This window comes from Balaenoptera borealis, assembly GCF_965194805.1.
Source record: "Balaenoptera borealis genome assembly, chromosome: 18".
NCBI classification, from domain to species: domain Eukaryota; kingdom Metazoa; phylum Chordata; class Mammalia; order Artiodactyla; family Balaenopteridae; genus Balaenoptera; species Balaenoptera borealis.
Genome location: NC_138877.1, coordinates 21,065,932 through 21,210,110, shown reverse-complemented (window position 1 = coordinate 21,210,110; position 144,179 = coordinate 21,065,932).

The following is a 144,179-nucleotide window of genomic DNA, read 5'->3' as shown; positions in this document are numbered from 1 at the left end:
TAGTAAATATTTGATAAATTCAGCCCAAATGCTCAGCCGTGTCAAAACTGACACTGGTCGCCATTTGATGTCCTCAATACTAAAACTTTAGGACATAGAATCAGCTGGACTGACTCGTGACTTTAGCAGAATTGATTTCAAATGTATCATCATCATTATTAACGTTCGCATACACTGAGAAATTCGTACGTGCCATGTGCTGGAGAGGAACCCAAAATACCTACAGGTGATTCTATACCACAATTTATATCAGATGCAATGAAAATCTCTCTTTGGTTATATCCTTAGTAAGACCACACATGAGTCTAACTTTTAGCTTTAATAGATATTCTATCTTTGAAGCAATAATACTAAACAAACAAGCCTGTACACAGCAGTGATGAGAAGATTCCTTCTGTGATTGTTAGCTTAAAAAATAATTATCAAAATCTCCAGTTTGCTAAGGGTATGTCACCAGGCAGATTTGCATTTTCCCAATTCACACAGGCCAGTGACATTATCTCTGTTCATCTGGGAGTTCTAAAATTCACCAATGATGTAATGTTTAAGAACATTAACCTCAGTTTGCGGTAAATGTGTTCGGTCTCCTCAAAAGTTCAAATATTTGAGAAGACCTAACCAGAATGAGATAGTAGTGTAGCTTTCTTTTGACCCAATTGCTTGAGTTTTGATGGATTTGATTTATTTTGCTTTTTGAAACTTGTGCAACATTTTAACAATGTTATCTTCTTTATTAAATGTAAGTGCTCAGGTTTGCATTAAGGAAGTTCATGCATTTTGACCTTCACTCTGAGTTTACAAGTTCTAATTTTAACTTTTACCCTCATTTTCCTACCAGCAAATTTAACATATCCTTGAAATATACCCAAATACCTAAAATGTAATATAATCCCCTTTCATTTGTGTACATTAAAATGAATATATATTTAACCTAAAAAAAAAGTTGTATTCTCATCATATTTGTACATTTAAAGAGTTAACTACGAAAGATTTGTTAAGATGAAAAGTCATCTTTTTTCTTCTTCCCCAGAGGTGCCCTCTTTAAATATTTTTAGCTTAGGTTTCAGAATTTCCCTCTATGTCTATAAATAATATGCATGTATTACTCTTTCTTTCTTTAAATCAATTTTTGATATTTTCTATTGAACTCCCACTTTGAAAGATGAGGAATTAGGTAGTTTTCTTTCCCCCATTTTACTTTGACAGGCATACTTACCTTCCCCCACTCTGTTGTCTCAATATAGCTGGATTATAATTTATGTTAGACTTTATTATTAAGACTATGTATATGCTATTTCGAGTTGAGTCAGTTAGGAGGCTATGATCATACTTCCTTTCATGCACTGCCTTTTGTTTTCCCTGGAGTTAATAATGACCTATGATTACTTATTTGCTTGATTTTCTATTTGTATAACATTAATTTAATCCTGAACTTTCTAACAGTTGTCTAAATCTATTCTCTATACAGGCTTTCTCATCCGGTTCATCTTTTTATACATCTTGGCACCCTTTCTTCTGGACTGCTTGCTCTCTACATCTGGGTACAGATGTGTTAGTTAGGAATCTTTCATCTTCATCATCCTGAGTATTCCCAATATTCCCTTTGCCTGTCTTCTGTGTTGAATCTTCTGTTTCCTATATCCTTTGTCTTTATTTTTTAACATGTGGTTTAAGGACTTACTTGGTTGGAATACATTTTTTGATAGTTTCTTGGGAATGGATTATGAAGAAAAATTTTCTGAAATTTTACGTTTCTATAAATGTCTCTGTTCTACCCTTACACTTGATGAGAGTTTAGTTGTAAATAATTATCTTTCAGGATTTTGAAGGTACTGTTTTATTTTCTTTTAGATTTCAGAACTGCTATTTGAGAAGTCTGAGGTTTTTCTGCTTCCTGATCTTTTGGATGTGACCTATTTTTTTTCTCTCAGAAGGCTTGTATGATTGCTCTTTAGTTCTGATTCAGAAATGTCTACACTGATGTAGACTTGGGTGAGTCTACACTTATTCATTTGTTTGTGCACTTGATGGGACTTTTCAACCTGAAACTTATGTCTGAAAAACTCTCTTTAATCATTTTTATAATGGTATCCTTTCTGTGTTTCCTCTTTCTGGAACTTCTTATCATGTACATATTGGATGATCTGCCACCGATGGAATACAGAAACAGATTTGAGAATCCAGCTGTCTTTTATTAACTCAGACATTAAAGAGAATTGAAAAAATGTAAAGCCAAGTCACTATTGTCACTGATTATTTTTTGTTTTGGAAAATATAATTATTTTTTCATAAAAATACATTACTTATGTTTTTATATTGGTTATATATTATATAATGTTTTGTTTTAGTGAATCAATAAATATTTAAAATTTATCTGTTTTAATTTCTAATATGATAAATACTGATGGATATGATCTATAGAAACAAAAACTTTTTGGGATCCTCAAGTTTTCAAGAGTATTAGGGAAAGAGATCCTTAGAACAGAAAGTTTGAGAACTGCTGCTTCCAATGTTCCTTATTAAATTATCATATCCTTGTTTCATGGATGCAATATTTCTCTTATCTCAGAGGATATGGATGATTATGTTTTTGAAATTTGCTTCTTTTCAGATCCTCTCTGTTTCTACTAAGTTGCTTTCTTCTATTTGTGTGTTTTGGTATCTGTCTTGAGGCTCTCTTGAGATCTCTGGGGATCTCTGGCTGTCTTCATGTACGAGTGGGGCCTAGCAAAGGTGATTGAAAGCTCACAGCATTGGGCAGGATTTTCTCTGGTGTCCTTTGCTTTAGGGTGATCTGGCTGTTGAGGAAATTCCAGATGTGGAAGTTGGTATCTTTAGATATTTCCTGTTAGGCTGAGCTAATTCCCCAGAGAAAATTCATGCAACCTCTTGCCTGGAGAGTAATGACAGGGCTGCCATTGTCCTGGGAGCCAATAAGGGAATTGACTTGAGAGATCTCAGCAGTCATCATGCGAAGTTTGCTAAACTCCCCTGTTTGCAGTGAGGTGTCCCCACTTTCTTCTGTATGTGTGTTCCCCTCAGTCCAGAAACCCTGTGCTTTACTCTCTTCAGAGAGTAGATCTCTAGCGTTCTGCTGTACTGGGGGACGGACAGTAACCCAGCAGCATGAAGTGAGTATGAGATACACAGAATATAATGCCCCTCATATGTCTTTAAACCAATTTGTCTCATCATAGCATCCCTCTGGAGCCCTACCCTAGGAGGGGTAGAATTCTTAGCCTTTCGAGAATCTACTGTGTATATCAGATTACTTCATAGCTTTCCCCATTGCTGGTTTAAGATTTTTTTTTTTTTTTAATTTTTTATTTATTTATTTATTTATTTATGGCTGTGTTGGGTCTTCGTTTCTGTGAGAGGGTTTTCTCTAGTTGTGGCAAGTGGGGGCCACTCTTCATCGTGGTGCGCGGGCCTCTCACTATCGCGGCCTCTCTTGTTGCGGAGCACAGGCTCCAGACGCGCAGGCTCAGTAGTTGTGGCTCACGGGCCGAGTCGCTCCGCGGCATGTGGGATCCTCCCAGACCAGGGCTCGAACCCGTGTCCCCTGCATTGGCAGGCAGACTCTCAACCACTGCGCCACCAGGGAAGCCCCCTGCTGGTTTAAGATTTTGCTCTTTCAATTCTGCCAAGCGAGTTACCACTTGTCCGTTTGCTTTTGAGTTTCCAAAATTCTGTTGTTATTATTGCCTCTCTTTTTTTCTTTGTCCAGTGAGTTTATGATTGTTAAAAAAATACGTCCATTGTATATAACTCTTCTAGGGTTTGCTAATCTATAGCAAAAATGGTTGGATGTGTTAAGTGTGCCATTTTTACATGAAACCAGGCCCAGTTTCTATATGGGCCCAGGCACATGTCCAGTGTTTATTTTTATGAATGTTCCATTCTGAAGATTCAGTAATTATGTTAAATTCTGTTGCCAAAGCTGTCTTTTAGCACTCTGCTTAGTTTATTTTCAGCAAAGCACAGATACATTGACAAGTCTAATATTAAAAATCCTCCCCAAGGTTTTTTTTTTTCTTCCTTTTAGTATCAAGGTCTTACATGGATGTATTTGATTTCAAAGAAGTTGATTTTAGTTTAAGAAAGAAGTTACTATTTTTATAACAGTTACTATTTTTATAACCGTTATAACAGTTTTTATGACATTTTTTATAACAATAAATGTTTTATCTCTTTAGGTATTGGTATTAGGTGAATGTTGGCTGTGTCATTTTCTACAGGAGATGAAGTTCTCCTGTAGAAAATGATATAAAAAGCAGATAAGCTGAATATCCTATAGGAATATTTTTTGATATTAACATTAAAACTCATGAATATTTATTGAACTCTGAAATTCCTGGGCTCTAAGTCATACCCTAGTAGTATTTAAGGAGACTCTGTTACTATTTCAGGTTCATTGGAGACCATTTAAGGCACAGTAAGTGCTAGAATCATTTTTAGAAAAATGACTAACCAAAATCTACTTCCAGGGGAAAAAAACTGGGGATGTTCCGTGCCTTGGTGATGAGTCTTAAAAAAAGATCTTCGCATTTCCTACTTATTTAAGTGGCTCGAGAAATGAGATTCTCCTCACTTTAGGGTCTTACAGCCAGAATGGTCTGATCTGATCTAGAGATGCATTTCTTGAGCTGTAAGTCACTCTCACCCCAGATTAGGGACCGTTTCTCCTTGGAGGGATTAACTTCCCTTGTGCACTCAGGGCGGCAGAGTTTCCATACATGCCTGAGGCTATTCAAGCTGGAAGCAAGAAGGAAAAAATAAAAGTGGATGATACTTTAGCACTGGGGATGCTGGGAAGGATTTTATTTTGACAATTCGTCGTCTTGTCATTTTTCTGTTGGCATTCACTGTGGATAAAATCGAAATGAACATTTCTATGTGGATTTTGGTACATAGTCTGAACACTATAGTAATAATGTGAGGACCTGACTGCTTCCAGCCAACAGAGGGATTCAAATGTCAGCGTACCTGACAAGAAATAGGTTGAAGGTCAGAAGTCAGAGATGAGTGACTAAATATTGAGGAAAAGTCAGGAACAGGACCTGGAAGTTTGGGTTAAAATCAGCAGCACTGAAACTTTAGAGTATTTATTTAGTAGGGCTGAGGCGGGGGGCAGAACCCTGAATTTATCATATATCCCCTAGGTGATTCTTAGGGAGTTTGTAGTTCATAATTTTAAAGGCCATTTTTGAGACCTTTATAGGCTCTTCTACTTCTGTTGAAGTCCCTGACTTTCAGTTTAAACGCAAGAATCATTAATATTATAAATATATATGTATAACATATTGCTTATATTTGTAAAGACTTTTATGGTTTTTGCCTTTGAAGTGATTTAGCTGCAATAACTCATTTAATTTATGATTAGCTGTCGTTTCTCTGCAATCGTGCATTCTTGGAAATTATTGAGAAGTCAAAACTAACCTACAGCTTGTTTTCATATGTAATGATTGTTAATGAATATTAAACTTAATAATGAATCTGGCAAAATGATAAGTTTTACAGATATCTGATAAAACTTTTATTTCAATTTTTAAGGTTTTGTTTAGTACTGTGGAGCCAATAGCTCACTTTCATATATTTTCAGCTCTGAAAAGCTTGTAAGTCCAAGGCAATGTGTCTATCATGTCTGGAAGATAAAACAGCTTGACGCTGAGGTAGAGTTTGATCTTGGTGTGAGTGCTGGGGTACCACTAATGAGTCCAAGGCGTGGAAAGCTTTGATCAAAAGAGCATGAAGGAACACAGATTTGGATGTTAGAATCAATAACCAACTGAAGAAGAAGATTAAAACAGACATGGCAATGATCTTCATGTGTCTGAAGAATTATTGATTGAAAAAAAGACTTAATTGTTATGATTCATAAGCCAGACTTAGGATCAATATGTGTAATTTACAGGGAGGGGAATTTTGGTTCAATATAAAAGAGTTTCTAGCATTTAGAGAGTCCCAGTGATGGAATGAGTGGATTTACAAGATGACAGACCCCTTCTACAGTACTTGTTCAGGCTGCATGTCCATCTGCAAAAGTATTGTAAATTTTTGATCGATGGATGGTTTTAGATGATCCAAGGTCCTCTCAAACTCAGATTCTGTGAGAGAGGCTTTAGAAACACACACACATTGTCAGTAGGTGGAGAATGGTTTGTATTTGAATATAATCCCTGAGAAGTTCGCCTTGGTGCCCATCTACAATGAATTAGTCTGTCGGCAGGTGTAAGGATATACTTTGTCACTAAGTAAATTTATTTCAGCAGCTCTTTAATTTCATTTAAAAGTTTTAATTAGGTGTTTGCTAAAGGAGGTAAGAAGCTGCTAAAGCACAACAGTTCGTCACATTTGTCATGAGATTTGAAAGAACAGAAAAGTTGCACAATGAGGTTATAAGTGTAGCTAAAAGCAGCACTTTACCTTTGGAGACAAGGCATCTTATTTTTGTTTTCTTAAATTGTAATAGCTCTTTATTTAAAGTATTTCTATCTAATTAAAAAGAAAAACTTCACAAGATAAGAAACTTTTCTGAGCATATCGATAGGACTGTTTCTGTCTTCTGATTAGTGCAAAGTGGGGGACATATCTTTGCAGCTTTAGAGTGTTCTGCACCAATTCAAAGACAACAGGACAAGTTTCAGGTGACATGTTGTTATAACGTCCTACAAACAACCATCACATCAGCAACAGAAACAAAGTGATCTTGATATTACAATTTATTGTGCTTATTATAAAAGATAAGCTAAAAATTTGGACCAGTAAAAAGCTCACCAAGATTTTTAGAAACTAAAGATTTTTTTTTTTTTAAGCCACTTGCAGTGAATAGTTGTCTGTCTGGAAAGGGGAAAATAGCTAATCAAATCTAGTACTTGATTGCTTACTCTTAAAGGCACCTTGTTCTAAGTATTTTTACCTGCTTTTCTTTGGCCTTCAGAAATTTTAGGATCTTAAATCTAGAGACGGTAGCCTCTAAGTTTTTGTTTTTTTTTTAAATCTATATGTATTTATTTTATCCTGACAGGAGACATGAGGTGGTTGGATCAGAGAACAGACCAATTACTAACTTACAGAACATCTGTGACAGTTCCCCAGGCCTCAGTCCCTCATGAGGTGACATGGTGAGGGCAGATGTCACCTGCACATACAGTGGGTTCATGCCACAGGAGAGGAGCTCTAAAATTATGACTTTTAGAGCTTATACACGAGCATACCTGCCCTTCCTCTCCTTCAGAGAAAGAGAGGGCAACACTTTTGAGCTTTTACTCTGTGGGATGTAAACAAATCCTCTCTAGAGAGATGAACCCAGGTCACTAGGTCTATTACTCTTTGGAATGTTAACAAATGGCTTCTGGGGAAATAAACCAGTAATTCTCTCCAGATATCTCTGTCTTTAACTTCTCAGGCTGGTTTGCCATTTAACATCCTTTAACCCAGACTGCTAGTACTCTGCTCAGGGAGCCCTGACCGCGCAGAAACGTGAAAATAATAGTTGCCACCTGACGCTAACAGACCCATAGTACAACTTACCTTATATGTCACCTGTGGTTCAGGATTGAGACCCGCTTGGATCATTTCTCATCTCATTTATTATGGGGTTTCTTTCTTACGCATGGAAATTTAAAAGCAGCACTGGATATTTGTATAATTATTCAGGTTCCCAAGGTCATTTTCATTTAGCTGTTGTTATGGGCTGACAGTGTTCCCCTTAAAATCTGTTTATTTGTCAAAGTTCCAACTCCCAGTACTTCTGAATGTAATTGCATTTGGAGATAGGGCCTTCAAGGAGGTAACATGAAGTCATACAGGTGGGCCATAATCAACATGACTATGTTTGGAGTTAGGGCCTTCAAAGAGATGATTAATTTTAACTGAGGTCACTAGGGCAGAGCCCTAATCCTATAAGAGAGGGAGGAGACACCAGGGGTGTGTATGCACAGAGGAAAGGTGGAGTAAGGACACAGCAACAAGCTGGTCATCTGCAAGCCAAGGATAGAGGCCTCTGGAGAAACCAAATCTCCCTACACCATGATCTTGGACTTTCAGCCTCCAGCACTGTGTGAAAATTAATTTCTCTTGTTTAAGCCATGAGTCTGTGGTATTTTATTATGGCAGCCCCAGCAAACTAGTACAGATTTTATTCATTTATATATTTGGTACCTAAGTATTTACTGAACACTTGTTATATGTGAGGACAATCTATTAGGGCAGATAGGACAAAACTGATGTAGAAAAAAAAAAGTGAGGCCAGAAAAATCTTATTTATAGAAATAAGTAGTATAGTAAGAACTGAAATTCAGCCTTCTCTAATTCCTCATCTGCTGTGTCTGCCTCTGTCTTTGGGGAAGAGTGGCTATTTTGGAAGTTTTTTCAAGATACTAGGAGTGCTTTGATGATCCATGGCTGTGTAACAAACCACCTGCCAAACTCAGTGGCTTAAAAACAATAGCACTTTATTGTTTCTCATGATTCTGTGGACTGATTCAGCTAGATAGCTCTTCAGCTCCATGTGGTGTATTTGAGGTCACTCATGCATCAGATTCAGCTGGGAACTCAGCTGCTGATGGAATGTTCATGATGGCCCCTCATCCTTTGGGACATCTCTCCACATGGCCTTTCATCATTTAGTCACCTAGTTTGAGCTTCTGTACAGCATGGCACCTGGCTTGCCAAGGGAAAGAGTTCCAAAAGGACAAGTTTCAATGTGCAAATACTCATCAAGCCTCAGATTGCATCACACTTGCATAAGCTCATCGATGAAGGAGCAGATGACATAAAGGCATACCTCCTGGGAGGTGGGGGTCAGGAAGGGACCCTTTGTAAGCAGACTTTTTAACAGTCTACCACAAGAAGAAAGCTGAAGGTTGCCCTTAATTCGATGTTGGTGCTACGAATATGGGAGACCCCCAGGATGCTGGCAAGAAATACACACATATAACTGGGTTATCGCATTGCACCAGGAATTCATAGATCTCTGTGCTAATGATCTACTATTACTGTTCCTCCTCCAATCATTTGTGCATCATTTGGCTTTGGGCTCTCTACCAATAGCTCAGCTCTCTTTCTTTTTCTCTCATTATTTTGAATTTAAAATACCAAAGAATATATGATTGTTCCAACTAGTCACCTTCTTACACCCCTGTTAGGCAGAGCTTCAGGTCCAATCCCATCTTAGGCCACTGGAGCATAGGCCTACTCTGTCCATTTGGCTGTCACCAGAGGAGAGGGTCACATGGTGAGAGCATGTTGACTTTTGCAGAAGTAGACGGGGCCTAAGAAAAGAAGTCCTTGATGGAAGCCGTAGTGAATATTCTGAGTCTTGACCTGTGTATTTTTTTGGCTTATCATTGCATTGTTCCATGGATGTCCTCTAATGACATGGTAACCTTAAAAGATCTTCCCCTTTGAATTTACAAATCCTTGTGCAAGGACTCACGAGCACTGCCTTGGCTCAGAGCAATCATTTACCTGGTTTTGTGGATAGTGAGACACAAACCAAGATGATTTAAGGAAGTTGTCTCTTTGGCACCATATTTCCAGGGAATCTTGTCCCTACCTTGATTACTACTCGTAAATTTTTGAGGACCCACAGGTTCAAAATATCCCAGAATGTCAATGAATCCTTGACATCCACAAGGAGAAAATGAAACAGTTGAGAGCTGCCAAAATTACGAATAACACTATATCATTGCCATAAGCATAACTGACACATTTAAGTGAGCCTTTTGTTTCATTAAAATGAGTTACCTTGCATGTGAAGGTGGTGTACCATAAAGCAATGTTTAGCTGCTGATGCTAAGAAATCCTATTATTACTGATCTACTGTGTTTCTCTAAAAACTTTACTCTCCCACCCTCTGCAATGACAGTTTCATACTTCAACTCTCTCCTCCCACTTTCCATCTAGCCCCACTCACCACTTCATCTAATGACCTTGTCTTAAATGTTGCTGAAGAAAATACAGATCATGACCCGGATATGTCTGAATCTTGCCGTCTCCAAATCTACACAACACGAATGCACCTTGACTCATCTCTCCTTTCCTCCTGCATCCACACTCGCCACATGTGCTCGGGATCCCTTCCATTTTCATCATCCCAAAGACTTTCTTACTGCAGGAATTTATTCTCCTTTCTGTAAATTCAGTTTCTTTCTATCATGTCCGTTCAATCATACAAACCCCTTCATTGACACTATGTCCCCCTTCAGTTACCATTCCGTTGTTCTCTATTGCTTAAATTCTCAAAAATATTGTCTACACATTTTCTCTCCTAGTCCACATATTTTTTTAATCCTTCAACTCGTTCCATTCTTGCTTCTTTCCATATATAGAAATTGTTTTTTCAAGGTTACTAGATACTTCCATATTTCAAAATCCTCAGTTCTTATTCTGCATAATCCATCAGTAACTCTCATCAAAGTTGGTTTCTCCCATCTTTGAGGCCATGTCTCATTTCTTACCTCACTGAATATCCCTTCTGTCTCCTTTCCTTATCTCCTCCTATAAGTATTGGAGTTTTATACAGCTCAGTACAGAAACCCCTTCTCTCTCTCATTCTCTCCCTAGATAATTTAATTCATTATCAGGGCTTTAGATGCCATCTGCATTTTGACAGATAGCAAGTCATCTTCTTTGAAGGCATCTCCTTGATGCTGGTCATTTTCACATAGACATTTCATATTCACTTTAATTTTGTATTTCATATTTGCTTAAATATTTCATAAACACCTTTCCTTTCCTCCTGTTCCTCCTCCAATCTTCTCTAATCTAATAAATAATCCACCCACTTGACTAAACTGTAATCCTGGGAATACCTCAAGCCATAATAATTTAATCTGAGTTTCTGCTAAGAGTTTATCTTATATGTTTTAAATCAAATATCAGTTAAAATTATGTTTAGAACAATTTCCAAGCATTGAATCACAACTGCATATTAAATACAGATTAAAGGACAAAGTCATACGTTTTAATGACCTTTGCCATTGACACCTTTGAGCGCACTCTCTCTCTCTCTCTTTGGTCCAGATCTGCATCCACTAAAATAAATTAATATTGCATTTTTACAGATCCTTTTGGTAGAAGCAGCAGTTTCACAAGCCTATTCATGGGCTTACCCACAAGTGCTTTACTAAAATAATCATCAATCAAAGGTGTTATACTCTTCTGTTAGGTTTGAGAGCAGTAAGATTTCCCTTTTCATATGTTTTTCAGTGACATTTTTATATTTGTATAAGGCATTGTAGGAAATGAACTTGTGCCATTTCCTGCTTGTCTATGGTAGACAAGTCCAAAGTTGAGCCAATTTTTTTTTCATTTTATTTCCACAAAACCTGTTGATTACCCTCACTGGGATGAGTCACATATTATTCATTGTGGATGATGTAAATCATCTCAGGGATTTATCAGTGTTGTTGGAGCACCTGTCCTGGTTTGACTCTAGATGTATGTTATCTCTAAATTATTTTGAAGACCTTGGCTAACTATTACACCAGGAAAATGGGGGCATTTCAGCTGTGTGAGAACTTAGCATACATTTTGACATCATACATGAGACTTCAATTTTGGTATGGTATTATTTTCTAGTTATTTAGAGCTTAAAATAATAAATATTACTTGTGATAATAATTTTGGTTTTTAAATTCTCTTTCAACAGTAATGAAGAAAATATGTGAACTTTTCTCTGATGTTTTATGTTAAATTTTTATTAAAGTTTCACTACTTATATCTTGCATACAAAGTGTAGATGCTTTCCTTCTTTTTCTATTGAATTTTTGAAGAACTTCTGATTAAGAAAAGAATCAATAAACCAAAATTATTGCCATAAGTAATGTGTGACTCTTCATACCTAATCCATTAAAATCTGGACTCAGATTCTAGAATTTTAACAAGGATTTCAGTTGAGTAATCATTTATTGAGCACTTTCTATGTAGCTGGCACTGAAACAAGTAACTTCACAAGGTCAGCATTAATGGTGTGAATGAGGCAGCCTACCTGCTGGCTCGCTTGGCAGGCATTGCTAATTTTTAACTACAGTCTTTCAAAATGATTTCAGCTGAAGCCTTCTTTGCAGTCAGTCTCAATATGGGTCACTTTGATGCCAGGCACATTATATTTACAATTTCAGTTTTAGCAGGGTCAAGATTTGTGAAGGGTCTGAGATTTTATCCTACTTGCAAGCTAATGGATTATCCTGTTACCTTTTCATGGATGTTAGCAAGAGACATGAGACTCCTGGGTCTGAGACAAAGGATGTATTACTGAAGGCACAGAAAGCAGCATGAGCATCAGTATATTTTACTTTGATTCCCTGAGACCCAGTCCTCGTAAGGAAAAAGGACAGATGATACCTGCCCTTGTGGTTGTGTTAGAACCCTAAGCCTAGGGAATGTAAGACTTTTATAATGGGAAGTAAGCCTGCTTGCCCTTTGCTCCAGAGAGAGAAATTACTTCTATTTTTCAAGGCTGTTGCTACACAAAGATCTTTGAAAAGATAGACTTTAACAAAGGGTCATCTGTGCTTTTGCTTGTAAGACATGTAGAAACACAGAAGACCCAAGAAGAATTGTCTCCCAGTAAACAGAATATTTTGTGTATCAAAGGATACACTCAGGACTTCATCCTCTTCAAGCTATTCTATATCACACATTCTTCTCCAGAAAACAGGAAGATAATTAAAATTATTTGTATTTTAATAGGTGAATCAAGGCACTCTGTATACAACTAGGAACCAATCTAAGCAACCAGTTTAAGATGAAGCAATCAAAGTTAATAATCTTTAGCTTTCAGTTGGCACACAGGTACTGTATCTCGATTGGGGCCAAGTACCTTTTTAGTATTACATTAAGAAAATTAGCATAAAGGCCATTTTAACAGTTTTGATTATTCTTTTTGAGCAGTCTTGCTATTAAATGTAGATCTCAGCCTTAGTCTCTTTAAAAATTTATCAAATTAGTATCTTTTTTCTTTGCTTATTATAGACATTTCTAATATACATAAAAGTAGGGAAAAGATTATAATGAACTATATGTATACATCACCCAATTTAATCAATTTGTCAACTCATGGCCAATCTTGTTTTCTCTTTCTGTCTCCCTTTATTATTTTAAAGGAATCTCCGATATCACATCATTTCATTTGGGTTATGTCTTAAAAGAAGATATTTTTGTTGTTTTCCCTTTTTTGCTCATTACATTCTGATAAGTTTATTCTAGTGTCTGTGCATATTTGGAAAGCTGTCTGCACAATTGTATATTTGAATCTTGTTTGGAGGCTTGATATATAGGTATATTGTACTGTATTTTTGTCATATTTTTATTCTTTAATAGTACTTTTTTTACTCATAAGGTTGGGAATCCCAATATGATCATATTTGGGCACTGAAGGAAGAGGATCTGAAGCTTGAATTTTTCCTTTTGATACAAAAGACAAATCCTTGTTTTGGATCATTTCTTTATAACCCAGCAAAGATGTTGGTATGCCTTTCTCTCATGAGATACAAAGCCATGAAATTCCTTTAGACCTGCTAGGATGACTTGTAACTCTGAAAATTCCTATAACCTTCCTTAGTTAATTAGTTCATCCAAGCCATGAATCAGTCTTCTTGTTTCCGTCTGAGCCTTTTCCAGTTTATCTACAGCTTTAGAAATGAGTTGCCAGAAGATGAAATCAGAGCTCAGGCTTCAAAACAGAGCTGGCCCCATATTCCGTAGAGACCTAGGTCTGTATGTTGAGATAAAAGGAGATTCTAGTAGACCTTCTGATTTGGTACAATTCTTTACATTAATCTCTCAGAAGTACAAAGTAAGGCTTCCTTTCAACTTTAGAGCATTCTCCTGGGAGACAGTGACTTGTCTGTTATAGTTTAGGTGCTAACTCTTAACATACATAGAATTATCTTAAATTTGTGGTTCAGATACTATTATCCTATAGCCCCGTAATAGATAGGCCAACTTAACTGTGTATAGGGTGGGGCAGGAGATGGTGATGCAAAAAGGAAGCAATCTTCCCTTAAGGATAAGGTTGTTGATTGTATCCATCATGGTAAACTAAATAAATCGACAGTGTAGAATAAATGTCTCACAGATTGGAATTGCTAAATAAGAGGAAAGAGCCAAGCAAGCCGGGAAGGTGAAAAATGAATGTTTAGCAAGGGGCTGGAAGTTCAGGATTCAAGTCTGGAGTAGTGACAGTTTAATGGCGTCTGCCTTAGGGAATCAAATAAATTTTAGGGAGGGAAGAAAATCATTGCCACTGCAACCTTGTACAAAGGCACTGGCGTGTAGCCATCAGAGGATCAAAAACAAAATGAAAGAACATTGGTGAACTTGCTTTGTTTAGTGTTTTGGTTTTTTTTTTTTTTTTTTTTTTTTATTCCTGTTGTTTGGTTTATTTTCTAAGCAGTTCCTTTTGGACACTGCAAATTTTTTCTTGTGAAGCATACCAACAACATTTATGTTGCCCTCTGGTCACTGAGGAAATTTTTTTCCTAGGTTTTCAACGTATTTTCACATGCACTACTGTAGAATTTTTAGGAAGAAAATTCAAGATTATTCCACATGTACAATATAGTGGCACTTATGAATATAACTTAATTTTCTCTTTTCATATCATTTTAAGTAAGAATTTTAAGAAAATGACTATACTTGTCCATGCTGATGTCTTTGGTAATGTGTTATCTATGGAATACCTGTTGTGAATGTATCATGTGTTAATTATATTTAATTTTTTTTCTTAGTTCTCTACCACATAAAATGTTCTGGAGACAAACATTTTTCATAAAAATCAACAATTAACATTTTACAATTTTGCATGTGACAACTTTATCTTTTATTCTTCTTCACAGGAAAACACAAGAAGATCTTTAAATAGAATATAAAAAGATTCCTTTTTGGAGAGCACCAGCCGTGCTTCTCCAATAGCTTCTAATAATACTAAGTAGGGAAGAACAGTGCACTGAATCACAGTCTTACAGTGTTATACAATCGCTTAAGGTCAGTTACATAAGGAAAGAGACAAATAAGGCAAAAGCAAACTTGTGCATTTGTGAAAAAACCCAAGGTACATAGAACAGAAATGGCAATCGGTTAAGCGTTGGTGGCATTTAGGATCTTATTCATCACTCATCAGCTTTTCAGGTTGCTTGTTGCAATAAGCTTTTTTAAGGTTATTTATACCTTATGATTGCAGAGGGAATGTGAGGAGAAATTTCCAGTAATTAAACACAATCTTATTGATTTCTTAAGACCTTTATCTTAAGGCCTTTACTAGGTCTCAAGATCTTCAAATAACTGACTTAAAAGGACTGGGAGTGGAAAGCTCCAATGTGAAAGGATAATCCTCTCTCTCCGACATTGCATAAGGAGGGAGCTGGTGGGACAGGATAGAGACATCATCTCCAAGACATGAACTTGGAGTTAGAAAGTGTGGGCTTGGGTCCTAGCCTGCCCTGACTCATCCTGTGATTTTGGACAAATCACCTACCTTCTCTCAGCCTTAGTTTCTCCTCCTCTATAAAACGTGGACAATATCACATGCCCAGTTCAAAGGGTTGTTGAGAAGGTGAAATGAGATAATCCATGTTAAAGTGCTTTATAACCTCAAGAGTGCCATACAGATAGAAGATGTTTTGTTCTAAAATTCTTAGTTTTTTTTCTAAAGAGGCACACAAATAAAGGCATTCCTGGAGAAAGGTGGCTGGGATAGCCACAAATTTTGACATCATCTTTTAAGTCCTGCCCTTGAATAAGACCTTCTCAATTGCTAAAGGGACTAAGGGATACACTTATAGGGGTGTATTTTTTTTTCAATAACTCGTATACAATTTTCAAAAGATTATAGCAATTTACTGTGTGTTCCAGCTCTTCAACAAACTGAAAGAAAAAACTATGACCCTTTGTCCTCTAAGCCAAATATAGGCTATGTTGGCCCTCCAAATCCATGGGCTCTGCATCTGTGAATTCAACTCACTGTGGATCAAATATATTTTTTAAAAAATTTCCAGAAAGTTCCAAAAAGCAAAACTTGAATTTGCCACACTCCAACAACTATTTACATAGCATTTGCATTGTATTAGGTATTATGAGTAATCCAGAGATGATTTCAAGTAAACAGGAGGATGTGTGTAGGTTATATGGAAATACTATGCCTTTTTATATAACGGACTTAAGTATCCTTGGATTTAGGTATCTGCAGGGGGTTCTGGAACCAACCCTCTGTGGAACAACCGTCCTCACGTTTCAAGATTTATCAAGAATACTAAGTTGTGCACACAATCCAATAGCATCTGGGGGAGAAACATAATGGACTATTTGGGGTAGTACTTAACCTTGTGCTCGTTGTGTTAAAAGTCGCTCATTTTGTTTAGAATTCAAGAGCATTGGGAGGGGTGGAGAGTTCAAGAGGTTCGTAGATTCCTGCAATCCTTTATTAATTCCTCTTTTACCCAGAGATGTGTGGGTCCAGCACAGGGACTGAAAAGCAGGGCCACTCTATAAGGCATTTTGGTCTACTTCCATCTTCAGAGGGGTAAGAGGGAAGCTTTAAGAGGCAAGATGGCATATTAATTTATTGGACTGATTAGTGAGGGCTTGGCCTCTTAAGTGAAGCTGTATCTGACAAATCTGAAATGGAGAGTTGAGTTAATTCAAGGCATGATACAAACAAGATTCCCCACTTAGTAATGAGCAGCTAAGTATTTACGTAGGAAACATTTGGCCTGAATTATACTAATAATTACAACAGTCCTATATTTGACTTTGCATGTATAAACAAACACTGCTAAAGTCTAATCTAGACATCAGAACCAAGCATACAGCTATTTATACTCTTTCAGGCACTGGACTAACAGCTCATTAAGTCTTTGAGGGTTCACAGGATGGACCCACTCTTGACTTGATTTACTTTCATCCTTAACTTTCTGTGAAAAACAATACTAGAAAGATCAAATGGAAGACTGACCTTTGATCCCAGTCTGTATTCTAATTCTAGTGGCAAATTTGCATCATTGGTTTCACATTACTGAGTTAAATCACTTTTGCCTTTTGCCAGGTCAAAATATTAATACTAGCACTTCCTGGAGTGGCACGTAAGTAATTTAATGAACACAAACTAATACAGGCACAGAGACAGCACCACCACACCATATCTCTGCTTCCACCAAAAGCTGAATTTCCCAATAGAGAACTCATGATTAGACTATAACTAAATGAATGCGCTCCATCAAAGAGTACAGATCTCAACAAATGTGGAGGCCACATCACATCCAACTACATGTGTATGCGTTAGGAAACTGTCACTGTCTTTGGGGCCCGGGATTGAGAACCAGCAGCCACCTTTATCGCCATCCCTGGCTTCTGCTGGGACAGCTGGACTGAAATATAGCATCCTAGCCTGGGCGCATCTGTGAGAAATAGCAGGAGAGGCGGGACTTTGGACACAGAACAGTTGGGTTTGAATTTTGTTATTTACTCTACATGATATAACTCCACTGGGCCTCGTTTTACTCCGTAAAATAGAAACATGATAGTTCGGTGAGACAAAAGTGAGTCTCACAGGTAAAGTGCCTGGAACCATGTGTGACCCAGAAATGGCAGTCAGTACGTATGGCTTCTCTTCTCTTTGAACATGTCCCTGGAGAAAGAGGAATGGGGGTAATTGAGGTAGCTGAGGGTTAGTCCATCTACTTAGGGATCACAGAGTTCTCTTTGTGTCAGAGGAGAGTGGACCCTGGAATCTGGGTTTGAGCCGTCCCTCTGGGTACACTCCAGCCCTCTTCCACCGCTGCCCATTCCAATTTGCAACTCGCTATCAGGTGACACAAGGACCTATAGTATCAGGAAGTCCAGGAGCCCCTATAAATGCAGGTGCATTGTTCACAGTCCTTCGTTTGCCAGGGAAAAATCCTCCATTAGTTCTGTTCCAAAAAATGCTTGGCCTCAAAGAGAACTCAAGGGAATTTGCAGGAATGGGTGATATATAGGTTTGGCACCATCTTGTTTCTCTACATGATTCCCCTTCCAGCACAACTTGTGCTGTTTTTTGGCATCTTAAAGTCACTCCACTGCTGCAAAATAACTTCAAATTGCTTCAAAAGCAACTCACTCTCCTCCTAATGTCCCCTGAACACCTTCAATTTAGTCTGATTTCAGGTAGGTTTTAATAGGAAAGCAAACTGATTAATTCACCACTATTCAACTCAGCCAATATTTATTGTTCTTTGTCCTTGGGGCTGTCCTAGGTGCTGGGGATATAACAATGAACAAAATACAGCCCCTGCCTTCAAGGTGGACACAATCTAAGGATGTCAGGGCCCCATGTGAAAGGAATATCACAGCCGCAGGAGCCAAGTACCACCGTAAAGAAGGAGGATGCCAGGGACCATGCCAGGAGCTTTACAATATGTTACCTTATTTAATGCTCACTGTGTCCCTGGGAGAGAGGGTTTAACACCTCCACATTTGTGGATTAGGAAGCACCCACACGAAGATTTTGAGTAAAATAATATATCTTAATGGAACAGCAGAGAAAGAAATGAGAGAGTGGCATGTGACATTAACCTAGAATTAGTATGAGAAGTTTGATCATGGCTGAGACAGAGGAAGAGTTCGGCACTAAAAGATGTAAGTGGATTGCCTCCCTCCTTAAAAAATGCTCAGAAATGCCAAATCAAGCAGAGAATGAGACTCACCATGTGGAAAGAGGTCTTCACATTAAGCAACCCTGACTCAGTTGCCCTTGAGATTTGTTGTTACTACGGTATATTTCTTCTCATCATTACTACCAAGTGTGGCCAGAGAGTGGCCATGGACCATTCACTTGGCTCCTCTTAGCGCAGGGAAATAACTTGCAAAACTTTACTGAATGTCAATGGAGGGTGAATACGATGCAGGGAGTTTAAGAGCATTGGTAGATGACCAAGTGTTGATTTTCCAATCCTACTATAGATTCTTCATTGCCTAGGCTCCCCTGTCTTGACCAGTGCCCTTATCTTCCAGTTTCTGTGGGAAAGTAGGAGTCTAATTTCAATATGCAACCATTAGCAAGCACATATGGTCTAATTACATAGACCAAGCTCCCTCTCATGTCTTCTAGTTCTTTTCCACTAGTTTACCCCATCTCTTCAAAATCACCCACCTGTTGTTTCAGGGGAGTTGAATTCAATCTCTTTAGTGGTAATAGTCTTGAATAAAGTCGTCTTTGCCTGTTTAACGCTGTGCAGTGCAAATTTTCTTTGACAACACACACACACAAGGCAACCTGAAATTCCAGGTAAAACAACCATCACATAAACCTTACAAGCAACGCATACTCCATTTGGGAAATTAAGATGTAGTGTGACTGGGCTCTTGGTGGAGTGTCAGAATGAGACTGCTTTGCGCAGTCTTTGCAGGGTGGCACTGAAATTGTGAGCTTTGGAACCATGGAGGAATATTATGTACTTCAGAAACCACACTGCTAGTTTCTGAGGTAAATAATATCTACTCAGTCATTAGAGTGAAAATGGTATTTATGCCTTTCAATTTTGCAATTGCCTGTAAACAGAGCAAGGAATAAAACTCTGGTTACAGAATAAAATATAAATGTTTTCAACCGTGATAATGTGAAGTGCGGAGGTGGGAAAAGGGAAGGAGAGAGGCAGGGAAGGATGAGGGTAGGGGTGTGAATACAGCTGATGGAAAAAATGAAGGTAAAAGTACTTTATTAAAAACTAAAAGAGAGATCTAATAGTGTTGGGCTAAATTGGGGAATGGGAAGAGGATGAAGAATTTTAAGCATTTTAAATACTTACAGTTATAAGAGTAACTGATAATTTTTAAAGTCGATAAATCAACAGATAATATGTTAAGTATGACATTTAAAATACAAGTATGGTATTTGAAAACAAAGAACTAAAACCAGAAATTAAATTATTGCCTCTGAAAAGGAGTTTGGGGGGGCAACGAGTAGTGTGATGGGATGGGAGGCTTTGTTTTATTATAAACATTTTTGTGTTACTTAATTTTTTTAGCCATACCACTTATTATTTTGATAAGCAAAACATTATATTTGAATATTCCTTCTTCGGATTTTCTCTTTGACTGCCTTGTGCTGGGTCTTTTCCTTCTTGAAACTCCTGCCCCAGGGCAGCCTCCAAATCTCCCAGAATCCTGTTCCCCTTTGAGCTCAGTCCGCTGAGTCCTTACTTCTCTCTCCTATGCTTAGTCAGTGAGTTTAGTCCTTTCTTTCTTTCTTTTTTTTTTTCCTCTGATTTATTTTTCCTCTCAAAGGAGCTCAATGCAATACTGAGGTTCACCATAATTTTCAAGGGGAGTCTGAAGTTTGTGAAACTGGTGAATGTCCCGAGAAGGCCCAGGAGATTTTTTTTTTTAACATTTTTATTGGAGTATAATTGCTTTACAGTGTTCTGTTAGTTTCTGCTGTATAACAAAGTGCATCAGCTATACGTATACATATATCCCCACACCCCCTCCCTCTTGCGTCTCCCTCCCACCCTCCCTATCCCACCCCTCTAGGTGGTCACAAAGCACCGAGCTGATCTCCCTGTGCTATGCGGCTGCTTCCCACTAGCTACCTATTTTACATTTGGTAGTGTATATATGTCCATGCCACTCTCTCACTTCATCTCAGCTTACCCTTACGCCTGTTGGACTGTTGGTGGGAATGTAAATTGATACAGCCACTATGGAGAACAGTATGGAGGTTCCTTAAAAAACTAAAAATAGAACTACCATATGACCCAGCAATCCCGCTACTGGGCATATACCCTGAGAAAACCATAATTCAAAAAGACACATGCACCGCAATGTTCACTGCAGCACTATTTACAATAGCCAGGTCATGGAAGCAACCTAAATGCCCATCGACAGACGAATGGATAAAGAAGATGTGGTACATATATACAATGGAATATTACTCAGCCATAAAGAGAAACGAAATTGAGTTATTTGTAGTGATGTGGATGGACCTAGAGTCTGTCATACAGAGTGAAGTAAGTCAGAAAGAGAAAAACAAATACCGTATGCTAACACATATACATGGAATAAAATTTTAAAAAAAAAGGTTCTGATGAACCTAGGGGCAGGACAGGAATAAAGACGCAGATGTAGTCCTTTCTTTTCCCCACACTGCCTCCCATTCAGCAAACAAAGGACCCAACAGATACCAGAATCCACCCTTCTTAGAGGGCAGCAGGGTATTATCAATAACAAAATGCAACAAAACATGCCAGAAGTAAAATTTCTTGTCACGATTTTTTTGTCATAACTTGAAAACCTCATTCTCCTGATAATCTTTGGCATATTTGTAGAAGGCTAATTGGCTGCCCCTTTCACCTCAGTTATCTCTTCTCCTGAAATCTTCCTTGTTTTAAGCTACGTTGTCTCCAGGTTTTCAACTCTTTGTCATATGCTTCTTTAAACTCTTTGTCATGTTCTGGAAACTTCTCAATCCTTATTGTTCTCCTTTGGACAAGTGTCTGTTAAACTCCTGTTTAATGGTTGGCTCCCAGGATGCAACGGAATACTCTCACTATTACCCAGGACTAGATGGGAGAGGACAGGCCAACCCCTTTCTTGGATTCACATATGCGGGGGTGGGGTTGACTCTAAAATTAAATGCCAGTTTTTATGTGGCTAAAGTGGTTACACTCTTCCACTAATTCCAGTTGTCTGGTATGGATGCTTATTGGGGAGTGAGTCTTGTGTGCTTATTATTCCTTAATTCCTATTAAATATTAATTTTGGGGGGCAAATGGATATTTGCTGATACAAGGGATAATCTTGAGAAGCAACGGGAGGTATAATTTTATAAAATGATATCACTTTTTAACCTCTTTCCTGTGTTAGTTTATTGCCTAATAATAATTACATCTTTACTTCCTGAACTCCAGTTTACTGTAATAAACAATTCTGAAGGGTCTATTCCATTTAAGGGCTTACCACTTGGTTGGAAATTGGGAAGTTGGCAGGTACTAAGGGCCAGATGAAACGGGTGCTAAGGCATCATGGATTGAGGGAAAGTGGGATTCACTCTGAGCAAGTAAAGGGTGACTGGGGGAAGATGCTTGATCGTTGATCTCCAGTTAGTGACTTGGCACTATTTAGAAGGAGGGCAAAAACATGAGAAGAGATGAAGTATGTCAAAGGTGGGTGGTCTAAAAAGCTGAGTGATCTTGTCACCGAGTCCAGGCTCAGTTTGCTCGCCGCACAACAGGCCAGTGAATCAGAGATGAGGTGTTCAGGCAAGGAGCATGACTTTATTCGGAAAGCTGGCAGACCGAGAAGATGGCAGACCAGTGTCTCTGAACAACCATCTTATCAGGGTCTGCTAGCCAGTTTCTTTTATAGAATCAGAGAGGGAGAGGCGGTGAGGAAGTAAAGTAAAAGGGCCATCAGTCTTGCAAAACATCTCCTGGAATGACCAGCCTCGGTGAGGGGATGTGTTAGTTCCTTTTTTCTTGCAGCCATACGCAGGTGGGCAGGGTTCCCTGAGGCAGGCCATTATGTATGATCATAATTACAAAAGCACCGAAAAGCAAAGGTTAAAGTCAAAGAAGCAGATCGTACATGGAGTCCGATTTAGCTCTTCCCTGTTACAATCTGTTGAGAAAAAGAAAATATTGAATTAAGGTAAGTCAAAAATGGAATGAATTTCCGAAAAAAAAGGAAAATTGGGTTCATTAAAAACCAGGGAAGTAGATTCTGTACCGAAGACTCTGTAGGTAACATTACTACAAAGCTGTCCTGCATCCACGTCCAGCATGCAGTGTCATCTGTAGCACGTGATAGTGAGTAGTCATTGTTCAAATGAATTAATGAACTGATAAAATGAAAGACTTTAACTCGATGGCTTCCATAACCCCTTCCAACTATGACATCCTATAAATCTAAAATCTCCAAGCCCTCATTCTCGTTCTTTCAGCTTTGGAGCTCTCTGCGAGTCTATGCAATCCCTTCCGAGTGAGCCACATACATGGCAGCTGACACAAAGAAGCCACCTGCAAAAGATAAATCCTGCCCAATTCCTGTCTTATCCTCCACTTTTCCCTCACTGCTCTTTGCTTTCAGCCATCTTGATCTTAGGTCTCCAGTGCTGTAGTTGCAGTCACTGTTTTTATCCTGGATGGTGTCAACTATTCCTTTGAACTCTTATTTTGTCCTGACTTGGCTTTCCATGGGGTCTCAGCTTTGTGCTTTTCCTGGTGTAGGGGTCTCCCAAAGATGTGGGGAATCCTACCTTTGCTTCCGTCCATCGTGATGAGGAGGAATGGGCCACATTTCTTCGACATGAATCCTCTTTTACTATCACATTCTCTCTTCCTTTCTAGTTTTGCAAAGAGTTGCTGTTCTTGCTGTCTTCACTTCCTCCCCTCCCATTCACTCCTGCACCCACTGCAGCCCCTATTTTGCCTTTATCCCTACACTTCACTTTTCTTACCGAGATGGCCAGTGAGCCATCACACTGTTGCTATCTTCAAAGGGGATGCCTGAACCCTTAACTTACTTGACTATGTCCAGAGTTAAACATCCCCTCCTTCTATCTCTTTGAGGACTCTTCTCTTTCTTAGGATCCATTTCCTTCATTTGTTCCTGGGATCCTCTTTGGGATCTCTTCCCTTCTAGCTCTGCAAACTGAAACTGGAAGACCATTTTCTTCCATTTCCAAGACCACTGTCAACTATCACCCATCTCCTCAAACCTCTCCCTTGAGTTTTAGACCTAAATATCTTCCCACATACTAGTCAGAAACCCTACTCCATTGTCAGATCACATATTGTGAAGGGAATCGTATTTTCTAAAAACTGTAACATTAAATTAGTATCATCTGCTTTAATCAGAATATATATTTGCTGGAATTGTTTATATTTCTGACTGTTAAAAATCTTAGTTATGATCTTAGAATATTAAAATAAAAATTATTGAGCCATTTATGAAAATAATATTAGCTAACACTTATTAGGCACCTACCATGTTCCAGGAACTGGCTTTTTTTTTTAATTATTTATTTTTTAAAAATTTTATTGGAGTATAGTTGATTTACAGTGTTGTGCTAGTTTCAGGTGTACAGCATAGTGATTCAGTTATACGTATACACATACTCTTTTTCAAATTCTTTTCCCATATAAGTTATTACAGAGTATTGAGTAGAGTTCCCAGTGGTACACAGTAGGTCCTTGTTGGTTATCCATCAGTATTTTATATACAGTAGTGTGTGTATGTTAATCCCAAGCTCCTAATTTTTCCCCATCCATACCACATTTCCCCTTTGGTAACCATAAGTTTGTTTTCAAAATTGTGAGTCTGTTTCTGTTTTGTAAATAAGTTCATTTATATCATTTTTTTGAAAATTAAATTCCACATATTAGTGATATCATGTGATATTTGTCTTTGTCTTACTTAGGATGATCTCTAGGTCCATCCATGTTGCTGCAAATGGCATTATTTAGTTCTTTTTATGGCTAATATTCTATTGTATATATGTACCACATCTCCTTTATTCATTCCTCTGTCGATGGACATTTTGGTTGCTTTCATTTTCTTGGCTCTTGTGAATAGTTCTGCTATGAACATTGGGGTGCACGTATCTTTTTGAATTATGGTTTTCTCTGGATACATGCCCAGGAGTGGGATTGCTGGATCGTATGGTAGTTTTATTTTTAGTTTTTTGAGGAACCTCCATACTGTTCTCCATAGTGGTTATACCAATTTACATTCCCATCAACAGTGTAGGAGGGTGCCAAGAACTGTTTTAAGTCCTCCAGATGTATACAGTCATCACCTCCTTCAAATCACTCTGTAAGGTAGTACCATGATTATTTGCATTTTACTGATGAGGAATCTGAAGTATAGAGAATCCCAGCACCTTTTACAAGTCACACAAGAAGAAAGCAGAACAAGACTTGAATCCATGCCCTAATGTCAGTGCCCAAGTTCTTGGTCATCTGGTTGTACTTTGTTTCAAGAAAAACTGAGAAACTGTGGGAAATTGTTAATGAAACATTAAAAGACTTTATAAAAGAGATCAAATAGATGATTAGATGAAATGACTCTCTTTGAAGATGAAGGTAGAAAAGAACTCTGGAACTAGATTGAAAATATGAGGAAAATCCAATACAAAGTAGAAAACCTCAATGCTATGCTCAACATGAAAGATCCTAACGTAGAAATGCGGGTCACAATTAAATCACTGCTGTCAATATGTTGCTTTTTCAGGAGACTGCTGATTATGTTTATAATGAAATGTATAAAATATATACAAAATTAAAAGGCATTAATAAAAATTATTAGCCAATAAGATCTTCTAGAAAGGTATACAGTTTTTTTGGTACAATGAGATTTTTTTTTTTCATTAGTCACTGGAGAATTTTTTTTCTTCTATTATGAATTCTCCTCCTGCCCCCACGAATACATTGGCAAAGCCTGGAAAGCTCGAGAAGATCAATAGTAAACTATAAAAAGAAGAAACTATAAGTACTGGTGGTTTGAGGAAAAAGCTTGACATGGATTAAGGAGACCCAGGGTCTGCTAAGGTGAACAATCCTCTGGTCTGCCCATGACTGGGATTCATGTCCTGGGAAACATTTTAGTCCCAGGCTAACCAGCATGGTGGTCCCAGCTAGATCCACTTTCATGAATTATAAACCTTGCAACTTCAGGCAAATCCCTGAGCCTTTCTAATCCCACTCTGCTCATCTACAAAGTGAGTCATCCCACCACGTAATGTGGCTGCGTGGGCAGACCCGCTGCTGGGTCCAAGCAGGGTGTGCCGTTGGGGAGCGGGGACTGCCAAGGGACCCTGAGTGTGGCGCTCCAGCTGTGTCTCCGACTTCTCCGTAACGCTTAAAATCCATGTATAATGATTGTGTTTTACTCTCCTCTGTAGCTACCATTGGAGTCTGACATATGGTTTGCAATCAGCAAATCCATGTTGGATAAACAAATAGATCGGGGACAGGTGGTCACAGTGTGCACGTCCCTCTCTGTTCCTCTTCCGTCACCCCCACCCCTCAACGGCATCTTTCTATGTCACTCTCCATCCCATAAAAATTCTTAGTTTACAGTATCCATGAAAAATGGGAGATCAGAGAGAGGCTCTTGGGAGACAAAAATATTGTAATAAGTCTTGGGTCCATGGGTAGGAGGTGGGGTGGGGGGCAGGGCATCCCAGCCTTTCCATGGGGTCTATTTATACTAGCTCTGCTGCTGCTTGCAAGGATGAAATATAATAAAAGCATATAGTTTTCTTTTTTTTAAGCATATAGTTTTAAAAAATTTATTATTATTATTTTTTAACATCTTTATTGGAGTATAATTGCTTTAGAATTTTGTGTTAGTTTCTGCTGTATAACACAGTGAATCAGCTATACATATACATATATCCCCATATCCCCTCCCTCTTGCATTTCCCTCCCATCTTCCCTATCCTACCCCTCTACGTGGTCACAAAGCACGGAGCTGATCTCCCTGTGCTATGCGGCTGCTTCCCACTAGCTATCTATTTTACATTTGGTAGTGTATATATGTCCATGCCACTCTCTCACTATGTCCCAGCTTACCTTTCCTCTTCCCCGTGTCCTCAAGTCCATTCTCTATGTCTGCATCTTTATTCATGTCCTGCCCCTAGGTTCTTCAGAACAATTTTTTTTTTGATTCCATATATATGTGTTAGCATATGGTATTTGTTTTTCTCTTTCTGACTTACTTCACTCTGTATGACAGACTCTAGGTCCATCCAACTCACTACAAACAACTCAATTTCGTTCTTTTTATGGGTGAGTAATATTCCATTGTATATATGTACCACATCTTCTTTATCCATTCATCTGTCGATGGACACTTAAGTTGCTTCCATGTCCTGGCTATTGTAAACAGAGCTCCAGTGAACATTGGGGTGCATGACTCTTTTTGAATTATGGTTTTCTCAGGGTTTATGCTGAGTAGTGGGATGGCTGGGTCATATGGTAGTTTTATTTTTAGTTTTTTAAGGAACCTCCATACTGTTCTCCATAGTGGCTGTATCAATTTCCATTCCCACCAACAGTGCAAGAGGGTTCCCTTTTCTCCACACCCTCTCCAGCATTTATTTTTGTAGATTTTTTTATGATGGCCACTCTGACTGCTGTGAGGTGATACCTCATTGTAGTTTTGATTTGCCTTTCTCTAATGATTAGTGATGTTGAGCATCCTTTCATGTGTTTGTTGGCAATCTGTATATCTTCTTTGGAGAAATGTCTATTTAGGCCTTCTGCCAGTTTTTGGATTGGGTTGTTTGTTTCTTTGATATTGAGCTGCATGAGCTGCTTGTAACTTCTGGAGATTAATCCTTTGTCAGTTGCTTCATTTACAAATATTTTCTCCCATTCTGAGCGTTGTCTTTTCGTCTTCTTTCTGGTTTCCTTTGCTGTGCAAAACCTTTTAAGGTTCATTAGGTCCCATTTGTTTATTTTTGTTTTTATTTCCATTTCTCTAGGAGGTGGGTCAAAAAGGATCTTTCTGTGATTTATATCATAGAGTGTTCTGCCTATGTTTTCCTCTAAGAGTTTTATAGTGTCTGGCCTTACATTTAGGTCTTTAATCCATTTTGAGTTTATTTTTGTGTATGGTGTTAGGGAGTGTTCTAATTTCATTCTTTTACATGTAGCTGTCCAGTTTTCCCAGCGCCACTTATTGAAGAGGCTGTCTTTTCTCCACTGTATATTCTTGCCTCCTTTCTCAAAAGTAAGCTGAGCATATGTGTGTGGGTTTATCTCTGGGCTTTCCATCCTGTTCCATTGATCTGTGTTTCTGTTTTTGTGCCAGTACCATACTGTCTTGATTACTGTAGCTTTGTAGTATAGTCTGAAGTCAGGGAGCCTGAATCCTCCAGCTCAGATTTTTTTCCTGTAACTGAAATCTAGTCTCATAGTGTTGCTGTTGCAAAGGATACTTGATATGATTTCAATTTTCTTAACCTTACCAAGGCTTGATTTGTGACCCAAGATATGATCTATCCTGGAGAATGTTCCATGAGCACTTGAGAAGAATGTGTATTCTGGTTTTTTTTTTTTTTTTGGATGGAATGTCCTATAAATATCAATTAATTCCATCTTGTTTAATGTATTATGTAAAGCTTGTGTTTCCTTATTTATTTTCACATTGGGTGATCTGTCCATTGGTGAAAGTGGGGTGTTAAAGTCCCCTACTGTGATTGTGTTACTGTCAGTTTCCCCTTTTATGACTTTTAGCGTTTGCCTTATGTATTGAGGTGCTCCTGTGTTGGGTGCATAAATATTTACAATTGTTATATCTTCTTCTTGGATTGATCCCTTGATCATTATGTAGTGTCCTTCTTTGTCTCTTGTAATAGTCTTTGTTTTAAAGTCTATTTTGTCTGATATGAGAATTGCTACTCCAGCTTTCTTTTGATTTCTATTTGCATGGAATATCTTTTTCCACCCCCTCACTTTCAGTCTGTATGTGTCCCTAGGTCTGAAGTGGGTCTCTTGTAGACACCATATGTACGGGTCTTGTTTTTGTAGCCATTCAGCCAGTCTGTATCTTTTGGTTGGAGCATTTAATCCATTTATATTTAAGGTAATTATTGATATGTGTGTTCCTATTACCATTTTCTGAATTGTTTTGGGTTTGTTATTTTAGGTCTTTTTCTTCTCTTGTGTTTCCTGCCTAGAGAAGTTCCTTTAGTATTTGTTGTAAAGCTGGTTTGGTGGTGCTGAATTCTCTTAGCTTTTGCTTGTCTGTAAAGCTTTTGATTTCTCTGTCGAATCTGAATGAGATCCTTGTTGGGTAGAGTAACCTTGGTTGTAGGTTTTTCCCTTTCATCAATTTAAATATGTTCTGCCACTCCCTTCTGGCTTGCAAAGTTTCTACTGAAAGATCAGCTGTTAACCTGATTCCCTTGTATGTTATTTGTTGCTTTTCCCTTGCTGCTTTTAATATTTTTTCTTTGTATTTAATTTTTGATAGTTTGATTAATATGTGTCTTGGTGTGTTTTTCCTTGGATTTATCCTGTATGGGACTCTCTGCACTTCCTGGATTTGAGTGACTATTTCCTTTCCCATATTAGGGAAATTTTCATCTATAATCTCTTGAAATATTTTCTCAGTCCCTTTCTTTTTCTCTTCTTCTGGAAACCCTATAATTCGAATGTTGTTGTGTTTAATGTTGTCCTAGAGGTCTCTGAGACTGTCCTCAATTCTTTTCATTCGGTTTTCTTTATTCTGCTCTGTGGTATTTATTTCCACTATTTTATCTTCCAGGTCACTAATCCGTTCTTCTTCCTCAGTTATTCCGGTATTGATCCCGTCTAGAGAATTTTTAATTTCATTTATTGTGTTGTTAATCACTGTTTCTTTGCTCTTTAGTTCTTTCAGTTCCTTGTTAAATGTTTCTTGTATTTTCTCCATTCTATTTCCAAGATTTTGGATCATTTTTACTATCATTACTCTGAATTCTTTTTCGGGTAGACTTCCTATTTCCTCATCATTTGTTTTTTCTGGTGGGTTTTTACTTTGCTTCTTCATCTGCTGCGTATTTCTCTGTCTTCTCATTTTGCTTAACTTACTGTGTTTGGGGTCTCCTTTTCGCAGGCTGCAGTTTCGTAGTTCCCGTTGTTTTTGGTGTCTGCCCCCAGTGGGTAAGATTGATCAGTGAGTTGTGTAGGCTTCCTGGTGGAGGGGACTGGTGCCTCTGTTCTGGTGGATGAGGCTGGATCTTGTCCTTCTAGGGGGCAGAACTGCATCTGGTGGTGTGTTTTGGGGTGTCTGTGAACTTATTATGATTTTAGGCAGCCTCCCTGCTAATGGGTGTGGTTGTGTTCCTGTCTTGCTAGTTGTTTGGCATAGGGTGTCCAGCACTGTAGCTTGCTGGTCATTCAGTGGAGCTGGGTCTTAGTGTTGTGATGGCGATCTCTGGGAGAGCTCTCACCGATTGATATTATGTGGGGCCGGGAGGTCTCTGGTGGTCCAGTGTCCTGAAATCGGCTCTCCCACGTCAGAGGCTCAGGCCTCACGCCAGGCCGGAGCACCAAGACCCTGTCAGCCACATGGCTGGAGGATGGGCAAGTCAGAAAGGAATCAGGTTTCTGGCCCTTGGATGGTGGCTGACTTGGGAATGGGGCTCCACAGCTCCGCCTCAGCGGTTGGTGTAGCCACCCCAGGAGCTTTGGGGTGTTGGTTCTGGAAGGAGAGACCATAGTTTTTAGAGACTTTGAAAACTGTTGGATGATATGACTTTGTAGAGATGAGGGTGTCAATGTAAATATTTACCATTTTCCTGTCCCTCTTTCCTTTTTTGTAAAACTGAGTATTCCTAGTCAGTAAGAAAGGAGGTGGCAGGGCAGGCTGATTGATTGATTTCAGAAGCAAAGAAATGGCTTATTTAAAGTGACCATTAAAGTTAGGATTTGAATAACGCATTTTAAAATTACAGGGTTGAAGCTAGGCACTAACATGTAAAGAGAACGATAGCAGTAATTTCACAAACATTATGTGAATGAACTGAAGGAATCAGTGGAGCACAGACGCTCAGTGACCTGAATGTAGGGCTTGTATTCATATTTGCAAACCTGGGTATAACATAAATGTCTCTACTGAGGCAGTGTGACTATGCATTTATTTATCCTGCTGGTAGAATAAACTTATTTAAAATTTTAAAGGCCTATATTAACGTATGAGAATTTTGATCAAAGAAACTGTGCTTTTACACCATGAATCTTTGTGCCTACTTCCTAGCTCAATGCTCTTTTTCTTTGGCAGTAGAAGCGTCACGTATGGAAATATCACTCTTTCACTTTGTAAATATCCACTGTCAATAAGCATAGTTTTAAAAAGATTGACTCTTACCGTGGAGAAGAGAGTTTATATCACATACTGGAAAATTACATTAAGGAAACACAGGCCATACAGTTTAGACTCTGGAAAACAGATGTCAGATACAGGTATATTTGGTTGGAAGTAGCAGAGTTAACTTAGGCAAAAGAAAGCATTCATTGTAAGGATCCCAAGGTATCTCTTGGAATTCAGGGATATCCAAGCCACCAGATTTCAGGGAAGTCTACCTCCAAAATCTGCTCAGTCATCTTAGAAAAGGATGCTGCTAGTCACAAGAGAGCAGGTGAGAGTGTAGGTGATTCATTGTGGAGCCACCAAAGTTACTAGGAAAACATTAACTCTGATGCACAAATAAACCATGAACACAAGACTCCTGGGTTTGATTCCATTCTGATTCTTCCTGCATGAAGACCATCTGAAAAAAAATTCATTGTTTTTTTTTTTAAATAAATAAAAGAAAGTCACATACTTCTTTTTTTTTTGGCTGTGTTGGGTCTTCGTTGCTGTGCGAGGGCTTTCTCTAGTTGCGGCGAGCGGTGGCCGCTCTTCATCATGGTGTGCGGGCCTCTCACTGTTGCGGCCTCTCTTGTTGCAGAGCACAGGCTCCAGACGCGCAGGCTCAGTAGTTGTGGCTCACGGGCCCAGTTGCTCTGCAGCATGTGGGATCTTCCCAGACCAGGACTCGAACCCGTGTCCCCTGCATTGGCAGGCAGGTTCTCAACCACTGTGCCACCAGGGAATCCCTCACATACTTTTTGATTTCCCCAAACAAACTTATTTATTTATTTTTCCTCTGAAGAACATTTTGCTTAAAGTAAAATTTTCTTACCTCTGCATGGCATCCTATAGCAAGGACTATCAAATCATGAAGCTCAATTATTATTATTATTTTTAGCGTTGTGGCCTATTGTAGTAGGAGCGTATTCACACATTTTAATAAAAACAGCTCACCCTCAGGGTTTCTCATATCTACATGGCCTCCAGTAGAATGAGAAATTGTAGTTAAGTAGGGATTTCTGATTGTAGAGGCAAAATAGTTAACTCCAAATTCTAAACAGAAAAAATAAAGTGAATTTTTATGCTAAATGATTTGATTGCTTTGCCTTGTCTCTATTGATCTGGTTTGCTTCTTGCAGACATAAACTCTGCTGTTTGCTGTGAAAGGGCTGCTTCCCTGGTTCTCCAGGCTTATACATTCAGATTGAAAAATTACGTACCTCCTTAGGGACTCCTTTTCAGCATTCTCTATTTTTAAAACTGTTTCTTTAGAACTTCCTGAAAAAGAGCTCTAATTTGTGATTTTCCTGATGAATCAGGAGAGTTTGTGAATTTCCACTTGTCCATTCAACAATTTTTTTGACAGCTTACTAGGTCCTAGGCACGGTTCTAAGTACTTGGAATATATCAGTGATAAAACAAACAAAAATAGTTCCCCTCAAGGAGCTTACATTCTAGTGGGGGAAGACAAACAAATAATAAACATAATAAATAGTAAGTTATGTGTTATATTAGAAGGTGATAAGTGCTATGGGAAGAAAAATGGAGCAAGGTAAAGAGGATTGGGAGTGTTTTGGGTGGAGGGCAGGGTTTAGGTTTCAATTTAAAGCAGGGTGGTTTGTGTGGAGCTCACTGAGCAAGTGACTTTTGGAGCGAAGACTTGAAGTTGCCAAGTTAGCCCTCTTGATGGAAGAGAGTTTGCCAGGTGCCGAGGACAGCCAGTGCAAAGGCCTCAAAGGGGGGCATCCTGGTGTGTGCATGGGCAGGAAGGAGGCCAGTGTGGCTGGAGGGGAGAGAGGCAGAGTGGGGGTCAGAGAAAGGAGAGGGATAAAATCAGATCCTCTGGGCCATGTAGAATGTCATGAGCTGAACTGTGTCCTCCAAATTTGTGTATTGAAGTCCTAACTCCAGTACCTGAGAATGTGACCTTATTTGGAAATAGGACCATTGCAAGTATAAAAACTTAAGTTGAGGTCATACTGGGGTTAGAGTGGGTCCCTAACCCAATATGACTGGTGTCATATGGAGGGGAAATTTGGAGACAGAGACATACAGGGAGAACACCATTTGAAGATGGAGGTACAGACTGGGTTGATGCTTCTATAAGTCAAGAGACACCAAAGATTACTGCAAACCACCAGAAGCTAGGGGAGATAGAAGGATTCTCCCTTACACCCTCAGAAGGAGCCAACCCTGCTGACACCTTGATCCTGGACATCCAGCCTCCAGAACTCCAAGGCATTGAATTTCTGTGTTTAAGCCACCCAGTTGGGGTGGTACTTTGTTACTACAGCCCTAAAAAACTAATACATAAGACATTGGAAGGACTTTGGCTTTTACTCTGAGTGAGAGGGGAGGCATTGCAGTGTTTTGAGCAAAGGTAGGGCATGGTCTGACTTACATTTTAAAAGGATTCTTCTGGGTACTCTGTTGGGGAAGAGACTGTGGAAGAAGCAAAGTGGAATACTGAAGTCCTGTGTACAGGCCAGAGATGATGATGGCTCAGACCAGGGTGGTGGCAGTGGACGGTGAAAAGTGCTTGATTCTGCATCTATTTTGGAAGTACAGTTAATAGATCAGATGTGTGGTATGTGAGAAAGAAGTCTTCAAGAATGACTGCAAGGTTTTGGACTTAAAATACTGGAAGTTTAAGTTTCCATTCCCTGAGAAGAGGAAGGATGTGATTGGGGTAGGTTTTTGTTTGCTTTTGGTGGGAAGAGGTCAGAGTTTTAGTTTTGGACATGAGAAGTATGAGATTTGTAATAGAGAGCCAAGTGAAAATATTAGCAAGTAATAGCACAAAATGTATTCATATCTCTTTAATGCTCCTGAAAAACGCTAATGGAGATAAAATTCATTAAAATGTAGGAAAGTCAAACGTGGAGACGTAATGCTGACTAATTGAACGACAGCTATTTAGGGGATTAAATGGACGCCATACCAATAAGGAATTAGATACAAAGTAGATACACACGAGGAGGCTGCAACTCTGCAAGTTAGGTTTTAATTAGACATTTTACCAAAAAGCACTTCTGTTCTCAATGCCTATCTGCTTCTTTACAGAACATGTATACGTTATGCTGTATGTATATTGAAACGGGTTGAAGAAATGTAGTGAGAGAAGTTAGTCATAAGAAGATGACTGTCATGCTGTTTCTTTACCATGATATAGAACGTTTCCTAGGGTGGTACCTTTCTAGCTTTCTATGTATTTTGTATCATAGACTGGCTTACATCTCTGTTCAGCTACAGTTAATTAGGCTATTTTTATTTAATGCTTCTTCTCTCCTGAAAAATCAATATCCATGACCATTAGTCTCCAAGTTATTTTCCGGAGACATTTTAGAGTCCATTAGCATGCAAATGAAAAGACGTGATCCCAGGCTGGATGTTTTAAGAATTAAGGGGCTTTTTAAAACAGTTGTTTATTTTGATTTTTTAGACACAGTAACGTTCAAGACAAGCTCTAAGCGTTAGCAGCGCTTTTACTGGGTATTTTGAGAGCTGTTTCCTTATGGGTGACGGCAGGGAAAGCAGCAGTTGGGGGGTAAGTGGGGAGCTGGAGGTCCTAGGAGGATCCTTTGAAGCGGCAGGCAGCCAGCTGGGGCGGAGGCTGCAGGGTGTGGGCGTGGGGGAGCTGTGAGGACGAGGCGAGATACTAGAAAATGTTCTGGAAGGCAGAAGAAGCAAGCAAGAAACTGGGAAACAAAGGCTGAGGGAATGCTTTTGCGTAGTTAGTGCCCATGTTGCTGAAAGTGGGGTTCGGCTGCTCACAACTCAAAAGCCAATACTCCGGAGGCAAGTTTGGTGGAGAGGAAAGTTTGCTTTATTTTGGAGTCCGGCAACTGGGGGGGGGGAGGGGGGGGCCGTGGGGGGACAGGAGGGCAGACTCGTGTCTAATGGCCGAGTCTCCCCCTTCCCACCAGATCAGTAGGTAAGAGCTTTTATAGAAGGAGGGAGGGGGCTGCATGTAGAAACAGCACGGTCAGCTCTGACGATCATCTTGAAATTGGTCATGCAGTGATCTGACCAGTGCAATCTTGACTGTTTTAAGTACAGTTAGTCTTCAGTTCCAGGGTCAGTTTGTTCCCATTTCCTTGAGGCCAGTTTTCGGAATCATGGCAGCTTATATCATGGCTACAGTCTGGTCATCACGTAGTTAACTTCTTCCATCTGGTGGGAGTTTCAGTATCTACAAGACAGCTCACAGGATACGGCTCAGAGTATTATCTATAGCCCTTGAGGAGGAACTCAATGTCCTTGACTTTGCTTCATGACTACACTATTACTATTTGGTCTTGTTTGACTGCTTTCCTTTGTTTCCGCATTTTCTCACTTCTCTGATTAAACTTATTCTTTGGCTAGTTTTTCTACAGACCAAAGGCAGGCGGAGGACATGGGGCAGGGGGAAGGACCACAGGGTCCTGCTCCGTTTCAGCCGTCCACTTCAGTGTGGTTGAGATTCAGTTTGATTCGTTGGCCTACAGATGATATGAGGAAGATGATTTCGTGATTAAGATGAATGAGGGAAACGTTGTTTAAGCACCACTTGGCCGCTACGCCATGTTCCAGGGATTAGGAGCTGATATCCTTGGGGACATCATTTAGCCCACTACGGTGAGTTCGTGAATTTGATTCTCAGAGGGGTATCTGTTTGCAGTGGGCTGGCCAATCATGCCTCTGAGTTGGAGATAAACAGTGGTGGGTTCCCTGGGCACCAAAGACCACTTTGCTGGGAAGTGTGGGTGACAGCCTGGTGACGTTTCTTCCTCCTGAGCTCACATACCTCTCTACTTCCCTGCATGTCCCCAGATTTCCTCCTTTTTGAATTTCTTATAGGAAACGCCTTCCTTGCAGAACAAATAGTGAGCTAGAGTATAGCTAGCAATCGAAGGGAAGCAGAATGTAATGTAACAGCAAGAAACAGGCCACAGGCCTGTTTCGAGGACAGGCCACAGAGGTAGCTGAGGGCCTTATCATGGAAGACAGGAGAGCGTAGATCAAATACATTTTAGAACCAAAAATAGAAATGTGAATCAGACCTTACTGAAGACTGTGTTGGTTGCTTTTCCTTGATAAGAAGTGTTGTAAGAGCTGACACCTACTGAGTGCTACTTGTCAGGCATTGTCCTAAGCATTTAAAACCATTCATTTACTGATCCTTAAAAAATCCTCTAAATTAGATAATATTTTAGTTTTATGTATGGGGAAACGGAGGCACAGAGGAGTTAATTAACTCACCCAAGATCACTCAGCCTGGAAGTAGGACTTGTGATATGAACTGAGGGAATGTAGTCTCAGAACCGATGCCCTTGACCTTAGTTCCACCATTTATCATCTAGTTTTTGTTCCCGTGTACCTTTGTTTGCTCTTTCTTTCCTGCTAAATTACATCTCTTTAAGGCCAAGAGTTATGTGGACCAGGTGCCAGCATCCGGAGCGGCACTTACGCACAGTGATGTACGTTTTGTGCCATCTGCTTGGCTGATTGATGCTCTCTGGGGTTTTATTTGTCACAAGGCCGCTGTGAGGAAGCAACCTGAGTATCACTAAAGAGAAATCTGGGGCTAATAAGGGAAAGCTTTGCAAACAACAACATCAACTATCCTGCAGCAAGTAGCAACCTTTGTAGCATTTGTGGTATATTTTGTCAGCTTTGGTGTATGGCTTCGGGATTGATAAAAGAGGTCCTTTGATGGAAGATGTGGCTTCATATACGGGTCGCATTTCACATCTGACTTTCAGAACATGAATGAATGTGGACAGTCATAGCTAGAAATAAATAATAGTGATGCTTTCATCTAAACTTCATCTCCATTTAAATATTTTCTTGAATAAAATTTTCAAAGAACTTAAATGTATAGAAGCAAAATTCTTCTGAGGCGTATCTGGGTAGAGGGGTTTACAGGATGTTAACACGAAAGAGAGAGATGCTAAAAATTAAGATGAGTAGATAGTTTGGGCAAATAGTTACATTTTATTTCCCTGAAAGGTCCAGTTGAGCTGCAGCCACAATGAAATGATTCTCAAGGATATGGAAGTAATTACAACGAGCATCAATAAGCAAATCGCCCAGATGATGGCGGTTCCACAGTTGAAGTTGTAGCAAATGGGAGAAAAATTTTGGTGATTTCTGTATTTTAAGAACCCAGGACATTCTGATCATGAAAACCTTATCTTGATAGCTGTAGGGACTATATTCTCACAGCAATATCATATATAATTTTGAATCCCATGGGAGGAATAATAGCACCGTTATAAGCAAAGGGAAAAATAGGATCTCGGTGAGGATGAATGCTGTATTCCGTTCCACCTGGTTAACCAAGGACAGTAGTAGGTCTAGGCAGTTAAGACTCTAGCCAGCCTCCCAGGTGCTCTGTGCTTGGAAGGGCCATTAGATAGTGGCTGTACCTATCAGAAAGATTTCTTTCCTCCTTTTCCCTCAAGGTGGTTTCTGAGACACATCCAAAGGAGCCCTAGTTCCTGAATAGAGATTGAAAACCACCAGCCCCCAGGCTAATTCTAAACACCTTCCCCGGCATCAAGCGTCCCCATGATCTGTGTGTCCTGTCTCCCACTCACTATCTCCTACTTGAAAGTTGTTCTACTTTTTTTTTTCTAATTAAACTCTATTCAGGCATCATTTGCCCTTTTTTTTCACAACTTTCTCCTTTTATGAGAATGTAGTTTGAAACAAGGTTATATGCAGGCAACTTTCAAACCAACAACCTCACTAAAGACGATCAAGGAATCGACTTTAAAATCATGGAGAAGTTTTTGACTTGATTCCTACCTAGGAGACTTGCAACTTTACCAAGCTTTTCTATTATTAATCCCCAAGACTTCTGAAACTGATTTTAGACTTGGTAACTATGTTGTATACATGTAACTTTGCTTTAAACTATATTCCCACATAAGGAGAAAGTCACGAGAAAAGGGTGAGAGATGCCTGAATATAGTTGAATTAAGGAAAAAAGTGGAACAAATTTTGGGTCATGAAAAGTGGGAGAGAATGACTAGGTGATAGGACATACAGCTTATGAAGATACTTGAATGCTGTATGATGGCATGTAGAATTTAGACCTGGTAACTATTCTGCTGGTCCAGGCTTGTTTTCTCTTCATTGTTAATAGTATTAATTGAATATATGACTAATACTGGGTTTTTTACCCTTTGAAATGAGGACATATAGATTAGCAAAGCCTATTTTTTTTTAACATTTTATTGGCGTATAATTGCTTTACAATGGTGTGTTAGTTTCTGCTTTATAACAAAGTGAATCAGTTATACATATACTTATGTTCCCATATCTCTTCCCTCTTGCATCTCCCTCCCTCCCACCCTCCCTATCCCACCTCTCTAGGTGGTCACAAAACACAGAGCTGATCTCCCTGTGCTATGCGGTTGCTTCCCACTAGCTCTCTATTTTATGTTTAGTAGTGTATATATGTCCATGCCACTCTCTCACTTTGTCACATCTTACCCTTCCCCCTCCCCATATCCTCAAGTCCATTCTCTAGTAGATCTGTGTCTTTATTCCCGTCTTGCCACTAGGTTCTTCATGACCTTTTTTTTTTTTTTCTTAGATTCCATATATATGTATTAGCATACTGTATTTGTTTTTCTCTTTCTGAGTTACTTCACTCTGTATGACAGTCTCTGTGTCCATCCACTTCACTACAAATAACTCCATTTCATTTCTTTTTATGGCTGAGTAATATTCCATTGTATATATGTGCCACATCTTCTTTATCCATTCATCTGTTGATGGACACTTAGGTTGCTTCCATGTCCTGGCTATTGTAAATAGAGCTGCAATGAACATTTTGGTACATGACTCTTTTTGAATTATGGTTTTCTCAGGGTATATGCCCAGTAGTGGGATTGCTATTTTTTAAAATATATTACATTCAACAATGAATAAATCAGCCTGTGGATATTTACTAATTTAGATAAACATTGAAAGTAAGTCCACAGTAGCAGTACAAGCAATGTGTCAGATTTGGTTCAGCTGGCACACAGGTACGCTGGTGAGTGCATCATATTCATACACCGAGTCATCCCACACTGCCTACCTGCACGGCTCCCATCCTTGTGGCCAACTTCACGTCTTTCCCAGCTCCTGCCTTGGACTAGCTCCTAATTCCGATGGCCCGTTGGTTGTGCCTGCCTCCGTCGTCTTGGCTTCTGGACAGCTAGATTGTCACGTGGGCCATAGATGACCCTTTCATTTGACAAGCCCTGTACTTCTGCTTCTTCCCAATGGACATCTCAGATAGCTGCTGCTGGATTCAGCTCAGTTTCAATGTTCTGATAAAACTTCCACTTAGCCAAAGATCACTGAAAAGTGGAATATGGGCAGACAGGAGGATTCGTGTGTAGGTGGCCAAAACCAGCTTTCAGGACTTCAAGCTAAGGACATAAAAACCACTCCAGATCAAGTGTGGGTATGTGTGTTTGTACAAAATATCAGGAATCAGGCCAAAGCTAAAATATTAGGAACTCCATAAAACACACAAAGCTTGAGCTCCTGGCCGACTTGCCACCTTAAGAATATATGAACCCTGGAGGATCTTTCTCACCTTCATGTATGCTAAATGCTGCCTTTCCTTCCTCGGCATACTTTCCCTGGCTGACACTGCACATCTGCTTTTTCCCCGTTTATGAATTCCACTCGCTCAGCTTCCCAGTAGGGCAGAGGGATAGCCACAATATTAACTAACAGTGGCCCATGGGAAGCAGCTGGGGAGGTTCTGTGGCTGTTTAACCCATGTCTGGAGCCATCTTTCAGTTGAAATTCCAATAGGAGCATCAGGCATCACCTCTTGGGGAAGTGTTAAAACTAACTTGTATTTTACGTTTTCAAGTTGGCATCCATCAAAGCTTTATGACATGCCCCACAGGAGTTGGTAAGAGCTGGCCTCTGCTACGTGTGCTATGGGGCGGCCTTTCCTTTCTGCAGTCATCACTGCTACGCAAGCAATACCAGAAATTAGGGGTGAGGTGGTTTCTGGAGGTGAGAGAAGTGTTGGCCTCCTCTGTATGTCTATGTGCTGATAACAGAGGCACAAGGAAACAGGAAAACCACCGTCCAAAAATACCCAGCCCAGCATCCTGAAAACACTTAGGGCTGATTTCTTTTGCGCTAGGCATATTTCTCCATTAAAATACAAGTGAAACTTGAAGTACAATACATTCAGTATAAAATCATTCATTAGGTCCTTTCCTCGAGTACAAAGGATGGAGAGAACCACTCTTAATCTGTAGGTCAAATTCTATGAATGGATTACATTATAGCACACTTTACCAATTATAAAACTTCTTACAGTCTTGGACCGTGGATGAGAAGCTAACACAGTCATTTGTATAACAGGTTACAGCCACACTTCCCCCTTCTCTTACTGAATTAATGATGCCAGTTTACAAAACGTATACATCTTTAATGGACAGAAAGCACTAATATAGAGAGGGAAACTTCCTAGAAATGCTGAAAATATCTTGTAAAAAACAAAAAAAAAATGGCATTTTATACCAAAACTATTCAGTGACAGAAATTAGAATGAGGATATAGCTGAGAAAATGACCACAAAAAAGTGATGAACAGAGAAAATAGTGAAAAGAATGGATATATTAGATATTTGTGAGTCCCTTAAATGGAGATTACAGCTCATAGATAGGTAAAAAAATAGAACAGAATATCCTATCCCAACAGCCTGAGGGAGTTTGTAATTGAGTGTTCACAGAAGCACAAGAATGGGAGCTGTTCTCATAGTAAAGCAGAGAATGCTGAAACATTTGCCCAGAATCTGTGATTTGGGAGTTTGGGCTCTACCTTAAGAAATCAAGAGGCTCAAGAGGGAGGGGACATGGGGATATATGTATACATATAACTGATTCACTTTGTTTTACAGCAGAAACTAACACAACATTGTAAAGCAATTATACTCCAATAAAGATTTTTTAAAAAATTTCTTACATACAGTGCCTTATTGGCTTCTCAGCACAATTATTTATGACAAATGGGGCAGGATTTATTATTTATATTTTACAGGTGATTTACCCCTGTGTTAGGAAAGCTCAGTTCAGCCTACCTCCTGTGTAGAGAAAAACCCAGTTCTTCCCTACTATATCTTTCTTATGTCTCTTCTTTACCGTCACAGAAAACACCTGACCCTGACACTTCTGGTCATCAAATGTGTTTTTCTCACACCAACCATTTTTCTGCAATACCAGCTGGGTGTCCTACAATTTAATTCAATTTTAACACTATCTACCTGGAGATAGTGTCAGATCTCCCAGAAGACTGCTCCCACCCTACTTCAGATGCCAATTGCAAGTAGTAGGTCTCCAGATTACTTAGAACTTCTGTCCAACTTACCTACACATTGGAGGTTCCCATGACCTGCTCCTCTGGTTTGATTAGTTTGCTATAACAACTAACAGAACTCAGGGCAACACTTACCTTTACCAGTTTATTAAAGGATATGATGAAGGATATAGATGGAGATGCACATGCCAAAGTCTGGGAGGGTCCAGATCCCAGGAGCTTCCATCCCTGTGGAGCTGGGGTGCGTCACTCTCCTGGTCTGAATGTGTTCACCAGTCTGGAAGTTCCTTAAACCTCATGCTGTTGGGATATTATGGAGAATTTCTCACATAAGCATGATCAATTATTAACTCCATCTCTAGTCCCCCCTCCCCTCTCTGGAGTATCAGGGATGGGGCTGAAAATTCCAAGCTTCTAATCATGGCTTGGTCTTTCTGATGACCAGCACCCCCTCCATCCAGGAGCCTCTCCAGGGTCACTCAGCAGAACAAAAGATGCTCCTAGTGCTCTTATCACTTCGGAAATTACAAGGGTTTTGGGAGTTCTGTACCGGCAACCGGGAACAGAGACCAATACACATTTTCTATTAGCTCACAATCCTAAATCACAGAGTGAGGACAAGGGAGAGACAAGATTCAACTCTAGGTCTTCTGACCCCAGAACTTTTGTTTTCTCTCTTTAGCTTATTTGAAAATTTGTGTTGGGGTAAGAAAGGAGAGGTCCAGAGCAAAGAAAAGTGTGTGGGGAGCTCACGGAGGCAGGGCCAGGGCCATGGGAAAGAGGTCTGCAGGTCACTGGGAGCTGATTAGAGGGCAATGGGCCTAGTGGGAAGGGAGACGCAAGGGCATAGAGCGTGAAATCACTTGTGTGTCCAGCAGTGGTGAACCAAATGTCCAGGGAGATCCCTTCTTGTGCATAACACCTAAAGATTCCTGATAAGATATTTTTAAAACATGCCTTTAAGTGCGTGAAAGTATTGTATATGCATGAGGGGAGGGGCCGAGTGGGGAGTGGGAGCGGAAAGGCCAGAAATGAAGGGGAAATATTAATCCAGAGAAGTAAGTAGTACTGACAGCAGCATGTTTCCTGGGGAAAATTGCTGATCCCTAATAGCTGGGATTCTGGGTCTGAAAGGGTGAGTGTCCTGGAGACAGGTAATCATGCCTGGGACCTGAACAGATGCAAAGTTAGATTAGAGACCTGCATACGAGGCAGAGACCACCAAAGGATGACGCTTTGTGGGTGAATAAGAAAAAAAAAAAAAAAATAGCTTTGCGGAGGCAGTAGGAAAAAAAATTTCCCTTGATTCCTGATGTAAATCGATTTTCACGTGAGTTTGAAGCTAAAGGTCACGGTATCTGTGGTCAGAAACCAAAGCTCAGGATTAACAATGATCCCAGATTGATAGGCTTCAGGTGCTTGACAGAAGCAAATTAAAAGCTTTTCCAAAGAAACATGCTTTCAAACTGGGCAGATTGCAAACAGCTCCCGCCAACTGAGCTCCAGGAAATAGGCTCACAATTAAAAGTCTCTAACAAGTGAGGAGATGAGCTGCCTGCCGTTACTAAGAACGGAAATGTACTGCAAATAAGCAATAGAATAAAACAGAATAAGACCAGCAAGCATGGTTGATATTGAAATTTTTTGAAAGAAATTAAAAATATATATGCTTTATATCATTAAAGAAATGAGGTATTGAAAGCATGTGGAAAAACCAGAAGATTATCAAAAACGATGAAAAATATTAAAAAAAGAACTAAGAACTTCACATAAAAAAGTTACAGAAATTGAAGTTAGAAATTTAAGGTATGTGACAAAGCTGGAAAGGAATTTGTGAGATAAGTTATATGAACCCATGGGGATGTATATTAAAAACAAAATATTGGCTGAAAAAGTAAGTTATTAAAGAATATGTAGGAATGAGAACATTCATATCAATATATTAATATGGATTCATATGGACTCATAAATATAACTTATTTTGTGAATTCCTATTCAGTTTTATCACATATCTTAAGTTTATATGTAAATAAACACATATAGATGTATATATAGAGAGAGATAACAGTGACTAGGAAAAGAATAGTTAACACAAAATTTATGATATGTGGATATGAGGTTACATCTTGAATTTGGGAAGTATCAAATACTGAACTTTGAAGGTATTGGTTGTATTCTATTTTAGGATCTCAGTGGGAGGTAAATAGGTCTATTTAATTATTTTTTATTGAGACATCATTTACATATAACATCATATTAGTTTAGGTGTACAACATAATGATTCAATATTTGTACACATTGCAGAATGATCACCACAATGTCTAGTTATCATCCATCACCACACGTGATTACTATTTTTTTGTGTGTGATGAGAACTTTTAAGATCTACTCTCCTAGCAACTTTTAAATATATAACCCGGAATTATTAACTATAGTCACCATGCTATACATTACATCCCCAAGACTCGTTGATTTTATAATTGCAAGCTTGTGCCTTTTAAAATTTATTTATTTAATTTATTTGTTTTTGGCTGCTTTGTTTCTTCGTTGCTGTGCGCAGCTTTCTCTAGTTGCGGCGAGTGGGAGCTACTCTTCGGTGTGGTGCTTGGTTTCTCATTGCGGTGGCTTCTCTTGTTGTGGAGCACGGGCTCTAGGCACGTGGGCTTCAGTAGTTGTGGCACACGGGCTCAGTAGTTTTGGCTCGTGGGCTCTAGAGCGCAGGCTCAGTAGATGTGGTGCATGGGCTTGCTCCGCGGCATGTGGGTCCTTCCTGGGCCAGGGCTTGAACCCGTGTCCCCTGCATTGGCAGGCGGATTCTTAACCACTGTGCCACCAGGGAAGCCCCAAGTTTGTGCCTTTTTAACTACCTTCATCCATTTTGCCCACCCCCAACCTCTGCCAACCACTAATCTATTCTCTGTATCTATGAGTCCATTTTTTTTTTAAAGATTCCATATGTAAGTGAGATCATACTGTATTTATCTTTCTCTGTCTGACTTATTTCACCTAGCATAATGTCTTTACGTTCCATCCATGTTGTCGAAAATGGCACGATTTTCATCTTTTTTAGGGCTGAATAGTAAGCCATTGTGTGTGTGTGTGTGTGTGTGTGTGTGTGCCACATTTTTTTTTTTTAATCCATTCACCCATCAGTAGATACTTAAGTGGTTTCCATGTCTTGGCTATTGTAAATAAGGCTGCAGTGACCATGGCGGTGCAGGTATCTTTTTGAATTAGTATTTATCCAAAGAAAAAGAACACACTCAAAAGTGAAATTGCTGGATCATATTGTAGTTCTATTTTTAATCTTTTTTGAGAAACTGCCATACTGATTTTGATAGTGGCTACACCAATTTACATTTCCGTCAGCAATGCATGAGGGTTCCCTCTTTTCCTTGTTAAGACTTGTTATTTCTTTTCTTTTTGATAGTAGCCATTCTGACAGGTGTGGTTTTGATTTTCATTTCCCTGATGATTGGTGATGTTGAGCACCTTTTCATACACCTGTTGGCCATCTGTGTGTCTTCTTTTGAAAAATGTTTACTCAGGTCTTCTGCCCATTTTTTAATCATATTGTTTTTTTTTTGCTATTGAGTTATATGAATTCTTTATATATTTTTGATATTAACTTTTTTTCAGATACACAGTTTGCAAATATTTTCTCCCATTTGGTAGGTTGCTTTTTCATTTTGCTGATGGTTTCCTTTGCTGTGCTGAAGCTGTTTACTTTGATGTGGTCCCACTTGGTTTCTTTGCTTTCAGTGTTAAATCCAAAAAAATCATCTCTAAGACTGATGTCAAGGAGCTTATCGCCTGTGTTTCTAGGAGTTTTATGGTTTCAGGTCCTATGTTCAAGTCTTTGATCCATTTTGAGTTAATTTTTTTTGTGTGGTGTGAGATAGGGGTCTGATTTCATTCTTTTGCCCAGTGTCATACTGTTTTGATTACTATAGCTTTTAATATAGTTTAAAAGCAGGGGGGCACAATGTCTTCAGCTTTGTTCTTCTTTCTCAAGATAGCTTTCGCTATTTGGGGTCTTTGGTGGTTCCATACAAGGTTTAGGGTTGTTTGTTATATTTCTGTGAAGAATGCCATTGGAATTTTTACTGGGATTGCATTGAATCTGTAGATTGCTTTGGGTAGTATGGGCATTTTAACATTATTAATTCTTCCAATCCATGAGCATGGAATATTTTTCCATTTACTTGTGTCTTTTTCAATTTCCTTCATCAATGCCTTACAGTTATAATTACAGTTCATTTCATTATTATTTAAACTATGCATATATCTAACAATTCTTAAAATGTATGTTATATTTATCAATTAAGAACATACTTTAAAAAAATGATCCCACCTCTGGTGAAAGGCTAGAGGTGAGAAAAAACTAAGTGAAATTGAAGTTGAGTGAGTATTGATCAATGGCTACAATTCATTGCATGCTCATATGGTGCAAGGCACATTCCTTATATATTTTGTAATCCTTGCAGCACCCTGCAAAGAAGTGTCATTGTAAAAGTAGGTGTTAATTATCAAAGGAAATTTATATTCACAGAGTTGATGTGCTTATCTAAAAGCACACAGTGTGAGATTCAAAACTAGGTTTATCTGGTTGCAAAGCCAGCTCGTTTTCTCCTGAGCCTGGCTGCATTCTGCACTGCTCTCTCTTGCTCAACTATGGTGGTAGAAATCATAAAGGGTGGAAGTGACTGGGAGAGAAACAGGGGCTGTTCTTCCTACATTCCAGCAGCCAACTCCTGTAACCTGCAATGTTCTCTGTACGGTGGAAGCTCAGCTGGGGAGAGGTGAAACTTTCCATTATGCTGCAGAAGGTTCAAGACTTGCTCCCTCAGTCACTCACATAGGAGAACTGGGTCTCCCCATGTGGCTCCATCAAAACCAGAGAGGATCCAAACACTCGGGGTTCCAACCATATGCAACGCAAGGCATTGATCAAAGAGTAAATACAACACGACTGCATCTTCTGCAAAAATAAATGTTTTAAGCTTTCCTTTATACGGTCTTCTCCCCATAAAATCAGAGTGTGTTTGTGTGTAGGGGGAAAATGCAGAGTGGGGAAAAATTAACGAAAAGAAATGTCAAGGAGATTTATAAAAATGGATAAGAGGAAAGAAAAGATCATTATGGGGACTCAAATAGATTCATTATTTTATCATACTACCAGTTCAACCCTATTTTTTGTTTCTTGTCTTAAAATGTCTTAAAATGATAAAAGATAAGGTGACCTTATCTTGGTAATAACAATAATATGAACTTATAACTACTACAGTTGATCTGGAGCCATCCTACTTTATAAAGGAGAAAACTGAGGCTCAGGACCTCACCAAGGGTAGCATAGCTAGTGGGTATAGGTCAAATGGGGAGGGTGAGTGGAGAATGCAAAGTGGGAACCAGAACCCAGGATTCTACCATGGTACCCACTGCCTTGTCTGCAGCTTGCTTCCACTAATGGGAAAAATGCCTGCTGTTCACTTGGACTTTGGTCCTGATTATTTTCCAGGAATGGAGGCCACAGCACTCATTCAGCAACACAATCTGTCCCATGCTAGTCAATCAGCCCTGAATATAAAAAGAGCCTGGGCCAGGCCCCATGTTGGATTTCTCCATTGCCTTTGAGAGGAGAAGGGTTATAATGCTGAGAATACTGAGCCTATGTAATGAATTAATGTCTGTGGTTCATGAACAAACTGAGATCAAATTTTCGAGACCCCAAGTGACTCTTCAGTGTGGCTAAAACAGAGTCTCAGGGAAGCCAGGGCAGAGCTGGACCCAGATTTCTTGGCATATCATAGGTGCACTATCAACTTTTTAGCCATACATCACTGGTGAGCAGGGCTGTTTGTTCTGGGTTTTTTTGGCTGACATATACAAGGTGAACGTGCTCTCAAGACAGCCCTGCTGTGAATTACTTAATACTGCAAAATGTAATCACTGCTGACAGAGAATCCTAGGACAATGATTTTCTAATTTGGCCTTGTAGCAGAGGCTTTGTTAGCAATATCGTAATACATTATGTAGAGAATAAAATGCTGTCTATTCAAGTTTTCATCAAGAAATCCTTCTGTTTATATAGAATACTCACCAGAAATAAAATATCTTCTTACCCTACAACCCCGTCTCCTCTATGAAAAACGAACCTAACATTATGTATTGTCCCAAAACTAGACATTGGAAGACAAAACCAACACAACCAAAGTAGCAGAAAAGAATCAGAGTTCACAAATCCAGGTGAGCAAGAAGCACTGCCTTTGTTTATTTTCTTGAGAGTATGTGCCTATTTCGCGCTGCTGGTGGAAAGTTCAAAATCATTATTCCTGGGCTCTTTGTCCCCAGGATGGATGGCACAGGGTGCCAAAGTTTGGCATGTCCAAAGCATTGGGGAAGCTCCACTAGCAAAGGCATCAGTAGCCCATACTGGGCCACCCACTGCCCTGGGCCACGCAAACACTACCTGACTGCAGCCACTCAGTTTCTATGCCCTGCTCCATCTTCAAGAACCTCTGGCAAGTCTGGGACCTGGGGGCAGACCATAATACCATGACTCTGAGGTTTTTGCCGCTTCCCCAGAGGGGAAGTTTCCTGAAGGTAGGACATTCTTCTGGCTTCTTAGAGACCCAGAAATCTCTGTGTCTTTCCCAGACCTGAAGAACCTCTCCTCCCAGCTTTGCTGGGTGTCAAAGTCATGTTCTCTTTCTGCTTCCCTTCAGGGAAAGACAGTGAAATGAGCTGGGAAGGAAAATTAGAGGCAGGAAAAGCACAATTTAATAGTGCAATAAATCATCCTGCCATAATAATATCATGTCTGTAAAATGGGATTTTCCCTCTTAGAGAATTTTTGAAAATTCCAGAGAAGGAAGTCAAGGGTGAAATTGTTTTATATTCTATATGAAAAACAAAAGTGTGCGTGTGTGAAATACATATGTACAGATAATACATATATACTCACACAGATATTCAAGTATATATATAAGATGAATATACACACACATATATACATACAAGATATATATACACAGATATATAATATATATGCATATATTTACATATACACTTGTGTACATACACAAGTATATAGAAGATATATGCATATATACACACAAGTTATATATATATATATGATATATACACACACACACGATATGTGTATACACACACACAAATTTGATTTATTTGTGTGTGTGTGTATCCCTTATAGAGGCACAAATCCCTACTAAATTAGGAAAATTTATTTTCTCTTTGTCTTTTCAATACAATCCTGAGTTCTATCATTTGTAAAATAAAGCATAAATAATATTTGAGATATCATTCTCCTTTCTGCCTCAGCTTTCTTTCATTCATTCCATTTTTTTTTGTTTTGACCAGCCCTAATTTTTTAAATGTATGTACAGATGCGTTTACTTTTAAATTCTTGTTGTAAAAATTTGCCTTTGACATAAACATGGGCCACAAACATTTGATGCTTCCCTCGGCAGGAGGGCACTGCAGTAGGCTTGGTGGAGGCCTGTGATTTCAGGGGCATGGTTCTAACTTGGGGAGCTGTCCATCATTGTGCTTAGATGGGGCAGACTCCTGCAAAGTCAGATGGAAAAGCAAGAACAAGTAATGACTGAGAAAAAGGAGAAATCCAGGGTAGGCATTGAAGGAAACAGGAAGTTTGAAAGACAGACTGGGTTGAGATGGGCAACTCTGATGGAGAAGCCAGAAGTAGAGTTGCATTTTGTGTACCAGGGAGATCGAAGATCCCAGAGAATATGTCTTTGGAAACCCAGGGGTCTGTCTTGAAGCCTTTGACAGAGTAACTAACAGTTGAGAATATTTTGTTAAAACCAGCCTTCCTCAGTGATACCCAAAAAGGCTGACAGCTGCTGGAGTCTTTGGCCATCAGAGAAGTAGAATTCTCCTTGGAGAGGGCAAGATGCCCTTCGACCTAGAAGAAAACGCTAACTTGGTATCCAGCGACCTGAGCAAGCCAATGCTTTTGGAAGAAGAGGTCGAAGGGAGTTAAGGCAACGTAGATAAAGAGCCCTCAAGTCATAGCTGGAAGGAACTGCAGATTATCTGATCTGGTCCTCTGACTCTACAGATGAGGAAATGGGGCTCCAAAAGGGGACATGATGTATTCAAGACCACATGGTTCATTGACAGTGAGCCACTTTCAGAACCCAGATGAAACTGCCTCTTCGGATCCTTTTGAAAAATGTATTCGACAAGGTTTCCCTGGCTTTTGTCTTAGGATAATGAAGTCATTTCTTGGATTGGGGGGAAAAAAAGCTTACTACTTATTCAAGTGACAGCACTTAAGGATTCAAGTTTTCTGGAGGTTTACCATGCTGGAGAAGTAACAGTAAATAGAAGTGATCAATCATTGCCTAGATTATGTAAGTGACTCCCAGGGGAGAAAAAAAAAAATTAAAAGAGCAAGCAGGATTGTGCTTAATGCATGTCATACTCTCGAAACATTTCTCTTTTCTGGAATCTCTTACTGTTGTTGCAAACATTTCTCTTGCTTTGGAGGAAAACTGAGACATTTTTTCCTCAAGACTGATTCTCTGTCAGGGAGACTTCATTAAAACATATATTGAATTGCATTCCTGAATCCTCTAAGTTCTACTTTAAGTAGATTCCCATTGTAAAATCCAGTTTTATTGTTATTTTTAGTTTCCTCCTGAACCCTGATATTGTCACTTGGGGCACAGGTTTGATTGTAAATGACCAGACCCTACATAAACTTTTATATTCCCCTGTGGGTAGAAACATACCAATTAACTAATTGGGGAATTGCCATCAAGAAGGAAAAATAATTAGAGATAATGAAGTAGTGGGATTTCAATATGAAAGTGAACACCCTATTATATAATATGCATTAAAATTCCCTGGTACATCATCTGTCAATTTGGTAGATTACTATGCCCCCAAGTTGTCTGTGCCTCATGAGTGAATAGAATCAAGTAGCCCTTTCCACTGGTGTAGCAGTTGCAATTTTCTGCATATTAAGAGACTGTTCTACCTCTACAGAAACAAGAAAATATTAACCACCAAACCAAATGGATTGAAGCAATACTAACAAGTCTAGAGTTACTCTATTATAATTTCTAGAACTTCGAAATCCTAAGACCATCTTTGGGTTCCTCAAATCCAAACGGAGTTCATGAGGTATTGGAGCACATTCTCCCAGCCAGTTCACAGAGCACAGCTTTGAAGAAATAAACGTTCTGAGGAGAGGAAACTAGAAACTGGGGAGAACCTAATAATTTAAATTCCCATGGAAAACAGCTAGTCATCAATATTCCGAGGTCCCCGAACAAAGTTTTTCTTGGCCTGGGGATCAGTACTTCCCCCATTAGCTGTGTAACCATCAACAAGCCAGCAGAGCAATCTTTCTGTGCTTTATTCAGTTCACCAGTGAGATGGGATTAGCAAAAGAATTTTCTTCACAGGATTATAGGAATTAGATGAGTTAGGACCGGTAAAGCACCTAGGACAAGGCCTGATATGCAAGAAAAAAAGTCAGTCAATGCTGGCTCTGTTCTGGGCAGACCACTACTCACCTTGTAACCTGTGGTGCCCTTCTGGTGGTCTCCCCAACAGCCAGGAAGCTCACTACCTCAAAGGTGACCTCAGCAAGCCCCCTTCCTTTCTCAGGGCTCAGTTTCATTCTCTCTAAATGAACTGGCTGAGAATATCACCATTTTCTCAAATGTCTCGTGTTGGTGAAATGAATCTGGTGGTTCTGACCCGCATTTTTTATTTAAATGAATTGAAATAATAGAATAGACAGCATCAGAAAACATCGTATATACTAAATCTTGTTCTGTGATGCTTTCGTTTACATATATTTTGGGAGGGGTACTAGACTGAAATGAAAAATTAGTTTTTTACTGGTCATTCTCAAAATTTGGAAGTCACTGGATTATATGATACCCCAAGTTTTGTTTGTTTGTTTTTTCTCTTGAGTGGTTTAATATACTGTTAAGAAGCAAAAGTCAGGGACAGCAAAGGGCCCTGGAGAGGGGGCCCAGAGGCTCTGCTGGGCATGACCGTTCCTTGCTGAATTGATTTCTCTGAACTTCAATCTTCTCCGTAAAATGTGAATGACAGTTTCTGTCTCTCTTAGGCCTGTTACAAGGAATAGATGAGCTAATGGATTGTAAACTAAGCATGTTATAAAATATACATTGTATCATGATTTTGATATTGGTTGATTCTGAGCATGGGAAAGTCTTTTGCCTTATCACCCCTCTTTCTGCATAATCTGTTTCTTTCACTCCATGCCTTTCCTCACATCAGTCCCTTTGCTTGAAACACCTGCCCCATTTTTACTCTCTTACTTTTCCTCTAAGACTTAGCTCAGGCACTGTCTCCCACATAGCACCTTCTCTAAACTCCTTGTTTGCATTTCTATGCCCCGTACCATCCCAAAAGTGTATCTCTCTTTTTACTTACCATATTTTAAAATAAAAATCTTTCACTGTATCTGACACCCTCACCAGTCTTCCCAACTTCTCAGTCACTGTTTAATTTCCAAACCTTAGCCCAGTATCTGCATGTACTGGGCACTCTGTAAATTATTTGCTAAGCTAAACTGAACTACCCCCCGTTCCTGCTTCTATTTCTTCCTGCTAATTCCCTCTTGTTCCTACATCCCTTTCCAATATAGCTGCTTATTTTTCCTACCTCTTATCCCATTTCTAGGCTATACATGGCATAAATAATAGCTAATTAGGCAGCAACAATTACCTCTTGGCCTTCTTTATTGCAGCATCTTCAGGAGAGGCTATTATAATAGTGTATTCAGAAAGGAGAACCAGTAACTGTGGAAGAGACATAATAGCCAGATGAGAGAGGTGATGGGGTCAGTCATTTACACCTTGTGACATTTAACTGGAAGACCATACGTGAATATACAGCGGTAGACGAAGTCAGGGTTTGAAAAGCTTGCAGCATGGAGGTGATTAGCAGAAGGACAGTCTGGTCCAACCCTTTGCACCTTTTCCTCACCTGCCCATAGCCCAGTGGAGGAAGAGGGTACGGGGCTCATCATGGCACCCCAATTACGTTCCTCCCTCTGCATGTAGAAAAAGGGAGACCCCAGCAGCCTGATGACGTTCCGTCATTACCCAACCACCCTGACCTGAAAACTTCCGATTCCTAATCCAACATATAAATAATTCACAAAGCAATTTCCAGGTGGCCATGACAGTACGACATAGAAATCAATATGGCCTGGGCACAAGGACAGAGGCTTTTGCAAACTCGGGGTCTGATCAGATGGTTACATCACTCTTTGGCTGTTAAATGCTTCCTCCCTTGTCACTGCCAAGATGCTGGGTTGATTTATCAGGCGCAAGAGGTAACGGTCACCTTCTCATGGCTGTTGGCTGATTCTTGTGTGAGAACAGGTTAGAAAAACATCTGGTTTGTCTCCCTTGCATTTATCTGTTTATTCATGCATGGAGTTTTGTTCCAGAGGTCATTCAAGCACTCAGAGTTCTAATAAATTGAAAATTTCTTCTGCTGAGATTTTGACAAGTTATTTTCCTGCCAGGGTACAGTCAAGACTTTTCTGTCTTCCACAGAATATTTAAAGTGGCTTCCACTGTGTCAGATACACTGTAAACAGTTTTCCATGTCATACCTTCAAGGTAGGCTCAGTATGTTTTTCAAAGCTCCAGGCCATCCAATTTGCCATTTAGTGTATATTACCAATTACAATGGTCTGTCTGCCAACTCTCTAAAAGCTGTAATAATAATAATGATACCATGTGGTGCCTTTCCTCTTGAAGGAATCTTCACTTGTCTTACAGATGGCATAAGCTAAAAGAAAATGCCCTGCTGTCATTCAACTGAAGTCATAGCTAGACCCTTTCACGTGGCTGGTTGCAAAGCATTGTCATGTGCGTATCTCATTTAATACTCATAACATAATGATAAGCCCTTGTGAGAGTAGTATTATCTCCAATTTACAGAAGAATGAACATTGTCTTAAAGATCATCAGTATACCCAAGCAGTGGATTTAGAAAGAGACAGGGCCAACACCCAGGTCATCTGACCTAATTTCAGTGCCCTTTGTGTTATCTCGTAACCTGTGGCACACTTCTGAGGGTCTTTCCTATGGCTAGAGTCAGCTTCCTTCATGTAAAGAGAACTCCAGTTTCATTTCCCCTTTGAAGTATCTCCATGGGAGAAATCATTATTGATCTAAGAGGAGAAGAGCAACCGTCCTCTTCTTGGCTAGTGCTCACCTAGGAGTGGGTATGGGACCACAGTTCAAGCCACTGCAACAGATACTGGAGGTCTCTGGGGCCTCTTCAGTGTGTTCTCTTTAGTAAGAGAGAAGAACAGGATGAAAAATGCTTTTTTTCCCACCACCATTTTTGGTTCCGGTTTGGGACATTGTCTTCAACATTTGGAGTGTTGCTCGGGCATTTTGTGACAGGTGGGAAGGCATTTCTTGTGTAAAGCGGATGGCTTTCTGAAGGGATGGAAAGTCCCTGGGTCTATGATGACATCAGTGAGTTTCTAAACCAACCACATCTACCTGTGGACTTTTTGTTAAGTAAACAAACATGTTTATGTTTTAATTGCCTTAACTGGATTTTTCATTACTTGCACCTGATTGCATTCTAACTGATGCACAGCTATTCTTTATCTGTGCTGTTGTTGGGGAACCAGTGAATAAGGTGTCTAACACATTTGAGGCTTGTCCCATCACTCCCAACTCTAGCAGGTGCTCTGACTTACTTTCAAGACCTACACTAGCCCTGTTCAACTATCAGCTGCTCATAAAGAGAATCTATAATACTCTATGCCAAGGGTTGTCTTAGCTGCCCAGGTACCTTTCCGGGTTCACCTCTGCCTGCCTGACCCTATCCTTCCCTATGCTTTCAGCTTCTCCAGATGAGTGTTTGTTTCACCCTAGATTTCTTATCTGTCCCCTTCCCCACCCCTTCAGCTTTTGCCTCCTTTCTCATCCTCAACTGTTTGTTTATACCCTACACCTTGGCCCTGCTCTGCTCTCTGACATTTGTATGCATTTGATTATAGCTTGAGACTTTTGTTGTGATCACTTGGTTATTAGTATATGATTCATTGCCTTCCTTTAGATCCTTATAAAAGAGAGCTACTATTTATTGAGCACCTAGTATGTTGTCAGTATACTGACTTAGGAGTTTGTCACATTTAATCCTTAAAAGAAGTCTGTGAAAAAGGTATTATCTCCATTTCCGTTAATAAAAATCTCAGAGTATAGGTAAACTACCCAAGATCAAACCTCTAGAAATAATGTACCCATGAGTCTAACTAGTTGAGTTGAACACCAAGGTCCATGTCTTCCAACTATACCACAACATAGCGTACGGCAACTTCTTCAAACCTTATTTTGTCTTCCCTGATCTTTTTGTGGTTGTTTTAACTTAGACTTGGTTCTGACTACTGAATTCTCCTTCTGAATTTAATATTAGAGAAGCACAGAAATGTCACCTATGTCTATCATGTAATGAAATGCCTTGGGTCCAGGCAAGGATAGTGAATTTTATTTAATTAATATGCACTAGTAAAGAGAAGCAGTGAGTCTTTCAGCTAAATTACTTGGTTGTGAGTCATCATTTGTTTTTTTGGTATCACTGTTTTGTAAAGAACACCAATCTAGATTTACCTTAATAAAAGGGTCAGCTGTGTGTTTCTTGAACAGACAGGTCCATCTGGTGAAATATTTGGTCTAAATTTGATATGATTTGGAGTATACAAATGTATGATGATATTCATCACACTTTTATTTATAATAATCAAAATTTTATCAGTAACTTAAATGCTCAGTTATAAAGGCTTAGCTAAATAAGTTATGGTATACTTGAAGGAATACCATATAGCCCTTAAATATTTTATTTTAGGAAATATGACATAGGAAAATATAATGAAATGTTAAAAAGTAGGCTTCTAAAATAAAACTGAATCTCACACACAAAAAATGTAGGGTTCTAAATTGCATACACTTTAGGGCTTTGCATGTATATTGAGTATACATTTTTTTAAAAGTAGAGTGTATCTGTTAATCCCATCCTAATCTATCCTTCCCTGCTACCTTTCCCATTTGATAATCTTAAGTTTGTTTTCTATGTCTGTGAGTCTGTTGCTATTTAGTAAATAAGTTCATTTGTATCCTTTTTTTAGATTCCACATATAAGTGATATCGTACAATATTTGTCTTTCTCAGTCTGACTCACTTCACTTAGTGTGATAATCTCTAGGTCCATGTTTATGTGCATAGAATAAAAGGACAAATGGAAATATTACCAGGATGTTATCTGTGATAAGCTGCTGTTTACTTTAATTACTTTCCTTACACTTTGTTTTGTACTTTCTAAATTGTCTGCAATGAGTAGGTTTTATTTTCTTAATTATAAAAGAAAATCATAATTAAAGAAAAAAGTTATTTATAAGTGAATTTGCATTAATGTTTCTTAAACAGTGAATTTCCTATCTAATGAAGTTGAAAAATAATTTGATTTCTAAAAAAAAAAACCCAAACAAAAAAACCCCACTCACATACAACTTTTCAACAGTATACCTATTGCCTATAAAACAGTGTATTCCCTTAAAAGTTAATACATTTTCATATTATAGTGAATGGAGGGGGCACTGAGGTTTCTGCAGGGGTTCATTCTACCTGTGGGCTTCCTCTGGGTCATTCCGTGTCAAAGATAAAACCAGGGCTTGACATTCTTCTTCAAACTGCAGTACAATACAGTTGGGCTACGTTAAAAACAGGTAGACTAATCAATGAGCAGTATCATTTTAGATGGTGGTAAATCCAGAGAGGTAAATGAAGCCTGGTGATTTGACAGAAATTTGCTTGGGGAAGAGGACACAGTAGGTTGGCTGTGTTTGATGGGATGGTTGGGAAGACTCTCTGGGGAGATGATATGGTCGTTGAGAACAGACTTTACAAGAAGTTCTCACCCAGGTAAAGATCTGGGGGCAGAGTGTTGTAGTGAGGGAAGAGCAAACGCAAAGGTTGTCAGGCAGGAAAGACCTTGTCAAGGTCAACAGGCAAAAAAAAAAAAAGAAGGCTACGGGCATGTGGACGGAGCTTAGAGAGGAAGGGGAGTAGAGAACAAGATGAGGTTAGAGATGTGGGTGAGTCCCACATCCTATGGAGCCCGGCGAGGGATTTAATTTTGTGTGCAATGTTTTCATATTGTGATAAAAGTCAATACACACAATAGAGTAATAGAGCTTGAACATTCAAATTAACATTGGGCTGCCAGGCTCAAGAGTCTAAAAGGAAACTGAGCTGTGCCAAAAAGAAATTAGACTTGACAGAAATGACAGTTTTAATAAAATGGGAAAGTAGAAATATCAAATGATGTCTCACAATCTTACCAGTGGGTGAGTTGTGGCAATGGTAATAGAGAACAAAGAAAGTTTATGGACAGATTTGCAGGCTAGTAATGTTTTGAATTGGTCTTCAAGGAAAATGCAACCAATGTGGCCTGATAACCATGGCTGCAATGACTATGATAACTCAGGCAACTATATTATTTCCTGACTTATGAAAGCAGAATCAAAGGAATCATCTGCTTATGTTATGCTATATATATTTGGCCAGCATGGCTAACTCATATCTTCAGGTGGTTCAATTACTATTGAGGGCACAACTCAAAGTTTATGTTCGAAATTTAGAATTCTTTGCTTTTCAAAAGTAGCTTTCGATTTTTGTAAGACGTTATCTTTTTTAAGAGCAGTTTAAGGCTCACAGCAAAGTTGAGGCGGAGGTACAGAGATTTTTCCATAGAACCCCTGCTCCCATGCACACATTGCCTGCCCTATTATCAACATCATCCACCAGAGTGGTGCATTTGTTGCAATTGATGAGCCTACATTGACACATCATATTCGTCCAAAGTCTATAGATTACATTCAGGTTCACTCTTGATGTTTTACATTCTAGGGGTTGGACAAGTGTGTATTGACATGTGTCCATCATTATGATATCATACAGAGTATATTCACTGCTCTAAAAATCCTCTGTGCTCTGCTTATTTATCTCCAACCCTCCCCAACCCTTGGCAACCACTGATCCTTTTACTCACGTCATAGTTTTGCCTTTTCCAGAACATCATATAGTTGAAATCATACAGTATGTAGCCTTTTCACATTGGCTTCTTTTATTTAGTAATATACATTTAAATTTCCTCTATGTCTTTTCATGACCTGATCGCTCATTTGTTTCTTGGCTCTGAATGATATTCCATTATCTGTATGTACCACCTACTGAAGGACATCTTGGTTGCTTCCAAGTTTTGGCAATTATGAATAAAGTGGTAGAAACATCCATGTGCAGATTTTTGTGTGGATATGTTTTCAACTCCTTTGGGTAAATACCAAGGAGCACAATTGCAGGATTATATTGTAAGAGTATGTTTAGTTTTGTAAGAAACCGTCAAACTGTCTTCCAAAGTGACTGTACCATTTTTCATTCAAACCACCAGTGAGAGTTCCTATTGCTCCACATCTTCACAAGCATTTGATATTGTCAGTATTCTGGATTTGCATTTGATATTGTCAGTATTCTGGACTTTGATCATTTTAATAAGTGCGTAGTAGTAGCTTGTTTTAATTTGCATTTCCTTGATGACTTGATGTAGAGTATCTTTTTAATATGCTTATTTGCCATCTATATATCTTCTTTTTCAAGGTCCTCAGCTCATTTTTTAATTGGGTTGTTTGTTTTCTTATTGTTGAGTTTTAAGAGTTTTTTGGTACATTTTTGATAACAGTCCTTTATAAGGTGTGTTTTTTTGCAAGTATTTTCTCCCAGTTTGTGGCTTGTCTTCTCATTCTCTTGAATAAGAGCAAAAGTTTTGTCTTTTGCAGAGCAGAAGTTTTTAATCTTAATGAAGTCCAGCTTATCAATTATTTCTTTAGTGGATGTAGCTTTCAATTTATCACAGAAAGTTTTCAGTACCTTTGCCTATGGACAAAGCCTAAGTACTGTTTTGAAGAAATACATATTCATTAGCCCTTGCTTGAAGAGAGTTCCTTAATCTAAAATACATTAGGTATACGCTTTCAGCTTTCACTTTAAATCAAACTAGGCTCACAAGAAGGCTGAAAGTCTGAAATTCAAATATCGTCAACATTTCCAAACATGATAGCATTATACTTAGATTCATCTTACAAATAATTTCCAGGAAAAGGCTTAGGTGGATCTGTAAGGGTCAACTGCCTGGATGATAAAAGTTTGAAAAAAGTGCTTTTGACTTCAGAGGCCAATGTGATTCAAACCAGAAAGTAAAATGCAAGTATTTTTGACTAAATCATATTGGTAAGTACATAGACAAATGTAATAAATAAAAAAAGATAAATATAATTGGGAATATGTCACCCTATGGGACTGGTTTATATGGCCAACTGGCTCTTCCCTGATGACATTTGTGTGATTTTGCACCTTTTGAAATGTCAGTGAGACATCATGTGACATCATTGATGTAGATAAAACTTGTTCCAGTCTTTTTTTTTTTTTTAATTTTTATTTATTTATTTATTTATTTATGGCTGTGTTGGGTCTTCGTTTCTGTGTGAAGGCTTTCTCTAGTTGCGGCAAGTGGGGGCCACTCTTCATCGCGGTGCGCAGGCCTCTCACTATCGCGGCCTCTCCTGTTGCAGAGCACAGGCTCCAGACGCGCAGGCTCAGTAATTGTGGCTCACGGGCCCAGCTGCTCCGCGGCATGTGGGATCCTCCCAGACCAGGGCTCGAACCCGTGTCCCCTGCATTGGCAGGCAGACTCTCAACCACTGCGCCACCAGGGAAGCCCTGTTCCAGTCTTTTGAGACTATGAATACTTGATCACAGATTCATCAGGAGGAACACAAACATGATCAAAACTTGATCAAATCAATATTCAATGGAGTCTTCCTACTGAATACACTTGAGGCATTAGCATATTTGTTGATGGTGTAATACTTTGTAAGAATGACCTTCATATCCTGCTAGATATGTAATTTCCAAAAATTAATTCCATTATATTATGGCTGTTCATGTAGTAAACTGGCAGCTACCTCTGTGATTTAAAAAAAAAACATTTAAAATATTGCCTGCAGTACTTAGCCATTAGATTTCATGAGTCATCAAGATAGAGAATGGCTGGGTAGCCTCAAGTGTTTTGAGTTTCCTTGTTCTTAGGCTGGGTTTTGTGCATTAGTTTTTCACTGACTACATTTTTATGATTCTAAACAGTGTAATTAGAAGTCCAAAAAGCTATTTAAATAAATTGGCTAAAAAGTTATGTCCTGAGAATCAGGACATCCCCAAATTGTCCATGTTGTGCACATTGTATTTCAGATGAGTAGTTTAGACTTATAAATATATATCTTGTTATACGATGTGTCAATGGGGAAGAAGTCATGTAGTTTTTGTTGTTGTTGTTTTGTTTTATTTTTGCATTTTAGTGTGTTTGTTGTCTCCTAACTATATTGTTTTACAATAACTTTGGATGTTTAGATGTGTGGTTATGTTCTGTGAATTCTACAAAGAAAGTAAGCTATTTTAAGGCAAGTCACACTTGCTGTGTTAATATTGTTGAAGCCTTCTACAACACAGATGTGGTCTATTTCTGTTTTATTAACTTGGCCTTCCTCTGAAAGTGTCCTCACAGTATCTATGTAGTATCTATGTAGGTACATTGTCTTTAAATAGCCTTGGACTTTTGGGGATATTACCACTTAGAAATTTGATCTTCCTAGGCACCAGCAAAGAACTGTTTTATGTCCATTACTGCTTTGGTCCTCTGGAGTCTCTTTAACATCCACAAGTACATTATCCTGTGCTAAGCATCAGGAAAAGCAAACTCAGGAAGTCATGGAATTTCAGATTTGGAAGGGATTTCAAAGGTCATTTAAAAAAACTTCTTATTTTGAAATAACTATAGGTTTACAGGAAGTTGCATAAATAGTATAGAGGAGTCCAAAGTCATTTATGTTAATGACCCGCCTTGCCTTGTATGACCTACCCATCTGGAACTGAAGAAATTTTGTCCTGAAGATTTACCCATCAGGAACTGAAGAATACAGGTGTCCAAATGAAAGGACCAATTTATTAGCATGTAGAAAGATGGTGAAGTTAACACTGATGACCCAACAAATAAAATCCTTACCCAAAATGGTTTCAATTAGAGAACATGCAACAGTGATACTGGTACTTATAAATGGGGCTTCCTTAATTCTGGAGGTTGTATGAATACTTGTTCCATCCTATCACCTGGGCTTTGAAGTCAGACCTAGTTTCAAATTCTGTCTCTATCACTTAATTAGCTATATCATCCTGAGGAGATAACTGATCTCTTTGTGTCTTCGTTTCCTCCTCTGTAGGGCAGCAATAATAATACTGTCCTCATATAGCTGTCACAAAAATTAAAATGGTTAACAAGCATAAGGCAGTTGGCATGGTATCTGAGCAAGTGTTCAATATATTGAAGGTATTATTATTATTAATTTTATTTCATTTCTGAAAATACAGACTATTCTTGTCATCTGTGGTAGTTATATTCTATACAATCACTGTGAACACTGAATTAGCAAATATTGAACAGTTGTCTTTCAGCAAAATACAGAAGTTGGGTTCCTACAAGCCTCTGATCACAACATTTTTATCAGCTGATGAATATGTAACTTTATTTTATATGTGTTTCTGTTTAAAGACACCTTATGATGCTCAACATAACTAATCATTAGAGAAATGCAAATCAAAACTACAATGAGGTATCACCTCATACTGGTCAGAATGGCCATCATCAAAAAATCTACAAACAATAAATGCTGGAGAGGGTGTGGAGAAAAGGGGACCCTCTTGCGCTGTTGGTGGGAATGTAAATTGATACAGCCACTATGGAGAACAGTATGGAGGTTCCTTAAAAAACTAAAAATAGAACTACCATACAACCCAGCAATCCCACTACTGAGCATATACCCTGAGAAAACCATAATTCAAAAAGAGTCATGTACCACAATGTTCATTGCAGCTCTATTTACAATAGCCAGGACATGGAAGCAACCTAAGTGTCCATCAACAGATGAATGGATAAAGAAGATGTGGCACATATATACAATGGTACTCAGCCATAAAAAGGAATGAAATTGAGTTATTTGTAGTGAAGTGGATGGACATAGAGACTGTCATACAGAGTGAAGTAAGTCAGAATGAGAAAAACAAATACCGTATGCTAACACATATATATGGAATCTAAAAAAAAAAAAAATTGTTCTGAAGAACCTAGGGGCAGGGCAGGAATAAAGATGCAAACATAGAGAATGGACTTGAGAACATGGGGAAGGGGAAGGGTAAGCTGAGGTGAAATGAGAGAGTGACATGGACATATATACACTACCAAACGTAAAATAGATAGCTAGTGGGAAGCAGCCGCATAGCACAGGGAGATCAGCTCGGTGCTTTGTGTCCACCTAGAGGGGTGGGATAGGGAGGGTGGGAGGGAGATGCAAGAGGGAGGAGCTATGGAGATATATGTATATGTATAGCTGATTCACTTTGTTATACAGCAGAAACTAACACACCATTGTAAAGCAATTATACTCCAATAAAGATGTTAAAAAAATACATTACAAATAAATAAACAAACAAATAAATAATGACACCTTATTGTGTGTGTGTGTGTGTGTGTGTGTGTGTGTGTGTGTGTGTGTGTGTGTTAGATACTATTGGATTGGCCAAAAAGTTCGTTTGGGTTTTTCCGTAACATCTTACAGGAAAACACGAACAAACTTTATGGCCAACCCCAAATGTACAAGCGTTAGCGAAGCTTCCTTCAGGCCTGAGTTAGAGTGCTGTTGGCCCTGAGTTCAATATTGAACAATGTCTATATTATAGTATATAATATAGTATAATTAATAATTATAGTACATAATATATTCCATAATATATACTATGTATTTATATATAATATAATTTATATTTAATTCACATTGAACTCAGGGCCAGCAGCACTATAACTCACGCCTGAAGAAGCTTACTTAATATGTGTATTTTCACCATCATGCACATGCCAGCCTTCTTGCTTTTAGAACACCAGAGAACCCTTCAGCACTGTGCTTAAAGGCCATTTGAAACAGCAAAATCACCAACAGAAAGCACAAACATGTGAAAACAGTGGTGCTAAATAGACTGCCAAAAGCACACTTGCTTATATAATGAGAGCTGAAAGCTCTTGTGCCACCTCAGCCAGGAACTTGGGCGTTGGGGGTGACAGGGGAGACTTAAAAGTTTTCACTACCCTGCGCCTGTGCATGTCCGCAAATGGCCATGAAAAAATTGCGAGTATTGATTTTGGAATTATAAATATATTTTAGTGCATTGATGAGTCACAGATATGGAATTGGCAAATAATGAGGACCAACTGTAGTACTTCTTTATGCCTACATGAATGGATTCTTGTATTGAATCCTGAAAATAGAAATGTAAAGTTCAGAGTGTCAAGTAAGGAAACCAGTTTTTATATGTGTCTTGGGAATCAAGGCCCCACCCATACTTCTGCTCTTAACTTCTCCTCCTTCCACATATGTTCTGCTCTGGGTCCTGTGCTGTGTGAGATCCCTGAACATGGCAGGGTCTCCCGTGCCTTCGGGCTCTTCTTCATAGAGTTCCCTCCACCTGTGATGGGACAGAGCAGAGCATCTAAGCCTGCAGGTTCTGGCTTCCCACAGCCTGCCTGTGACAGCTCAGCCCCTCACTCTGCATGTGACCTGGAGCAAGTCATGTACCCTCGCTGGCTGCAGGTCCCTTTCCTATAAAATTGTGATAATGAAAGCATTTACCTCAAAGGATTGTGTCGAAATGGATGAGCTCATGCTTACAAACACTCCGCCCAATGCCTGGCACATATTGTAATCCTCTACTTTTCCGTCTGGAAGGATTCTTTAAACCTGCCCCCATGTCACTTCCTCTGTGCACACTTTGCAGATTCCCTAGGCACAGCCAATCATTTTCCTCTGTGCCCCCAGCTCACTTTTGTCCATAAGAGTTGCTAAGGCACTTGAGGAAATTGACAGCTACCAAGCCCCCCCTCCCTGTCCGCTCCCTGAGGGAGGAGACAGAGCCTTTCAATCTCTGTTCTCCCGGTGCCCATCAGGGAGCGAGACACATAGTAGGTGCTCAACAGTGCTTGCTAAATACTTTCTGAGTTATTAAATAAATATGCATATTTATAATTACAACTCGTAAAAACTAGTTTCTCGGATAATTGGAAGGAAAATGTTGGGCAGATATAAAATATGTGCTCTTTTTTTAACTGAAACCACAGACGTTGCACAATATGTTAACTTAAGCCTAAACATATACAACAAATTATGTATTCTATATCCCAACTCTCCGGGATCGGGTTTCTCAAAGTGTGGTTGTAACCACCTGGGCAGTGTGTTAATTATGTAGATTCCTAAAATCCACTCCAGATCTGCTGAATATGCGTGATGTTTAACAAGCTTCTCATGTGACGTTTGATACCCATTGCCGTGGTGGCTGCCAAAACTCTTCAGTATAATCTCATGATACAGTGGGATGCACAGGATGTAAATGCCTTGGTGAGGGGCAGGGACCGTGTGTGTTTTGCTCAATATCATACTTTGTTATCTTGAACAAGGTATGATATAGAAAGAGCACAATCGGACTTCCCTGGTGGCGCAGTGGTTGAGATTCTGCCTGCTAATGCAGGGGACACGGGTTCGAGCCCTCATCTGGGAAGATCCCACATGCCGCGGAGCAACTAAGCCCGTGTGCCACAACTACTGAGCCTGCGCGTCTGGAGCCTGTGCTCCACAACAAGAGAGGCCGCGACAGTGAGAGGCCCGCGCACCGCGATGAAGAGTGGCCCCCGCTTGCCGCAACTAGAGAAAGCCCTCGCACAGAAACGAAGACCCAACATAGCAATCAATCAATCAATCAATAAACCTTAAAGTGTACAGTGGTTTTATTAAAAAAAAAAAAAAAATCTGCCTGCCAACGCAGGGGCCACGGGTTTGAGCCCTGGTCCGGGAAGATCCCACATGCTGTGGAGCAACTAAGCACATGCGCCACAGCTACTGAGTCCGCGCTGTAGAGCCCACAAGCCACAACTACTGAATCCCACGCACCTAGAACCTGTGCACCACAACAGAGTAGCCCCCGCTCGCCGCAACTAGAGAAAGCCTGAGCACTGCAATGAAGGCCCAACGCAGCCAAAAATAAGTAAATAAATAAATTTATTTTTAAAAAAAGCTTATTAAAAAAAAAAAGAAAGAGCACAATCAATAGTTGCTGGTTAAAAAAGTAAATGAATTATGCAGGTAAAAACAAAGTTCAGTGTCCTCAGTAAGCACTGTGGATGGTATTACTCAGATAGGAGTCCCGAAGCTCACTGGTTCTCAAACTTCAGTGTAGTTAACGATCATCTGGAAAGTCTATTTAACAGGAATCTGCAAGATTCACTCTCTGGAGACTGAGTCAATAAGTCTGGAGTGGGGTTGGTGGGGCATGGTGTCTGGACCACTTTTGACATGATTTTTAGCCTGAAAATTTTTTAGCATGATTATACATGATCCCAATGAAAGTGATCATTACTCCACATTTTGAAAAATACTGTATGTCATTCAAGCGGTGGTCCAGTGACTGAAATCAAGTGTAAACAAGGCTTTGGTATGTGGTTTAGTTGTGGGATGTGCAGATATCAATGCACAGAGGAGTTTCTATGTAATATTTCATACTCGATCTAATCAAAACTGTAAACGATGTTGACCACAGGATACTGGGAGCTCTGTAGTGTTTTTCCAGTAAACACACAGCAACCTGCATGTGTTCACATTATGTTTAGAGCAAGAAGTGTCATTTAGATTCTCTTCTCTTCTGGAACTTAATTCTCTTCCTGATACGGGAGAAACAGGGCAGGACAAATGTGCATCCTTCTCACCCTCTTCTGTACATGCACTATTTAACCAGTGAAAAATGATGTTGGCACCATGATCTCCCAAAATGTTTTCCGCTTAATTGGAGGTTGTGATTGTTGCAATATTTTAAATTTCTGTTGGCTCTTCTCTTTTGTGAAATTTGTTTTTAGGTCCTTTACAAGTTTTCTGGTTCTGAATTATCCACTATGTCTTCATCATTAAAAGCTATACCCACCTGTTGCTCAAATTGCTACCTTCCAGCCGTTTGAAGGGGAGGACGCCTGTGGGATGCTTGCAGGTGGTGTGTAGGGGCTAGAGGAGTTTCTATACTGACCGCAATGGGGAGGGGGAAGCAGAAGAGCCAAGTTGAAGTTTTCTGCCTCTGGGTTGCACTTAGCACAGGGTAATTCACATACACTTCTGCCTTTATCCACAGCTTGAATGTAAGCACATTAAAGAAAAAAGTCTCCAAGAAGCTCTTCTGCCTGATGGATTTAAAAAGGTTAATTACAGTGTTTCTGTGAGGCAGATAGGGTGAGCCACTGCATTTGGTTTACTGATTAGTGTTGTAGTGAGTTGCTTCATTAGAGTTGTGTAATAATAATAATATTTTATGGCATGTTGTTCTATCTTCCTCTTGGGCTATCATGACCATTATCCATTTGAGAGTCAAGTGACCTGGTGAGATTGGTAGCAGGTGGCAGCAAGACAGTGGAAAGAATCTGGAGTTTTCATTAGAACATCTGGATTTCAGCTCTTGCTTCATTATTGACCAGTGGGGTCAGCTTGATCAAGACTTAATAATTTCAGTGACACTCAATGTTTTTGTCTTATTTTAAGCAACAGGGATAACAGCTACCTTGCCACTCTCAGCATTGCTGAGCACCAAATGAGAGCTGTTATACAGGGCTCATTTTAAAGGGAAAAGTCATTAATAAATACAAGCTACAGTTAGAGCAAATATTATTTCCATTATTTTTTTGTTGTTCTAATAAGGGGATTGAGTCCAAAAAGAATTAGTAACAAAAGTCATTAGCTTTTTAGGGAGAAAACTATGAGTTGCTTCATGATCTAATTTTCTTATGCTACATATTTGTTGAGAAGGTTACAACTTTTGTTTTCATATTATAACTATCAGTGAGTATCTGATATTTTGAGGGTAGGTAAAATTTTCCATTAATGAGCATAGATAATTTTTTTAAATGCCTATAGGAGACTAAAGGAAGAACAATTCACATTCTTAAAAGGTAGGAGTTTTGTTTACAAATGAAAACTACAGGCTCTTTTTCTTAGACATTTCTTATTAAAGGGAAAAAAGAATTATTTAACATTTTCTCTACCTGGGCATATGTGATCTCTTCCAGCTTGTTAGTGATCCTGTGTAGCTGGTGTGACAACAGTTGCTGAAGGAGATGATCTGTCTGGAGGGACTAAGTTGTCGCGCTACTCTATTTTCTGCTTCTCTTTTCTTTTTGTCTTGAGAGGTCATTTTATTTGCTTGTTTGTTTGAAAAGTTATACATGTTCATGGCAAAAGTCTCAAAAAACCCAAATAGGAACTGAGTAAAACAAGTCTCACTCCTACTCAACCTATTCTCTTAGTTTCTTTCTCAAAAGACAGCTGTTCTTGACTAGTTTTCCAGAGAGAGTCCATGCATGTGTAAATGTGTTCTTATCTTTTTAAGAAAATCACAAATGGTGGCATAATACACACTTTATAAAATGTATTTTACATTTTCCACTTAGCAATATTTTTCCATGATTACCTTTCCTTTCCAGTCCAACTTTTTGTTTTCCCTAAAGTTAATAATTGTCTTGATTTCATGTTTGCTTACTTTACTATGAACTTATTACCGATTCAACCCTAAGTACTTATCAGTTATCTAAATGTGCTCTTGATCTCTTTAGTCCATCATATGGCCTACTGATGTTGCCTCCTGAAGAAACTTCTCCTGGAGGCTTCTGATCTGTTCCTTTCTGAACTGCCTGTCATCAGTACTTGGTACAAGCTCTCATCCTGGGATCTTCCTTCACCATCATCATGGGGATTTCATTGCCTCTCTTCTGTGTGGGAGTTCCTGTTTCCTACTTTTCCATTCTTCCTACTTCTTGGTTTACTCCATCACTTTGGTGAAGTATAATCTTCAGTACTCTCCAGAGGAGAAAGGTGTAGGACGTAATTTTTTCTGAGGTCTTGAATATCTGAAAATATCTTTATGTTCACATTTGATTGGCAGTTCAATTGAGAATTAAGGGGTTGGTGTGCAGAAAAGAGTTAGCATATTAGGCCTGATGACGCTTTCCTTAGAAAGGCCTGCTTGCAAGGTTGGCCCTTGGTGGGGGTCTGGAAACTTGAATTGTAATCAGTTCCCTACGCTGAAATAAACGTTCCCTGAATGATAAGAGTGCTTCACTATGCCTTAGTTGTTTGTGCAAACAATATGGTTTATGCTAAACACCTGCTTTCCTTTTGGGAGCCTGGAAGTTTGGTGCATGCTAGGCAGAGGATGCCTACATGACCAGCCTCTAATAAAAATCTTGGACATTGCATCTCTAATGAGCTTTCCTGGTAGACATCACACTTGACGTCACACATCTAGAAGAGGTAAGCATTCCTAGAAGAGTTAAGCCCTTCATTTGTGACTCTACTGGGAGAGGACTCTTGGAAATTTGAGCCTGGTAACTTCAGGACTTTACCACATGTGTCTTTTCCCTTTGCTGATTTTGCCTTGTCTCCTTTTGCTGTTATAAACCATAGCGGTGAGTACAACTATATCCTGTGAGTCCTCCTAGTGAATCATGGAACCTGGGGGTGGTCTTGGGGACCCCTTTGATATAGTTAGAAACTTCTTTCCTTCAGAATTTTTTTGCTGTCCACTGCCTTGTAGCTTCCATGTTGTTGCTGAGAAGTCAGAAGTCGGTCCTATTTCTGACCTTTGTGTGTGATGTAACCGTCTCCCCTTCTCCTCTCAAATCTTTTAGAATCTTCACTGTCCTCAGTGTTCTGAAATGCTGAAATGTCATGCCATGCTGTGGTGAGTGTTTACTTTCATCTACTCTGCTGGTCTCCTAATGAATCCTTTTAATCTAGGAACATTTGTCATTTATTCATGGAAATTTTTTCATAAATTTGTTTATGATGATTTCCTCGCTTTTATTTTCTCAGTCCTCTATTTCCAGATTTCCACTGTTTGGACCTTCCGTCTAATCTTCTAATATTCTTGCTTTTTTTTTTCCTCTCCTATTTTTCATATCTTCAGCTAATTTCATATAAATTTCTTTGGTTTTTTATCTTCTAAATATACTATGGCATTTTTCATTTCTTCCCTAGTATTTTAATTTTTAAGAGCTCATTTTCTCTGAATGTTCTTTTTTTTTTTTTTTTTTAAAGATTTTATTGATGTGGACCATTTTCTAAAGTCTTTATTAAATTTGTTACAATATTGCTTCTGTTTCATGTTTTGGTTTTTTGGCTGCAAGACACGTGGGATCTTAGCTCCCCAACAAGGGATTGGACCCACACGCCCTGCATTAGAAGGCGAAGTCTTAACCACTGGACTGCCAGGAAAGTCCCACTGAATGTTCTTTGTTTCATGTCATTTTATTCTTTTCTTCCTCTTTTTTTCTCAGTAATATAGTGATATTATTTTGAAAGTATTGTCCCCTAGAAGTATCTTTGTTTCTGCTGGGAGCACTATAGCTACATGATTCTTTTGGTCCTTTTCATGTCATGGACTTTCTTTAGGTGTTTGCTAATCCATTTAGAAATAATATATGCATATTTATCCACTCTTTGCCTCGAAATCTATCCCATTAGCAAAATACCATATGGCCTTTGAACAAGCCTATTCATAGCAGCATTATTTATAATAGCAATTGAAATGCCCATTAACAGGGAATTGGTTCAATGAATTATGGTTAATTAACCCAAGGAAGTACTATGCAGCTGAGAAAAGGGATGGATAAGATATCAATATGTGAATATAGCCTGATGTCCAAAATATACTGTTGAGTCTAAAAAGGCAACATGAAGAAGAATGCTATCTTTGTGTAAGAAATAGGAAGGCAATTTGGGTATATATGTGCATTTACTTATATTTTATAAAAGAAACTGAAAAGATAATGCCAACTTAATAAGTATGGTTATGTGCATGGGCAAGGAGGTAACCAGAGGGAGGAACAAAGATGCTAGTGAGACTTCTGTGAATGTACCTTATAAAGTTTTTCTTTCTGGAACACTGTAAAAGTTTTTACATAATTAAAAAAAATATCAAACTCAGAAGAGAAAAAAAAGCAGTATCTAAAAATTAGGGGGAAGAAAAAGAAGGAAATAAGCCTAACTGTATCAAGTTGGTGACATAAACACAGAGAAGTAATTACTTCAACTGAGTTTAAGGCATACTTATTTTAGCTGAATGTCTCTATTGGGATTTATTTCATGGACAAAACAGACTGACATAAACTTCATTCAGTTAACATTAATCATATTGTTATTTTGAAACTATCATAGAAATAATATGATACAAACCAAATAAGTAATTATGTTAAGACCTTTAAGAACTAAGACTTTTCAGCAAAGAGAAAAAAAGGTAAAAGTGTCAAATCAAAGAAGTCAAGAAAAAGCTCTGTATTCTTAAATTTGGAATAGAAAAAGCAGTACAAACTTATAATTTATTTTTTCTAATATACGTGTTTCCTGACTTTGTCCATTAAAAAACCTAGAAGCAATGATAGGTTTGCAATGACATCCCAAAGCAATGAATTTTCTTATCACCCAGATGGTGGTTTCTAATACCATTTCCCACTAAAAGGGAGCAGGACTCCTTGAAAAACTGGCTCAGTTCCAGGCCTGAAATAGGCGATGAGCAAAATGAGTCTGAGATACCTTATTACGCTGGGAAAGGAAAAACGTTATCAAAGATTAATGGTGTTATTTCAATAGAACACTGAAACAAGCTAAAAGGAACTCTCACCGGCTCAGGATGGGACAAATTTAAGCATTAAAAACATAATAACTGCAACTGAGTAAAGCACATTCGACCTAAAAATCCATAAGATCTTAATACTAAAATGTATAAAACAGCTCATAGGACAGCACTGAAAGTTTCTGGGGCACCAACTCATTACTTTGAAAAGTGGTCAATAAAAAGAAAGAATTAAGATTTTCTCCTATCTTTCCTATACAACATATAATCCTTTTGGTGCAATGCTTGTCTGTAATGCCTGAATCTGTTCGTACCTAGTAGATAAAAGAAAAAATCACCAAAATGCAAAATATACAATTTTTTACAAGGTGAATGTCTTGAACTACCAAGTTACACCCACTGTGTGCAATCATTTCATCTTAGAAGAGCATAATGGCTTGTAGAAGAATATACGAAGCCTATACTCTTGTGTCATATTCTCTCTTACTCAATTTACTTATATGCATTGCCCTATCTGTGTGAAACATGTTCTCCAGAGTTTGAAAACTTAGGTACAGAATCTAAACCATAAGTAAATATCCTGGTTATAAGAATCCAGGCAATGAATGAAAAAGGAAAACCTCAGGTACTGAAGAGAAGCTTGAAATAATAAAGTGTTTTGAAATAAACAAGAGAATATGTGCTATTGAGAGAATCTATAGATCTAAAGGAATCCACTAATTGTGCACCCTAAGATATGATGCTGTGAAAGTAAAAGGAGTGATAGATCTTAACACATCACAGTTACTTGCTTTCACTGAGCCTGAGAAGCACTTGCAGTGGGCTGTAAGATAAAGATGAGGATGATGAGTACAGCAGGACATCACTTAGAGGCACCCAGCCTCACTGACATGTATCAGCTGCAGCTTTGTGAAAGGGAGAAACTCAATAAAACAACAAAAGCCAATTTTATATTTCAAGCCATTGTAGGGAAAAAACATCAGCACCATCACCAACCATAAAACAAAAACAACAACCAAAAAAACCCACCAGGACAAATGAGCTAGAGCCTCTGATCTCATTACATTTTATCTTAAGAATGATAATGTATTTTCTTCTTCCTCTCCATAAGTTAACAGTTACAGCACTTGAACACATCCACTTTTGCCAAGCAAACTTGATGTCTACTGCTAAGGTAAAGTTCATTATTTACTGTAGTATTTCTTTCTTTGTTAGGAATTAAATATTTTAAACTGTGTCACATATCTGAGTTTTATTTATTTATATTGTATTACCTGTGAGATTATTCAAGTTCATGTTCAGCCTCAGCCTTATTTTCCTATAAACCCTGTTACACCTAATTGACAAAATCCCATAATGCAGTGATTTGGGGAATATATATACCACTTTTATAGAAGAAATGACTATGGTTGATGAAAGAGATTCTTTATAGAAGAATTCCAGCTAATAAATGTAGAGGAAATGATGGAATTTGAAAGTCATTCTTTTGTGACCACTGGTTAAAATGTTAAACAGTAGGCAGTAAAACCACTTGGTGAGATGTCAATGAGAGCTTTTAAGTGTTAAAATGTTATAATGGCATTAGACTGACACCACTTGAACATAATAATCAAGTTTGGAATTACACAAGGGGGTAACTAGGTATTATGGGCCTCCTGATGAGATATAGACATGAAATATCTGCACTAAAATTAAATAAATCTGGATATAATCCAAATCTTTAGGTCTAATACTTTATAATAACTATGGGAGATAGAGGAAAACATTAACCGCGAGGACAAGAGAGCAATCATCCAAGTCCAGAATGTAGGACAGTGCATGAGACAACCTGGTTTCTCCAACAAATGAATGGTGTGTAAAAATAAAATAGCAAAATAGAGTGACTGCTATCAAATATAGAGTCCAAGAGATGTAACAAACACATGCAATCTACGGACCCTTTTTGAATACTGACTTGAATAAACCAACAGGAAGAGGGTGTTTTCGATAAATAGGGAAATTTAAATATGGATTGGGTATAAAATGATATTAAGGAATTATAGTTAATTTTTAGGTGTTATAATGACTTGGAGATTGTTAAACATTCCAATTGGAGAAGCCTATTGAAGTACTCGGTGGTAAAATGACATCATTTCTGGATTAAAATAGTGCTCCAAAAATATGAGGGCTTCCATCTATGGTTTAGATGTGAAAAGACAGAGATTATCTTTTCTGACATATTAGCACCAAGAAAAACCTGGGTAATGTTAAAATCATGTATTTTAATAGGACTGTCTAAGAGAGATGATACAGGAGAAAGCTTTAATGAGCTGATTTCTAGAGAGAAGACCCTTTTATATGCTCAAACTCTTGAAAAAGTAGCCCCTAGCTGGCATTTGGAAGTGGGAGTGATTGGCCGTGGCAGTGACAGGTCCATGGTGATGGCAGCGCTAGAGGTTGGGCTAAATCAGACTTAAATTTAACCCCTTAAAGCTGAAGCTCAGCCACAGACCAAATCAACACTCAGTGAAATCCAGCTTATCTCATTTTAGACACTAGATACCCTGCTCTCTGGGAAAACAAAGCAATGCAAAAATATTTCTCAATCTCCTCTGTTTTTCTATACATAATGTCTGGTTATCAGTCAAAAATCACTAGGCATAAGGACTTCCCTGGCAATCCAGTGGTTAAGACTCCACACTTCCAATGCATGGATTGAATCCCTGGCTGGGGAACTAAGATACCACATGCCGCATAGGGTGGCAAAAAAAAAAAAAAAAAAAAAAAAAAAGTCACTAGACATAAAAAGAAGCAAGAATGTAGAACCCCAATTTAATTGGTGGGCAGCAGAGAGGAAGGAGCCAATTCACAGGTGAACCAGGTATTGGAACAAGCAGATGAAGATTTTAAAATAATTGGTATAAATGTCCAAGGATTTTCAGGCAAACATGGAAAGAGGAGGTCAACAGGAAAGGAATATTAGTAAAGAAATGGAAACTATTAAAGAAAAATCACATAGAGATCTTGGTATGTAAAACAGATATCTGAAGTAGAAAATACATTGATTTTAAGAGCAAAATAAATACTGAAGAAAGTATAAGTGAACTTGAAAATAGCCTAGTACAGATTATATGTAATGAAGCACATGAAGGAAAAAAAAGACTAAAGAAGACAGTGTTGGATACCAATGGGACAATATATCAAGTGGTCTAACATGTATATTTGGAAATCTCAGAACACTAGAGAAAGAAAATGAATCAGAAAATACTTGAAATATCAACTGAACATTTTCCAACATTGATGAAAAACATATCTGTATGTAACAGTATATACTAACTGTTACTATATTTAGTTTCATGGTGACAGATGAGGAATGCTGCCACCTTATTACTAAACTATCATGTTTTAGTGTCTGTATCTTTACTTTGCAGCATCTGTTACTTGAATTATTTTCTAATATCAGAGTTGGACAGCAAGTTGGATTTTCTTCTATAACCAGATTCAAACTTACGCTAGTTATGAGTTGCTCGTGACCACAATTGGAGATCAAATGTTCTTTTTTTTTGATACTGTACATTCTTGATATATGGAAACACTGAGCTAAGATATTAAAGGTACCCTAGTATAAATTAAACCTTAAAAAAACCCATGCATACATTTAGAAATCTCAGAACCATAGAGAAAAAAATGAAAAAAAATACTTGAAGGAATATAAACTGAAAATTTTCCAAAATTGATGAAAAACATCAAAAGAAATCCACATAAAATCTACTAGCTGTAATAAATGAGGTCAAACAGGTCTTAGGATATAATGTCAATGTAAAAAAAAATCAGTTGTATTTCTATTTACTAGCAAAAACAATTAGCAAATAAAACTCAGAAATTAACACTACTTACAAAAGTATAAATAACTATAAATATCTAGAGATAAATACTCCTCACTGAAAACTACAACATTTGCTGAGAGAAATGAAGACCTCTTCATGTATATAAGTGAAGAAATACATCATGCTAATAGATTGGAGGATTTACTATTTCCCCCCAATCTACAGATTCAATGAAATAACAATAAAAAATGCCAAAGAGTTTTTCATGAAAATTGTCCAGCTGATACTACAATCTGTATGCAAAAGGGAACGTTTTAGGATAGCAAAAGAATAAAGTTGGAGCTCTTCTACTTCCTGATTTTAAGATAAGGTAATCAAGACAGTGCGGTTCTGGAGTTAGGAAAGACAGATGGCTGCAACATAATTAAAATCCAAAAATACACCCACGTGTATAGTCAAATATTTGAAAAAGGCATCAATGCAATTCAACGAAGAAAGAACAGGTTTTTCAATAGATGCTGTATAACCAACTGGATATCTGTGTGGAAAAAATCCTGATGCATGATATACAAAAATTATTATCAAATGGATTATAGTCTTAGATGTAAAAGCCAAAATTATAGAGCTTCTAGCAGAAAATGAAAGGAAAATCTTAGCAAACTGGAAATTAGGCAAAGATTTTTTTTATATGGAATTCCAAAAAGCTCTAACTATAAAAGAAAAACGGTAAACTGGAGTTAATCAAATTTTAAACCTTCTGTTCTCAAAAGATGCTGTGAATGAAAAAGCAAAAACTTCCAGTTTCTAGTCAAACATGTAAAAATCCTGGAAGTCGTCACAGTAAGAAAAAGCTGAACAAACTGAAAATCAACAACTCTTCTTAGATCCATCAGAGAACTGAAGTGACAAAGCAAACAGTTGACCTGCAAAATGGAGAGAGAGAGGTGAATACAGAGAATCAGAATTCACCAGGAGCAGAAAACTTCCCTGGAGCTAGAAATTAGCAGGAATAAGGGATAATTGGCTAATTGCTGGAGACTGGGAGTGGACCAGTTTAAGAGATTAAAATTCTGGAGGGTGCAGCCTTAGGGGGCCCCCAAACTTCTGTGAGCTTTACTTCCCCGGCGCCTCACCAGGTTGTCACTGCAATCAGAGAAAAATCCCCTCATAGCAGGGGAGGGGGAGGTAACCATTTCGAAATGCTGCCAGAGGAGTCTATTTTCCTTAAAAAGGCCTGACCTTAAGGGCAACTATTTTATCACAGACCAACCAAAATGTTTTACCGGAACCTAACTCATGCAGGGAAAGAAAATAATCAACTTCAGTCGCCTCTGGCCTTTGAAGTAGGGGAAGAGTGAACTTCATTCTCTTCTAGTCTTTGATGTGAAGGAAGGGAAACACCCAGCTCCAGGTCCCACTAGCCTTCGTGTCTCACCTAAGGGGTGGAAGAATCTGAGAAAAACTTGTAAAGATCAAGGCCCAGAGGCACAGGCTCAGAGTGGGAATTTGGAAATAACCAAGATGTCCTTCAGTAGGTGAATGTGTTTATCACACACTGTAGTACGTCCATTCAGTGAAGCATTATTCAGCAACCAGAAGAAATGAGCTATCCAATCTGTGAAAAGACGAGGAGGAACCTCAAATACATGTTGCTAAGTGAAAGGAGCCAATCTGAAAAGGCTACATACTGTATGATTCCAACTCTATTACATTCTGGTAAAGGCAAAACTCTACAGACAGTAAAAAGATGAGTGGTTGCCAGGCCTTGGTGGGAAGGGGAGGGGTAGGAATGAATAAATACATAAATGGAGCCCAAGACATTTACAGGTCTGTGAAACTACTATATATGATACTGTAATGGTGGATACGTGACACTATGCTTTTATCAAAACCCACAGAATTGAACAACAAAAAGAATGAACTCTAATTAAACTATGGTCTTTTTTTAATAATAATTGTCACTATTGGCTTATCCACTGCAAAAAAAAAACCATACTAATATAAATTATTAATAATAGGAGAAATGGTATATGGAGGTAAAAGAGAGGGTATATGGGAAAAAAGTACTGTAAAGAATAAGAATATTAAAAACAGGAAAGCTATAGACTCGGAGAAAATATTCCCAATACATATATCTGACAAAAGACTCAAATCTATAAACGCTAATAATTAAAAGGCAAGCAACTCAATTAAAAAGGGCCGAAAGTCTTAGACACTCACAGAAGTCGTATACTGGATGGCCAATACTTGAAAAATGCTTAAACACATTAATCGTCATGGAAGTGCACATTAAAATCACAATGAAATATCACTAAAGAACCACTAGAAAGGCTAAGATTTTAAAAGACTGACAATACCAAGAGTTTGCAAGAATGTGGACGACCTAGATCTCTTATACATTCCTGAAGGGAGTATACAATGATACGCTCACTGTACTAGTCACTTTTGACAAATCATAAATCAATAATTTATTAATTTCATCCTCAAGAAATTAAACCTTATTTCTATAAAATTATACATGAATGTTGAAGGAAGTTTTATTCATAACAGGAAAAATTTTGGAAACAATCCAAATGTCCATCAACAGAAGAAGGGATAAACAAAATAACAGGTATATTTTTATTTATTCCATTATCATATAATGGAATACTATCAATACTTAGCAATAAAAGGAACGAACTACTGATACAAACAACAACATGAAATAATTGCAAATTTATGCTCAGTGAAAGAAGCAAAAGGGTACAGTTTAATGATGTTCAAGATGAGGAATAACTAACCTGTGAAGAAAGAAATCAGAAGAGGAATTTCCTGTGGGTGGTGAGGATAGACTGTTTTTGTAAATGCAATTCATTGGAGCACATAGATGCTCATTTGTTTATAATCTATGGCTGCTTTCACACTACAACAACAGAGTGCAATAGTTGTGAAAGGGACCATATGGGTCAAATAGCTCAAAATATTTACTGTCTGACCCTTTACAGAAAAAGTTTACTGACCTCCAGTATAACTGGGCAAGATTACCAAAATGTTGGTAATTATAGAGTCTGGGCAGTGGATACGCAGGGATCCTTTTTACTATTCTACTTTTATGTGGTTTTTGATGTGTGGAGCTCTTTTGCCTCTGTGATGTTTTCCTTCTTTCTAGAATCTTCTGGACCCTTTCTCATTTGTAGCATTTTCCTTTTAGATGGACTCGTGCAGCTCTTTTACAGCTTGTGTAAAATGAAAACACTAGTCTACCCCCCAACTCGGGGTGGGAGTTGGGGCAGTGGGCTTGCCTTCACAGCCTAGCAGGTCTGAATTTGGAGCTGAGGAAAGGCAGGCATGTCACGCATGGCCTAAGTGAGTTCTCTTCTGAGTCTCGGGTTAAAAAAAAAAAAAAAAATGCTATTTTCTATTTTCCTTGATTTGTTTTTCCCTTGTCCCCATCTGAGGCAATTTCAGAGTTGCAAGATAAGAGTTTCTGGACCAAGATCAGGTTTATATTCTGATAAAAGAGCCTAAAAAAGTTTGGTCTGCTGCTGGTTAGGTTTAGGGCTGGAGCAGTACCCAGATTAGCATTCAAACAGGGCTTTTGGTTCAACCCTTCAGGAGGTATTAAAGACTATTCGTTTATCAGGAAGGTACCCATTACTAACTTCCCTTCTGAAACTGTGGCTGCAGTAGCCAGCTGCTTCAGGATTCAGGTTTTTGAGATCTCACCCACATCTCTCTTCCTCTGAGAACCAAGCAGCTCCTGAGAGATTTTGTATGGAGTCCACCTTCTAAGAAAGTCCTCTAATGAGTGAAATTAGGGCATGAAAGGTGATAAGCACTAAAGGCAGTCTAGACTTTATTACTTAGCCAAGGACTGGGCTTGTTGGTGTATCTTGCAGACCATCTCTGGGATTACAAATTAAGTTGGTATGACCAGGGACCATTTGTAAATTTTGCTCTGGATCTAGCTCATTCATTCCTTCCAAAACTGACACACTGTTGTATTTATACCACCTTATCACTGAAGGCCAGTTCTGAAATTATTAGGCTTCTAGAAAATTCAAGAATTTCAAACTAAATTTAAAACATCCTTTTTGAAACCAGTTGAACGTTTTCTTCCTTCCCTCCTTTCAATATTTTGTTATGCATTGAGTATAATTAACAGTTCATTGGAATCTCAGTTTACTAAGTCAATGAAATGATTCAAGAGTACAGCAAGGAGCTGTTGTTTGAGAATGGATACAGACTTCAAAAAGTTTGGAATCCAAATGATAATATGAGAAATAAGTTTAAATATGGGGATAGTTTAAGCAGTTAATAGAACTTATGCATAGGAAGGAAAGGTTGGCATAGAATTTAAGCTCCAGGAATAATTTCTATTTTTAAATGCCTTGCACTAGTTGCTGAAATACTGTATGAAAACCTCTTCTTTAAGATTAATTTTTTTTTTTTTGAAGAGCATATTCTGTCACTCATCACCATGTTTTAGAATGTGATGTGTGTGAGGGCATGATCCACTCACCTCCAAATCGTATGCCTTTTGATAGCAACTAATATTTGAATTATGCTTTATAATTTACTGCTTTCGTTCCCTTGAGTTAATCCACACAACCAGGCTACAAATCAGGTAGTATTAACATCACTCTTGTACAGATAAATGAGAAAACTAAATCTGAGGGGTTAAGTGAAAAAGTGAAGGTCACAAAGCAAACAAGTTTCAGAGTCAGAGCTTCAACTGCAGTCCACTGCAGTCTACGCTAGTTCTACTATTTTCTGCTGCGAACGTTTTAATTAGTGTAGCAGACACTAATTGACCTTCATGTCAAACACAGGAAACCCACACTTCGCATGGTAGCAGAGAACCGTGAAGATGGTTGTGCAAGCTGAAACTGTGCAAAGTGATCTCAGGGTAAAAAAATTAAAATGTTCCATGACTTGAAAATTTTTGTCAAAACTTTAAAAACTCTGTTATACACGTATACAGAAATAAAAAATAAAATTAACATTTTAATTTATTTAATACACTATTTAGTATACTGTATTTGAGTATACATATTATTTAGTATGCTATAATGTAAATCATTAGGCACATTAAGAATTAAAATGGTTTATTTCTTTGTTAAAGAAAAAGTATCAAGAGCAGTTTTGAATAGCGCTTGCCTTCTTGTCGTATAACCTACGATATGGAGTGATCATCTTCTCTTGGCAAATTGTAATACCCCTTTCTAGGTTCGGATCAGCTTCCAACATTTTATCCTTTGCTTTTATAATGTCAGAAAATATCTCTCAGAGTTCCGTTAATCTGAAGGTTTTCACTAGTGTCACTTCCTCTAGGACATCTTTATTCTTTTCATTACAACCACTTTCCTCATTTATGTCAGTAAATGTACTTTCAAGAGTTCCTTCTGGTGCATATCCAGAATCTCAGAACCAAAGCACCATCAACATTCCCATGATCAGCTATTTCTTTTCTAACTCCATTTGCACGGGATTTGAATTTCACTTCCAGAGCTATCACTTTCATTTCTTTTGCTGTGTTTTTATCTTTGTTGGCCTATTCTCCCTTTTGAGTATCTGTTTTGATAAACTGTCATGTAGATTTATCACTGGGAGACAAGGAGGCAATCCAAGTACACATTTGCTGCCTGTGCCTGAACTGAATAACAGAGCACAGCGACCAATCACCGAGAAAATGTGAAAGATACGATGTGATTGGTCACTGATGGTGACGCACATTTGTTATTCACCTAGGGCTTTGCAGACTGAAGAGCTAGCAGCAAAGTGTGTGCTTTATGCAATGATTCACAGTTAATATGTGGTAATGAAATCTGAATCATGTTTTAGGGGGGCTGGTAGTATTTAACTATACTATGGAATTTGAAATTTGTTTATCAGAACAGTGCAAAGCAAAGTCTGCTTGTATTGAAGCCTATGATACTCTAGCGACGACTAACTTAAATGAGGACACTGAGTGAATTGGATTTAGGTAAAGAAGAAGGGGAAATTCTGTTGCACGGGGAGGAGAGTTACAGCAGGCAGAGGGTGACTGGGGAGTGGATGCCTTGGTTAGGTCAAGGGTGTGACGCAAGGTTACAGAAAGAAAGGCAAAGTGGAAGAGGACCAAAGGCTAACTTCACCCGCATTGCAATTTTGCCTTACACAAAATGCCATAATTACTATAAAATCTAGTTTTCTGACTAGAGAAAACACATAAAAATGTGTCCTTAAATATAAATAAATAAATTAGTTGACACACATTATATCTATACTATATGTTTTGTTCATGTTGTTACAAAAGTAACACATACTTGTTATAAAAGATATGAATACTGTAGAAGGGAAGAGAGAAAAAGGTGAAATTCCTTTTATTTGCCAATCTCTCTTCTCAGGAGGTAATAACTGCTAGTAGTAAAATTGTACTTCACTGGCATGCCATTCTTATTTTCTGTCTTCCTTATCATTTGCATTAGTTTAATACCAACTGTGATATTATATGATGCTTACTTTAATTAGATGTATGTGGAAATTAGGAAGAACACTACTAGTGGAAACTTAAAATGGATATTTAAAATTACCTTTTCTATAAAGAGAAAAGACGAAATCAGTCAGTTGCCCTCAGAAAAGCCAAAGCCCCACTTCTTTTGCTCTATTGAGTGGGTATTAGTGGTGAATCCTTTAGAAAATACAAGAAATAAAAAAGACCTTTTCCAAGAGTCAAGTTTTCTGGTTTACTCATGAAAAGACACATTTCAGAGTACTTGCTTTCATTTGGATTGGGGTATCTGAACCCCCAAAATCTCTGTCATTCACACTGACCTTGAAATATTCAAAAACAGGAATATATTTTAATCCAGAAGTAGTTCATACCTCTAATTTGCCAGAAAAATAATGTGGCCATCTTAGAAGTAATTTTTTTTTCTTACCTTTTAAAATTACAGACCACTGAATCATACAAAAGAGTATTAATTATATGGATATTTTGATATTACTCTTGTGTAATTACTTAGGTGTAAGAATATTACTTATATGTGAAACGAACACACACGTATACAGCACCGAACTTAAGGCATAAACCCATAACTTTGAAGCTCCCATGCCTCTCCTTGGAGGCATTCCCCCTCACCACTAACTTATTCCTGAAATAGAACCATTGCCTTGAATTCTTGATTTTATTCCCTTTCTTTTCTTTGGGGTTTTAACACAAGTATTTGATATCCTAAATCACTTCATTTCTTTTTGCACATTTTTTTTTAAATTTTATTTATTTATTTATGGCTGTGTTGGGTCTTTGTTTCTGTGCGAGGGCTTTCTCCAGTTGCGGCAAGCGGGGGCCACTCTTCATCGCGGTGCGCGGGCCTCTCACCATCTCGGCCTCTCTTGTTGCGGAGCACAGGCTCCAGACGCGCAGGCTCAGTAATTGTGGCTCACGGGCCCAGGTGCTCCGCAGCATGTGGGACCTTCCCAGACCAGGGCTCGAACCCGTGTCCCCTGCATTGGCAGGCAGATTCTCAACCACTGCGCCACCAGGGAAGCCCCTTTTTGCACATTTTTGAAATTTATATCAATTTTACTCTGAATAAAATTTTCTGACTTATCATTTTTCTGCTTAACATTATGCTTATTTAACCATGACAGTTTCACTACATTTTATTCTTCACTTACAACGCTGTATGGTATGCCATTATAGGAATGTGCTGCAGTTTATTTATCATTTCTTCTGGAAAAGGGACATTTGGATTGCTTCCTATTTTTAAACTACTCTAAGGAATTTTTGCATGTGTTTTCTGGTGTACATTTGCCAGAATGTTCCTGAGATTTATGCCAAGAAGAGAAATTAGTGGATCAGAAAGGCTCTGCACATCTTCAGTTTGCTTAGATAGTCCTTCCTTTATTTTTTCAAAGTGATTATATGAATTTACGTTCTCGATGGCTATACACTGGAGTTCCCATTTCTCCACATCTTGCAAAGGTGGATATGAAATCTTCTTCTTCTGGGACCCCTATAATTTGAATGTTGGTGCGTTTAATGTTGTCCCAGAGGTCTCTGAGAGTGTCCTCAATTCTTTTCATTCTTTTTTCTTTATTCTGCTCTGCAGTAGTTATTTCCACTATTTTATCTTCCAGGTCACTTACCCGTTCTTCTGCCTCAGTTATTCTGCTATTGATCCCTTCTAGAGAATTTTAAATTTCATTTATTGTGTTGTTCATCACTGTTTGTTTGCTCTTTAGTTTTTCTAGGTCCTTATTAAACGTTTCTTGTATTTTCTCCATTCTATTTCCAAGATTTTGGATCATCTTTAGTATCATTAGTCTGAATTCTTTTTCAGGTAGAATGCCTATTTCCTCTTCATTTGTTAGGTCTCGTGGATTTTTTACCTTGCTCCTTTATCTGCTGTGTGTTTCTCTGTCTTCTCATTTTACTTAACTTATTGTTTTTGGGGTCTCCTTTTCATAGGCTGCAGGTTTGTAGTTCCTGTTGTTTTTGGTGTCTGTCCCCAGTGGCTAAGGTTGATTCAGTGGGTTGTGTAGGCTTCCTGGTGGAGGGGGCTAGTGCCTGTGTTCTGGTGGATGAGGTTGGATCTTGTCTTTCTGGTGGGCACGTCCATGTCTGGTGGTGTGTTTTGGGGTGTCTGTGGCTTTATTATGATTTTAGGCAGCCTGTCTGCTAATGCATGGAGTTGTGTTCCTCTCTTGCTAATTGTTTGGCATAGGGTGTCCAGCACTATAGCTTACTGGTCGTTGAGTGGAACTGGGTCTTGGCGTTGAGATGGAGATCTCTGGGAGATTTTCACCGTTTGATATTACATGGAGCTGGGAGGTCTCTGGTGGACCAGTGTCCTGAACTTGGCTCTTGCACCTCAGAGGCACAGCCCTGATGCCTGGCTGGAGCACCAAGAGCATGTCATCCACACGGATCAGAATTAAAGGGAGAAAAAAAGAAAGAATGAATGAAAAAGATAAAATAAAATAAAATAATTAAAAAATAATTATTAAAAAATTTAAAAAGTAACTAAAAATAAAAAAGAAAGAAATATAGAGCAACCAAACCAAAAAACAAATCCACCAATGATAACAAGTGCTGAAAACTATCCTAAAAAAAAAGGAAAAAAAACGTCAAAAAATACAGGACAGACAGAACCCTAGGACAAATAGTAAAAGCAAAGCTATACAGAAAAAATCACACACAGAAGCATACACTTACACACTCACAAAAAGAGAAAAAGGAAAAAAATACATATATTGTTGCTCCCAAAGTCCACCTCCTCAATTTGGGATGATTCGTTTTCTATTCAGGTATTCCACAGATGCAGGCACATCAAGTTGTTTGTGGAGCTTTAATCCGCTGCTCCTGAGGCTTCTGGGAGAGATTTCCCTTTCTCTTCTTTGTTCGTACAGTTCCCGAGGTTCAGCTTTGGATTTGGACCCGCCTCTGCGTGTAGGTCGCCTGAGGGCGTCTGTTTCCCGCCCAGACAGAATGGGGTTAAAGGAGCAGCTGCTTCGGGGGCTCTGGCTCACTCAGGCCGGGGGGAAGGAGGGGTACGGATGCGGGGCGAGCCTGCGGCGGCAGAGGCTGGCGTGACATTGCACCAGCCTGGTTCTCCCGGGAAATTTGTCCCTGGATCACGGGCCCCTGGCAGTGGCGGGCTGCACAGGCTCCCGGGAGGGGCGGTGTGGAGAGTGACCTGTGTTTGCACACAGGCTTCTTGGTGGCGGCAGCAGCAGCCTTAGCATCTCCTGCCCGCCTCTAGGGTCCGCGCTGATAACCGCGGCTCATGCCCGTCTCTGGGGTCCGCGCTGATAGCTGCGGCTCGCGCCCGCCTCTGGAGCTCCTTTAAGCGGCACTCTGAATCCCCTCTCCTCGCGCACCAGGAAACAAAGAGGCAAGAAAAAGTCTCTTGCCTCTTCGGCAGCTGCAGACTTTTTCCTGGACTCCCTCCCGGCTAGCACCGAAGCCGGAGCCTCAGCTCCCAGCCCCCGCCCGCCCCGGCGGGTGAGCAGACAAGCCTCTCAGGCTGGTGAGTGCTGGTCAGCACCGATCCTCCGTGCGGGAATCTCTCCGCTTTGCCCTCCGCACCCCTATTGCTGCGCTCTCCTCCGTGGCTCCGAAGCGTACCCCCTCCGCCACCCGCAGTCTCCACCCGCAAAGGGGCTTCCTAGTGTGTGGAGACCTTTCCTCCTTCACAGCTCCCTCCCACTGGTGCAGGTCCCGTCCCTATTCTTTTGTCTCTGTTTTTTCTTTTTTCTTTTGTCCCACCCAGGCATGTGGGGAGTTTCTTGCCTTTTGGGAGGTCTGAGGTCTTCTGCCAGCGTTCTATAGGAGTTGTTCCACATGTAGATGTATTTCTGATGTATTTGCAGGGAGGAAGGTGATCTCCACGTCTTACTCTTCTGCCATCTTGAAGCTCCTCCCCCTAATAGCCTATTTTTAAGAACAGTTTTAAATTCATAGCAATATTGAGCAGAAAGTACAGAGAGCTCCCATCTACCCCCTGCCGCCGCACATGCATCAGAAGTTTTTAAGCTGAGCGTCTCGATGGCAGTGTTTTCAAAAAGGTACCTCCAGTAACCATCAAGAGACTGGAGCAGGAAGAGACTGGTAGGAAAAGAAGTTAGGAGGCTCATTCTAGGAGGGACAATTAATGGCATTTGGTAACCAAGTGAAAAGAATGAGGGAGGAGGATTTTTCACTTTGCAGGTGGAAGGAAGCATAATTAATCTATGTTGAGTGTCTAAGAGGAAGGAAAAGTTGGGTGGCTTCTATATAGAGAACAATTTGATCTAAGTTTGGGGCAGTTTCTTTTATTTTCTCAAATGTTCAAAGGAAGTTCAAAAAAGCTGAAATGTATGGTACATAGTGGAATATCAATCTTACCATCACATGCTCTAATGAACCAAGGTTTTATTTAGATAATTCTAGAGACTATTTTGTCTGCTATAATTTAGTAAAATTAAAACAGTATTGCTTTTATGTATTTCAAAATAAGTATTTATTACAGTGGTCATTATATAAACTCTGTAAAAGGCAAGTAAATAATACATTGAAAATATTCTCATCTCAGGCATAATTACCATGGAGTTCATGACATTTCATAGATGAGTGCACCTGTATCCAAACAGTCCTTTTGGATCAAAATTTATTTTCACTAAGATTCTAAAAATGCACTATAGAATTTGATTATAACTTTCTTAGGTAAAATACCATAGCACATTAAGACAAGAAGACCTAATTGATGCCTTATTTGTTGAATATAAATGCTGGAAAGATACTTTTGATAACATAATTCTTAAACAGTAAAGGAACCTATGAGAAACTATTCTGAGATTAAAACCACAAAGCACAATTTCATGCCTAACTTGAAATAAAAATAAAGATAATTTAAAGAGTGATAGCATTCCATGAACTAGACATCTTTTCACCATCTGCACTTCTCTAATCTCTATAGTAACAATATCCAAACATGGGGTCTTGAAGCACCCTTTAAATTCTCAAAGAAAGATTAAGTTGTGTTCAGCTTTACTTACTTATGGCTTTATTTTCAAGTTAACATTGCTGTTATAACCTAGATAGTAGCTGAGGTTTTCTGTCATTTAAATGGAATTAAAATTGGCTTTAGTCCCTTTCTCAAGTCCTGTGGGGTATTTGGTGCCAGTCCCATGAGTTTTGCAGGTTATGGTGCCTTATGTTCTCCTGTTATGTCTGTCTCCAAAATCCTGTCTACTCCTATGACTGTTCTCTTCTTTCCCTGTCACACTAACCTTGAAATAACACTCAGAATATTTTTCATTGGGAAAATAAATGTTCAGTGATTTTTATTTTATTCTTCAGTATGTAGGCTTTGCAATTTTTTGGGGTTAAACTTATCCCTAAGTATTATTTTTTTTCTTTTTGATGCTATTTTAAATGGAATTTTTTCTTAATTTCATTTTCAGGTTGTTAATTGCAAGCATATAGGAATACCATTTATTTTTGTGTATTAATCTTGTATCCTGCAACTTTGCTGAACTCATTTATTCTAATTTTTAATGTATTCCTTTCCTTAGGATTTTCTATCGATTACATCTTCTGAGAATAGAAATAGATTGCTTTTTAATTTCCCACAGATACCTTTCCTCCCTCCCTCCCTCCTTCCCTTCCTTCCTTCCTTCCTTCCTTCCTTCCTTCCTTCCTTCCTTCCTTCCTAATTGCCATAGCAAGGGCCTCCAGTACAATGTTGAATAGAAGTGGCAAGAATGAACATCCTTGTCTTTTTCCTGGTCTTAGGGGAAACGTATTAAATGTTTCATGTAATGATGTTAGGTGTGGGGTTTTTATACATGTCCTTTATCAGGTTGAGGAAGTTCCCTGTTATTTCTGGTTCATTGAGTATTTCTTTATCATGAAGGGGTGTTGAATTTTGTCAAATGCTTTTTCTGCACCTATTCTGAGATGATCATGTGCTTTGTCCTTTATTAATAAGATTTTTTTAGTAATTGGTTTTTGGATGTTAAAACAACCTTGCATTCCTGGGATAAATCCCACTTGTTAATAGCGCATAGTCTTTTTATATGTGTTCGATTCATTCTGCTAGTATTTTATTGAGAATTTTGAGTCTTTCTGTAAGAGATTTTGGTCTATAGTTTTCTTGTGTTTTTTTGGTCTGGTTTTATCAATATTTGCTTTTTAAGAGGGTTCAGAGTTGGGGAAGGTAATAAAAGCTCATGTGCAGCTGCTGAGACGTTAAATCCTACCTCTGGTACCCAATTTACCCACACATTCAATAGCAATTTATTGTGAATCCACTATCCATAACTCTCTTCTATATTTTGGGAATATAGCAGTGAATAATGCAAGGTTTCTGCTGTCAAGGAGCTTAACAAATGAGTACGTATAAAATAAATAAAATATATAAAGAAATAAGTATAAATAAACTAAGAAATAAAAGTTATGTCAAGGCTAATAAGTGATTAAGAAACAAAGCATAGTAAGGGAAAAGAAGTGAAGAAGTTGGAGGGAGATCTTAGGTAGGATCATTAGGGAAATCGTCTTAATGAGGTGGCATGTAAGTAAGACCTGAATGAAGTTAAGGCATGAGTCGTGTGCACATCTGGGGAAAGAGTTCTCCAGACAGAGGACATAGTAAGTGCAAAATCTGAGGTAGAGGCATGCTTGATGTGTTTGAGGATTAAAAAGAAGGCCAGTAGAGCTGGAGTGGAGCCATCAGTTAGAATTATGTCCTGCTGCACACAACTGAAAACTACATTTACAGTGGCTTAATCAAATGGGGGTTTTGTTTGTATCATGTGTACAAGCTGATGTGGGAGCTCCATAATGCCCTCAGGAACCCAGATTCTTTCTCGCTTTTCTCTCTACCAATCTTGGCATAAATTCAATGCATGTGTTGTCTTATGATCAAGATGGCTGGTCTACTCCTATTTTCCCTTCTGGCTTTCAAGCGGGCAGAAAGTGAAAGATGAAGATGCAAAGGCCTCAATGCGAACTCAGTCAGTTTCTGAAAGGTTTTATCTACTTATTTTTCCAGCTGGGAAGCTATTAAGCAATTTATGCTCATTGGCCACAAATTAGGTATATCACGTGAATACCCCTAGCTGCAAAGAAGGCTGTGTGTGGCCATGTGACCAATAGTGTTTTTTTTAGCTGGAGGAATTACCTATCCCCCTAACATGAGGATACTTTCAGTAGGAAAATAGGAAAGAATAGATATTGAGTAGGCAGTTAGCAGTCTCTGCTCTGTGAGGTCAGAAAGGTAGTGGGAGCTGGATAATGTAGGGGCTTATAAATTAGGTCTAGGTCTTTGGATTTTATTGAGTGACATGAAAAGCTTTAGAGTCTTTTGTGCAGAGGTGTCACATGGTATGGCTTATGTATTTTTTTAGCCTGGGCTTTCGATACCATTTTGTATACAGGAAGTTTAGCTGGGAATTAAGCAGGAGAGTGGGACCACAGCAAGTAAAATAGGAAAGGAAAGTCTCATAGCCATGACTGAAATCAGAATCTTACTCAATCTGAAGGTACTACATATTGGGGATTATCACCAATCCACTTAACACTGGCAATGAGGTTATTATTGCTGTCTGACAGGTGGCTGATCCAGTTCCAAAAACTCATCCATAGGATTTGCTTCCTTGGATTACTTCTGATAGCAACTCTCTTATCCTGGATTTCTCCTAGAATCAGAGCCTGAGGTGAATGCTTACTGTGAGGGTAGTTTCTTTAGGAAATGTGCAGGCTTGAGGGACTGAGGGGAATAAAATAGAAGGAATGCCAATACAAGAATGTATTATAAAATTGGCTGTTTTTGAGAGAGGGCCAATTGTACTCAGTCATTCTAGGATTTTCTACAGAATAGTAAAGAATGAACCTCACAATTGTCTACTGAAGGAATGAAAAGAAGAGCCTTTTATCAATTGGCTTTCAACCCCCATTACTTGAGTGTTGCCTGATGGGATACTAACTTCCCTGCATTTCTGAGTTTCTTGTGCTTGATTGCCAAGGGAACTGCTGCACGCGTCCCAAGCAGAAGCATCTGAGATCCGCTGGGATAGAGGCAAGGGATACAGTACAAATCTGAACTGATGTCCTTTTGTCATGAAGGAAGATGAAACTTGCAAAGAGGAGACAGGCTCTATTCACTGACAACTCTTAGAACTGAAAGTAGGGATATTTATCTGTTGTCTTCAGTTCCTTATCTAGGTCAGATTTGAAGATAATAGGAAATGTCCCTAGTAGCCTCGTACAGAGTATTTTTGTTACCTTGACGGCCAGAGGCCCAGACACACAGTTTTCCCACAACACAACCAACCGGGAAAAGATTCCTGATAAATGGGCAACCTGTGAACATCTGTCTCCAGCACAGTATCTCCAATGAAATGATTATGTATGAGAAGGATGCCATTATGTATGTGAAACAAGGAAGTGAAATGGTGCCGCAATGAGAGCTGCTTCATTACTCTTCCAGTGAATGGCAAGACAGAGAGGGAGGTTGCTTAATTTGCTGCTAGCACATGTCTAGGTAGAGCCGAAGATGGGGGAAATCTGAACTCAGAACTTTGGATATCAGAAGTAGGGTGAAGCAAACCAAAGGATAGATAGGGAAAGAAAGCAACCATGATCCCTCACTGACTGGACTACATTATAAACAGGGCAAGAAATCATTCAGTAGTAAATGTATGAAGAGCCAAGGTTGCCAGTAAGGTAAGGGACAGGGCATCCTCAGATGTCTAGTAGGCTCCTGTGATATCTCACAAAATAGGCTCCCTCCCCTATTGGCACTAGAGCTAAAAATAATTTATTGTGGGGAATCTGCTTACTCACTGGGTGAAAAGGCAAGTGTGTTTACTTGATGGTAAGAAAGCAAAGCTGAAATCCCAGTTTTGCTCATCACGATGTTTATTTTTATACTTCCGTTAATGCTAATATCCACTTTCTCAGATCCTGGCTATAGAATGCAGAATAGTGGCCTCCCAAAGATATCCAAATCCTAATCCTTAAAACCGATGAATATGTGATCTCACAATACTTAGTAAAAAGGACTTCGCTGATGTAGTTAAGGATCATGAAACGGGGTGATTATTTTTGATGATCTAAGTAGGTCTAAAGTAATCATGCAGTTCTTGTAAGAAAGAGACACAAGGTGAGCATCAAAGGGGATGTGATCATAGTGTCAGACATCAAAGTGAGAGATTTGAATATGTTCGGTTGCTGGCTTTGAAGATGGAGGAAGGGGGCCAAGCAAAGCAGGTGGCCTCTAGAAGCTAGAAAAAAGCAAAGCAAAAGATTCTCCATGAGAACCAGAAGTAATGTAGCTCCACTGACACCTTTTCTTTAGCCCAGTGAGGCAAATTTCAGATGTTGACCTCCAGAATTGTAGGATAATAAATTTGTGATGTTTTAGGCACTAAATTTGTAGCAATTTGTTTCAGAAGCAAAAGAAATTACAATGGCCAGTATCTGTTTACTACTGCTGGAGTTTCCCATTTTTCTTTTCACTATTCTAAGGTATAGAACCAGGCAAACTTCAGCCACGTATTTCTTCCTAGATATAATTTTTTACTAGAAATTCTCTCCTTTCCCACCCCGATGAACTAGGGTGAACAATGAGAAATCTGTAGATTCCCTTTACATCTTTTGCTCGGGTTAAAACTATTTCTATGGAGTTAGCACTCAGCTTTCTCTTACTTGAGTTTGAACTGAAGCATACTTCTCAGTTTTCTAGAGTCAAAGATGCCATCAATGCAGAAGATAGTCCTTGTATAAATTAAAAACTCTAGCACCAAAGTTTCCAGGAGCTCAAACACCCATGGTCATAGGATCAGGGCAGGATCCAGAAGATCATTTAATCTTCCTGCCAAAAAATCTACAACGAAAAGGTCTATTGGAAGGAAATCCTCTTCTCCTCTCTTCCCTTCCCTTCTCCTAAGAGTACAATCCCTTCAGTCCTTCAACCAAAAGTTGATCTCCTATCCTTCTCTGTGTGGTAGCCTCTTGCTAATCTCTGAGAAATAGGAAAGAGGTATCAGAATGCCTGTTCCTCTATCCTACCTTCATTAAGGACAAGTACTACATTACTGATCTTTGTGTTTTCAGTACTGGAAAAGAAGAGACACTCAATAAATATGTGTTGAACAGCGTCCAAAATTCCACTTTTGTAAATGTTCTTGGTGCCCTGAAGTCTTGTGAATCCTCAGAGACTCTTGTTAAAATGTAAATATTCTTTTGAGAAATGAATTTGTAGCTCTTATCTACCAACGCCTTGAAGGAAATTAATTGCTCACTAAACTCAAGACCCATTGGGAAGAGAACACTAACATTTATTAAACATCTTCTGCATCTGACATGCTTGATTTATATTATCTCATTTAAACCTCAGAATAACTCTACACAGACTCATTCTCTCCATTTTACAGATAACAAAAGTGAAGCTCATAGACAAACAGCTCACAGAGAAGCCAAGTGTTCTTTCTGCTTCACTACACTGAAAGGAAAGAAGTGCATTTTGAGGAGGAATAGGGTGTTACACAAATATTCGCCTTTCCTCTTGGCAGTTAAAAGTAGTTCAACTAAGAATAACTCCAGCAAACTACTCCATATGAAAGTTTCCTTGGGGTTTGGCTTTATCACAAGAGTGGCATTTACTAGGATTATGATTAAGATCTAAACTGAGATTGAACAAGGTAACACTTTTGGTCACAGAGCCATCTCTAATTTCTTAACTTCAGCTCCGTCCGAGGTAATGCTCTGAATATAGCTATCTCAGAAATAAGTCTTGCTATCATTGATTCTTTTTAGAAGAAAAAATGTAGTTATTCTCACTTCATATTATTCTATTTATCACAATCAGAGAGTTTCTGGGTCTATGGGACATCATACTACATTTGGTACTTCTGATTTACCTTCTCCCTTTCTTTTTTTCCCCCTTCATTTAATTTCAACACCTTAGTGTTTAGAAGTGTTCTCCAAGCTCAGCAAAAGTATGAATAAGTAATTCACCTGGTATTTCTAATATTTTTCTTTAGACTGTTTTAGTTTTGCATTTTATGAGTTTTTTTAATTTTAAATCTAGAAGGGTTTGGACAATACTCTTTGACTTACGGTGAAGAGTGATTAACTCTTTCCAAGTTACATTGGGCTTCAGAGGCAATCTTATAGTTAAAATTGTCTTCTTGTCAAAGGTACAAGTATTAACAAAGCGCTTTCTGAATCACTAGGGTTCTCAGAAAAGGTAGAGATACTATAGAAATTCTTTCTCTCTAAAAAATAGCAGTATATTAAGAAATCCCCACTAAAAAAAAAAAGTGGTCCATTTAAATGGTTTTGTAAGGAAGGCTGATATTGTCATTGATATCACTCAGCATATGCAGTTCAAAGTTTGGCTTTATTAAAATTTCTTTTTTGATATCTTGTAAGTATTTTGATTAACAATAGAATATTTATTGTATTAGAAAAATAGCACTTGTAATAGTGTTATAAGTATTAAGAAGGGGGTGACATCAGCAAGATGGCATAAATAGGAGGTTCTACCCTTCATACCCCACAGAAACAGTAATTTAACACCCATTCTCAGATGCAAATACTATCATGAGAGCTCTGAAATTCAGATGAGAGATTATAGCACCTCAGTGATGCAGAAATGATTAAAAAAAAAATGAAAAGGGTAAGAACAGTCACTTTACCCACATCTCTCCTCCCCCAAGCTGCACAACATAGCACTGAAAGAGGTCACCTTAGCCACAAATTCTCCTGTGCAGGAAAGAGAGAACAGAGTTAATATTGGACTTCCCTTGACTTTGGGTACCTGAGAGGCCATTCTCACCCAGAACACTAAGGTGGCACACTTAGGTCCCCTAAGGACAAAGGAAAGGGGTAAGGACTCTCAACAACCAGTGTGCAGATTGTGATAGCTGGCCTGAGGCCCTGGTAGCAGACCTGCCTGCAGCCTCCAGCAATAGGTCTGCTCACCTAAGGACCCAGCAGCAGACCTGCATGCTCAGAGATTCTGGCAGCAGACTTGCCTGCCTATGGACCATGGCAGCAGGCTGCCCACAGACCCTGCCAGCTGGCCTGAGCAAAGACCCTGCCAGCTGGCCTGAGCAAAGACCCTGCCAACTGGCCCACCCAGAATTTCTGGCCAGGCTGACTGCTGAAAGCCAGCCCATAAAGACAGGAAGAGGTGACTTTTTTTGAATGTGCAGACACTGGCACAAGGCTACAAGGACCATGAAGAACTAGGGAAACATAATACCACCAAAGGAATGAAATAGAGCTCTAGTAATGACCTTAAAGAAATGGAGATCTAAAAACTGCCAGACAAAAAAATTCACAATAACAGTCTTAAACTCAGTGAGCTACAAAAGAACAGACAACTAAACAAAATCATGAAAACTACATGAACAGAATGAGTAGTTCAACAAAGAGGAAAAAAACAGTAAAAAAGAATAAAATAGAAATTCCGAAGCTGAAGAATACAATGACTGAACTGAAAATTTTAATACAGAGCTTCTACAGCAGACTTGATCAAGCAGAAGAAAGAATCAACAAGTGCAAAAATAGATCATTTGAAAATACCCAAAGGAAAAGCAGAAAAAAAACAATGCAAAAAAAGCAAAGAAAGCCTATGGGACTTGGGGAATAATATCAACAGAATCAAAGTGCACATCACGATAGGTCCCAAAAGGAGAAGAGAAAAAGGGCAGAAATATTATTTAAAGACACAAGGGCTGAAAATTGCCCAAATCTGGGAGAGACACATCCAGATTAATGAATCCCAAAGAACTCCAAATAGGTTAAAGAGATGTACACTGTGACATATTACAATTAAATTGCCAAAAGACAAAGCATTTTTAAGGTAGCAAAAGAAAAGCTACTCACCTGGCAACTCCTGTAAGATTATCCATAAATTTCTCAGCAGAAACCCTGCAGGCCAGGGTAGAGTGGGATAAGATACATATATATATATGTACACAAACACACAAATATGTAAAGTGCTGAAAAAAAAAAACCCCGCCAACTAAGAGTACTATAGATTGCAAAACTATCTTTTAAAAATTAAGGCAAGAAACAGACTTTCCCAGAGAAACAAAAACTTGAAGGAGTTCATCACCACTATAAGAAGGGCTACAGAGAGTTCTTGAAGTTGAAATGAAAGGATACCAAACAGAAATACAAAAGCATAGGAAAGTATAAATCTCACTGGAAAAGGTAAATGTATAGACAAATATAGAATAATGTACTACTGATAGGATGATACACACATCACTTTTAACCCTATTATAAAAGTTAAAAGCATTAAGAATAACTACACTGGGAGATACTGCAGGTTGGTTCCAGACCACTGCAATAAAACAAGTCACACAATTTTGTGGTCTCCCAGTGCATATAAAAGTTATGTTTACACCATACTGTAGTCTATTAAGTGTGCAATAGCATTATGTCTAAAAAAGCAATATACACACCTTAATTTAAAAATAGTTTTTTGCTGAAAAATGCTAACCATCATCTGAGCCTTCAGCAAGTCATAATCTTTTTGCTGGTAGAGGGTCTTGCCTCGATGTTGATGGCTGGTGACTGATCAGGGTGGTGGTTGCTGAAGAATAGCTCTGGAAATTTCTTAAAATAAGACAACATTGAAGTTTGCCACATCAATTGATTCTTCTTTTCATGAATGATTTTTCTGTAGTGTGCAATACTTTTTGATAGCAATTTACCCATTAGAGAAGGTAGAACTTCTTTCAAAACTGGAGCCAATCCTAACTGAACCTGCTGCTACTTTATCAACTAAGTTTATATTAACTAAGTTAATATTCTAAGTCCTTTGTTGTCATTTCAGCAATCTTCACAGCATCTTTACCAAGAGTAGATTCTATCTCAAGAAACCACTTCCTTTTTTTAAAAAAATTTTTTATTGGGGTAGAGTTGATTTACAATGTTGTGTTGGTTTCAGGTGTACAGCAAAGTGAATGTTATACGTATACAAATACCCACTCTTTTTTAGATTCTTTTCCCATATAGGTCATTACAGAGTATTGAGTAGAGTTCCCTGTGCTATTCAGTAGGTCCTTATTGTTATCTATTTTATATATGGTAGTATGTATATGTCAATCCCAATCTTTTAATTTATGCCCCCCCTTACCCCCTGGTAACCATAAGTTTATTTTGTACATCTGTAACTCTATTTCTGACATCACTTTCTTTGCTCATCCATAGGAAGCAACTGTTCATCAGTGAAAGTTTTATCATGAGATTGTAGCAATTCAGTCACATCTTCAGGCTCCACTTCTAATTCTAGTTATCTTGCTATTTCCACCACATCTGCAATTACTTACTTTGCTGAAGTTTTGAACCACTCAAGGTCATCCATGACGGTTGGAATAAACTTCTTCCAAACTTGCTGTTAATGTTAATATTTTGATTTCTTCCCATGAATCATGAATGTTCTTAATGGCATCTAGAATGGTAAATTCTTTCCAGAAGTCTTTCAATTGACTTTGCCCAGATCCATCAGAGGAATCTCTATCTATGGCAACTATAGCCTTACAAAATGTGTTTATCTTAAATAGTTAAGATCTGGAGGTCAAAATTACTTCTTGACCCATCGACTTCAGAATGGATGTTATATTAGCAGGCACAGTGTCTGGCAACACATCCCTATTTATTATCTGAAAAGTATATTGTCAATATTAGTCACCACATAATAAACATAAATGATCCTTATTTATACCATGAGCTCACTGATCTGTAGTTCTTTCTAATAAAACAGGCCCTCTGCTTTCTAAATTATTCGGGTTATACTTTAATGTTTTAGTTCTTAATATTTTTTATATTGTAATACTAGATTAATTTAAATCTCTCTCTAAGGTTCTTCTGCATGAAGCAGAATTATGGGTGAAGGTGATGTGTACAGGATGTTATTTATCAGGGCTTTAGTCTCTGAGGTACCAAAGAGACTTCCTTTTTAAGCAATTTAACATATAAAATAGGCCAAGCAAAAACTCTGAAGGCACAATTCTGCCACGATCCAGAGAACTTAATTGCCATGCTGAGGAATTGGTTCTATCAGAACTGATACCATCAAAATGGCGTCAGTGGGGATTTAATGGACTCTGCTCTAAGAGTAAATTCATAACTTGTCTCCAAGGCTGTACTAACATCTTTAGCGCACCAACTTATTTTAGTCAATAAATGTTCTATGGAAGTCAAAATCCTTTAAAATAATATTTTTGTCTCATCTGCAGTCATGTAAGTGTGTTGTTGGGTGGTAAGCCATTGTTGCCAAAATAAAAGGGATAGTGATTCACAAAAGTCATTCCAAACTCCTCCCCAAATTCAGACCGAGCAGAGGTAAATAATAACCACACATGCCAGAGATAAAATGCAACTTTGGAGGCTGCGGTCCATTTTACAGCTCAAGAAAACAAGGCTCAGCGTTCACAAGGATAACTGGTATTGTAGTATTCAATCCATGGTCCTAGAGACGTGAGCAACTGTACAGAACATCCTGAACAATGTCTTAGAAAAAAAAGAAAGCAGCATACACACACATAAAATATTGTCATATGTACATTTAGGTGAGGTGGTAGATGGAAAAGGTATGTTTAAAATAGGCAGTCTTGGTAGATGGTCGAGATTGCATTATTAGCAGACTCTAAATTCTCTCTAGGGCTATTACCTGTGAGTTTGAGTCTCTGTGGAATCACCTATATGCACAGAAGTTTACTTTCTTGCGTTGTATAACCAGAAATAAGCACTTCAAGTGCTTTGTTGTTTGCTTTGTGGGAAACTGAAAGCAAGTGATGCTTTTCTTTCGTTTTAAACTTTTGTGGCTGGAGAAGAAATGCCTGGGTAACAAAGAGCTTTCAGCAAAATCTCCATGTTTAAAAATCACTCTGTGGAAGGATAAACAAAGACACGAAGAGATTATTGGGGACTTCCCTGGTGGTCCAATGGTTAAGACTCTGTGCTTGCCCTACAGGGGGTGCAGGTTCTATCCCTGGTTGGAGAACTGAGATCCTGCATGTTGCGCGGGCAGCCAAAAAAAAAAAGATTATTGGGCTCGATAAATTTACTTTGCATCTCAAATTATTTTGCTTGAAGGCAGGGGGTAGAAGAGTCTGTAATCTAAAGGGAGCTATTGATAAGCTAAAAGATGAAGATAGTAGAAAAGAGAATAAGAGCTTTTGCTGCATTTTAAAAAGAGTAAGTGAATGAAACTGACATTTCAATTTTGACAAACATTACTACAGAGATTATTAAAAAGATTAATCTCTGTCATATTTGTATGCCTTCAAAAGCAATATAAAAAAAGGACAGATTCATCAGATAGCTCATCTTTGGGTTAAGATTGTTATTTATGTTCCACAAAACAACTTCCCTTTGTGGTAAGAAATTAGCCATGCTTTAAAATATGACACTTAGATTACTTGTTTTTGTAATTATCTTACTTTCTGTCTCAGAATCAGTCCTTTGAATTAGGAGTCAGGAATATAGGGATCCAATGATAGTTGAGATGGTACTTACTGGCTATAACCCTCTGGGCAAATCCATTCAATGTTCAGAACCTCATTGACTTCATTTGGAAAATGGGAATAATAATCTCATTCACTTCACCCACAACAGAGGCTCCAGACCATTGAACTTTGTGTATGAAATGTCTGTTCAGCATCAAGCTCTAGAATAAGGGCATTAACAAAGCTTGTATATGTGATGTCATTTTGAAACTTTGAAAGTCATTATGTCAGATTTTCGAGGAAAAAGGTGAACATGAATAATTATTACTCAAGTATTTCAGGATACAAATAATATAAGAAGAATTTGGAACATTTATTTACTAAATAGGTATGTGTATACATATATGACAAATGAGACAAAATGAGGTTCCAGTTCCCTTATATTCCATTTTCCCCCATGGAAAGGCAGGCACTGGGCAAGGGTCAAATACATATCTATATATATATATATATATATATATATATATGTATATCTATGTCTATATCTATATGTACACACACATAGAAATAAATGAGTCCTCTGGAGACTGTATTAATCCTTAATTGATACATCAAATCTCTAACAATTTCAAATACCAGCTCCAGGTTTTCATCTGGTTAGAGTTTTTCTTCCCTTGTGAGCTTGTGAATCTTTTTCTCCTAGGCATTTAATATCCTGTTATGGCATATATCCAGCAAGTACCTTAGGAAAAACTAAAACAAAAAAAGTTTCTCCTAAAGTGAACTGTGGTAACATCTTAATGGGAACTTGGGGAGAAGAGAACTATGTCTTGATTGATAGTTTTGTCTTCAGTAGCTCCATAAATGACCCCTACACGATGATTATAGTGAGTCTATATTCTAAAGGGAGTTAATGATCCTACCATCTGTTAATCTTTCTCTAAATGATGCTTATACATTGGCTATATAGTCAAGTATTTATTGAGTTAGTATTAAAGACACTTGGTAACGTGTACTTACATTAGAGAAGAATCCATTAGGGAAGCAAGGCTAGGTTTCACGAAACAGAAACAACAGACAACCAGCAGACAAGTGAGCAATAAACTATGCGGAACAAACCATAAGTAAAAGAGGGGTGTGAAGATGGGAAACATCGGATGGAAATCAGATTGGGATTTGAAAAGTGAGTAGGCACTGAATATATGGAGAGAGATAGGGCAGGACAGGCCGGTATAGGTTGAACAGTCAGGTGTTGAAGTGGTCAGTTAGAGAAACGGCTACATCAAGAATAATGATCAAGCCTTTATTCACTTACTGCAACGGCGCAAGCAGGAGGCAAAATGCATCCCCAGTTCCTCAATGTTCCATGGAATGGCACTGAGTGAGGGTCAAGTGAATGCAGTACAGACAGGAAGAATCAAAAAGCCCCAAACCAAAGGTATCGGGCGCTTTATGGACCCGTGGGGTGGGGTGGGCTGAGAGTGGAAAGGTACTGAGTCAAAACGGAGAAAAGTGCTTCAGTCAAGGCCCCCCAGTAATGAGGTCTCTGAATGAAGGCACCTAGGCTGGAAATGCAGATATGCCTACGAGTGTGGCTGGCCAAGGGAGGGCTGGGCTGGAGGCTGAGCCCTTAACTGCACTTCCCTCCGGAAAACTGCCATGGCTTGTCTGTGCACCCAGTGTGGGGAGGGTTGCCTTTCCCCCATGAGGCCCGCCAGGCAAAGCCTTGTAATTGCCTGGGATCAGGCCTGAAAAAGCACACATAGGATTTTGAACCAGAGCCAGACTCCTCAGTGTAGGGGATCGCAACATGAGGAAAAGCAAGGCTAGAGGTTTCTCCAGCCGGAGTGCAAATAGGCTGGGGGAGACTGAGGTTAGTTCGGGTTGTAATCTTTGTAAGATTCGTAGGGGAGTTTTAGATCGATGAGAAAAGCAGGCTGTGAATTCCAGGGCTGGTTTTATCCCTTACTAGTTGAGTTCACTTGAGCAAAGCATTTCCATCTCTCTGAAGTTGTATGTTTCTTCATCTGCAAAGTGGGATAATAATATTGCTTATAGGTTTGGGTCAAGTGAGGAAATATCTGAGAAAATGTCTGGCCAAAGTCACTAGGGCAAGCTGTCAGTTCAGGTCAAGGCTCTGTCCACTAGTGGTGTTCGAGACCTTGGCATAAAACTAATCCTGAAGGAAAAACCAGTACTTTAAGCCTGATCTAGTCACAGAGCTGTGGTAGAATGAATAATGGTTCTCCAAGATATCCAGACTTCAGTTCCTGGAACCTGTGAATGTTAGCTTACGTGGCAAAAAGGCCTTTGCAGATGTGATTAAATTAAGGATCCGGTGATGAGATTATTCTCATTATTCAGGTGAGTCCTAAATGTAATCACCTGGGTCCTTACAAAAGTGAGGCAGAGGGAGATTTGACCACAGACGAGGAAAAAGAATTGGGATGACAAAAGCAGATATTGAAGTAATGCAGCCACAAGCCAAGGAATGTGGACAGCCTTAGAAACCAGAACGGGCAAAGAACAGGTTTTCCCCTGGAGCCTCCAGAAGGAATGAACCAGCCCAGATGACACCTTGATGTTAGCCCTTGAAGACTCAACTCAGAATTCTGACCTCCAGAACTATCATAAAGCATTTGTGTTGTTTTAAGCTACTAAATTCGTGGTAATGTGTAATGGCAACAGGGAACTAATACAAAAGCCTTAGTTATCATTTGGGTGTATTGATTTGATGACAGCTTGGTTTCTGATGATCAACTTTATCTCTTAGCTCTTTTCTCACTGGACCCATGCCTGAGTGTTAATACGCTTTTCTACTAATGAGATGGAGGTATATGGAGGGACTTTCTGCTGGATAAGCTGCAAAGATGCAGGGAAATAGACCACTGTGGCCAGTGAGGCAGCAGAAATAGAAATAAACTAGTTTCCAAGTATACAGGAAACGGAATCCTACATTGGTAAGAGGTAGTGTCCCAGCAACATTTGAGTTCTTACTATTAAAGTGACTTTATGTAGCCAAAGGAATTTGTGTTGTATATTCTTACGGATCTTTAAATGAAATCAATAGTCTGAAGCCTGGATGTTTTTAAGCCCTGAGGTCTGTATATATAGAAAACAGCTTTTAGTCTAGTGTTTAGTTTTGCATAAACTAAAGGCCTTGACATTGACTTCACATCCACATGGTTTCACTGCCGCAGTGAGAATGGCCAGCACATGCCGAACCCCCGAGACTTTGGCAAATGATGAAAGGGGCTGGGGACCGGGCAGATACTAGAAATGACCACACTCAGATCCAACAAGCCACAAGCTTGACTTTGTTTGACCTCCTTTTCCTTCCTTTCCTTCTGTCCCTCACCTTCTGGCTGTCTTCTTTCTGCCCATCGTCCCGTTCATTAGCACTTCCACTGGAGGAACACTTGCAGAGAGGAGGGGAAAATGTAAGCCATCTAAATCAATTTTGTTACGTGTCAGCAGTTATTGGCAAGGTTTATGAAATGAAGGTGAAAATTACTGACAGAGGAGGATTTGGAATAGCTGTAGAGTTCACTGGTCCAGTGAAACTGTATTAATTGAGAACTGAAGATCAGAGTCTTCTTCACTTGCAACTGGTGTTTTTACTCTATGGGTGGAGAATTTAGCGATTTCTAAGCCCTCTCTGTAAATAAACAGAAGGGGAAGGGAATGGAGGAGGAAAAAACATTTCTAAATGCTTCGAGTTCTTAGTAGAGTATTTGTTTAAATTACTTCCTTTCGGCTCTTTCATGGAAGTGATAGCAGACACTTAGTTTATTTTGGAATACTTTCTCATCATTTGCTTGGCATATAGTTGTACCATCAGTCAAGGACATATTAATCTCTGGTCCTTTGAGTTTCCTTCCCCCTGAGGCATATGCTGTTTTCTTCACAGTGATGTGAAGGTCAGCTCCACATTATTCTCCCTGATACTTAATTGCCCATAGTTACAGAAAAAGTGGCAGCAGCGGCACAACTAGATATTCAGACTACAGCATTTGAAGGGCTGATTGGCACTTCTGCAAAGACATTTCTGGAGAGCAGAATAAGAGCTAATGAGTAAAAATTACAGGGGTCAGATATGGGCCTCATGCAAAGATCAATCTTGTCATGTCTAGAGCCATTCACCAGTGTAATAGGAGGAGTGATAGTGAAGGTATCAAAGCAAAGGTTGGGTGACCATTTGCTAAGGATGCTGTAGAGGTGATTAATGAGCATAGTTAAGGATTGAGCTGGAAGAAAACTCATCTCTTCTAACTTGGAGATCCTGTTAGTCTAAATGTATGACTTAATTGAATTAGCCTCTCACTGTATTTTATTTTCGTTCAAATAACCCAGCTCTGATATGCTCATATTCACGTAAGCTGTTCTTCCAAACTGTCAAGCCCTCCCTTACCCACCCATCTATTCAAATCATTTCCATCCTTTAAGAATCAGTTAAAGCTTTACTTCTTTAGCCTTTTCTCCACTCAATGATCTCTCTTTTCCTTGATTAGTATAATATTCACTGAGTGTATCTCTTAACTTCAGCACTTAATTACACAATAATCCTTGTATTGTTATCTACATGTGCGTATCTTCTCCACAAAACTGACACCCTGAAAGGCTTGAACATTACAGAGCTGAGTAAATTCTAGGGTTTTTGTTAATAATTAAAATTAATATCCCTTATGTTGGGTAAGAATGAATAATGAGCTTTGCAGTGAAGTTTCTCTTTGTCATTGATGAGACCTCTAAAATGTACTACCACATCAATTACCAATCTTTATAGGGTGATTGTTTCTTTTATTTTAAAATAAATTTTAAAATTTATTATGTGGATATCTTTCTAGAGCCAGGCTTTAGAAATGCTTAACAGTTTCCTTAGCATCATAAGCCCTGAGTATCTCTGTTCCTGATCTTTGGTAAATGTCACTTCGTGGCAAAACAAAATAATGACATAAGCTGCTTCATAAAAGATAGCATATGAGAGTGCAAGACTACAAAAGTTTAAAAGTCAAACTAGAAAAATGAATTTCATAAAACTTTAATAATGGAATAGTATTATTTGACTACCAAATATGTGAGTGTTATCATAGTTACAAAAGAGGGGGAAAAAATTAACCCTTCTGTATAAAGTTATTTTAACTGTTTACCTTTCTAAGACTGGTTTTTGCACAAAATGGAAGACCAATTGTGGCTACTATTTATGAAGGTACATATAGCAAAACACAGTCATTCCTAGGGTAGCTACAAGTATGTACCATTTGATGAAGAATCCCCAACATCCTTTGCTACAAAATTGTAATGTGAACTACAGCCATCCATCATGAATTCATTTAGCAAACACATTATACATATTATACACCAAGAGTTAATCTCTCTTTCCTTAATTTACATTATTTTTTAAATGAATATGATAATACCTGCTTTAGGTAGCTCGGTATTGTGCGTGGAATAAAAGAAAACCACAGACTTGGAAAGCTCTGAAGACTTTCCCAGGCTTCCAGACCCTCTCTGCCTGGGGCACAGAGGGTCAGATCTGACTCAGAATTAGTCAGATTCTATGGAGTATCCCCCAACCATTCACAATGGCCTAAGCTTCCCCACCCCTGTTTCCCAGGCAAGAGAGATTCCTCATCCTTTGCAGAGACAGTAGAGCAAAGTGAGTGCATGAGTCTCTGCATCTTGGACTTGATGTCTAGGCTGGATGGTGGTATTTATTTTAATTTTATTATTTTTCTTCAAACTTCGAAAACTATATATATATTTCACCATGCACTCAGTTTCAAAGAATGATGACAATAGGAATAGGGTGGGATGAGAAAGGTAGCGGGTATTCTTCCCACCTTCCAATGAAGTTCCCAGAAGGGAGGAGGGATGCCATTCCAGTTTTCCAGACTGTGGAGGTACAAAGTCTTCCTAATTTTTGTACAGCAGATTCTGTTTCAACAATCCAATTCTAGGTCTCCCATGAACTGAAAACTAGACAGGATTTTCTGAGTCCAATGTCCATCTACCTTAAAATTAATGCCAAGGCCTCCTAAATTCTATAGCTTTCATTGCAATATTTGGTAGTGTTATGAGTTTCCATTTTTTTACTCTATATTAGTATTTTAGTAAGAAGTTGAAATATACTTTAGTAGAGACTATCGACAGGATACCATTTTGTGCTGAAAATTCTTTTATTTGTGTGTGTATTGCTGAGAAGTTATATACTTTTGCTTATATTATAATACATGTCCTGTAATTTTTTTAAAAAAATCTTTATTGTGGTAGAAACACTTAACATGAGATCTATCCTCTTAACACATTTTTTAGTGTATGATACAATATCGTTGACCGTAGGTACAATGTTGTACAGCAGCTCTCTTGTTCTTGAAATTCTTAATAAATTGGTCATGCTATTGTTGCTAACAAAGAAGAAAAAGATGGCATCTCTTCTGAACCTTTGGTTCCTGTGAAAGTCTTCTGACAATAATTAATCAGTAAGAGTAGAACATTCAATCAAATCCAATAAGTTTTTTTTTTATTCAATCCTACGTGTTATTTGCACATTGAAGAAAGAAAACATACAAATAGCTAATTATAATAAATGGATGATAGTCAATAATTTTAACTGGGAGACCAAAACCATACAAAAAGAAATGCTGTGGAGTGACCTTTGAGTTGGTTCTTAAAGAATAAACTTAAATAAATATATAATAAGAACCATTCTAGGCTGAGGAATTCACATAAGCAAAGATATTACATGATGTAAAAATCAAATATGTGCATTAAATAGGAAATAATTTGAAGTATATGAATGTAAGTCACGTTGTCCACCTTTCTCTTCTTCAAAGAAACACTTAGATCTTTTCAGCCTCAGGGCCTTTGCACATATCAGGGGTGCTTATTTTGATCTCTTCAAGTATTTAACTACTCCTCATACTTTGGCTAAACTTTCACCTCCTTAAAGTGACCTACTTCACTGTAATATTGAAATTTGCTTTCTCTGCCCACTCCAACCTCTATGTGCTTCCTTCACAAGCTTTTCTTTTTTATTCTGTAAATATATTGTCAGTACTTACACTGAGACATTTGGTCTTCTTTCTGTAGGTAGTGGGGTGCCAACGGTATCTTTATAAGATGGGCAATGACATGGTCTGACTTTAGGAATTTCTAAATCAGAGATAGGAGATTATTTCATGGGTCTAGATGAGGGCCTCTCAGTGCTGTGCACTACAGCTCAGTGCATGAGGGAAGAGGTGAGTTAAGGCCAATTCACTTGAAATTGGTCACGCACACAATCTTACTACACAGCAGTCCTTAATGAATGGCTTATACTGATGTGTTGTGCACAGATAAGAAGTTTTACATCTTTCTATAGCTGTGTCACATCTGTGCAAATGTTGAGATTCATCAGAAATATGTGATTCTTGTAATTCCCTTTTTTATATTCCTCATTCACTATTCTATCTTCTCATGATACTTCAGGATTAATGCATCAACTATTAGTTACAAGTTGTCCTCACTCACATTGTTTTATAGGGAGGCAAAAGTAATCAAAACTCACAGTATTATACAGCCTATCACACTGACTTGGGCTGTGACAACTGCCACATTGAACATGCCAGGCAACTATGTGGGCCACAGCAAGGAGAAGACAACATTTTCTTTTTTTTTTTTTTTTTTTAGTTTTATTGAAGTATAGTTGATTTACAATGTTGTGTTAATTTCTTCTGTACAGCAAAATGACTCATATATATATATTCTCTTTCATATTCTTTTCCATTATGGTTTGTCACAGGATATTGAATATAGTTCCCTGTGCTATCCAGTAGGACCTTGTTGTTTATCCATCTTATATATAATAGTTTGTCTCTGCTAATCAGAAACTCCCATTCCTTCCCTCCACCACCCTCCTTCCCCCTTGGCAAGTCTCTTCTCTATGTCTGTGAGTCTGTTTTTTGTTTCATAGACATGTTGATTTGTATCGTATTTTAGATTCCACACATAAATGATATCATATGGTATTTGTCTTTCTCTTTCTGACTTACTTTGCTTACTGTGATAACCTCTAGGTCCATCCATGTTGCTGCAAATGGCATTATTTCATATTTTGATTGCTGAGTAATATTCCATTGTATGTATATACCACATCTTCTTTATCCATTCATCTATCAATGGACATTTAGGTTGTTTCCATGTCTTGGCTATTGTAAATAGTGCTGCTATGAACACAGAGGTGCACGTATCTTTTCGAATTATAGTTTTGTCTGGATATATGCCCAGGAGTGGGATTGCTTGATCATATGGCAAGTCTATTTTTAGTTTTTTTGAGGAACCTCCATACTGTTTTCCATAGTGGCTGCACCAGTTTACATTCCCACCAACAGTGTAAGAGGGTTCCCTTTTCTCCACACCCTCTCCAGCATTTGTTATTTGTAGACTTTTTAATGATGGCCATTCTGACTGGTGTGAGGTGGTACCTCATTGTGGTTTTGATTTGCATTTCTCTAATGATTAGCGATGTCGAGCATCTTTTCATGTGCCTGTTGGCCATCTGTATGTCTTCTTGGGAGAAATGTCTGTTTAGGTCTTCTGCCCATTTTTCAGTTGGTTGTTTGTTTCTTTGTTGTTGTTGTTGAGTTGTATGAGCTGTTTGCATATTTTGGAAATTAAGCTCTTATCTGAGGCATCATTTGCAAATATTTTCTCCCAGTCCACAGGTTGGAGAAGACAAACTTTTCTGACCACCCCCACCTTTTAAATTAATGCACTTTATTTTTTAGAACAGTTTTAGATTTACAGAAAAGTTAAGCAGAAAGTATATGGACTTCCCATATACCTTGTCTCTCCCTTCCCCCCATGCCCACAACCCACCCATGTTTCCCTCTATTGTTAACAGCCTGATTGGTTCTTTAATTACAACAAATATATAACAATGTTGATAAAGTAACTAAACTCTTTACATTAGGGACCACTATGGTATATAGTTCTATGAGTTTTGACAAATGCATAATGTCATGTACTGTACAGAATAGTTTCACTGCCCTAAGAGCCCTGGTGCTCTTGATACAAGGGTATATCATATTGGTACGGTCATTATGGGAAACAGTATGGAAGATCCTTAAAAAAATTAATACTAGAACTACCATATGATCCAGCAATCCCACTTCTGGGTATTTATGCAAAAGAATTGAAATTAGTATCTCGGATTTGGGAGTTTGGGATTGACATGTACACACTGCTATATTTTAAATAGATAACCAAAAAGGACTTACTGTATAGTACAGGGAACTCTGTTCAATATTCTGTAATAAACCTAAATGGGAAAAGAATTTGAAAAAGAACAGATACATGTATATGTATAATTGAATCACTTTGCTGTACACCTGAAACTAACACAACATTGTTAATCAACTATACTCCAATATAAAATAAAAATTAAAACAAAAAACCAAACAAAAAAAGAAATTAGTATCTTGAAGAGATATCTGTACTTCCATGTTTATTGCAGCATATTCACCGTAGCTAAGATATGGAAACAACCCAAATGTCCCTCAACAGATGAATGGATGGAGAGAATATGGTATGTTCTCTTAGAAATTTATTCAGCCTTAAAAAAAAAAAAAAAAGGGAAATCCTGCCATTTTGACAACATGGGTGCAGTGTATCATGCTAAATGAAATAAGCCAGACACAGGAAGCCGTATACTGTACAATCTCACTTATACATGGAATATGAAATAGTCAAACTCATAGAAGCAGAGAGCAGAATGGTGATTACCAGGGGCTGGGGGGAGGGGAAAATGGGGAGGTGATGTTTCAAGGGAACAAAGTTTCAGTTACATAAGACAAATAAGTTCTGGAGATCTATATAGCATAGTGCCTATAGCTAATGATAGTGTATTGTATAGCTAAAGTTTGCTGAGAGGTAGATCTTATGTTAAGTGTTCTTACCACACATATAAAATAATAATAATGATAATAATGAAGTGGGTAGGAGGAAACTTTACAAGGTGACACATATGTTTCTAGCCTTGATGGTGGTGATAGTTTCACAGATGTATACTTAGCCCCCAACACATTGAGTTTTGTGCATTAAATATGTATAGTTTTTGCTGTGTCAATCATATCTCAATAAAGAGGTTTTATTTTTTTTTTCCTTCTAAGCATTTGATAGAATTAGGGTTTTTTAAATTTTTGTTTTTGGTCCTTGTTGGTTATCTGTTTTAAATATAGCAATGTGTACATGTCAATCCCAAACTCCCAGTCTACCCCCCCACAGACACTTCCCCCCGGTAACCGTAAATTCATTCTCTAAGTTTGTGAATCTGTTTCTGTTTTGTAAATAAGTTCTTCTGTATCATTTTTTTTTAGATTCTGCATATAAGTGATATCATATGATATTTGTCTTTCGTTGTCTGACTTACTTCACTTAGTATGATAATCTCCAGGTCCATCCATGTTGCTGCAAGTGGCATTAGTTCATTCTTTTTATTGGCTGAGTAATATTCCATTATATATATATACCACATCTTCTTCATCCATTCCTCTGTCAATGGACATTTAGGTTGCTTCCATGTCCTGGCTATTGTAAACAGTGCTGCAGTGAACATTGGGGTGCATGTATCCTTTCAAACCATGTTTTTCTCTGGATATATGCCCTGAAGTGGGATTGCTGGATCATATGGTAGCTGTACTTTTAGTTTTTTAAGGAACCTCCATGCTGTTCTCCATAGTGGCTGTACCAATTTACATTCCCAATAAAGAGGTTTTAAAACAAAAAGAAGGAACTTCAGGAACCTCCCGGTCTGGTGCAGTCTGTAAGGGATGGGATGGGAAGCAGGAGGCAGTGAGAAGTGGGTGGTGCTATTGTAGGATGATGAAAGCAGAGAACGAGATGGGCTCAAGCAGGAAGTGATGGGGACGAATAGTGGCTAGAAAGAGGGAAAGGACAAATGGTACCTAGGCTCATTCTATTTCAACTTTGACTTCTGACTCATCAGTGTGTCATTTTAAGGTGTTTAGATTGTAAAAGCAGCACAAACACTACCATCAAAAACAGGAAGTGATATTGTAAATGAAATGTCTCCACTGAGTGGGTAACATTTCTAAACTGTTTGTTTGTAGATGACAGACACTAAAATAAGACCTCCGGGAGTAAATTCTGTGTTCTCCCTGTCACTTTAATTGGATAGCTAGGACATCCATCATTTGGAATTTTATTTACCAATCCTAAATCAGGAGAGAGTTTCCGGAAGCGTGGAGACAAGTTGAAAAAGCAAGCCTGCCGTAGAATTGCTCTATATTGATTTGGTGCTAAAACAGTTTGGAAATAATTCACTGAAATATTTCTGTTTAGTCACCATTAAAAAGGATTAAAAAAAGGAGACATTAGGTATATGCAGTTGTGTTCCTTAAATCAAATATCATTATTTGCAGTTTGGAGAGGTCCGGTTGCAAAATAAAATCTTGATTAGTTGGAATTCCTTGTGCACTTCTCTTGCAGAGCAATCTCACAAGACGGATGTAATACAAATAGGTATTCTGGGAAAAGTCTAGGAGTCATACAGGTTACATATAGCCTTCTCTACTTGTCTGGGATTGAGCACAGAGAAGAGTAATGACTGAAGGTCTGAACAACCCAGGGACCAGTAAGATCTCCCATAACCAAAAAACATGCCATTTTCTTTTTATATTCTATACACTAAGATGGGAAAATAGAGCAATATATCCAAGGATGTTTTTGAAAAACAAGTGTTGAAATTTAAAATAAAATGAAACAACAAGAAGAGGATTTTCTAGTTTAACTTATGTCTATCTCAACGTTCAGTTGATGAATATACCCACCCCTGAGTACTGTTTGAATGTTTCATTCTCACAAGAGACTGAGGAAGAACAGAAGCTCTTTGTATAGCTATACCCAGAAAGACCTCCATGAGAGAATGTCAATTTACAATTACCCGGTTTTCTTTTCTGCCATGGTTATTTCCAGTGGATGTTATCACCAACTGAAGAATTTCTAGTCCTCTTGACAACCACACAAAGCTCTCTCCCTACAGTAACCCTCAAGGGAACTCTGTTTGTAGAAGGGCATAGCTGCATATCATGTATGGGATAGAAACAGAGGGAAAAAGGAAACAGGATGCCTTCTATTGGGGGCAGGTATGAGAGGTTATAATACCCTTGGCTGGGAGTGGAGGGAAGCGTGCAAAATTCTCTTTCCTTTCCTGAAGCTGACGTAGAAAGATGGAGCAGGGGGTGCTCCAGCCTGGAAGAGCTCCCTACCATGAATGATTGAGTAGGACCAGGACAGAAGATGGAGCCAGGAAGAACTGGGAACTTAGGTTTGGCTGAAATGACAGGGATAGAAGGGGATCTTGAGGTTGGCACAGGAACCAGCCCAGCTCACTGGGTTATGAGAACGTATGGTGATTTAGGAAAAAAAAAAAACCCCCACTAAATCAGAAATCAAGAGGTTGCATTTGCCTGCGACATGCCTGGTTTCACAACTGCTCTGGCAACAAAGTTTGATTTCCATCCTCACTACCTTTAGTCTTATCTCTACCATCCTACCTCAGTTCACAAGTACCAAACTCTCCTATAAGAACATTGTGACTAAAAAGCATTTATGATCTATCCAGGGAGACTATTCCCATATATAACATTAACTTCTGAGTTCCAAAGATCTTATATCTGAGCTTTTGGAATAATCCATTTGTCAATTGAAGTTGCAATGAACTATTTTACGTGCACAAGTTGTATCTTTTTTCTGTTTTTTACTAAACCTTTTGGGATCCTTCCCTTTAATACCAAAGCATATTATCTCTTGGAAATAGGTTTATGAAAGATTAGATCTGCCTGATTTCATTCTGCTTCACCTGATTACTGCTTGCCTGAATCAGACCTATCTTTGGAGATAAATGACAGCATCTACCCATCACCAGTACAGAGGGCTGCGTCTTTATATTTTATTACCTGGCTATTGTTTTTGTTCAGTGCTTCCTTTTCAACCCAGTCTATTGTAATTTATATGTACAGGCAGGTGTTAATACACCTCATTTTCCAGTTATAATCAGAGATTATAAGAACTCCATGTAAAAAGCTATAGAAAATTATCCAGTATCCTAACAGCTTATAAAAGTAGCCAATTCTGAGAGAAAGGAGAAACTGTTAACTCTTACTCCAGGAAAAGAGGAGATGGCTGGCTGACTAACAGAAATAAATTCTTACTTTCAAAGGTGGCTTCATCAGTCTTGCAGTAGATGAGCCCCTGAGTCCCCTCCCAAATGCAATCAAGGACACAGACAACATGAAATTTGTGCTTGAGTTGCATTCTAAAAGATAGCTCATTTTCAAATAAAACTGTATCATGCACGGTGGCAAACTTCTCCACTATGGCAGACCTATTTGTCGTCAAACTGACAGCCCTTCCCCCTTTCCCTTCCCCAACTTGATTTCCTCTGTGATGGTTGGGACTTATTCCCACTATAGTGGCTGAAAATGCTTTAAAAAAAAAAACCATTTTCCAGCCTCCTTTGCAGTTAGGGCCTGGCTTCTGACTCAGTCCTGGCCAATGAATAGGCTGAGGCACTCCTGGGAAAGGTTTCCACCCCAATAAAAAGAGACTGACAAGGCAACCTGCCCTTCATGCCTTTGGGATGCACTTGGGCAAGAACATACTATCTGGGCAAAGGCAACCATCTTGCAGCCATGAAGAGCCAAGCCTGAGATTAACAGCCAGTATTCTGAGGATAGCAGAAGAGGAAAGGAGAGAGACTTGGGTCCTTCATGACATTGTTTAACCACTGAGTTAACCCCAGAACCTTTCACGATGGACTTCTTGTGGTATGACATGCTGGAACCAGTTCTTCTCGTGGGAACCCATTGTGTGCATCTCCCAATTCTGCATTAACTGCACTGGTATCATGAAATCATCCATGTTGAGAGTATTTATACCATGGAAATTACAAATGCTACAAATCAGGGATTTTAATCCTCTACAGAATCAGATGTTAAACATTTACCAGCACACCACTGACTTAAGATTTAAGTCACTTTTATTTGGGTACTCTAGTACTTGAACTTCAGAGTCTACTAATCGATACACTAGCCTAGACTTCAAAGCCTTCTCCATACTGTACTTAACTATAAATCAAATAGTTGAATAGAACTAATCTCCCTGGATGCTTGCTAATATGGGAAACCCATTCCAATTAGGGACACATGTCTCACCCTACCAACAGAGAAAACCTATTCACACCTGTCTTCCTCACTTGGGACTTGCCACTTTATATTGGCCTGATTGCTAGAGGCTTGGGTGAGGATCTTTGTTGACTGTCTCATTATGGCTTTGGTGGATGTGTAATAAGGCTTTCAGAGGAGGGAGCTATGTGGGACAGAGAGCTCTCCAGGGTTGGTAGCTTCTAGAGGGAAGGGGTTTCCAGAAGGAAAGCAGCAGGTAGGAGCTTCAAGAGCCCTGGATTCCTTGGACAGTATCTAAGACATCCTAAGAGTCCTTCAGGGCTGGTCTGATGCACAAGAGATACTTTCAAGCTTCCCATGAGCTCACAGAGAACGTGGACTACATTATGTTTTTTTCCTTTCGTGGGATGAAAACAGTGGTACCCAATCAAGTACAAGGAGGCTACCTGAGGAAGGCAATATGATGTAGAGATAAGAGCATGATACTGAGTTTCAGCAAACTTGAATTCCAGTCTTACTTGTTTTGCCTTATGTAAATCAGATTGATTCATGATTTGTTTCCTGAGTTTTAGGATAACGGTGTTGGACTAAATGGTCTAAAAGAATCCTTCTATTTAAGCCTACTTCCAAGAGGTGATATATTGATACTTACATGACTCTATAAAGTTACCACCCATTCATTTGTTTCTGCAACAAGTATTTAGTGAAAAAGTACATTATTTGCATAGTATCTGAGTCTTGACTCAATCGTATTGAAGTCCTGTGACCATGGAAAAGGCGCTTACCTTACCTGAGCATTTATGAAATGGGCATAATGATATGCATCCCATAGGTTTGAAGGGGTGACTAATGAGATTGTTCATGTTAAAATATTTTATAAATATATAAAATCTCATATAAAGAAGATCACTATTAGTATTACTACCACTAGTCACAGAGAATATTTGTCATTTTGGGGAATGTCTGGCATCCACTTCTACCCCTCCCTCCTTTACTAATGGCCTGCCAATCTCCTGCTAAATAGAACACTCCATTGAGTGTTGTCTTAGATGGAGGATAGTTTTTGGTGCCAGCCTCCTATCGTCACCTCCCACGGCTGTCTCTATTATGGAATCTGATGGAGCTTGATTGACAAATCAGACACTCCCTCCAGGGACTTTGAATCTTTGAATATGTAGCAAATGACTCAAAGTAGCAATGAATGTTTGGAGGCTAGTCACTGGAGCAAAAGCAGCTTCACAAGGACCAGATGGTTCCTGCCTTGTGTCCAGGGTTTTGGTTCCTAATGTTTGACATCTAAGATTCCCTTGATTCTTGACTTTTCCCCAGTTACGCTTTGCTTTTACTTGTGAGAAAAGGTCTTGTCCAAGACACGCAGAAGCATGTTCCCGCTAACAGAGATGTGCTATCTTATTTTAAGCTTTTGTATCTATGTAACTTAAAAAACAAAGTCAACATCCGAAAAAACAAAGCTGTTGACACCAGATGGTGTGAGTAATGCATGTTTAAGACAATCAAATGAAGATAACTATAAACTCAATGTCAAAAGAAAAAGTATTGTTGTTTCCCATTAGTGACCATAATTGTGTCTGAGTCAATTAAACAGTATTAAATTACCCACAGACTCAGGTAAGACACGGGCATTCTAAGATTATATGAGAGTGGCTCTGAATGCCACAGGCACATGCTGCTGCTTCTTAAAAGGAAGTAGGTACAGATACAAGAGAAAATATCTTTTCCAGACTGCTTGTAGTCAATCCCAGTAGGCACTGAATTGAGGTTTTGTAAAACAACTTAGACAACAGAAGTTGAGAGTTTGAATTCTCTATTTGTGGTTATTGGCAGAAGGAAACTTTTGTCTCTAACACAAACTGTCCTGTCCTCTAGCTGTCAAGGTGAATCAGCTGTCTACCCTATGCATGTTTGATTGATCAATTGCTTAACATCATTTACTAAGCAACACACAATGCTAGATTGACATTCTGAATTGGATTTTCAGCATAAAAGACATAATGTTGTTTATTCTGGGGCAATATGGCCAAACTGTATTTAATTTCACAATTTTCCCACTATTTTCTCAGAAGCTCTTTTAAATTTGACAGGAATGGCATACTGCATAGGATAATGGGATAAGAATAGTTGATATCCCTATGTTGACAACAAGGTATTTTTTTCAGGATCTTCTAGTTCAGAACAATAATAACAATACCATCAACAACAATGATAATGATAAGAAAAGACACATACAGTTATTAAGTATTTCATGTGTAGCAGTCACTCCAAACTTTGCACAACTTATCAAATCCTAACAACAGCTCAATGAATTTGGCACCTTTTTAATCTATAATTTATAGATGACTCAACTAAAGCTCAGAAAGATTAAGAACTATTCTCAGGTTCACCTAGTTTCTAAGTGACACAGACTGGGTGAGATATCTCTGGAAATGTTGTCCTGACATGTTATTGTCTCAGGAGACGTCACCATTCCACCACTGCTAAAATATCCATGTTATTTCACACATTTGATAGAGTGAATAATGTTTTTTTTTTAACTTCAGGAAAACTACATTATAAATTTGACTGCTAAGTTATAGGGAGCAGAGTTTTTTAGTGACTTTCCTTGTACCTTGATTACTGGGAATGAGGAGAACAAGGGTGATTTAAGGCCCCCCATGGAGCGTGACTGCCCAGAGAGATCAGTTTAGGGGATGCGAAGTACATATAGTCACCACTGGAAATTCACAAGGCATATTATCGTGATAAGAGGTCTGAAAAATCCTGAATTTCCTTCACCTTGGTTTTCCCAAACTTTTGACTATGTGACGTTTGATCAATTGATTATATTTATTAAATGATATTTAATAATATCCAATAACACTGCTATAACCCAGACACAAGATGGGAAACCTAGATCTAGGAAAGACATAGAAGAGACATAGGAAGGACTTGTGTTTCATTTTTTCAGAACTGCCTTTAATCTGTGCTCATCTAGTAAGCAGTGTGATTTATACATAAGTAACCATATTCAAAATACAGAGTAGACCCACATATTTTACTATAGCATTTTTTAATAATGACTTCATTGCAATCTAATTATATACCATAAGATTCACCTTTTAAAAGTATATAATTCAGTGGTCTCATTACATGCACAGCTGTGAAACCATCACCATTATCTAATTTTAGAACATGTTAATCACCTCAAAAGGAAAGTACACACTAATTAGCAGTCCATATCCATTCCCCTCTTGCCCAAACTCCAGGTAAACATTAATCTACTTCTATTTTCTATGGATTTGCCTATTCTAGACATTTTGTATGAATGGAATCATGCAATATATGGTCTTTTGTGACTGGCTTCTTTCACTTAGCATAATGTTTTCAAGATTCATCCATATTGTAGCATATATCAGTAATTCATTCTTTTTTATCATCAAATAATATTCTATTATATGGTTATACCACATTTTGTGTATCCTTTCCTCTGTTGATGATATTTGCGTTGTTTCCACTTTTTGGCTACTATGAATAATACTACTGTGAACATTCAAGTTTTCAGTTCTCTTGGGTACATACTTAGGAATGAAATTGCTGGGTCATACTGTAACATTGTGTTTAAATTTTTGAGGAATCGCCAGACTGTTTTCAAAAGTGGCTGCACCATTTTAGATTCTTACCAGCAGTGTATGAGGGTTCTCATTTCTCCACATCCATATCAACGCTTATTATTTTCTTTTTTAAAAAACTATAACCATCTTGGTGGTTGTGAAGTGTTATTTCATTATGGTCTTGATTTGCATGTCCTGAATGATTGATGATGCTGAGCATCTTTTCATGGCATTTGTATACCTTCTTTGTAGAAAATGTTTATTTAAATTTTTTGCCGTTTATTTTTTTGTTGTTGTTATATTCATTTGATTATCACCCATCTTTTTTCCTTTTCTTTTTAAAATTGCGATACCTGTCTTTTTGTTTTTGAGTGGTAAAAGCTCTGCATATGTATTGAATACAAATTCCTTATAAAATATATGAATTGCAAATATTTTCTCCCACTCCATGGATTGTCTTTTTACATCATTGACGGTGTCTGTGTTTGAAACAAGAAAGATGGTAATTTTAAAATTTTAATGGGGTTCTGTGTTCAGTTTATCTTTTTTGTTGCTATTATTGCTTATGCTTTTGGTGTTGTATCTAAGAAACCACGGCTTAATCCATGGTCATGAATAGTTACCCCTATGCTTTCTTCTAAGACTTTTATAGTTTTAACTCTTTTTTTTTTTTTTAATTTTAATTTTTAAAACTTTTTGGCTGCGTTGGGTCTTTGTTGCTGCGTGCGGGCTTTCTCTAGTTGCGTCAAGCAGGGGCTACTCTGTTGTGGTGCACGGGCTTCTCATTGCGTGGCTTCTCCTGTTGCAGAGCACGGGCTCTAGGCGTGCAGGCTTCAGTAGTTGCAGCGCATGGGCTCAGTAGTTGTGGTGCATGGGCTTAGTTGCTCTGCGTATAGTTTTAACTCTTATATTTAGGTCTATGATCTATTTTGAGTTAAATTTTGTACATAGAGGGAGATAAGGTCCAACTTTATTCTTTTATATATGAATATCGGGTTGATGTAACACCACTTGTTAAAAAAACATATGCTTTGTGAACTGAACTGTGTATTAGTTTCCTAAGGCTGCTGTAACAAAGTTTCACATACTGAGTGACTTAAAACAATAGCAATTTATTTTCTCACAGTTCTGGAGACTAGAAGTCTGAACTCAAGGTGTGGGCAGGGCCATGCTCCCTTTGACATTTGTAGGGGAAAATACTTCCTTGATTCTTTTAGCTTCTGGTTTTTGTTGGGAGTTCCTTGGCCTGTTCGATGGAGTACTCCAATCTTTGTCTCTGTCATCATATGGCTTTCTTTCCCTGTTTGTCTCTCTCCTCTTCCTATAAGGACACCAAAATAGAATGGTAAGACCGTCATAGGATAGACATTCCTACAACAAAAGGAAGAAGTTGGAAGGAAGAAAGAGGTCATGGGTCTCAGCCAAGCCCAAAACCCAGCGGGGCAAATTCCATTAGATCAAGGCCAGAGAATAATCTTATTTGGATCAATGCTTTGTCCTCTTGGCCTGCAGGTGTGGCAGCCTCACCCTTTAAGCTCACTGGGGCAGTAGTCTCTGCCTCTCAGCCTTAGGAGGCCCTGTTGGCCAGGCCTCTGCATCCATGATTCTGCCCTCAAAGTCATACTTCCTTCATTTTATCCTGTCTCTGTTCCTTTCATTCCAGGCTGGCAGTATTTCTGCTGGTATAAAACACTCAAAAATGCTGTTGGTCTCCCGTGCAATTCATGGGAGTCCAAGACACCAAACAAGAGAGTCCTTTCCATGTATTTTCTAGATAACCACATTCTATTGAACATTTCTGGCTTCTGCTGAATTGGCTGATTGGATGCATGAATCAAATATCTAATCTCTTCAGCAAATGGTTGTTCAGTCACACCCTTGGCCCTCTTTCCAGAATACTATGTCTGGATAGGCTTAAAAATTTCCAAATCCTCAAGTGTTGTTTTCCTTTTGTTGCTAGAATTGTGGGTTTCTAGAGCCCTAGGAATATGTCTAAGCTTTTCAAAGGTCCCAATGTACATCTCATTCCCAGACTTTTCTTTTAAGTTTCTGGTGATTTCTCTCTTTCGCCCCAACTGATACTGCTGCCTCAGGCAGCTGCTGTGTTTTTCTTTTGCCACTGATTGTTTTTGACATATGCTCTGGGGTAGGACTTTTCTCAATGGGCAAGCTCTAAATCAAGTCAACTCTGCAAATATTCTGGAGCCCAAAAGAGGGAAAATAAGCATATCATGCAAAGTCAATACAGTGAAAGCTCAAAAGTGCCATGATAAAATAAGAAAATGAAATTAAAAGGTAGCTTGTAAATTTAATGAAATAAATGACACTAAAACTTAAACAAATTAGAAACAAGATGAGAACAGATACTGTTGAAAATGGAATTACTGGCATAGAGAAAAGTCTTGCAATAATAGGATAAAAAGGAAAAGCTGTTTGTTTTTTCTTAAGAGACAAAGAGTACTGTAACTAAAGAGAAACCACTAGGTATAGAAAACATATAAATTATCCTTATGTTAGATTATATTTTTTGTTCCTGAAGTAGAGATTTAATAAATGCAATATAAATTATATTTAAAAATTCCCTAAATGTGAATTTTAAAAAAACCTTGATTCTTGTATATAAACACATTGCGTTACATGAAAAATATGATAACAGAACACTCAGTACCAGACATAAACTAGATAAGCTACTGAACCTTAAGGAAAAATAAATAATTCTTCTGGTATTCAGACATAGGAGAAAAAAAAATCAAGGAAGAAAATAGTAGACTGATCTCATATTTCTCTAAAGTATTATTCAATGCTAGAAGATAATAACAAATGCATGTGAATTCTGAAGGAGTAAAAGTATGACAGAAGAATATTACATACAGCAAAATGTCTATCAAATACCGTACTAACTATTTGATATTTCCAAATATGACAGAGCCTGAGCTTTCCTTTAAAAAATTACTTGACAGTGGCATATAGCCACTTAATGCCTAAACAAAAATTAAGAATTTGGGAATTAAAGAGATATGTTAAAAGGATTGGTCATGAGCATTGATTAAAGATTAAATTGATTTACAGAATATGGAAATTGTTCTTTTTAATATCCATCTTTGTACTTTGCTTTATTATTTGAATTCATTTTAGTGAGCATATGTGATTTTCCCAAACAGTAGAGTAAAATTTTTTGGAAATAGACTAATTTGAAAAATTATTATCAATTGTAAATTTAAGACCATGGGAATATATATCTTTGTTGTTGTTTAGTTCAGTACTATAAAATTATTTTTCAGTTTAAAAAATAGTATTTGTTAAAAGAACTGAGTTAATTCTACTTAATGAGTTCATGATTTTGTAAAGAGAAACCAGGATAATCACTAAAATGACATTGCACTGATAAAAATCATGAAATTCAATGGTTTATTTAGGGAATGGGAGGCAGTCCAATAAAACTGGAATTCAGCCTCTGGTAAGACATCTCTACAATATGGAAGATAAAAATGAGCCTGGTAACCTGACTTGAAACTACGTTATAAAACCCATGAAGCCACACGAAGGAGTATTAACCCTTTTCAGTAGACAACAGGAAGCTTTCAAAACCTAAGAAGGAACAAGGTCCTAAGAGACATAAAGGCAGCATAATATTTTTTCAGACAATTATTTTAGGAATGCATGGAAAGTGTATATCCATGAGCTCCTTGGCTGTGCTGCTAAACCAGGGAAGATTTGCAAAGTATGTTCAACTCCTCTTTTAGATAGAAGACCAAGCATTTATATATGCTATTTCATGAAAATATTTGAGTCATAATATAGTGTGTATAGGTAGGAGGTCAGGAAGAGCCCTATATAAGTTTTATTCATTGTATTTGGGGAAGAAGCAAGAGGTATGGATGGAAATAAAGAAAAATTCAGTCCTCACCATTTATCCCAAGACTTTCCAATCCACTATTTTTTTTAAATTGAAGTATAGTTGATTCACAATGTTGTGTTAATTTTTGCTGTACAGCAAAGTGATTCAGTTATATCTATATATCTATCTATATTTCTTCTTTAATAGTCATTTCCATTATGGTTTATCACAGGACACCTGTACACTATTTTGAAGCACAATTGAGAAGAAAATGACAAATATACAGCTCAGACTATGAGATAACTAGATTCCCTCCTATTGTGGCAATCAGCCAGAGTCACTAGCAACTGATTTCTCTGATATTGTTTCCTCATCTGTATAATCAAAATAGTACTTATCCTACCTAAAGGATATTATGCATGTAAGGATCAGTAATGGGATGATAATAATGGAATAAAAGACTTCTGCAATGGCAGAGTGTGGAATTCCAAATTTTCTTCTCCGTAAAGCATTGAAAATACTGCCAGAAACTGTCAAAATTGACTTATTCAGAACTCTAGAAATTAACCAAAACTTTAAAAAAATCTAAGGAGTGTTTATTCAAGAAGAGTGACTAAAGCTCAGTAAGAACAGCTAGACTTGTGTCATTTAAACTAACCTTATTCCCATTCCCCTGTCCTGAATTCCATCATGGTAGCTATGAAAACCATCAGCCAAACAGGCAGTGCAGGGGCGAGACAGGTTTGAAACCTCTCCAAAAAGACCCATCCCAAGCTAACTGTCGGTATTTCATCAGTCTGTCAGTTCCCTGGAAACCTCTATCCATGGAACTTGTCATGATTTGACTTGACTTAGAACTTGCTCAGTGGGAAAGTCCTACCCCAGAGCATATGTCAAAAACAATCAGTGGCAATAGATGAACATCACAGCCGCCTGAAGCAGCAATATCAGTTGGGGAAATCAAGAGAAATCACCAAAAACTTAAAAGCAAAATCTGGGAATGAGATGTACCCTGGGGCCTTTGAAAGGCTCAGACATATTCCTAGGAATCTAGAAGCCACACACAGCTATGTCTCCCAGTCTTGATGGAGAATGATCTTGTGTTGGTGATGAAACTTATCTTTCAGCCAACCTGAGCTCTTTGTTGTCTCTCAAACTTTTATGATTTTTAAGTCAACTTCTTTGTTCTTAGTGGCTTCTTAGTAGTTGAGGGTATACCAAGACCTGTCAGTATCCTAAAACGAGGCTCTCATTCAGCACCTTAATGCAGGCTGATTGGAAACTGGACTCTCAGACAGCATCTTTTTAAGTATGCAAATAGACTCTTTCAGGGAAGGACTGGGAGATGGGTGTTTCTGTCTGCTCCCTCTGTACTTAGCCCTTGGAGGATAGCTGGTTAAGAACTGTATAGCTGTTGGCTACAGTCCCGTGGGACTCATAACTGCAACCTCCACTTACCACTAGATCCAGGCAATCAAGGGGTACATCCCCTGGGTAGCAGCCAGAAATGCCAGGGCACCAGACGTGTGCACAAGCTCCTTCTGGGGGACACCAGTGACTTGGAGGTGCCAGAGGGAGAGCACGGAGACAGTGCCCACTGGCCTCTCTGGTCTCTGGGGAGGATTGCAGTTAGCCTCTAGATGGGTGCTAAATTAGAAGCCTGAAACTCTGTCTAGAGCTTTAAAAGTATGCAAATAGGTCTTTTTCTGGAAAAGACTAGGAGATGGGCACTTTCGTGTGCTCTCTCTATGCTAAGACCGAGGTGAGTGGTAGCCACAGTGAATACTTGCAAGCTGGTTAAAAACTGTTTCTTTGTTTGCTATAGTCTTACGAGTTTCATGGATGCAAGTCTCATTGACCTTCGGAGCCACATGTTCTGAGTGCCCGTCCCTCAGGCAGAAGTCTTAAAAACTGGGTGCTAGATGTTGGGTCCAAACCCTTCACCCCACAGTGAGAAGCTGCGAGTTGTAAGTTCCTTCCTGATTGTATGTCACTGTGCCAGGGATGGGATTTAGGGCAAGAGTGTATCTCAGCCTGTCCTACCCATCTTGTCAAGGGTATTTTCTCATTTGCCTGATGTGTACGAGTCACTCAGCTAGTTTCTGGATTGATTTCAGAGTCTTTTGCTCCATGAATAGCTGTAGATTCACTGTGTCCTTGGGAGGAGGTAAGTTCAGGAACCTCCTCTGTCATCATCTTGGGCTGGAATCTGATAAATCTCTTAATATTCTCTAAGCCACAGACTCCTCTGTCTTCCCTATGATAATAATTATATTAAAACTTAATATTTATGAAATTATTGATGTATGTAAATTGTATTAATGTAACATAGTTAGAATCTAATTTTATTGAATAGTTGGTATGTGCAATTTGCATCATTAGGACTACAAGGATTATGATAATGATAACCTCTAAAATTTATTGAACACTTACTATGTGTAATTTGCCCCTTTTTCCTGATAATTAGTAGTGTCTTGGCCAGCATTCAAAGTTGGTTTTATTTGACTCTAATTCTGTTCTGTCCAATCATTATCACTTGACTCTCTGCTCTGATTTTACCTGTACCTCATTCCCTTTAAATCGTCCTCTTAGTAGTTTCTCTGAGTGTTTGGCTTACTTTTTTTCTTATCTTTCTTATCAATATTTTACCCTCTCATCAGCTGGTAATTTTTAGGCTTTATTAATGATTTCTCCATCCTCAGTGAGACTTGAATTAAAAACAAGGAGTCTTTATCAGAGAAGTTACTATTAAATTCTATTTGAAAAATACATGTGATATTTTTTAGTTAGGGAGATGTGAGATGCCCAACCAGCATTCTGTGAAATGACCTACCACACACTTGGTGATTCTGTCCTTTACTAATGTGAATTATACCTAAAAGGCCTTGTTTACCTGAAAAGCAATATGTAAAGTGCCTAGATCTTGACACTCTTCATATTCCCCCAGGATAATATATTAATATTTAAAGATGGTAGTTTATTACTAGATCATTATTAGATTTGAAGTTGACAGTTTAATTGTCTGTTGTTTCTGAATGTGGAACAGTTCTGTGTGGGATGCAGCTTTTGTAAAGTTGATATTTTTTTAGAGGATGATTTGTCAAAAGTTATTCACAGAGGATCTGAAAACCCAGAGGAGCACTGAAGATTAGTGCTGCTATTGAATCCCGTCATTCTGGTGTGCTGAAAAGAAAACCAACAGTTCTGTATATGACTCTGATCCCATTATTTACTTACCTGGTAATACAATAAAATGCCTATGTACTTTTATATACTCTAAAGATATCAGAATCTAGAAAGATTGTCACAGAACAATCCTTAAGGGATACCAACTTTTATGGGTTGAATTGAGTTACTCTAAAAAAGGACTGTTGAAATCCTAACATTCTTGTACCTCAGAATGTGAACTTATTTGGGGACCAAAGATTGCTGACAAACCATTAGAAGCAAAGAAGAGGTTAGAAGGATTCCCTTACAGATTTCAGAGGGAATATGGCCCTGCCAACACCTTGATTTTGAACTTCTAGCCTCCAGAACTGTAAGACAATAAATTACTGTTGTTCTAAGCCACTCAATTAGTGGTACTTGTTACAGCAGCCCTAGGAAACTAATATACAAATTTTTATTTATTTTGTATTCAAGCCCTAGGAAACTAATATGCAAACTTTTATTTATTTTGTATTTTTTTATTTTATAATCATTATTGTGCTTTAGCAATTATCTTGAAATTACCACCTAGCATTTGCACATTTTAAAGTTTTAAGTGCCCACTGTGCTTAATTCTATATATGCCATAAGCCCCACAATATGTTATTATTTGCATAGTCAGTTATCTTTGGCAGAGATTTTAATAATAGGAAAAAAGTCTTTTATAGATGACATTTTTGTATATGTACCTTTTTTTATATACCCTTTGTTGTGCTCATTACTCTGTCTTGTAAAACCAATTTTTTACCGGGTATTATAGTCCTCCTGACTGAAGGACTTTATTTATTTAACAAATACCGTATGCTAACACATACATATGGAATCTAAAAAAAAAAAAAAGGTTCTGAAGAACGTAGGGGCAGGACAGGAATAAAGACGCAGACTTAGAGAATGGACTTGAGGACACAGGGAAGGGGAAGGGTAAGCTGGGACAAAGTGAGAGAGTGGCATGGACATATATACACTACCAAAGATAAAATAGATAGCTAGTGGGAAGCAGCCGCATAGCACAGGGAGATCAGCTCCGTGCTTTGTGACCACCTAGAGGGGTGGGATAGGGAGGGTGGGAGGGAGATGCAAGAGGGAGGAGATATGGGGATATATGTATACGTATAGCTGATTCACTTTGTTATAAAGCAGAAACTAACACAACAATGTAAAGCAATTATACTCCAATAAAGATGTTAAAAAAAAAAGACTTTATTTTTTAAAAACACATCTTGTAGAGTAAGTCTGCTAGTGATAAATTCTTTCAGCTTCTGTATATGAGAAAAAGTCTTTATTTCATCTTCATCTTTGAAAGATATTTCCACTGGGTATAGATTCTAGGTTAATTAAAAATTGTTTTCAGTAATTAAAAATGTTGCTTCACATTTTTCTGACTTGAATTGTTTCCAACCAGAAATTTATTATTCTTATCTCTGTTCCTCTGTATGTAGTTTATCTTTTTTCTTTGGCCTTTTTAAAGATTTTTTTCCCCTTTATAAAAAAAAGTTTTTTATTGACGTATAGTTGATTTACAATGTTGTGTTAATTACTGCTGTACAGCAAAGTGATTCAGTTATATACACATTCTTTTTTTTAATATTCTTTTCCATTATGGTTTATCATAGGATATTGAATATAGTTCCCTGTGCTATACAGTAGGGCCTTGTTGTTTATCCATTCTATATATAAAAGCTGACATCTGCTCACCCCAACCTCCCACTCCATCCCTCCCCCAATCACCTCCCCCTTGGCAACCACCAGTCTGTTCTCTTTGTCCCTGATTCTGTTTCTGTTTTATAGATAGGTTCATTTGTGTCATATTTTAGATTCCACATACAAGTGATATCATATGGTGTTTGTCTTTCTCTTTCTAAGTTACTTCACTTAGTATGATAATCTCTAGTTGCATCCATGTTGCTGCAAATGGTATTACTTCGTTCTTTTTTATGGCTGAGTAGTATTCCATTGTATATATGTACCACATGTTTATCCATTCATCTGTCAATGGACATTTAGGATGTTTCCCTGTCTTGGCTATTGTGAATAGTGCTGCTGTGAATATAGGGGTGCATGTATGTTTTTGAATTATGGTTTTCTCTGGATATATGCCCAGGAGTGGGATTGCTGGATCATATGGTAATTCTATTTTTAGGTTTCTGAGGACCCTCCATACAGTTTTCCAACTTACGTTCCCACCAACATGCAGGAGGGTTTCCTTTTCTCCATATCCTCTCCAGCATTTGTTATTTGTAGACATTTTAATGATGGCCATTCTGACTGGTGTGAGGTGATACCTCATTGTAGTTTTGATTTGCATTTCTCTAATAATTAGCAATGTTGAGCATCCTTTCATGTGCCTATTGGCCATCTGTATTTCTTCTTTGGAAAAATGTCTATTTAGGTCTTTTGCCCATTTTTCTATTGGGTTGTTTGTTTTGTTGTTGTGGAGTTGTATGAGCTGTTTTAATATTTTGGAAATTAAGCCCTTGTTGGTCACACTGTCTGCAAATATTTTCTCCCATTCTGTAGGCTGTCTTTCCATTTTGTTTATGGTTTCCTTTGCTGTGCAAAAGCTTGTAAGTTTGATTAGGTCCCATTTGTTTATTTTTGCTTTTGTTTTTGCTTTGGGAGACTGACCTAAGAGAACATTGGTACAATTTATGTCAGAAAATGTTTTGCCTATGATCTCTTCTAGGAGTTTTATGGTGTCATGTCTTGTGTTTAAGTCTTTAAGCCCTTTTGAGTTTATTTTTGCACACAGTCTGGAAACTCTCTCCTAGAAGTAAACTGGGGGGGGGGGGGGTAGTAAGCTGTTGTAGCACTCCCCTGGTTTGTTTCCTCTCTATCAGGGCATCCTCTCTCTCACTGTCCTTTGCTACCTGTTGTCCAAGGTCTTAAAACATTTAAAAGAATATTTTGTCCATTTTTGTTTGTTTCAGGTGGGGGCGGGTAATTCTGTCCCTGTTACTCCATTGCTTTCTGAAGTAAAGTCAGAAAACATCTTTGTTTTTGAAATATGAACTAATATATTTTCCTTGGTATTTACTTTTCCCCCTTTTCTCCTCTTAACACTTACTGTTCATTTAAGAAGTTGCTAGCCATGAAGAACCACAGTATCCTAAAGGGTCCTAGCAGATGCAAATGAGGGTTTGCTCAGCAGCAAAGTGCATGGATTGATCCCTGAGGGCTAGTGATGAGTGTTCTGGAAGTCTCAGGGGATGCCAGCATGGACAGATAATAGCAAGGACATGGTTTGCACTCCTCATGACACGGGAGCGCCATGAAACCCCTGGAGCTTAGATGTACTCCAAGGAAACACGGAAACCCCTGAATTGACTGAGATTCCATTTCCTCCAGTACAATAGAATATATCTGAATCTTATAACTCTCTACAAAAAAAACACATTGCACACCCTGAGATGAATGGAGTATTCAGAAAGAAGACCTGTTCATTTTGGTGAGGGGGATAGAAAAATGATGATGTATAAATATTTATCCATATTAGATTGAGGTGGTAATGCCTTATAAGAAATATGTACAAGTATCAGGGCAATAAATTAAGAGTCGCATGGGAATTCCCCTGAGAATAAGAGAGGTCCCTGAGGAAATGAGTTGAGACCCAGCATAATGAAAATAAAAATGGTGGGAGGAAGCAAGATATGCCAGGAAGCAGAGAAAGAACATTCAAACTCACTGGCAAACACGGCAAGTTAGGGTCCACAGAACAGAGGGTTTCAAGCAGTAGGTTGTTGGTAATATTTTGGGCAGACAGGATGTACTATGTTAGGGTGAAAAATTCACAGCACACATGCTGACACTCCTACCTCCTACATTTTTGGCAGCCAGCATTGAACTATAATGATGTTCTTTTTAATTGGACCCAGGCACCTTCACAGTTCTTCTCCATTTAGTTTTCCAAGCACTCAAGATAAGACCTATTAGCCTATGAGATCTAAAGTTAGGTACTCTGACTTGTAACTTGGCCTTGGAAGCATGATTTTCTTCCTACCACAGTAAGAGAAATCTGACTATGAGTCACCTTGCCTGCTGTACAATCCAGGAATATTTACTGCCCATTTGTCTCTATTTGGCAACTCGGAACATCTCGATTCATAGTAGTGTCTTATATTTGTATAGTGCATCACTGTTTACAAATCATGGTTACAGCTTATCATACAGAGTCTCAAGACTGACCTATATTATGGGATGAGCAAAATTTAGAAAAATTATCAATCTTAATGTATAATAAAATATATAATGATAAAAGTATAAAAATTAATATTCATAATTTGTGGCTGATTTAACTAAGAATAACGGGTTAAGTGACTTGCTCAACATCACATAGCTGATAAGCAGCAAAATCAAGGCAAAACAAATAAATATCTCTGAGTCCAAGTTGTACTCTTTTTCAGTCCAGTTCATTTGTTTGTAATTGTCCCGATAAAAGTTCTGTTTTTCATGCCTTGCTTTCTACCCTGGGCTCTGTTACACAGGTGCAGCTGAACTGATGTGTTCAGCAGATTAAATTATTTGGGGTCTACTTGTGGCAATCACTCCATTACTCATTGTACATTTGCTATTTTTTGTAATTTAGTTCTTACAACAACCCTCTGAGAGATTATTTTATACATGAGGAAACACAGGCTTGGAGAGTTTAAGTAACTTACCCAAGATTTGACAGTTAATTGGTGAAAGTGGAATTCTAACCCTGATAATCCTATTAGGTTTTTCCTGGGCTTCAACCTCTTGAACTAAAAACTTCTAACAGCTATTTGTGCCTTTAGTTATCACTCCTCAGATATTCATTTGTACCTCCCCCTGTCCCTGCCCCAGACCACCACCCCCCCTTCCTAGCAACCATGAAAGGTACTAGGGATATAGAGATGAATGTCTGGCATTCTGTGAGTCCAAGGTCCACACAGTGTCCTCCACCTGAAACCCAAACACCTAGACCCCTATTGTTCCTTGACTTGCATAAAGTCATTAATCACTCTTGGAAAAGTCAGAGTAGTTTCTCTTCTGTTGTCTAGCAGTTAATCCTGGGACATGTGGTCAGTTGAGATTCTGTTTGACCACCATGCTCTTAATTTGGAGCCTGGGTGGATGGGTGGGAGGATCATCGTACCTTTTAAAAGCCTGCTCTTTGCTGGCATGCCAATGTCCTCATTTCACTGGTGCAATTTATTTCCCTTGAGGTTAGTGTCTGGGCAGACTGACAGTGTGCGGGTGGCTGTCATCACCATCTGCATTTGCCTTGTAGGGATCTTACCAGCTGTTATATACGATCTCGTACAGCTCCGTGTCCTCAAGGGAAAGCAAAACATAAGAACACAAAATCCTTTTTTACTCTAAAAGGGAATATAAGTGTATGGAACCTGGGGGTGGAGAGGAAGGCAAAGAGAATCCCACATTTGTTGCAGCTAGAGTTTGCTTTTGCATATACCTAAGGACTGGTGAGACAAGAGAAATGCGTGCAAATTTGGAACGTAAAAATCACAGAACTTGCATTTGTGTCTGACTTGTGGGAACATGTTGTCACCTTGGGTATTTGAACTCCCACCAAGGTTTCAGAAGAGGAGCTTGAACACAGAATTCCTAGGGTCTGAAGTACAGCCCCAGAGAAGGACACGTATTTTTAGATATCCTGATTTATCATAAAAATTCATGAGGAATCTGTGTCTGATTAAATATAAAATAATGCTTTCCCACCAAACTTATAGAAAAATAGATGCTCTAAGAAAACATAATGTCTGTCTTGGGGCGTACTCCATTGCACATCTTTTATATATGCTCTAGTTTGTTTAGAATAGCATTGTGTTGAGAAGCAGATCTTTGAGGTATAATGATCTGGCTTACTTTTTTTCCCATAAAATTTAAAGGAAATTAATGCTGCAACCATCTTCTCTTGACAGTCCATTGTAATAGGCTTTCAGGGCTTGCAAGGGCAAAGGGCCTGATGAGAGAAAAACTACCAGCTCAGGTTTGTTTCACTCCAGGCTCGCCATGGTATGAAGGCTTTGGCTTGTTGAGAAAGGTTTTACATGGAATTCATCTTTGCCTCTCCAGCTTGGTGACTGGCATGTAAAAGGCTTCGGGATATTGTGAGTCGGCTCCATTTTTAGGAGCAGTACTCTATTTGGCAAGAAAACCCAGAGAGTCCTCCCCATAAGAACTGAACCACTGTGAGGTCCTTGGGATTGCCTCAGTGTCACAGGGGCTCTTGCAGGCCTAATGGAACTGTTCTGAGATTGAATTTGTTCTTACAGATCTGAGGGTTTATAATTATATCTGTACAAGGAATTCTTTTTGAACTCAACGAGGAATTCTTTTGAAAGGTTTGGTGTTAATGGAAAATTAACTAATTAATTTTATGAGAAATTCTTACAACAAGAATTCATTATCATTGTTACTAAATTTACATGTGGTCAATGAAAGAAATGTCCTATAGCTATCTACATAATGCCACAATATGTTTTAATATTGATAAAAATAGAAAGAACACTGATGGGTGATCAAACCTTTTATTTTTTGATCATTATTAAAGAGTATTTAAGATTATTGGTGTGTTTAGCAGACTGTATTTCAATTATGCTGTGATCTATTTTCTGATCATCCATCAATCAATATAGAAAATTTACCATACTCAGCCAAACAATGACTCTATTTTAATAATAATAAAAACAGTAGAAGCAATGACAACAACAATAATTAAACTAATTACTACCACTCTGGAGAACTTGTTGTGCCAAATGCTGAGCCAAGTGTTTTATGCATCTCATTTATCTTTTCAATAACCCTATGAGATAGGTACTATTATTGTGTCACAGGTGAAGAAGTGAGGATTAGTGATGTTACATCACCTGCCCGGAGTCACCGTATTAGAAGGTAAGAGTGGTGGAGTTCAAACCCAGGCCACCTAGCTTCAGGTCCTTACACTAATTATGACTTCATACCACCTTCCCACATACCAGATTTGCCTTTGTTCTTCCACTCTCACCTCTGGCACTTACTGCAGTGCTCTGATGGATGCTCCAAAACTTATTTAGTTGAATGGAAATAAAAAGTAACATTGGGTTGGCCAAAAAGTTCGTTCATTTTTTTCCATGCCATCTTACAGAAAACTCAAATGAACTTTTTGGCCAACCCAATACATTGAATTTAGCCATGCATATCCAGGGAACTTCTTACACCAGAGACTATATGTGGTGGGCTCACTTGCCAATAAAAAAAGATGGACCAGGAACAAAATCCTGATTGTTTGCCTTTCCCCCTTGGGAAAAAAAACTTGTGTTCAGCTTCGGCCATCATTTCTGGTTGCTTTACCTGTTTCAGCAGCCAAATGCCCTAGGATTTTTTATTATCCAGTACTTATACTTCCTGGTGATGAAGACAATACTGGGATCAATCATGATATTCAGGCATATAATCTAGGCATTTTATTGGATCTGAAGCACTAATGTGAGTAAATTTACTGAACAAAGAGTACCTTTCTCCTCCCCTCTGAGGAAAAAATGATAAATGAACCTCTCAAAACTATAATCTTACCAGACTAATTAATTCCATTCATTCATTCATTCATTCACCTACTCCCTTGTTCTCTCAAACTCTCCTTCATTCTTTCAACAAATTTTAATTAATTAATTAATTAATTAATTAATTAATTAATTAATTAATTTGGCTGCACCAGGTCTTAGTTGCAGAATGCCAGATCTTCGTTGCGGAACGTGGGATCTTTAGTTGCAGCATGAGGGATCTAGTTCCCTGACCAGGGATCGAACCCGGGCCCCCTGCATTGGGAGCATGGAATCTTAGCCACTGGACCACCATCTTTCAACAAATTCTTTAAAGCTTGACATAATTTCTGCCTTTGAGAAGTTCACACGGAGTGAGGGCAACCAGCAGGTAACCAGATGCTTATAACAGTGTAAATACTGACACTTGAATACAGTGATATGGTGACCAACTCTCCTGGTTTGCTCAGGACTCAGGGTTTTCCTGGGATGCAGGACTTTCACTGCCAAAACTGGGGCAGTCCCTGGCACACTGTTACATTTGGTCACCCTAGCTGTGGGAATATAGATGAGGAAACCCATGACACTGCCTGAAGAGGCAGGAGAAAGTTTCTCAGAAGAGGTAGCTGTAATGCTACAGGTCAAGGCAGGTGGGAAGGTCAATTCGTTACAAACCTAGCCCAGTAGCACTCACTTCATATTCTCCAGGAATCTCTGGAAAAAGGGATGTGATATGAGATGCTGGACTAGACACTCCTTCTTTCCCAAACATGAGAGAGAGACAGAGACAGAGACAGAGACAGAGACAGAGGAGGGGGTGTGGAGAAGACCATAAGCACAGGTTTGGCCTTTCTGAATGAAACTAAGCTCTTTTTAAAAGTATTTCTTTCTAAAGTTATAAAACCCATCTTACGCATTCCATTCTTTTCTGTAATCAAAGCCTGAGCCATATTGCCGGGCATCTAAAGCAGAATGCTTTTTGGAATTTTCAATATGCTCTTTTTCATCCTACAGATAGCATAGAACGAAAAATTCTCAGGAGAGGAAAAGAGCAGCCTTGTACTGTGGCAGCCTTCTCCTTTGCTAGCTGACACTGAGTCACTGACAGTGGTTCCCAGGGTGCGGCTGAGTCACAGCTGATGCTCTCATAGGTGACCCCACCAGGAGCACAGGCTGGAACCTTGGTTGAGGACAGATGCTCTCTGTTCCAGAGGCAGGACTGGATCTCTGGAGGCTTGCTATGTGGTGTGAAGCTGCCAGAAAACGTAATAACTGTGGTGATTATGAGTGCCTTTTAATTGCTGCTGCATCATGTATCTTGGGAAGAAAAAAGTGGGGCCTTATGAATAAATGATCACTTAAAATATTTAAATAGATGATTATAATATACAACTTTAAAATACTTTGCTTTACATTACCCATGAAGCTAAGTGCTTCTTGCATCATATGGAAAATTTATGCTCAGTAGCTAAGCAGTTTAGATGTCTGATAGCTTGAAATATATATGTCCTCATTTAAGAAAACTTATATGAACTTATATAAGTATGAGTAACAGACAAATTAAAAATTACTTAATTATGTAATATGGAGATTCAGGATGCAAATAAGCAGGAATATGTTGGAAAAAATATTATATTGAAAAATGATCTGCTTTTAATCCCCCATTTCCGATAGGAACTTGAAGTTCACAGAGACCTAAGCTTGACTGAGAAAGAAAGGCATTTTCTAAATTCCCAAATCTCCTGTTTATATAGTAAAATACAAGAATAGTGCAAGACAGTGGAAGAGGTTTCATATAAACTTTAGCAGTTGAGAGGACATGATCCAATCCACCAAAGAAAGAAAAAAAAAAAAAAAGAATAATTTGGAGACAATATCACAGGGACAGTACTAAGTCCCTGAAAGCGGGCCCATACAATATTTCTCTCTCTCTGTCTGACTTACTTCATTCAGTATGACAATCTCTAGGTCCATCCATGTTGCTGCAGGTCATTACTGAGTGAAGCAAGTCAGACAGAGAAAGAGAAATATTGTATGATATCACTTATATGAGGAATCTAAAAAGAAATGATACAAATGAACTTACCTACAGAACAGAAACAGACTCACAGACTTAGAGAACCAACTTACGGTTACCGGGGAGGGAGGGGGGGGGGAAGGGATAGTTAGGGAGTTTGGGATTGACATGTACGCACTGCTATATTTAAAATGGATGGGACTTCCCCTGGTGGCACAGTGGTTAAGAATCTGCCTGCCAATGCAGGGGACACGGGTTTAAGCCCTGGTCCGGGAAGATCCCACATGTCACAGAGCAACTAAGCCCGTGTGCCACAACTACTGAGTCCACGTACCACAACTACTGAAGCCCAAGTGCCTAGAGCCCGTGCTTTGCAACAAGAGAAACCACCGTGATGAGAAGCCCGTGCACTGCAATGAAGAGTAGCCCCTGCTCTCCGCAACTAGAGAAAGCCCACATGCAGCATCGAATATCCAATGCAGCCAAAAATAAATAAATAAATAAAATTTATAAAAATAAAATAAAATGGATAACCAACAAAGACCTACTGTATAGCACAGGGAACTCTGTTCAATGTTATGTAGCAGCCTGGATAGGAGGGGAGTTTGGGGGAGAATGGTTACATGTATATATATGGCTGAGGTGTTTTGCTGTGCACCTGAAACTATCACAACATTGTTAATTGGCTATACTCCAATATAAAATAAAATGTTTTAAAAAAAAACAAAAAAACAGGCCCACACCTCCTGTCTCCTGAGCCTCAGGTGATCACAACTGCCATAGAATCCCAGCAGGTTGAGGGAGGATGAAAGAATAAGCCAGCCATTGCTGTTTCTGGGATCAGCATGGTCCAGAAGCAATAAAGTACACTGGGAAGAGTAAATTTTCTAGGCAGATGGACCTGAAATAGTCCGCAACCTCCCGCAGACTCTGTAGGGCGTTCCAGGAACCCAGGAGCTCCTAAAAACCCATGGAAGGAACTAGAAAAGGCCGAAGGTTGGAATGAAAAGGCTGTAGGTCAGAACCTGACGAACTGTGGCCTATGGGCCAAATCCTGCCAGTCTGCTTTTTTATGGCCTGGAGCTAAGAATGGTTTCCAAGAAGAAAATGAAGATGAAGAAGAAAGGAGACAGAGGAGGAAGAGGAGGAGAGCAGAGAAGAAGAAGAAGAAGAACACCAAGTGCCAACACCACAAACACCATCACAAGAACAAGAAGGACAAGAACAAGAAAAAAGAAGAAAAATATGCAACAGAGACTGTATGTGGCCTGCAAAGCCTGAAATCTTTACTATCTGGCCCTTTACAGAAAAAGTTTGCTGACCCCTGCTACAGAGCATAGGGTCCTCATAACAGAGGCAGGTCACAGCCACCACCACCATCAGCATCAGGATCCAGTACATTGCCCAGAAGTCCAGGTGGGAGCAGGTCCACCCTGGTGGACATCAGGACACCAGCACACCAGACCAAACCAAACCCACCAACAAAGGGACCAGGAAAGCAGGGAGGAGAGCTCTGTCTAGGAGGCTTCCCCTTGTAAATCCATGAGGATAAACAAGGTTCTTCCTGAACCCCAGACATGGTTTCAGGAAGGAGAACAAGGAGGGTAGATCCTATTCAGAGAGGAGAAATGGCCATGACTGGGAGTTTGGAACTGAGTATCACATGAGGCCAAGTTACCTGAAAAAGATGGCCTAAGCTTAAGAACTTCTTATTTTAGGCATTTTACCTTGTTTTCTGGGATAACGGAATGGACTTCCAGGGCAAAATGAGAATAGTTATTGAAAGAAAAGATCACTTCTTACTTGCCTACGTCTATGCTGTTCATGTTTTGACCCCCTACTGCATTAACTTTATAAAATAATTCTCTGTCTTAGGATAGGAAAGTCTGTGCTGTGGTGACTAATTAACTTTGAAATCTCAGTGACTTAACATAAGGTTTATTTCTCACTCTCTCTGGGGTTTATTTGCCCCAGATCAGCAGGCAGAGGATTCTGCTCTACACAACCTCTCAGAGACCCAGGTTAAGGGAGGCCATGCTCCCTTGTAGCTGTACCAAGTGGAACAGTAGACTTGGGGTCACTACAGAGGGGAAGAAATGGATAAAGGGGGAACATTTGCTCTAATTGCCTCGGCCTTGAAGTAAATACATCACTTCTCTTCACAGTGCATTGGACAGAACAGGTCGCATGATCCCAATCTAACTGCAAGGCTTGGAAATAGAGCAGAGGAAAGGGAAAGTGTTCCACTCACCCTTTTCCAAAATTATGCTAGAGTTTAAAAAGCGTGCATGGCTTAGAAAGCATGCTAAAATGTTTGTAGACAGATACAGAGAGAATGAGAGTTTAAAGACAAAGTTGAAAGTTTTGGAGTCAAGGCAAAATAATAATAAAAAATGAAAAGTTAAGACAAAATAATGAAAAATGAAAAAAAAAAAAAGAATGTAAGCCTATGGAAAACCAATTGATTTCCCAAGATTTATTTTAACTATTAAGAAATAGTTGCTAAAGCTGTTCTGAGGTTGGAAGCTAAAACATCTTTATTTAGGAAGATGAGAGTTACCTCTGTGACATTCATGAACATTCTGTTTACTCAAAAACACCTCAGAGGTGTAAGAAGTCACATGAATTGTGCTATTGTGCATTGATTACTGGAGTAAACCAGGGGTAATCTAATGAATATTTGTTTTTTATGAGCATGTTTTAGATGTTCAGTAATAATGTCACTGTGATTGAAATATGCATTATGGATCCTGGATATATATGTATATTTTTATGTAGTTTTAAATTTATTTATTTATTTATTTATTTATTTATGGCTGTGTTGGGTCTCCATTTCTGTGCGAGGGCTTTCTCTAGTTGCGGCAAGTGGGGGCCACTCTTCATCGCGGTGCGCGGGCCTCTCACTATCGCGGCCTCTCTTGTTGCGGGGCACAGGCTCCAGGGGCACAGGCTCCAGACGCGCAGGCTCAGTAGTTGTGGCTCACGGGCCTAGTTGCTCTGCGGCATGTGGGATCTTCCCAGACCAGGGCTCGAACCTGTGTCCCCTGCATTGGCAGGCAGATTCTCAACCACTGTGCCACTAGGGAAGCCCCCTGGATATTTTTAAATATTATTCTCTTGTAGTACATAGAGTGGTTATGGTTGCATCCACCTGTCTTTCTAATTCAGTTTTCCACAGCTTAAGTCCATCTTTTGAAATGAGCAGCATGACTTAATGTCCTAAGAATTGTATATCCCAAAGCACATTGGGCTGCTGCTCGGTCTAATCCATTCTCTTGCCTGAAGCAATCTAACTTCTTTCTGGGATCCACCAAGTGGGTATCTTTGAGATGAATGATTGGACCAGATCTTAGCCAATGAGGATTGAAATTCTAATACTTTAAAGCCTGATCATAGGAAGAAATAATACTAGCATTGACCTATGTCTACTGCATGCACTTAAAGAAGAATAATCGGTGTTAATTTCTAGAAAAGTTAAGATATACATAAAAATTGAGCGTATTGAGTTCTCATATATCTCTCCCTGGTTTCCCATACTATTAACACCTTACATTATAACTGTACATTTGTTATAATTAATGAACCAACATTGATACATTATTTTAACTAAAGTCGGTAGTTTATTCATATTTCCTTAGTTTTTACCTAATGTCCTTTTTCTGTCTCAGGATCCTATCAAGGATACTACATTATGTTTCATCTTCATGTCTCCTTAGGCACCTCTTGGCTGTGATCGTTTCTCAGACTTTTCTTGTTTTTGATAACTTTACCAGTTTTCCGTAGTCCTGGCCGGGTATATTGTAGTATAATTCTCTATTAGAATTTATCTCATGTTTTTCTCATGATTAGACTGAAGTTATGGGTTTGGGGGATAAAGATTACAAAGATAAAATGGTATTTTCATCAAATTAGACACAGTGTTTGTTAGGCTTCTCCACTGTAAAGTAACTCTGTTCCCCATTTCCATACTGTACTCTTTGGAAGGAAGTCACTACCCATAGCCCACACTTAAGGAGAAGGGAGTTATTCTTCCCCTCTTGAGTGTGGTGTATCTAAATAATTTATTTCTAATTTTTCTGTATGGGAGAATTGTCTCTCCTTTCCCATTTATTAATTTATCATTTATTTATATCAGTATGGACTCATGAATATTTATTTTATACTTTGTTTTATAACCCAGTACTACTTTGTTTTGTTGCTAAAGTTATTCATCTTTGGTCATTGGGTGTCCTTTCATTGGGCTCCTGTGCTCTTTTGACATATTTCCATCAGTGATGTTGGGTTTTTGGTTTTTTTTTTCTGTTTTGGGTTTTGGTTTTGGTTGTTGTTATTGTTTTTTTAATAAGCAATTCCTTATTTTTGGAAGTATAAGATGCTCCACCTTATCTTATCTCCTGCTCCAGTCCTAAAATCACCAGTTTCTCTGAGGTTGCTTGGTTGCTTTCATTGGAGAAGGATATTGCAAACCAAGATCTGGATGTTGTTACTGTGGTGGTGTTTCCTTTAGACCTTCTCAGCAGATAGAACAAAGAAGTATAGATGTGTTTGATAACCCATGTATATACATGTCTATAAATATTTCTATATGTAACCATCTGTGTCTGTCCTAAATTTAAAATGAGTTCTTACTGATGTCTCTAATTCAAATCTATTACCACATGGATCATTCTAGTTTTCGACCTTTGCTTGTCTATATACTACCACTCCAAGGGTAAGAAACTTGAATCTCACCATCTGCCATCAATTTACTTATTTGTTCAGTTCCCATGTACAGGAATAGTAATATCAGAATTCTTCATTTGTTATCTCATAGGAAATAACTATCAACTAGAATACAGTGCTTTCATTTCATTTCCAAAGTTACTTAAGTCAGCACCTTTTCCCTCCACCCTCTTCAGTGAGGTTATTTCATATATCTGTAATACAACTATATTCTCTTGTTACAGTCTGTGTTCTTTCTGGGATCCTCTGACCTTCTATCTGTTTAGCAGAATTTTTTAAACATGCATATAAAGGTTCACTCTTGGGTTGTACAGTTCTGTGTGTTTTGACAAATACATAGTGTCATGTACCCACCACTGCAGTATCGTACAGAATAGTTCCACCACAATAAAAATCCCCTGATGCCTACTCATCCCTCCCCTCCCCTCCCCTAGCATCCCTGGAAACCACTGATCTTCATAACTGTCTCTCTAGTTTTCTTTTCCTGAATGTCATATAATTGGAATCATACAGTATACACCTTTCTAGATTGTTTCTTTCACTTAGAAGTATGCATTCAAGATTACTTCGTATCTCCTTATGGGTTGATAGGTCATTTCTGTTTATCACTGAATAATATTCCATAGTATGGATGAACTGTAATTTGTTTATCCATTCACTTGTGAAGACATCTTGGTTGCATAAAGTCACTATAACTTTTTTCATATATACTATAACTCATGTGCTAGCTTTTGTATGCACATAACTAAAATTGCATAAATCCCTAGGAGGACAATTGCTGGATTATATGAGAAGACTCTCTAGCTTTGTAACAATATGTCAAATTATTGTCCAAATTTGCTGTACCATTTGCATTCTCCCAAGCATGACAGTTCCTTTTGCTCTACATCCTTGTCAGCAGTTGATGTTGTCAGGCTTTTGTTTTGTTTGTTTTAAAAAAAAAAAAAGCTTAGCCATTCTAATAGGCTTGTACTGGTATATCATTTTTGCTCTAACTTGCAGTTCCCTAATAACAAATAATATTGAGCATCTTTTCATATTCTTATTTGCCATCTGTATATCTTCCTTAGTGAGGTGTTTGTTTAGATCTTTTGTCCAAGTTTTAACTGAGTGTTTGTTTTCTTATTGTTGAGTTTTAAGAATTCTCTGTATGTTTTGGACACACATTCTTTATTAGATATGTGTTTTGCAAATATTTTCTCCCACTCTGTGGATTTTTATTTTTAATAAAGTCTAATTTATCTAATTTTTCTTTTATGGATCATGCCTTTGGTGTTGTATCTAAAAACTCATCACTAAACCTGAGGTCATCTAGATTTCCTCCTTTGTTACCTTCTAGAAGTTTTAGGGTCCTGAATAGTAGTCTATTTTTATTACAATAGTAGTCTACCACACTGCAAGAATGACTAAAGTTAAAAATATTGGCACAGCAAATGTCAGTGAGGATGTGGAGCAACTAAAACTCTAGTCAGATTAGAAATTGTTGCAACTATTTTGGAAAACTTTTGTGGTGTCATTAAAGCTAAATATACACTTACCCCATGACCTAGAAATTCTACCCTCAAGAGAATTGAGTAATTATATCTACAAAAAAAGACCCATATGCGAATGTTCTTGAAAGTAAAAAACTAGAAACAACTCAAATGTATATCAACAGGATAACGGATAAATAATGAAATAGTCATACAGTGAACAATATCCAGCAATAAAAAAGGAACAAAACCTTGGAAGAAACACTCAAGCCTGGGTGAATGTCACAGATGTTATGTTGTGCAAAAGAAACCGGACACAAAAGAGTCCGTACTGCTTGATTCCATTTATAGGATGAACAACTGCCCTGATTTTAGCACTGAAAAGTCCACATCCAGGAAACCCCTCAGTGTCAGGCAAACTAGAGAGACTAGTCATGCCACATTCATATGAAGTTTAAGAATCAGCATAATTAATCCATGTTTATAGAAGTTAGAATAGAAGTTACCTCTGGGTTGCACACTGAATAGAAAAAAGCAATAAGGAACTTGCTGTACTAGGGAAACTTTGTATTTTGAGCTAGATGATGGCTACAGGTTATATACACATCTAACAATTCATTAGCTGTACATTTAATTGTAGTGCAGTTTATACACATAACTAAAATAAAAATTTTTTTAATAAAAAGACATTTCTGTACTTACTGGCTATGTGATCTTAGCAATTTCTTTAAAACACTCTGAGTTTAGGTTTCTCATATGTAAAGTGAAGATAACCGTAATTATCTCCGTGGCTATTGTGTGTTAAATAATATTTATAAAGTGCCTACCATATATTAGGCATTCAACTAATATTGGGTCCCATCCTTGCAAATCTGAGGGTAAATGCCTTTCCTACATGAAGATTTTCTGTTTCCAGAAGTTCATTTCAGAGAACTTTCCATGCTTGAGTCATGCATTAGCTTGTGACAAGTTTTTTTTTTTTCTTTTAAAAACAACTTTTCTTCTCGTCAGTTACCACCTATGATGAAAACACAGAACAGGAAGCTGCGTCCCAGCAGCTAAAAATAATAGCAAGCAGTCCTTTGAACTATGTGGCTTGAGGAAAGGTTAAAAAGTTATTGAGTCATCAGAGTGGCTCAGCACATCACAATGTATTTCCCACTGTTTTCTCAGATGTTTTCTACTTCCTGAGATGGACCCAGGAAACTTTTGCTGAACAGTAGGCAATTGGCGTGAGCTCTTCTGCAAACATTCTCTTGCAGAAAGTAACTCAAAGGTCCCACTTTGGCATATGAAAGCCAGCAGAATGTCTAATCCCCTTCTCTGAGGTCACTTATGGCTTACATCGTAGCTCTCAGAAGGGATGCCTGTAAGGGACCCTCTTGCAACACTAAGAGTCCATCGATTCTAAGTGCTGAGCAGTTATATCTTGATGCTTGCAGATCCTGAATGCTGCAATCCCCACTTCATTCCTTTGCTTTTATGCCTTCACAGAATGAAACATTCAGGTTTCTAGTCAGTTGAAATCCTGAGTATCTGGAAAGTCTATCAACCTGACTAGGAAATCTTGCGACGTTTAGAGACGGCTTGGCAGAGGGTCAGGAATACTGCCTTTCCCTGCCATCCAGTACAGAACAATATTCTATTTGATTCTCTGTTTTTCTCCCTTTATATCAAGTCCTGGCAAAATTTCACATTATAAGCAAATATATAAAAACATATACTTTAAAGATCTCTTTTGAGTGTGGTTTTGTGAAAATTAGAATTACTCAGAAGACACTGGTACTTAGGGTGTATGTTGTCTACAATGAGGACAATTTTAGTTTCCATGAAATAACATGGACTCAGAATTAAAAACCTGGGTTTGAATCTAGATCTACTCTATAAAGCTGTGAAACCATGGACAAGTTAATCTAAATTTTCTGCATCTGAAAATTTGGAATAATAAATAATACCTGCCCCTCAAGATTGTTGTAAAGCATTTATAAAATCATGCATGTGAAAGAGGCTAGCACAGCATTATTTTCTTTTTTTAAAATTTATTTTATTCAAGTATAGTTGATTTACAACGTTGTGTTAATTTCTGCTGTACAGCAAAGTGTTTGTCATACATATATATATTCTTTTCCATTATGGTTTATTACAGGATTTTGAATATAGTTCCCTGTGCTATACAGTAGGACTTTGTTGTTTATCCATTCTATACATAGTTTGCATCTGCTAATCCCAAACTCCTAATCCATCCCTCCCCCTTGGCAACCACAAATCTGTTCTCTGTGTCTGCAATACTGTTTTCTTAGTAAGTGCTTCATTTATGGCAGATTTATGCTATTCATCCCCACTCAAGTGATTCCTTAAAGCTCAGGAAGTCCACCCTAAGGGCAGATAGCGAGGACAGGGGTCAGAATGATAATATCCTTACCTCATCCACACGAACCAGTCCAGACATGGACACGGGTCTTCAGCCCATGCTACTGTTTCCACCTCTCTTCTCTGTTTTGGCCTTGATCCAGTGCTCTACCACTGGGAAGGGGTCTGTACAAAAAATGCATGATAAGCCCTTGAGAAATGTTAAATAACAAAGGCATTAATTTCAAGGAATTAACTGATCCTTGCTCATTTCTGGGAAAATCAATAGTTTCTTGCCAGGTTTCCCAAGTGAAAGAACTAAGCCTTACAGAGCATTGACGATAAGATGTTAAGACCTAGGCTTCTTCTTTTTTTTTTTTTTTCTTCTTTCTTTCTTCTGCCTTTGTATCCCTATGTCTCAAAAAGGAATTCTGCAGATTACAGATGTCAGCCCAGAGCAAGAACAGCTTGTATATTATGTTGAAATGAATTTCTAATTTATTTCATACAAAGACTTAACCATATGTTTTATAGGTTTTGTTTTTAATAGCTTGAATCCCACTTGTAGCATTTAATCTACTGATTTGATGCTGGGGATGATATAAAAATTTAGCTTTATTGAAACTTGTTGCTCGAATTGGAAGCAAACTGGAGTATTTATGCCCTCTGTCAACTTGCCTCTTTTAGAACATCCACTAGTAGAGTGATTTCAGTGGCCAGCATCATTGTTCAGCTCTCTCTTTCTCTGGGGGTTGAGAGAGGAGGAGAGTTTAGAACTTAGAAGTAGACTTTATGACATGATTTCGGGAAGTCAGAATCACTGAGGCCAGCCCTCCATATCCTTCATAATGCCTGAGAGTCTCTAATCAAAATCCAGTTCCTTCACTTAAGACCTTGTTTCTTGGTGAATAAACAGATCTCCTCCATTGGCACCTCTGTTCTATTCCAAGGTCCTGGCAAACCCTCTTTTCTCAGGTGATGTTGAAGGTCACGGAGAACAATATAAGGGGCAGCTATACCAAGTCAGCACCTGGAAACCCAAGGGGAGAACAATATAAGGGGCAGCTATACCCAAGTCAGCACCTCTCCAGAGAGGGAGCAATCTGCCTTCTCCCAGCCTTGCTCCTGAGTGTATTAGTTTTCTTTCTAAGCAGGAATTCCAAGCGTTGGCCAGTAGCCTTCTCTCCCTCTCTCTCTCTCCCTCTCTCTCTCTCTCTCTCTCTCGCCCAGGAAGGAGTTCATCTTGTTATATATTAGTCATATTCTTCCCTTATGTGATTTGGTTTGGCGCCTGAACCTAGTCAAAACTGCTACCCAGGCCTTTGCCCAAGGAGTGTCCCTGCCTTCAGTTACTACTTACCCCCCCTCCCCCATGACAATACTGCTTTCATAAAGTAGGGGTCTTACTGCCATAGCACTGACAGTGGGCTCCGCACAGCCCAGATGTAAACAAAGTCAGATTCCCGTTCCCTCACGTGATGACAAGGAAGCAAACTATTCCATGGTCCTGCCCGTTTTCTTCTCTTGGTTAGTCTCTCTCCTTCCAAGAGGTTTGATTACCTGCATAGTTTCACTAGTACTCATTACTTCTCCTCCAATCTTGGTGCTTTGCCCTTTCTGCTACACAGTGGGTTCACCTCCGATCAGCACTTCTCACTTTTCTCCAGCAACCTGTGACTTTTACATCATCACCAGTCTTCATGTGAATAAAGATCTTAGAGCAGATTTGGCATTATCTAATCGCTACCATATTATGACTAAGAGCTGACCAAGCACACACAGTATTACTCTTTCTAGGGTCTGGAGAGGCAATGGGAATTGTAATCTGAGGCAAAGACTGAAGAGTAGGCATGTTAAAATATCAGGATTCTAGAAGGGGGATCTTGTCCAATAGAGCTTTCTGCAATCACGGAAATATATAACATTCTGTATTGTCCAGTACTGTAATTATCAGCCACATGTGGCTACTGAGCACTTGAAATGTGACTAGTGCTACTGAAGAACAGAAATTTTAATTGTATTGGCTTTTAATTAACTTTAATTTAAATAACCACCTGGGGTTAGTGGCTACTCTATCGGGTAGCTCATGTCTAGAGGGAAGTATACTAGCTCCAGGGGGGCCAGAGGGAGCACTAAAGCCCAGAGATCAATCAGGGAGTGGGGAGCCAAGAAGAGATTATACTCAAAGGCAAGGTAGGCAGTAGTAAAAGAGAAACAGAGGAGGGGGGAGGAGGTCATTACAAGTATTTTTCTAGAAAACTAGATTTTACCACTTGATTTTATGGATAAGTTGAGTTCTCAGAACTTTGTAGAGGGGCACTGGACCAAAAATATCTAGATGCTCCTTTCGTGCCCCAACTTTCACTCCTTAGGACATTAGTCACCTTTCTCTGAAAGATCGTCTAAAGCTCAAACATCATGAAGATCAACACTGTAGGTTTGATTTCAATCATTATTATTTGTTTTTACTTTAAAAGGATTTCTGCTTAATGTTGAATGTTTCCAAAGGAATCTACATGGACTTATTATTGGAAAATGCTCCTTAGCATTGTTTAGAGATTTCAGGCTAGAAGCGACAATGGCTTGTATTTCCAGGATATCTAAGCTTCTAGGAGAGTAGCAGTCTTTATCACCCTGTACCTTAGCATAAAACAGAATCTACTACAGAATCTACTCAATGTTGTTTAAACAGAAAAGGAATTTATTATTTGTTAATTTATTTAACAAACATTCACATGCCCAGCACTGTTCTGGGAGCTGAGGATAGATGAATGACAAAACAGATGCATCCCCTGTCCTCGGGAGGGGGACAACAGGTGATTCACAAATAAGCAAACAAATAGTCAGATATTGATCCATTTAATAGAGAAGACCAAAGCAGGATAAAAAACATAGTGCTGGGTTGTAGGGGGAATACTGTATTAATATTTTACATTGGATACTTATGTCCATCCTGATAAGACAATATCTGAGCACAGACTAGAAGAAGTGAGGGCAGCAGGTGCCATATGCACGTTGGAGGAACATCCTTCAAGACTGAAGAAACTAAGTGCAAAGGCTCTGAGGTGAGAGCATGCAAGTCTTTTTCAAAGAAATAGTGTGGAATGTTCTCAGGGAGACCTGCAACAGAAGATCTGGATAACGGTAGTAGGATTGGAGGTCAGGAGAAGTAATAGGAGCCAGAGCATGTTGGGTCTCGAAGGATATTAATAAAACTTTGACTTTTGTGCTGAAAAGTGCTACTGAAAGTTTACGATTAGAGGCAATCGTGGGGGGGACGTGAGGGATGACAAGAATAGTGGTTCAAAGACAACCTGGGACATTCCAAATGTTTGCATCTTGGGAAGATAAAGGTGAATCAGAAAGGAGACTGAGAAAGAAGGACCAATCAGGAGAAGTGAGAGTGACGTGTCTGAAGCCAAATGAGGAATGTGCTTCAAAAAGGAGGAAGTAATCAAGCTAACAAGTGCTGCCGATAGGCCAAGTAGCATGAGGAATACAAAATGCTGATTTTGCAAGGTGTTACATCTTGGTGGTGGACAGAGTAGTGTGGGGATCAGTGAGAATGGAAGTGGGCCTGCAGTGAGTTCAAGAGATAATGGAAGAAAGGGACAAGGAGACAGTGAGGTAGAAGACTCACCTAACGAGTTTTCCTTTAAAAAGAAAATGTTCACGTGAGACCACGGGACAAGGGATGGAATTGTAAATGTAGGAGAAACTGTACCATATTCGTGTGTGCTGATGGGAACGATACAGCAGAGAGGAAAAAATGATAATCTAGGAGAGAGGGGAGAATTGCTGAAGATGCTCTTGATTATGTCAGAGGAGGTGAGGAGCAGGGACTGCTATCAATACGAAGAGAATAGAAGGCAAGCAGGTGGGTAGAGATGCAGGTGGGTAGGCAGATGCTGGGCTAGTAGTGTGTGGAAGCCCTTTTCTATATTTACATCTTCTCAGTGAAATGGAAAGTATGGTTATCAACTGAAAGTGATGGTGGCGAGGAGATATTGGACATTTAATGAGAGGAAGGGTGTGAACTAGATGTCCAAGAGAGTGGATGAGTGAAAGAACTCAGGAAAAATAGCATGTCTTGGCAGCCCCAAGAACCCACTTAAAGTGAGTGGTCATGGATTTACAGTAAGTTGGCATGATCCTATGTCCTTCTCCAGCCATGCTCACCTGCCCAAGCTAATTTCTGATTTGCCTGGATTTTTCAAGGAGAATACAATGGAGAGAGAAAGAGAAGGGCATTGAGGGTGTGTGCAAAGGGGGTGATTACAGTGATAGACTATAGGGTAAAAACTGGGGAAATAGAAAAATGAAGACACTGTGTGACTGAGGAACAGTGAAATAAGGTAAGGTCAGTGGATTAAGGACTTGGATAGGTTAAAAGATTTGGGGATCTTAGAACAAGACAGAAAGATGGGATGTGGTTGTTGGAGAACAAGATGCTTAAAACAATGGAGAGAATACTATTATTGGTAAAGAAAATGCCTAAGGTATAGTAATGGAAGTGGATGGCTAAGATCGGGTGGA